This window comes from Carcharhinus amblyrhynchos, chromosome 27 (assembly GCF_965287045.1).
Source record: "Carcharhinus amblyrhynchos chromosome 27, sCarAmb.v2.hapA, whole genome shotgun sequence".
Taxonomy (NCBI): Eukaryota; Metazoa; Chordata; class Chondrichthyes; order Carcharhiniformes; family Carcharhinidae; genus Carcharhinus; species Carcharhinus amblyrhynchos.
Genome location: NC_137350.1, coordinates 40,474,267 through 40,588,869, shown reverse-complemented (window position 1 = coordinate 40,588,869; position 114,603 = coordinate 40,474,267). Strand labels below are relative to the sequence as shown.

General features: G+C 48.2%; 1 protein-coding gene and 1 pseudogene across 1 annotated transcript; one reads left to right on the top strand and one right to left on the bottom strand.

The window, feature by feature from the left end:
* Window positions 1-53,837: 53,837 nt before the first annotated feature.
* ccr7 (chemokine (C-C motif) receptor 7) lies at window positions 53,838-75,564 on the bottom strand. The gene is made up of 3 exons (XM_080213414.1): window positions 75,352-75,564; window positions 61,955-61,998; window positions 53,838-55,706 (listed from the first exon to the last, which is right to left on the bottom strand). Exons 1-3 carry the CDS (start codon window positions 75,365-75,367, stop codon window positions 54,594-54,596), a joined length of 1,173 nt encoding a protein of 390 aa, XP_080069540.1. The 5' UTR covers window positions 75,368-75,564; the 3' UTR covers window positions 53,838-54,593.
* A 29,402-nt stretch (window positions 75,565-104,966) lies between these two features.
* Window positions 104,967-113,738, top strand: LOC145359032 (deoxyribose-phosphate aldolase-like; annotated as a pseudogene).
* The last annotated feature ends 865 nt before the right edge of the window (window positions 113,739-114,603 follow it).

Here is a 114,603-nt window from a genome sequence, read left to right as displayed (position 1 = left end):
AATGGCCTCCTGCACTGTAGGGATTCTGTGATTTACAAGGCATGTAGGCACAGTAGGTGACAATTGAATGGGACTTGGTGTGATTGTGAGGGGCTGAAGTCTGGATGGACAGCGTTGAGAATAGCTGGTGGGAAAACCAGGATCGATTCACCTTTCTAACATTGTGTTTCGAACCAATGCAACGTTTTACGAGATATTAATTTGTTCAGTTTGTGATGCAGAACCGTACAGACTTTCTGGCTCCTGTGTTTATGAGCTGTTAGAAACTCCAGCAATAATGATCATTAGATTCAGTTTGACTCATTGCTGACATCCTCATTGGAAACTGGAGTCGCCTACAGGCTGAGCCTATTTGATGTGTACAGTAACCCCCCCCCCCCCCCTCATAACTAGAGATACATTCAATATCAAAAAATCCTGAGCACTAAATATAGCAAGTACCTGGGAGGGGGGTGAGTCAGTTTGTGAATAAACAGTCTCCCTTTTAAGACAGAGATGAGAAGAATGTGCTTTCCAAGAGGGTCATTAGTTTAGGGAACTCTGTCCCCGGAAACAACTGTGGACAAGGCCATTGAACGTGTTCAGGCACAATCAGACAGATTTCTGACTGACGAGAGGGTCCCGGGTTAGGGGAGACAGACAAGGTGGTCCCGGATTATGGAAGACTGACAACGGGATCCCAGGTTACGGGAGACAGACAGGAAGGTGAAGCTGAGACCACAGGCAGATTAACCACGATCTTATTGAATGGTGGAACAGGCACGAGGGGCTGAACAGCCTTCTGCTCCTAACAGCAATGTTCCAGGAGTGAGTTACAGACTGGAATCTAATCGAGGGGTTCGGGGTGGATTATATACAGAATAACAGATACCCGGGAGTGAGTTACAGACTGGAATCTAATCGAGGGGTGGTTTATATATAGAATAACAGATACCCGGGAGTGAGTTACAGACTGGAATCTAATCGAGGGGTGGTTTATATATAGAATAACAGATACCCGGGAGTGAGTTACAGACTGGAGTCTAATCGAGGGGTTCGGGGTGGTTTATATACAGAATAACAGATACCCGGGAGTGAGTTACAGACTGGAATCTAATCGAGGGGTGGTTTATATATAGAATAACAGATACCCGGGAGTGAGTTACACACTGGAATCTAATCGAGGGGTTCGGGGGGGTTTATATACAGAATAACAGATACCCGGGAGTGAGTTACAGACTGGAATCTAATCGAGGGGTTCGGGGTGGTTTATATACAGAATAACAGATACCCGGGAGTGAGTTACAGACTGGAATCTAATCGAGGGGTTCGGGGTGGTTTATATACAGAATAACAGATACCCGGGAGTGAGTTACAGACTGGAATCTAATCGAGGGGTTCGGGGTGGTTTATATATAGAATAACAGATACCCGGGAGTAAGTTACAGACTGGAATCTAATTGAGGTGTTCAGGGTGGTTTATATACAGAATAACAGATACCTGGGAGTGAGTTACAGACTGGAATCTAATCGAGGGGTTCGGGGTGGTTTATATACAGAATAACAGATACCCGGGAGTGAGTTACAGACTGGAATCTAATCGAGGGGTTCGGGGTGGTTTATATATAGAATAACAGATACCCGGGAGTAAGTTACAGACTAGAATCTAATTGAGGTGTTCAGGGTGGTTTATATACAGAATAACAGATACCCGGGAGTGAGTTACAGACTGGAATCTAATCGAGGGGTTCAGGGTGGTTTAAATACAGAATAACAGATACCTGGGAGTGAGTTACAGACTGGAATCTAATCAAGGGGTTCGGGTGGTTTATATATAGAATAACAGATACCCGGGAGTGAGTTACAGACTGGAATCTAATTGAGGTGTTCAGGGTGGTTTAGATATAGAATAACAGATACCCGGGAGTGAGTTACAGACTGGAATCTAATCGAGGGGTTCGGGGTGGTTTATATATAGAATAACAGATACCCGGGAGTGAGTTACAGACTGGAATCTAATCGAGGGGTTCGGGGTGGTTTATATATAGAATAACAGATACCCGGGAGTGAGTTACAGACTGGAATCTAATCGAGGGGTTCGGGGTGGTTTATATACAGAATAACAGATACCCGGGAGTGAGTTACAGACTGGAATCTAATTGAGGGGTTTGGGTGGTTTATATATAGAATAACAGATACCCGGGAGTGAGTTACAGACTGGAATCTAATCGAGGGGTTCGGGGGGGTTTATATACAGAATAACAGATACCCGGGAGTGAGTTACAGACTGGAATCTAATCGAGGGGTTCAGGTAGTTTATATATAGAGTAACAGATACCTGGGAGTGAGTTACAGACAGGAATTTAATCGAGGGGTTCGGGTGGGGTGGGTTTATATAGAGAATAACATATACACAGGATAGAAACAAATTACTGCAGATGCTAGAACCTGAAACCAAAAGAGAAAATGCTGGAAAATCTCAGCAGGTCTGGCAGCATCTGTAAGGAGAGAAAAGAGCTGACACTTTCAAGTCCAGGTGACCCTTTATCAAAGCTAAAAGGCAGAGAAAGTGGGGGATATTTCTAGTGCAGGGGGAGGGAATGAAAGATGAGTCATAGCCCCAGAAACCAGGAGAAAGGCTGCTAATGGCAGCCCATCGAGAGAATAAAGAGTGTGAATGGCCAAACGGCAGAGAAACTGTAAACTGTGAAAGATGGAGATGTGGGGTGGAGGATGGGGAGGGTGGTAGAGGGATAAAATTGAGAAAAAGGGGAAGCAAAGGTGGAGAAAAGGTAAGGAAAGAGGGATGGAGTAGGGGGAAAGAGTGGAGGGAAAGAAAAATGAAGAAAGACAAAAAAGAAATAAAAGATAGAGAACAGTAAAAAAATTAAACAAAGGGGTGGAGGTGGGGGACAGCAAATCATCTGAAGTTGTTGAATTCGATGTTGAGAGCGGGAGGATGTAAAGTGAGGAGCCGGAAGATTAGATCCTGTTCCTCCAGTTTGTGTTGAGCTTCACTGGAACATTGCCACAGGCCAGGGACAGACATGTGGGCATGGGAGCAGGACCGTGTGTTAAAATAGCAAGCACCAGAAGGTCAGGGTCCTGACTGCGCACAAAGCGATCACTCTGATTGACATTATAACAAGAAAACACAAGCTGCAGATGTGGAATTTACTGATTGATTTTGGACTAGACAGGGTAGATACAGGGAGGATGGCAGGGAGTCCAGAACCAGGGGGTCACAGTCTGAGGATTGCGGGTAGACCATTTAGGACGGAGGTGAGGAGACATTTCTTCACCCGGTGAGCCTGTGGAATTCATTCCCACAGGAAGAAGTTGATGCCAAAGCATTGAATGTATTCAAGAGGCAGCTGGATATAGCACTTGGGGCGAACGGGATCAAAGGTTACGGGGAGAAAGCAGGATTAGGCTATTGAGTTGGATGATTGGCCACGATTGTGATGATTGATGGAGCAGGCTCGAAGGGCCGAATGGCCTCCTCCTGTTCCTGTCTTCCATGTTTTTACATTTCTATGTTTCTATTTGAGAAAGCCAGTCTAATCACATTTCCCAGCTTATTCTCATTTCCCTTTTATATTGACCCTGAACATTCAATGCTAACACCAGATTTTTTCCAACATTTGCATAGAATAGCGTCATTTATTCAACAGTTAAGATATTACACAAGTCTGAACTTCCGAATGACTATTACTTATAGAGTTCCACCCCATGTTAAGTTCTGTTGCTATGGCAATGTTTTAGAGAAATGCCCTGTTTCCCTGATACTTCAAAATACAACGTAATGTTCCACCCGTGATCTAGATGCCCTAACAAACAAAACCTGGAAACATACATGCAACTAAACATTACAGTCCCTCTCCCCCTTGGCACAGGGCTGGCACTGCCAGCCTGTTACTGTGCCCTTGCCAGTTTACAGGCGGGCGGACCCCAGTAGGAGCCTTGTGGTAGAGTGTGGGAGTGACTCACGGTGGGGGGTTATTTGTAGCCCTGTTTGGGTCGCGCTGCCCTGATCTCGGTTCCGCCGGGCTTTACCAAAGTGTTTAGGGCCTGTGGAAGTTAAAGTGTTCAAATTAAACTTTCATGCTTTCTCTGCACCGTCACGGAAAATGTTTATCAGCTTACTGACCTTCAGAGTGAGTCAGTCACTGATATCTTCTCAGAGACCCCCCCCCCCTCCCGCCCCAACACTTTCCTTCCTTGGCTTCAGCAGAGGGTGAACAAGACCAGACTTTTCCATAACAGATATCAAACGTGAGATCTGCGGATATACTATGCAAATGAAGGATGAGCAGACGTCAATTCTTCATCGAATGAGAAAGGGTGAAAAACTGGGATTTCACTGGCAAATATGTATGTAAATGAGGGACGTGAGAAATCTCTTGTTGCTGATTTGCTGTAATTGATGATAATTGCTGAACTGTTTAACCTCAGAACTGCTCTGGAAATCCCGGTGGATGGAGGAAGATCGCTTTGTTCACAAGGAATTGAAGACCTTACATTGGATGCATGGCGACCAGCGTGGTTTGTGTTAAGGAGTCAATGTGTGCCTTCAGATTGCTGTTCCCCAAGAGAACTCTGACACCCCACCCCTCAGAACGGCAGTGTGGCACCTGCTTTCTCTTGGGCAAAGTGGTCAGAAGGTCTGTAGAGAATGCGGTCTATTTCTCAGTGCACAATCGTCCCCCCCTCCCAGAACATTCCCACCTCCCTGGTGGGAGATCACAGCAGAGCAATTGGTCTTCACTAGCAGTGACCTGGCACGATGGCCATGCCAGGGGATCGATGGACACTGAAACCCCTGGTGATCAGGCTATGGCTGGGCAGTGCTCACTAGACAACCTGATGGTGCCAGTTGGCCACTGCCAGTGTGCCAGGGCAGTGCCGAGAGAGTGGGGCCTGAGGGGGAGTTATGATGGGAGGAGTTGTAATGGGTGTGCTGTAATGGGGAAGCTGTAACATGGGAACTGTAATGGGGGAACTGTAATGGGAGAGTTGTAATGGGAAGCTGTAACACAGGAACTGTAACATGGGAGCTGTAATGTGGGAACTGTAATGGTGGAGATGTAATGGGGGAACTGTAAAGGGGGAGCTGTAATGGAGGATCTGTAACAGGGGAGCTGTAACAGGAAGGGTATACAGGGATGGGGGGCGTGCAGGGGGCATCGTGAAGGGATATGATGGGGTGGGGGGCAGGTTGGGAATCAGACAGGTGGAGCCATCAGAAGGGCCCCCATTGCCCTGATGCCAGAGAGCTGAGTTCAGGAGGAGGGGTGGGTGAGTATGCTGCTGAGGTGGCTGGAGGGGGATGTCCCGATGTGCGTGGAGGGAGTGAGGGGGGTTGCCCAGTGACAGACTGGGGGGCCCTTGTGAAATGACACCTGAGTGCTCTGAAGCCAGACTCACAGATGCATTTAAGAACATAAGAAATAGGAGCAGGAGTAGGCCATCTAGCCCTTCGAGCCTGCCCCACCATTCAATAAGATCATGGCTGATCTGTCGTGGCTCAGTTCCACTTTCCCGCCCTCTCCCCATAACCCTTAATCCCCTCTCTTATCAAAAACCCATCAACCCACGTCTTAAAAATATTTAGCGAGGCAGCCTCCACCACTTCAACGGGCAGAGAATTCCAGAGATTCACCACCCTTTGAGTGAAGAAGTTCCTCCTCAACTCCGTTCTAAACCGCCCCCCCTTTATCTTGAGGCTGTGCCCCCTAGTCCTACCATCCTTTCTGAGCGGGAAGAGCCTCTCCACCTCTATCCTATCCATCCCATTCATCATCTTATACGTCTCAATGAGATCTCCCCTCATTCTTCTAAACTCTAACGAGTACAAGCCTAGTTTATTCAGCCTCTCCTCATAGCTCAACCCCCTCAACTCCGGTATCAGCCGAGTAAACCTCCTCTGCACTCCCTCCAAGGCCAAAATATCCTTGCGTAAGTGCGGCGACCAAAACTGCACACAGTACTCCAGCTGCGGCCTCACCAATGCCCTATACAGCTGCAGCAAGACCTCCCTACTTTTATATTCAATCCCCCTCGCTATGAAGGCCAGCATCCCATTCGCCTTCCTGACCACCTGCTGCACCTGCAAGCTGGGTTTTTGCGACTCATGCACAAGGACCCCGAGGTCCCTCTGCACCGTCGCCTGCTGCAGTTTTTCTCCACGTAAGTAATAATCCTTCCTACCATTATTCCTACCAAAGTGGACCACCTCGCACTTGCCAACATTAAATTCCATTTAGACCGCCCCCCCCTGCAAACTGGTGTAAAACTCATGTCACAACATATATTGTGGTTTGTTGTTTTTGACGGAACATTCAGCAAGTGCAGGCAATCTCATTCTTTCAATGTTTTCTCCTGGAAAGATTTATCTTTGACTTTGACAGAAAGAGTTGATAGTTCAGCTGGGAGACACATTGCACCAATCCACAATCACTCTCAGTCCCACACACACACACACACACACACACACACACTCACACAGACACACACACTCACACACTCACACACACACATACATACACTCACACACACACTCACACACACACAGACGCACACACTCACACACACACACACTCACACTCACACACACACACACTCACACTCACACACACATACATACACACACTCACACACACACTCACACAGACACACACACTCACACAGACACACACACACTCACACACACACACTCACACAGACACACACCACACACACTCACACACACACACTCACACAGACACACACTCACACACACACACTCACACAGACGCACACACTCACACACACACACACTCACACTCACACACACACACACTCACACTCACACACACATACATACACACACTCACACACACACTCACACAGACACACACACTCACACAGACACACACACACTCACACACACACACTCACACAGACACACACCACACACACTCACACAGACACACACTCACACACACACACTCACACAGACACACACTCACACACACACACTCACACAGACACACACTCACACACACACACTCACACAGACACACACTCACACACACACACTCACACAGACACACACACACACACACACTCACACAGACACACACTCACACTCACACACACACACACTCACACACACACTCACACACTCACACAGACACACACACACACACACACTGCCATTACTGACTCTTCCTGCTTCAGACTGGAATGGATTGAGGATTTTTCTACAAAAGGTGAAGAGAATGCATTTACCTCAAACTGTTCTTACTGTTTGATGGGGGGAGCTTTAATCTGTATCTAACCCCGTGCTGTACCTGTCCTGGGAGTGTTTGATGGGGGGACAGTGTAGGGGGAGCTTTACTCTGTATCTAACCCCGTGCTGTACCTGTCCTGGGAGTGTTTGATGGGGGGACAGTGTAGGGGGAGCTTTACTCTGTATCTAACCCCATGCTGTACCTGTCCTGGGAGTGTTTGATGGGGGACAGTGTAGAGGGAGCTTTACTCTGTATCTAACCCCGTGCTGTACCTGTCCTGGGAGTGTTTGATGGGGGACAATGTAGAGGGAGCATTACTCTGTATCTAACCCCGTGCTGTACCTGTCCTGGGAGTGTTTGATGGGGGACAATCTAATACTGGATCATACACTTTCACTCTTGTGTTGGATGTGATTGGAATGCAGAGATGAAGTCTTGAAGCCATTGGCACAGAATTTCACCAGATGAGGCTAAGTGTCCACCCTGGGTCAGATCTCTCTCTGTGTGGCTCATTCTCCAGATGTTAGGCTGCAGACCAAGCTGCACTATTCAGCCAGGCAGAGACCCATGTCACATGACTTTACTCCTCCACCTTGTCTTCAACAAAGGATATTTAGTGGATGTCTACAGATTGCCTTTCTGTTCCAGGCTGAGAATGTTTCAGCCAGTATGGATTCAGAGAGAAGTTTGCAAGGCCATTTTCTTAGCAGATGTTCCACATTCACTGTCCAGTCCAGGATACAAATGGCCTACGTCTAGTACCCTTTAAACGTGGGCTGTGCAGTCTGCCGGTAGCTTTTAGCAGCTCCTCAGAGATAACGAGGTGTGAACTCTTCTGAAACCGCAGCATAGTTCCTCTTGTTCCGTGGTTACAGACTGTCAGTTTCAGACATTTTGCAGATCATTGTTCAGTTTGTAACATTTTAGAAAAAGTAATGAGGATATGTATATCCATATTATAAAAATGTGCATTGTGTGGTGTTAGTCTCTCACACTCAGGAGTAGGAATCTGGAGCTGATGGTGAAATGGGTGAAATAGTCATTTGTGAATTATGGGCCATTGTCAAGGGCCACATGGGTCTGGAATGCCCAATTCTGTTGCAAAGACTTCTTACAATGATGGAATGTCTGATTCTGTGGTTGTAAAGTGCAAGCATTTTATCTCAATCCACATGGAGAAGTATTTGACAATTATAATGTAACCAGATCTATTCACAGATATTCCCACCGACTCACAGGTAGTGTGTGGGTTGTATGTTGGTTGTGATTGGCTAAGGAACGGTTGTAGAGATATAGATATACCTGAACAATAACTGGTCCATTGGCCGTCTGTAACTATTCACAGGTATACCGGCTCAGAGTTACTCAGTCTAACCCACGGACATTCCCCTTCTCAGCATTTGGTCATCATGTGGGCAATCACATTAACCCTTTCAATCCTGAACATCCTCAGAGTTGACACTGATATCCAGTATGTTGCTGAATGCAAAAGTTATCTAGAAACATTAATGAAGCAGAAAGTAACCTTTACAAAGAATAACATTTCAGAGAAACCTTCCTACACGTTAACAATCACGGTATCGAGTTACATTGAGAGGGAATGCTTAGAGAGTTGACTGTAAACCTTGTTGGCTGGAGTTTTACTGCCTCACCTGTGTCAGAATCAGGCTGGATGAGGCTCGCTGAACAGCTTCCGGCGGGATCGTACAAACCTCGGGCGGGTGGTAAAATTCCAGATATTGTCTCTGAAATCTATCAGGGATCAGCTTCCACATCCAGAGGAACTGGAGGAGGCCATCCAGCCCCTCACTATCATTCGGGCTAGGTTATGATCTGTGTATAGAATGTGAAGGCATTAAACAGATTCACAGAAAGGTTCTGGCAATGAGGAACTTCAGTTGTGAGGGTAGATTGGAGACGTTGGGCGGGATTCTATTGGGGTGGCACAGTGGTTAGCACCAAGGACCCAGGTTCGATTCCGGCCTCAGGTCGCTGTCTGTGTGGGGTTTGCTCGTCCTCCCTGGGCTGTAATAATCACAGACCATTCCGCTGAATCAAGCTTCATGCAGTTACTCCTGTCTGCCAGGCAATCAGTGTCTATTCTTCATCAGAAATCAATTACACCGGAAGGTTCTACAGGTCCAGACACGCAGCAGACAGTGAATCAGCCTGGATGGATAAACAGAGCTCAGTTAAACTCTCCTGTGTTTTGAACACTTTCTGTTTGGGCAAGATTTCTGTCTCAGTGCGTAACGTTCTGGAAACAACGGGTCAGAAAGTTGTAGGTTTAAGACCCACTCCAACCACTCAGGCACATCGTCAGCCTGACGCCCTCACTGCAGTAGTGAGGGAGTGCCACACTGTCAGAGGGTCAGTACTGAGGGAGTGCCGCACTGTCAGAGGGTCAGTGCTGAGGGAGCGCCGCACTGTCAGAGGGTCAGTGCTGAGGGAGCGCCGCACTGTCAGAGGGTCAGTACTGAGGGAGTGCCGCACTGTCAGAGGGTCAGAGCTGAGGGAGTGCCGCACTGTCAGAGGGTCAGTGCTGAGGGAGTGCCGCACTGTCAGAGGGTCAGTACTGAGGGAGTGCCGCACTGTCAGAGGGTCAGTACTGAGGGAGTGCCGCACTGTCAGAGGGTCAGTGCTGAGGGAGTGCTGCACCGTCAGAGGGTCAGAGCTGAGGGAGTGCCGCACTGTCAGAGGGTCAGTACTGAGGGAGTGCCACACTGTCAGAGGGTCAGTGCTGAGGGAGTGCCGCACTGTCAGAGGGTCAGTACTGATGGAGTGCCGCACTGTCAGAGGGTCAGTACTGAGGGAGTGCCACACTGTCAGAGGGTCAGTACTGATGGAGTGCCGCACTGTCAGAGGGTCAGTACTGATGGAGTGCCGCACTGTCAGAGGGTCAGTGCTGAGGGAGTGCCGCACTGTCAGAGGGTCAGTGCTGAGGGAGTGCCGCACTGTCAGAGGGTCAGTGCTGAGGGAGTGCCGCACTGTCAGAGGGTCAGTACTGATGGAGTGCCGCACTGTCAGAGGGTCAGTGCTGAGGGAGTGCCGCACTGTCAGAGGGTCAGTACTGAGGGAGTGCCGCACTGTCAGAGGGTCAGTACTGATGGAGTGCCGCACTGTCAGAGGGTCAGTGCTGAGGGAGTGCCGCACTGTCAGAGGGTCAGTGCTGAGGGAGTGCCGCACTGTCAGAGGGTCAGTGCTGAGGGAGTGCCGCACTGTCAGAGGGTCAGTACTGATGGAGTGCCGCACTGTCAGAGGGTCAGTACTGATGGAGTGCCGCACTGTCAGAGGGTCAGTACTGAGGGAGTGCCGCACTGTCAGAGGGTCAGTACTGAGGGAGTGCCGCACTGTCAGAGGGTCAGTGCTGAGGGAGTGCCGCACTGTCAGAGGGTCAGTGCTGAGGGAGTGCCGCACTGTCAGAGGGTCAGTGCTGAGGGAGTGCCGCACTGTCAGAGGGTCAGTGCTGAGGGAGTGCCGCACCGTCAGAGGGTCAGTACTGAGGGAGTGCCGCACTGTCAGAGGGTCAGTACTGAGGGAGTGCCGCACTGTCAGAGGGTCAGTACTGAGGGAGTGGGATATGAAATGGGGGAGACTTTGTTCCATACACCGGTGTTTGATGCCATTCAGGAGATTGTATTTTGTTCTGGATATACTGCACTCCCATTACAGATACTTAAATCCCATGTCAGTAAAGGTCAGTACAGCAACCAGGGAGGATATTTGTCTCGTTAACACTGCGCTGGTTTTTTTCGAGTTACTGTTCCTCTGATCTCTCCGTTTTTCTCATTTCCACGGCATTTTCTCCTTTAAGAATTTGAACAATTTTCTTCTGAATATTTTTGAATTTATTTTCACCATCCAATCAGGTTGCACATTTCAAATCTTTAAAAGCTCCTTATGTCATCCCTGCCTCTATTCCCTGAAATTGGAATTCTCTGGATACCCACCCTCCTGCCACTGGAAACTTTCTGCTTATTTACTCCATCAAACCCCTCCTGATTTGGAACATCGCCATTCAGTCTCCTCATAACCTTCTCTGCTCCAAGGAGAACAATCCCAGATCCTCCAACCTCCCCACATTCCCTGAAGTCCCAAATCCCTGGGGACATTCTAGTAAATCTCCTCTGACCACTCTCTGGGAGTTCACACCTCTCCAAATGTGTGGAGCCCAGAATCAGACACAATTCCGGGGTCACAGCTGGAGGAGATTCCATCGCCGGCAGAAATTTCCCAAGCGTCTACATTGGGTTAATCGGGTTGGAATTTCTTGTTGCAGCTTTCCTCTTTCCAGACTAACATCAACCCAACACCTCATCAAGGGTTTCGTGAATCCTGCTTGTTTTTCTTCTCTCTGCCCCGACTCTCAAGTTCACCTGGATTATTAATTATTTTGTTATTCTGTCCCATCGTTTTTGATGGCTTGTGTACAAACAGCATTCCCCTGCCACCCCCACCATGGCCTCTGTCTCCACCAATTTATGATGTGGATGTGTCGGCATTGGACTGGGGTAAACACAGTAAAAACTCTGACAACACCAGGTTTAAGTCCAACCGATTTATTTGATAGTAAACTCACAAGCTTTCGGGTTTGCCCCCTCGTCAGGTGAATGGAGAGTTCTGGCCTCAGACAGAGCATATAAAGCACAGACAGTTTACAGATTACTGATTAGAATGCGAATCCTACACCTAACCTGCTGTTCAATTCCTAAAGTGGCCGACAATGCGTGTGGAAGGAGCACTGATCACAGGTTAAAGAGATGTGTATTGTCTCCAGACAGTACAGTAAGTGAGGTTTTGCAAACCCAGGCAAGTCACGGGGGTTACAGATGTCGCACTATCATGTCGCACTACCTGTAACCCCCGTGACTTGCCTGGGTTTGCAAAACCTCACTTACTGTACTGTCTGGAGACAATACACATCTCTTTAACCTGGCACAGTGGCCAGCACTGCTACCTCACAGCACCAGGGGCCCAGGTTCAATTCCAATTCTCCCCATGTCTGCGTGGGTTTCCTCCGGGTGCTCCGGTTTCCTCCCACAGTCCAAAGATGTGCGGGTTAGGTAGATTGGCCATGATAAAAATTGCCCCTTAGTGTTAGGAGGATTCGCAGGGTAAATGAGTGGGATTACGGGGATAGGTCCTAGGTGGGATTGTGGTCGATATAGACTCGATGGGCCGAGTCGCCTCCTTGTGCACTGTTGGGATTCTATGATCAGCCCAGTGATGATTTTTGGGATACTCCTGCAGAGTGAAAAAAAGAATCTCCTTCAACTGTAATATAAGAACATAAGAACATAAGAAATAGGAGCAGGAGTAGGCCATCTAGCCCTTCGAGCCTGCCCCGCCATTCAATAAGATCATGGCTGATCTGTCGTGGCTCAGTTCCACATTCCCGCCCTCTCCCCATAACCCTTAATCCCCTCTCTTATCAAAAACCCATCAATCCACGTCTTAAAGATATTTAGCGAGGCAGCCTCCACCACTTCAACGGGCAGAGAATTCCAGAGATTCACCACCCTTTGAGTGAAGAAGTTCCTCCTCAACTCCGTTCTAAACTGCCCCCCCCTTTATCTTGAGGCTGTGCCCCCTAGTCCTACTGTCCTTTCTGAGCGGGAAGAGTCTCTCCACCTCTATCCTATCCATCCCATTCATCATCTTATACGTCTCAATGAGATCTCCCCTCATTCTTCTAAACTCTAACGAGTACAAGCCTCGTTTATTCAGCCTCTCCTCATAGCTCAACCCCCTCAACTCCGGTATCAGCCTAGTAAACCTCCTCTGCACTCCCTCCAAGGCCAAAATATCCTTGCGTAAGTACGGCGACCAAAACTGCACACAGTACTCCAGCTGCGGCCTCACCAATGCCCTATACAGCTGCAGCAAGACCTCCCTACTTTTATATTCAATTTCCCTGGTTAAATAGCGGCTGTGTAGAGTAACACATCATGTGGAGATGCCGGTGTTGGACTGGGGTAAACACAGTAAGAAGTCTCACAACACCAGGTTAAAGTCCAACCAGTTGACTTGATAGTAAATCCTACTATCCGGCTACTAGGATTAATATCAAATAAATTGGTTGGACTTTAACCTGGTGTTGTGAGATTTCTTACTGGAGAATAATGCATGCAGACTGTGATCTTGTGCCTGTGGAAACTCTCTCTGTACTTTCAGAGCAGCAAACTGGGCTGTGTGAGACATAAACAGAATGAGCAAGTCCTGGAAACCAGGTCACCATCTCCAAACTCAGCTCACCCAAATCGCAGTGACCTTATCATTCTGAGTACACCACTCCCGAGATTCACTGTCATTTCATAGAATCTCTACAGTGCAGAAGGAGGCCACTTGGCCCATCAAGTCAGCACTGACCACAATCCCACCCAGTCCCTATTCCCGACACTAGTGTCAATTTAGCATGGCCAATCCACCTAACCCACACATCTTTGGGCTGTGGGAGGAAACTGAAGCACCTGGAGGAAACCCACGCAGACACGGGGAGAATGTGCAAACTCCACACAGACAGTGACCCAAGGCCGGAATTGAACCCAGGTCCCTGGGCACAGTGAGACAGCAGTGCTAACAACTATTGTGCCAAGGTGATGCCCTACACATTCAATATAAAATATTAAGGGGATCAATTTCCTCGCAGTCAGAAAGCTTTTGGGAAGCTGGCATCAAAATTTTAACATCAGATTCCACCCCACCCCCCCACCTGCTCCCCCAGCCCACCTCCCCCCACCCCCCCTCTCCGCCTCCTGGAATGAGTCTCACTGGGATAAACCTGTGAATAATCTGTGCTTCAAACACTCTAGAATCCTGGTCAACAGCTTAACAGCTAACCAGGAACTCCACCCTGTGGTGGGGCATATGTCAGTCGAGGCTCCAGTCTGCCTGTCTCCCTGTAAAAGTTTCATTTTTAATCACAGAATCTCCCTTGGTTCAGTCAGCTGAACAATGCCAGAATGGAACAGGCAGATCCAAATCCATTCCTTGCTTCAGAAACTAAAATCCAATTGAATCCAATTCACGGTCCCCACAGAGAGACAAACAAGATCCCAGATACAGCATTCCCTTCTCGGGCTTCACCTGATGTTTAATCCGAGCCGAGAGGTCGAGAAACTCAACAAACATGAAATCTGAGCTCTCAGACATCCAGTTTGCATGTCCTCATTCTCAACCCCACTAACACTCTCTCCGTCACCCTCACACCTTTCCCTACACTTGTTCCAGATTCTACTGTTCACATTACATATTAATGATTTGGTCAGAACATTGAATACAGGAGTTGGGACGTCTTGTTGAAGTTGTACAAGACATTGGTAAGGCCACACTTGGAATACTGTGTGCAATTCTCGTCACCCTATTATAGAAAGGATATTATTAAATTAGAAAGAGTGCAGAAAAGATTTACTAGGATGCTACCGGGACTTGATGGATTGAGTTATAAGGAGAGGCTGGATAGACTGGGACTTTTTTCTCTGGAGCGTAGGAGGCTGAGGGGTGATCTTTTAGAAGTCTATAAAATAATGAGGGGCACAGATCAGTTAGATGGTCAATATCTTTTCCCAAAAGTAGGTGAGTCTAAAACTAGAGGGCATAGGTTTAAGGTGAGAGGGGAGAGATACAAAAGTGCCCAGAGGAGCAATTTTTTCACACAGAGGGTGGTGAGTGTCTGAAACAAGCTGCCAGAGGTAGTAATAGAGGTGGGTACAATTTTGTCTTTTAAAAAGCATTTAGACAGTTACATGGGTATAGAGGGATGTGGGCCAAATGCTTCAAGACATGCTTCAGTGTGATTTGGACAGGCTGAGTGTGTGGGTATCTGCATGGCAGATAAAGTATTATGTGGATAAATGTGAGGTTATCCACTTCGGTAGCAACAATAGGAAGACAGATTATTACTTGAATTGCTGTAAATTGAGAGAGGCGGATACTCAGCGAGACCTTGGAGTCCTCGTGCATCAGTCACTGTAAGTAAGCGCGCAGGTACAGCAGGCAGTAAAGAAGGTAAACCGTATGTTGGCCTTCAGAGCGAGAGGATTTGAGTATAGGGATAGGAATTTTATATTGAAATTGTATAGGGTGTTGGTGAGGCCACGCCTGGAATAATGTAAGCAGTTTTGGTGTACTTATCTGAGGAAGGATGTCCTTGCTATAGAGGGAGCACAGTGAAGGTTTACGGCTGATTCCTGGGATGGCAGGTCTGTCATACAAGGAGAGACTAAGTTGGTTAGGATTATATTCACTGGAGTTTAGAAGAGTGAGAGGGGATCTGATAGAAACTGATAAAACTCTAACAGGGTTAGACAGGGTAGATTCAGAAAGAATGTTCCAGATGGTGGGGGGTGTCCAGAACTAGGGGTCAGAGTTTGAGGATAAGGGGTAAACCTCTTAGAACTGAGGGGAGGAGAAATTTCTTCACCCAGAGGGTGGGGAATGTGTAGAATTCACTCCTGCGGAATGTAGTTGAGGCCAAAACGTTGTCTGATTTCAAGAAGAAATTAGATATAGTTCTTGGGGCTAAAGGGATCAAGGGATATGGGGGGAAGGGGGGGTTCAGGATATTGAATTCAATGATCAGCCACGATCAAAATGAATGGCGGAGCTGCTCAAAGGGCTGAATGGCCTCCTCCTGCTTTGAGATTTTACGTTTCTCCGCTCACATTGACACCTTCGATATATTTTTCTTTTTATTTCATTGATCAGGAGGTCAGTCTTGCCGTGAGTTCTCCTTATCATCAGTTTTGGGGGATAGAATGGGAGAGTGCGAATGGCTTAGTGCTCTACAAAGAACCAGCATCAACTGGATGGGCCAAATGGCCTCATCTCTTGCTGTAATCAGTACTCGTTAGAGTTTAGAAGAATGAGGTGAGATCTCATTGAGACGTATAAGATGATGAATGGGATGGATAGGATAGAGGTGGAGAGACTTTTCCTGCTCAGAAAGGACAGTAGGACTAGGGGGCACAGCCTCAAGATAAAGGGGGGGCGTTTTAGAATGGAGTTGAGGAGGAACTTCTTCACTCAAAGGGTGGTGAATCTCTGGAATTCTCTGCCCGTTGAAGTGGTGGAGGCTGCCTCGCTAAATATTTTTAAGACGCGGGTTGATGGGTTTTTGATAAGAGAGGGGATTAAGGGTTATGGGGAGAGGGCGGGAATGTGGAACTGAGCCACGACAGATCAGCCATGATGTTATTGAATGGCGGGGCAGGCTCGAAGGGCTAGATGGCCTACTCCTGCTCCTATTTCTTATGTTCTTATGTTCTGGCAATTCATTTGAGTGGCAGCAAGAGCTACAAATCAGAATGATTAAATTTGAGAAAGCGTGGGTTTTATCAGAGAGTGTAAGGTGGACATAAAACTAGGGAAAGTATCCTGGGATTGGATGTCTCAGGGAATTAAGAGATGCGGGGGATGGACAGGAAAATGGGGTTGAACCCCAAGATCAGCCGTGATCATATTGGATGCCGGAGCAGTCTTGACCTGGAAACCACCTGGTTTCTCCTTCCTACTGCATTCTTGTGAATGCCAAGCTCACATTTCCATCCGTTTTGTTCTGGGATTTTTATGGATATGTCCACGAGAGGATTGAGGCAGCTTCGGAAACAGGAAGACACATACATTCCACACCCACGGATACATTACTCACATTCCAGAGAATCCTCAGAAGTTTACACCGTGAGTTATCTCTGGAATGTGTTACGCGGATTGTGATTACTCAGCGACACTAAATTCTGTGGCAATTCAATTTTGCAACCAGGTCTGGCTTGGAATTGAAGAATATTTTAAATGGGAATACACCTTAATATTCTCAGCGAGTTACTCAGATCTGAACTTACATTCAGGGACCTGTAGAAATTGGAATAAACAAAGAAACAAAGAACAACCCAGCACGGGAAACAGGCCCTTCGGCCCAACAAGCCCGCGCCACTGCATCCTCCTACACCTACCCTGCCCTGTGTGTATGTGAGTGGAACCCCTAATGTAGCCAGATTCAGGGGAGAATAATGTCAATTTGGTACACCAATCAGCCTAAGAGCACATCTTTGGAGTGTGGGAGGTAACCGGAGCACCCGGAGGAAACCCACGCAACCACAGGGAGAATGCGCAAACTCCCACAGACACAGGCCCAAATCCATGTATCTGCATAGCCAGCAGTGCTAGTCACCGAGCTGTTGCGGTGCCCGTCTGCTGGTCCAGGATTAAGCACACACACTGACATGAAGTACTAGGCCACTCTCGAAACCTCCAAGAGCAGCCCACGCACGACCCACCGTGTGCATGCCCCTCGTTTGACAACAAGGTGGACCAACACCTGTGGAATAAAAAGACAAAACGTTAACATGTAATACTACATTTCCGGTGTCTCCCGAGGCTCTGACCCTATTTAATACCCTCTACTATAATCCTCCATCCTTGTTTCGCTCATGTGTCTATCTAAGTAAACCTTAAACAAGTCCAACGTGCCTGCCTCCACCACCCTACTCGGTAGCGCGTTCCATACCCCCACGACCCTCTGCATGAAAAACCTTCCTCTCATATCCAAATTATACTTCTCCCCCCTCACCCTTAGATTGTGACCTCTCGTAATTGTCCCCAATCTAGGGAAAAACCTACCACTGTTGACTCTATCTATTCCCTTCAGTATTTTATACACCTCTATCAGATCCCCCCTTAATCTCCGTCTTTCTAAGGAGAAGAGCCCCAGTTTCTCCAACCTTTCCTCGTAACTCAGTCCTTCCATGCCAGGCAACATCCTGGTAAACCTCCTCTGCACCATCTCCAGGGTCTCCACGTCCTTCCGGTAGTAAGGTGACCAGAACTGGACGCAGTACTCCAAATGCGGTCTAACCAACGTTCTGTACAACTGAAGAATTAGACGGCAGCTCCTATACTCTATACCCCTTCCTATAAAGGCTAGCATTCCATAAGCTTTCTTCACAACCTTCTCTAATAAAACCACAGCCCAGAGAGTTAGGTGCAGAATAGAGTGAGAGAGAGAAAAAAATCTAGTAATAGACAAGGAAGAAAGTAACTGAGAGAGAGGAGAGGACCCTGTGATGCCCAGAGACGGAATTAACCCTTTCAACATCTTTATGTTTTGCAATCTACACCTCAAGATTGTCGGCGCTAACATCTATCCAGCACTGACAATTCCTGCAGTGAGAGGATGTTGCAGGATGTTAGTGAGATGGTCAACCCTTCACAACCTCTGGTAAGTTTCAGAAACATGTTAGCGCTTCACAAGATACTGTAAAATTGTGTTGTGAACGTTGACTGAGCTTCACTGGCTACACTCACTCAAGACTGAACATCTACAAAGTGGCAAAGTCCCATACCTTAAAAAAATGGCACTGGAATCTCAAATCGTTTCACCAGCCCTGCTCAGGGTTTGAAGAGACACACATTTCTTTTAGGAATTTGCAGCTCACAGGCTTCTATTCCAGAGAGCAGTGGGATAGTGAGATCTCCCTCCTGTCCCACAGTGGCACTGGAAAAGATTCACTTCATCACAGTCAGGATGTCTAGACTTTGTTACCAGGACTGTCTAGGTCCTTTACACATTACTGTACATTATTTATGCTTAAATATTTAAATATTATATTTGTTGTGTACATGCAATTGTTTCTGACTGATTAGCCAAGGGAAAGGATTTCTGAGTGGCCACGCCTTGAGTGACTTAAACAAACTGATACAGCTTTACTTACAAGGTATTGCCTGATTGAAATCCAATGTGGAAGAGAGATAAAAACCTACAAATGCCTCTGGTGATGTCACAGCGCATCGTGTGACTAAACACACACTGAGATCCTTCTTTCCAATATATAACGTCCCACCCCCTTTACTTCAGTACAACAGTACATACAGCTAAACTTTTAAACTTAATGATCACCCACCATGAACATCGGTTACATGACCAAGTATTATCTACAAATGTACTATTAATACGAGAGCCTCTTTGGTGGATGTGATTTCATTTAGGTCGGATACAATGTTGTGGAGTCTGACATTTGACATCCTTGGTATCTTGTTTCTCACGATTACCAGCACCTTCATCCTGTGAAGTTGTTCTGTTGTCAGCTCCCAGAGATGTTGGTTGTTCTATTGGAGTCGAATCTGAACTTGGTTTTGTAGCAAAAGTTTAAAGTTTATTTATTAGTCACAAGTAAGGCTTACATTAACACTGCAATGAAGTTACTGTGAAATTCCCCTAGTCACCTGTTCTGGTTAATGCACCCTAACCAGCACGTCTTTCAGAGTGTGGGAGGAAACCGGAGCACCCGGAGGAAACCCGCACAGACACGGGGAGAATGTGCAAACTCCACACAGACAGTGACCCAAGCTGGAATTGAACCCAGGTCCCTGGCGCCGTGAGACAGCAGCGCTAACCACTGTGCCACCCAGGGTGGTAATCCTTGGTTCGGGAATTTCACAATCCTGGGTGTCTGACGTAAGCCTTTTTGATGCTGTCTCTGTTAATTCATATTTTGAAGTGAGAATTTGATTCCTTGTGTCTCTGTTATATTCTCTAGCCATTACTGTCTCAGAAATCAGGCCTGTTTTTGTTAGTTGTGCATGATTTTGTTCCGAGCTTGATAATGTTCAGGGTGTGAAAGCTATCGGCCGCTCTTCCAACTGTTACAATATGAGATACAACAACAGCCCCCTCCCATTGGCCGAGGATTCAGGTGCCAGGTGAGTTTTAAACTCTGGGTTAAAGTGGATTGGCTGCGATTCTCCCAAAGGTGCTGAATTAGCAGGAAAACAGTTCCCGGTCCCGACTGTTCTGTCAGTTCAGCTTCTCAGTTGAATCTCCAAACCCTGAGCACTGCAGAGGTCCCAGCTGTGAACCTCATTAAAAACCCGGGGCCTGGGGGGATGGGGGGTGGGTGCTATTCGCGCCGGAGTTTGACAGATCCAGGACTGTGTGCCCTCGCAGTGGTCCCGACCTGCCTGTCCCCCTGTTTGCTGCCAGCTTGATCTCTGGCCAGCCCGGGACCCCGGCAGTGCTGCCCCCCCAGCTCTTTCCCCCCACGCCCAATCAGAACCCCCAGGCATACCCAGGCATACCCCCCTCCACTGACTCCCCCTCCCCTGGGGTCAGATCCCCTGTAGAGGCAGCCAACCCCTCACCACATCCCCCCCATCCTCCTGGCAGACCAGCCCACCCCACCGCACCCAGCCTGCCCCAATCGCTGTCCTCCCTCCATCCCAGCCTAATCCTGTCTGAGGAGTGCCAGCGGGTCCCATCAACCCCCCCACCCATTGCCTGCAGGCCCTGCCCACAATGAGCCCCGCTGCCTTGACACTGCCCGATGCCTGATGGACAGTGCCAAGGTGCCCCCTGGACCTGGGCACTTTGTCCCTTGGGCAGTGCCAGGGAGCACGGCTGGCACTGCCAGAATACCCATGTCCAGGAGCGCCTGCCACTACCCGCTACCACTGACCCCTGGGGGGACCCAGTTGCCCCCCTTCATTCTGATGAAGTTTCCCCCTAATTCCCTGAATGTGGGGGGTGGGGGGGCGCCAGTGTAAACCTCGCTGAAATGAAGTACTCCTGGTGGGGTGGACGATTCAATCAGGACCGGAAAAGTCCCGATAATGACCTGCTAAACATATTTAAGATATATTTTAGAAAGTTTCAAATTACTTGCTTGCCTTCTGGCTGGTTTCCAGTGTGGTCTGACCGGTGACTGTTCACTGGCTCTGGGAGATGGGCTTGTGTTCCCAGCGCACGTGCAGATCCCGGAACAAGGCCAGCGACACGGATCTCCCACTGTGACCCACCAGAAAAGCTGTGGGTCGGGATGGGAGAATCACGGTCCATATCTCAGATTACTTGAGCACATCTTTAATTCACGTCCCTTCATTCAAATGGCATCGTCGGTTAGTGCGCAATACAGAATAAAGTGGCTTTAGGGAGTTAGGGATGAACTTCCCAAAATAACTGATTCATCCTAAAAATGATCGGACCTGTCACATGTTCTGTGGTCTTGTCGCACCATTTTCTTAGCTCCTTTGTGGAGGAAATCCTTGTCTGTTACGTGACCCGGATAATTGATGGATGATTTGGAAGGTTCGGTTTTCTTTCTTGACGCAGAGGTTATATTTCACTCAACGCTTCAGTGTTTCCTTTACATGGTGTAAGTGTTCAGCCTGGGGTTAGAATGGGGTCCAGATACCACTGGACGTGGCTGAGGACACAAAGATTTGGTCCATTGATTTCTGGGATGTGAGCAGTGCAATGTTATTCTGCACAATTGCAGCTAATATCGGAACAATGACTTGTGGGTAACAGTCATTAGCGTGGTTACAACTCAGTCGCACCCCCTCCCCTCCCCCCACCCCTCATCTGACGGTATGCTTTAGACAAGTCTATCGTACTGAACTGCTGATCAGCCAGTCCCGTGAACAGGTCATCCATCAGTGGCGAGGGGTCGATACACACACTACTGGATTTTTCATCACCTTGTAGTCCCAGCAGGTATGTACAGAGCTATCAGATTTAATCGCTGGGATGATAGGGGTTGCCCAATCACTCATTGTCACAGGTTCAATCACTCCAAACTTCTCCAGTTTCTCTAGTTCCCCTTTTACCTTCAGTTGAATTGCGTGAGGCACAGTCCTTGCCTTGAAGGGTTACAATCAGGTTTGATCTTGAACTTTGCCTCCACTCCATTCTTGCTGTCAATCAATTGTTTAATTGCTCCCCAGTTGAGTTTGATTTTGTGTAACCACACTCTTCCAAACAGTGCAGGAAAATTTCCCTTCACTGTGTGCGGAGACAGTTCTGCTAATTGGCCATTAGCTTTGACCTGGTTTATCCCACAGCAGAACTACCTCCTCGGTCTAAATTCACAGAATTACATTGAAAGGTTTTAGTGGTACCTGTTTAAGATTCACATTGTATATGTTTTCTGGGAGAAGTGACACGGCTCCTGCCACAATATCTGCTTCCATCAGTACTTCTTGTCTGTCTAACTTTGGACAAACCCAGAATCTCTGGGTATCCCCTTTCATCCACAGTTTCAGTTCTTGGGTCTTTCCTAGTTTGGTATTCTCTGGGAAATTTTCATCCACATCAGATATTTTGTAGACCCTTTTTTAGATCCTGGTGTGTTCTTGTAGATATGTGAAGGTTTTACACAGTACAATGCTTAAGAAAGTGGCTGGTTTAAGTCCATTCAGTATCTTGTTCACAGCCAAAGAACACTGAATCTCTCCGTAAGCATCTCACATTTCCATCAGCAAACTCTTCTTTTTCAAAGCTACTCATGGTTTTTCTTGCAGTGGAGGAATCTTCAACCTGTTTCAGAGTCAAAGTGCTGGATTTTTAAGTTTTTTTATTTATTAGTCACATTAGGCTTACAGTAACCCTGCAATGAAGTTACTGTGAAAATTCCCTAGTCACCACACTACAAAACCGGAGCATTCAGAGGAAACCCATGCAGATATGGGGAGAACGTGCAGACTCCACACAGACAGTGACCCAAGTCTGGGAATTGAACCCGGGTCCCTGGTGCTGTGAGGCAGTAGCGCTAACCACCGTGCCACCTCAGCTTCCATCCTCTCAACACCAATGATCTGTTTCACACCGAGGTCACGGTTTAAAATAAAAACTTCAAAATCCAGTCAGTTTTGGCTTGTTTCTTGCTGCCAATTAGTGTTTGTGGAATTGATCCTGACTGATTTGACAACAAGTAAAAAGGATTTCTGAGATGCCAGCAGTGGGTGACTTAAATAAACCAAAGCAGCTTTATTCATAAGCTGCTGACAGATGGAAGTCCAACGTGGAAGAGAGATAAAAACCCAGGAATGCCCCCGGCGATGTCATAGTGCATCGTGACTAATCACTGTTGTATCTGCCGCACAGTCTGTTTTAACCGTTAAACGGTGGACAAAGAATTGCGAGTAGACTTCTTGTTAGTACAACCGGTATTTATTTAAATACACAATCAATAATCACCCACCCAACCAACAATAAATTATCTTACAGAAAATGTTCAAGTCCAATACGAGACCTTGATTTAACTTTGTGTGACTGGCAAGTACCCAAGCAGACATTGGCCTCTATCTGTACGTTGGTCTCGGTTGTCCTCTGTGTAGTCTGGCCCTTTGGTCTGGTCTGGCTCTCTGGCTCTGGTCTTCCTTCCTTCTCGGGTGGGGTGGCTCTCCTCATGCTGGTCGTCGCTGGCGATGGTCACTGTTGTTGTAGCTTCTTCATGGGGTCAGAGAGAGAGAGAGAGAGAGCCTTGGCTGTGCAGCACCCTTTATACCCCAATGGGTTTCGCTCCCCGTTTACCCATGGCCAATCAATCAGTCAGGACTCGATCACCCTGATTGATAAAATCCAATCGGGTGCTGCCACACTAATCTCTGGCAGTGTGCCCAGTGGCCATGTGTGTAGGTGCTGGGGGAGTGTACCTCCCTCCCAAATAAGGGTTCACAGTGCCACTATGTCTGGTAAACAACCCAGTGTGATCAGAAAGTCCCTTTCATCCTGGAGGTGGCCCATATCCTGTTTATTCACTCATCTGGGTTGTCGCCAGTTTATCTCTGTGTTTTAGGCTGCAGCCTCCCAGTTTAATTCTTGCCCAGTTGTCCCAGCGTGCTTTACACATCGCCATTTTAGATAGCCCATTTGGTCACATCACAAGGGGATGAATTGCTACAACACAGCAGTACATCAGAATTCTATCCCTCAAAAAAAATCTTTGGCAGCCTCATTGTTTATATCGAGGGTTCAGGCTGAGCTGCTGCTTCACAGAAGAAGAATCCAGCGATTGTCTTTCTGGGCGACTCTCCTCATGATCCTTGAGGGACAGTGAGGATTTGAATGAGCCTCAGTGCAAGCTCCATGGCAGTCATTGTTGCCTCAGAACATGTGGTCCCCTCAACCCACAGTTTGGGAAGTCCTGACTTAGAACATTGCTTTATTTCATCTCACCACGGCTCCTGATGTCTGCCCATGGTGGATATTAGGCGAGTTGATGTGAAGGGTGTAAGAACAAAGGGGCAGGGGTTGGCATCTTGTTGCCATAGGGGTTATAAAGGGCAATGAGTGATTAGCCAAGAGTTGGCACTAATTTGGCATGGCAGATATGAGGGGCCATAGGAGATGGTTTGAGAGCATGAGGTGGCGTGGGTTGTGTGGATGTGACATGGAGAGTGTCGGGGGTGGGGAGGGGGGTGAGGGCTAACTGAGACAAAGTCCCAAAGTACCGGGCTGGGCTGTAGTGCCTGGCAGCCTCTGTGGCTGCCTCTGAGTGTTGGGGGGTGGTGGGGGGGGGTCCCATTCTAGTTATTATCCAACCATCACCCTGGGGATGTGGGCGGAATTCTCCCATCCGGCCCTCACCGAATTCCACTCCCAGCCACCAGTGAAACTGTTGGTGGGTCTTTGGGGGAATTCTGTGCTGTGTGAGAACAGGAATCTGGGATTTGGTTCCACCTGGGTTGATTGGCTGGCTCCCTAACTGTTTTATTGTGTTTTTTTATTTCACTCTCGGTCGGGGGTTGAGATCTGTAACTTTGCAGAAAGAAAAGCAACGGCTTAAAGTTGAAAATAAATGGCCCTGTCAAAGCCTGTGGGGTTTTTTTTTAAAACTTTAGTGCAGTGAAACTGAGAGAGGCACAGGACGGAGAGAGAAAGCAAAACTGTAGCTGCCTCATTACTGGATTGGTGCAGAGTCTGAATAAAAACCCCCGTAATCTGAAAATCACATTGCAACCTGTTAGAAATAACTCAGACATCAGAAACCATTTCCTGTGGAGGAACAGCCCAGAATAATGGGGCAACACCTGAGACTGGATACTGGGGTAAGGAAGCAGGAAATGGAAATCTGGAACTCTGCCCAAACACACACACACCCTCCCCAGACACATCTCCTGATACTGGGGATGATCCCAGGCTGAGGTTAATCGAATGTTGTGGGGTAAGGGGCATTAAGGGAACTAAAAGGATTAAAGGGATATGGAATCAAACTGTCCGGAAAGCGTTAAGATACAGATCAGTCATGATTCAACTTAATGACCTCTTCCTGTTCAGGTGAGGGGCTAATTTAAGAAAAAGCCTGACTGGTTTGCCTAACTAACGCTGACAGCTGTGTAGTCACTTACTCTGCTTTTATCATCAATTTTCTAACAGCCTTACACGTCCCCTTCGCTTTGAGAATCACAAGGTCAGACAGTGGGATACATCACTGGATCTTTTACCTTTCTCCTGGCATTGCCTGCTGGTGACACACTGGCACAGTGGGTTAGCCCTGCTACCTCACAACGCCAAGGACCCGGGTTCGATTCCTGGCGTGGGTGACTGTCTGTGTGGAGTCTGCATGTTCTCCCCGTGTCTGCAGGGGTTTCCTTCGGGTGTTCCGGTTTCCTCCCACAGTCTGAAAGACATGCTGATTAAGTGCATTGACCCGTACAGGTGCTGGAGCGTGGCGACTAGGGGAATTTCACAGTAACTTCATTGCAGTGTTAATGTAAGCCTTACTTGTGACTGACAAATAAACTTTATGATGTCAGCAAACTGGAGTAAAGTTTAACCCAACACTGTCCCAATCCCTTTCCCAAATATCTCCAACCTCGGGGTGTCTGTTATTCACATCCTCTCACACTTGTGCTTGTGGGCGAGTGTTTGAACTTACTCGGCGAGATTGAAACATTAAAACCTTATAACTCAGGATCTGGCCAAGGGTCATAACAACAGAAAAATAGGTAAGATCCACAGAGAAAGTGAGAGAGGGGCGGAGAGAGAGAGGGATGGAGAGAGGGACAGGGCAGGCGGAGAGAGGGAAAGAGAAAAAGGGGTGGAGAAGGGAGAGAGAGAGATTAAAACAAACACCCAATAATTTTTCTTCTATTCATTTGTAGAATATGGGTGTCTCTGGCTGGCCAGCATTTATTGCCCATCCCTAGTTGCCCCTTGGAGGGCAGCTGAGAGTCACCCACATTGCTGTGGCTCTGGAGTCACATGTAGGCCAGACCGGGGTAAGGACGGCAGATTTCCTTCCCTAAAGGACATTAATGAACCAGATGGGTTTTTCTCACAACACCAAGTTAAAGTCCAACAAGTTTATTTGATAGTAAAGCGGGATCACTATCAAATAAACCTGTTGAACTTTAACCTGGTGTTGTGAGGCTTCTTACTATGTTTACCCCAGTCCAACGCCGGCATCTCCACATCATCATTACATATCAGCAGGGAGACAGGACAGTCAGTGTAACAGCTCCGTGCCCACCTCCCCTGAAACATTTCTCTACGTTTCAGCCTGTCTCTTTTTCACTCGATTTCTCCTGATGGGGTTTAGTTAATGAGCATGTCACCAGCTGCCTAGTTTTGATCTCTTCCACAAATAGAAACACCTTCTTTACGTCCACACTCTGTTAAACCCTTTATTGATCTTAAAGATCTGCATCTGGTCATTTCTCTGTATTGCAGGGTTAGAGTCCCAGTCTGTCAGGGTCATTGTGCTCATACAATCTGGGCTGTCTGTTAACGTTGATCACTGGGAGGGCTCTGTAACAGCCACACAGAGGTTTGTGATCTGCCAACACCACTCCCACCCAGAGTGACAGATTCCTCCCACGGATATTACACCTCCAACATCCTGCCACAGAATGACCTCATTCGACCAACCCCATTCATTGAAGTCTTTGATTCTTTCCTCAGGAAGTCACACACTGTGACCCCAAGGCTGAGGCGATTGAAAGGTTTCTCTTTTCCTGTGGCCCCTTCCCCTGGGTCTGTGCCCACCCCTGCACTGGCCCTGGGGGAGGTTGTGTGACCCAGTTTGGTCTCCCCCTGTCTCACGGTGCAGTTTGGAATCTCCCTGCAGTTTGATTCTGGACTGAGTGAATGTCCAGTTCTGTGTCTCTGTCCTCCTGTGTGTATCTGTGCACTCTCCTCTTCCCTCCCCCTCTCTCTCTCTGTGTCCTATCCTCCCCATGTCCTCACAAAGCCCCCCCCAGAGGCTGGAGCTCAGAGCTGGACCCCCTGCCGCAGGCTGGATGTGTGGACACTGGGAGGGTCCCTCTGTATACTCACAGTCACTATGTTGCCTTTGATGCGGTCGAGTGTGAGAGACACTGGGCTGACGTGTTGTTTGAACTGACAGAATTGATTCCAATATTTATTCTGGAGCAAACCACCTGCCCCAACAACTCAGTTTTTTATGTAACAGGATGTGGGTGTCGCTGGCTGGGCCAGTATTTATTGCCCATCCCTAATTGCCCCTTGAGAAGGGGGTGGTGAGCTGCCTTCTTGAACCCGCTGCAGTCCATGTGGTGTAGGTACACCCACAGTGCTGTTAGGGAGGGAGTTCCAGGATTTTGACCCAGTGACATTGAAGGAACGATGATATATTTCCAAGTCAGAATGGTGAGTGACTCGGAGGGGAACCTCCGGGTGGTGGTAGTTCCCAGGTATCTGCTGCCCCTGTCCTTCTAGACAGCAGTGATGATGGGTTTGGAAGGTGCTGCCAGCCACGGGTCCCAGAAGGGGATTCAGCAGGAGTTTTAACCCTTTGGGGTGTGGAGGGGTGTGCAGGTGAGGCTGGAGCTGGAGCTTGTTCCCAGGGTGAATGGGTTTGGATCGGATCAGGTTGGGGGGGACAGATGGAGAGTGAATCATTCCCCCTCCCCTCTCCTCACGGAGAAACCCACAATTCCAGAAATGATTCTGGGACGAGAGCGCGTTCTGGCTGAGTGTGTATCAACGTTCTGACTGACATTATCCCATCCCCACACCAGGTGAAGTGGATTGCAAAGGGAATAAGGAGTTGATAGAACCCCAGTCAGACCCCAGCTGTTGGTACAGTCCCTTAGAAAGCCGCTATTGACGGGATCTTACTGACCGGTCACCCACACTCCCGCTGCAGCGAGGTCAGTGAACTTGGAACACAGCCAAATCTCCGTTCACTGCAGCAGGATGGAAACGCCTGCCAGTGTGAACAACCGGAACATTCCAGAGACACCGTGTGTTCCATTGAGTAGGAAAGATTACTGGGCAATTAATCTGCGGCATTTTTAATGTAATTAAAGAAATAGATTGGATAAACAAAGAGGAATCATTTCCTTTGATGGGGGAGGTCCAGAACAAGGGAGCTGGACCTTAAGTTTCACGCCTGGGTATTGCGGGATGATTCCTTCCATACAGAGGAGCAGAAAGCTGAAACTTCCTCCCCTGCGTCTCCCTGGGGCTAACTGAGCATCTCAAACTAAGAGTGATTAGTATTTACTGGGGAAAATTATCATGGAACTGAGATGCAGATCAGCTAAAGTCTGACAGAATGGGGAACAGCTTGGAGGGGCTGAATGGCCTCCAGTTCCTATGCTCCCAGAGCAGGTGTGTTTCAATATAACGTGTTGTCTTTAAGAATCCATGTTTTTGACCATCTTACCTCCAACAAGAGAGAATCTAAACATCTCCCCTCAACATTCAATCATTGCTGAATCCCCCACTACCAACACCCTGGGGGTTACCATTGGGCACATACTGAACTGGGACCCAGACATATAAATACTGTGCCTACCAGGGTATGTCAGAGGTTAGGAATCGTGTGCTGAGTAATGCACCTCCTTACTCCCCCAACAGGTCCTACTCCAGGCTGCGTATTATCTTCCCAAAGGCCCCCCAATAGCTGTAGATAAGATTGGGGCACCTCCAGGCTGGGAGCAGAGAGAGGGCAGGAGTCAGGAATGTGATGGAATATTCCCCCCTTGCCTGGGTGAGTGCAGCTCCAATAACACTCAAGAAGCTCAACACCATCCTGGACAAAGCAGCCCCGCTGGACTGGAACCCCATCCACCTCGAAAATATTAATTCCCCCCACCACCACTGACAGTGGCAGCTCTGTGCACCCACTTACTGTTGGGGGGGGTGGGGGGTTAGGGGGGTGGTGATTAAGACAGTCTAATTTCTCCTCTCTCACCAGCCCATTCACTGAAAAGAGTTTTTAGTTCACTTCCCTCTTTCATAAGAAATGGTGAATCCCCCAACCCCTCAGTTATTTCCATAAATTATCCCACTGCAAACTCAAAGGTCGGATAAACTCAATCATTAGTTTATTTGCATGCACTCAAAATGTGGGGAGGTGGCTGAAGAGGGGGTGGGGGAGGGGGGAAGAAAGATTCCAAGGCAAATAACACAAAGAAAAGAATTCTTGTTTTACTTGTATTCAGGGTTGAGAATCAAAGTCTGAATCCCTTCACAGGGTTAATGGGTTGAAAATTGATGCTGGATAATTCACTTTTCCAGCAGAACTGAAGGGCAGGACAGGAGAGGCGCACGGAGAAATATCAGTCTTGTCAGTGATGATACTGACATCCTGAACGAAACATTGTGGGTGAGTCCATCCTGGGAACAGCACCTCGTTTCTGCTGCTGTTCCTGTTCCAACCATTAAGTCTTAAAGGAAGGTTGAGGGGTCCTTTGTCCTAGCAGATCAGCCTGCTCCACTTGGTCAGGCCTGGCTTATGAAATGCAGATGGCCTTTGTATAGTTTTCTTTGAATTTGATCTCTGCAGCTGTTAATATCTTCAGAGATAACGAGGTGCAAATTCTTTGAGACGATGAAACTTTTATTCAGGGTCAGACAGACGTGGCTTCCACCATTTTAAAAGGTCAAAATGCAATTTTTAAAACTTTAGACGCTGGCCATGAAAATTATATTTTTTATTAAAATGTAGAATGTAAGATCCTAGCCCCAGACAACCATCTACAAGATGCACTGCAGGAACTCACTAAACCTTGTGGGATAGCACCTTCCACATCCACTTCCTCTATCGTCTATCGGACAGGGGCAGCAGAGGCCTGGGAACACCCCCACCTGGAGGTTCCCCTCCAAGTCACTCACCATCCTGACTTGGAAATAAATCGACCGTTCCTTCAGTGTCGCTGAGTCAAGATCCTGGAACTTCCTCCCTAACAGCACTGTGGGTGTACCTACACCGCATGGACTGCAGTGTTTCAAGAAGGCAGCTCACCACTGCCTTCTCAAGGGGAAATTAGGGAGAAGTAGTAAATACTAGCCCAGCCAGCAACACCCACATCCTTGTTATGAGCCGCATGCCTTTTTTAAACGATGTGATTACCTGGCACCGTTTGGTGAGTTCATTGCCGAACTCAATCTCAGGCTGCTTGCCTCTGGTGTGCCTGGAGAGGCGGGGGGAGGTGGGGGGGGTGAGGGGGTGGAGCGCAGGCATGAGGGCAGTGGGGGAGGGGTGCAGATGGACGGGGGTGGAATTGTGAGCCTGACAAAACCCCTCAGAACTTCACTTTTGTCCCTCCATCACTCCGAGGACCAAGAGGCCATAACCCCCAGAGGGACAAGGGCGAATTACATCTGATAACTTCAGCAATGTCTGGATCACTCACTCACATTGAGCTGTCAAACATCCCCAGTTCTCACAAAATTCATTGGCAGGAAAGTCTTTTGGGTCTTGCAGCTCTGGAAGGCGCTAGAGAAATGAAACTCAGACCCTTGAATCCTAAATACCTTTGCTCTTTGTCATTGTGCACAGTTTCCTTCTCAAACTCAATCCCCCCAGGATTTCACACACAAGAAACTAACCTCAGCCTCGATCTTGGTTCCTCCTCACATGACACACCTTGTTAAAGCCTAAACGGAACACTCAGGGGGACGGTATCCACTGCAGCCATTACACCTCAACACTGAGAGAGTCCAACCTCCTTCACTTCCTCACTCTTCAGCCAGCCTTTCTAGATGAGGAATCTCTTTCCCCAACGTTCCTTGTGGAATGGGGAATTTGAGAGAGATGTTTCGGAGCTGGCTGTGTGCATTGGCACACGGATTCTGCCCTTTTGCCAGTGCGAGGAACCACATGACCATGGCAGAGCAGTAGATAGCCCACAAGTGGCTGGATGTCGGTTAATGTTTGTGTTCTAGATTGTGTTCAACATTGAGGGCCGAAGGGCCTGTACTGTTCTATGTTCTATCTTCTAGATGGGAGTTGACAGGGAGAATGTTCTAGATTAGAGTTGATGGGGAAAATGCTCTAGATTGGAGTTGACGGAGAGAATGTTGTTTCTGAGCTCAGGGAGTAATCATCCTGACCATATTGAGGAACAGCCTGGGCACAGGGATGGGTAAACGCACTGGTAGCCCGAGAACAGTAAGGGTAGGAAAGTGTGAAGTGAATTCAGGAGCAAGTTAGGAGATTGGGAGGTAAATGTCAGAGGAAATGGGACATGGAAAAGCCGGGTGATAAGGAGAAAGAATCAGAGATAAGAACAAAGAACAACACAGCACAGGAAACAGGCCCTTTGGCCCCACAAGCCCGTGCTGCCCATTTTAACACTCAGTGAATGCCTCATTCCAATCCTTCTACCCGTGACTTTTGTCTACATCTCGTGGACTCCAATCTAAAATAGAAACTAAATAGACAAACATTACAAATGAAAGCAGTGGAGATCTTCATAAATCTTCTATCAAGATGCAACTTAAAGCACAGAATGAGACCATTCTGCCCAACCAGTCAATACTGGTATTTATGCTCCAAATGAGCCTCCTTCCCCTCTCGCCATCTCCTCTGTTCCTTCTCCCCCATGTGTTTATCCAGCTTCTATTCTATCAATTCTATTCGCCTGCACCCTCTGCAGCTGCACCTTCCACATTCTCTCCAACCCTGGGTAAAGAAGATAAAGATTTATTAGTGACTTATTGACGTGAGTCAGTCACTTACTCTGGACTTACCCACAATTGCAAACATCTCCACATCCACTCTGTTCTTTCTTCTTTTCCTTGAAAGAAACATGAAGAAGCCTATTAACTCCCAGCTCCCCAACAACACCCACCCTGGCCCTTGAATCTTTCCCATTCGTTCTAATTTCCCAGGAAAGAGGACAAGTGGATAAAAGTGGAAAGGAAAAAGTGTAGATTTAATAAATTGACACAAAGAATGCAAACAGAGCTCATGTTAAACCCGTACAGTCATTGGCTGGTGAACAGTTTAAATTGTGTATCTGGTTATGAGGGTAATACCATCAGGAAGATGTCAAAGAGAGAGTGCGGAGAAGATATTCACTGAGTTTGTAGCATGAATGAGAATTATAATGGGTCCTGAGTTTGGGGAGAGCTGTAAGAAGCAGTGTGATTTTGTAGAAGTTGATTCTCGGACCCAGAACAAGCTTTAGTCTGCCTGCTTAATGTGGCTTCAGGGCTCATCCAATGTGATTCTTCCGCCATTTACAACTCCACACTCAGATCAAAGAATGTATCTGAAGAAAGGTGTCGCCTTTAGATTGGGATTGTTATGACGAAAGTTTCGATTTGAAATGTTAATCTGCCGTTACTTCTTGCTGAGTTTATGATGTATTCACAGGCGTTTCTGGCTGCACTTTTGGGAGATTCTGGTTTTGCAAGTTGGAACAGTTTGGTTTAGTTTTCAGACTGGCCTGCAAGAAACTGAGACAGCCTCTGACATTCAGTAAGAAATTCTAATTCTAATCAGGCATTCTAATCAGTAATCTCTAAACTGTCTGTGCTTTATATGCGCTGTCTGAGGCCAGAACTCTCCATTCACCTGACAAAGGGACTAACCCCAAAAGCTTGTGAGTCAATTATCAAATAAATCGGTTGGACTAAAACCTGGTGTTGTCAGACTTTTTACTGTATTCAGTAAGAAAGTCAGAGAAAGAACAGGAAGCAGCAGACCAAGACCCTTAAACTACAAAAGGAAACTTTAAATAAGAAAATTAAGTTTGACCCTTTTTTGCTTCATTGCAGCTTTCACTGAATTTTCCTGTTCCTTTTTACAGTGAATTCTCTATATTTACATAGCTAATGTTTGAACAGGAGTAACAACTACACCATCTTTCAATTCTGGCTCCTTCAGCATTTTGACGGCTCTCCCCCACATGGAGAGCTTCCCCTCTCATCTCTCTCTCTCTCTAATGGAGGGAAATAGTGATGTTCTTCATGGTGAGTTACTGAATATCCCTGAGTTTAATCTGTCAGTGGCAGCTGTGCCTTCAGCTGCGAAATCCCAAATACTGGAATTCCTTCACTAAAACCTTTCTACTTCTCTTCCCCACTGTAAACTGTTCCTTAATCTTTGACGAAGCTTTTGGTCGTGACCTTGATTGCAGAGGAGGAGGTTCCCGTGTCAGCTGTTATTTGATAATTGTTCCAACAAAGGACCTTGGGATGTTCCAGAATCATAGAATCCCTACAGTGCAGAAAGAGACCATTCGGTCCATTGAGTCTGCACTGCCTCAGCATCTTCCCCAGGCAGGTTCTATCCCCTGCCCTGCTCTGTACAGACAGTCACCCAAAGCTGGAATTGAACCCAGGTCCCTGGCGCTGTGAGGCAGCAGTGCTAACCACTGTGTTTTACTGTGAGAAAGGAGCTATTTCAATGCAAATTATTCTTGTTACCAGTTCATGCTGTATCATTCTCATCCGTTCCATTGAAAACAGTAGTTGTGACCAACCTGGGAGAGAGGAATGAAGGGAAGCAAACATCAGACAGGCTACTAATGGCATCTGTGTCAGATTGTCCCAAAGGCTTTTCCTGGTGGTTTTCAACATTTGGAATATTGAAGTTCCTTTTTATTCCCAAAGCTGTGGTGGTATTGGCTGCAGACTGTCTGATTCCCCAATCACTCGAAGACCCAACTGAACTGATTTGATTTATTATTGTCACATGTATTAGTATACAGTGAGAGGTATTGTTTCTTGCATGCCATACAGACAAAGCTTACTCTTCATAGAGAAGGAAAGGAGACAGTGCAGAATGTAGTGTTACAGTCATAGCTAGGGTGTAGAGAAAGATCAACTTAATGTGAGGTAGGTCCATTCAATGGCCTGACAGCAGCAGGGAAGAAACTGTTCTTGGGTTGGTCACTACGTGACCTCAGACTTTTGTATCTTTTTCCCGATAGAAGAAGGTGGAAGAGAGAGAATGTCTGGGGCACGTGGGGTCCTTAGTTAAGCTGGCTGCTTTGCCGGAGCAGCAGGAAATGTAGACAGAGTCAATGGATGGGAGGCTGGTTTGTGTGATGGATTGGGCTACATTCACGACCTTTTGTAATTCCTTGGGCAGAGCAGGAGCCCAGACCAAGCTGTGATACAACCAGAAAGAATGCTTTCTATGGTACATCTGTAAAAGTTGGTCAGAGTTGTAGCTGTCATGCCAAATTTCCATAGTCTTCTGAGAAAGTAGAGGCATTGGTGGGGCTTTCTTAACTATGGTGTCGGCATGGGGGGGACCAGGACAGGTTGTTGGTGATCTGGACACCTAAAAACTTGAAGCTCTGGACTCTTTCTACTTCACCCCCGTTGATGTTCTCCTTTATGCTTCCTGAAGCTGATGACAATCTCCTTCATTTTGATATTGAGGGAGAGATTATTGTTGCCGCACCAGTTCACCAGATTCTCTATCTCATTCCTGTACTCTGTCTCATCATTGTTTGAGATCCGACCCATTATGGTGGTGTCATCAGCAAACTTGAAAATCGCATTGGAGAGGAATTTGGCCGCACAGTCAGAGGTGTATAAGGAGTATGATAGGGGGCTGAGAACACAGCCTTGTGGGGCACCGGTGTTGAGGATGATGGTGTGTAACTCTGTTTCTCTGCACATGCGCTGCCAAAGTTACTGGGCATTGCCAGAATTTTCTGTCTTCATTTACCCAGAACAAGCTGTTAGATCAATTGGACATCACCTGCTCCCCCCATTCCCCCATCCAAACCTCTGCGTTCTCTGAACACAGAAACCTCCTGCCCAGCACAAGCTGCTGTCTCGATGGTTCAGGTTAAGGAGGAGCCGGGTCACTCAATTGGTGACTGAACCCTCTAACAAACTGCAACCCCCAAATCAAGGCAGACTCCAACCCGGTCACTGAACACATCCCTCCTCATACCTGACACATTATCACTCACATCCTTCTTCTAAAGGTTTGAGATTCACACACCAGGTGGATCAGAGGCTATTTGGGTTGTGAGGCAGGTGGAGCCCCTAGATTACAGGCTGAGCAATTACCTGTCTGAATGTAGGTAAAAATGGGACAAACAGACTGGTATTAGCTTAGTCCAGCTTAGAACCGAGAATTACTGTTACTGTGTTAGCAGAATCGGGGATGAAATTACCAGGAAAGATTTAACAGGCTGGGGTTCTGTCAAAGAAAACTGAGAGACTGAGAACTTTCACAGAAAGATAGAAACTGGAGCAGGAGGAGGCCATTTGGCCCTTCGAGCCTGCTCCACTGTTCAATATGATCATGGCTGATCATCCAATTCTATAGCCTGATCTCACCTACCTCCATATCCTTTACTCCCCTTCGCCCTGAGTGCTCTATCTAACTCATTCTTGAAAACATTCAATGTTTTGTATTTTCTGTGGTAGTGAATTCCACAGTCTCACCACTCTCTGCGTGAAGAAATATCTCCTCAACTCTGTCCTAAGTCATCTACCCTGTATCCTCAGACTGTCAGCTCTGGTTCTGGACATCCCCATCATCAGGAACATCCTTTTTGCATTTACCCCATCTAGCTCTGTTAGAATTTTATAGATCTCAATGAGATCCCTCCTTCATTCTTCTGAGCTCAAGCAAATACAATCCTGGGTATAAGTGTTTTAGGCATGACAGGGGAGGGTCGAAAAGAGGAGGGGGAGTGGGGCTGTTAGTTAGAGAGCACATCACAGCGGTGCAGAGGGAGGATAATATAGAAGGGTTAGGAATTGAGTCTCTGTGGGTGGAGTTGAGGAATAGGAAGGGAGCGATTACGATGCTAGGGCTGTACTACAGGCCACCCAACAGCCCGCGGGCAGTGGAAGAGGGTATATGTAGAGACATTTTGGATAAGTGTAGGAAGAACAGGGTTGTTGTAGTGGGGGATTTTAATCTCCTTGGGGTGGATTGGAAGGTGCCTAGAGCTGGGGGGATGGGGAGAAATTCGTAAGATGTGTATTGGATGGGTCCTTGGAGCAGTATGTAGATAGCCCGACTAGAGAGGGGGCGATACTGGATTTAGTTCTGGGCAATGAGCCGGGTCAGGTGGTTGAGGTTGCGGTAGGTGAACATGTGGCTAATAGTGACCACAACTCTGTCTACTTTAGGATACGAATGGAAAAAGATGAGTGCTGTCCTAAGGGGAGGGTGCTAAATTGGGGGAGGGCTAGATACAGCCGGATTAGGCAGGAGCTTAGGGATACAGACTGGGATAGGCTGTTGGAAGGCAAGACCACGTTAGGCACTGGGAGTCTTTCAAGGGAAAACTGCAATAGGTGCGGGAAAGGCATGTGCCGGTTAGGAGGAAGGATGGGAAAGGTAGGATTAGAGAGCCGTGGATTACTAGAGATATTGAGGACCTGGTCAGGAAGAAACGAGAGGCGTATGTCAGGTCTAAGCAACTGGGAGCGGACAGAGCGGTGGAGGAGTACAGAGTGAATAGGAGGGATCTCAAAAGGGGAGTTAGGAGAGCAAAAAGGGGGCATGAAATGGCTTTGGCAGGTAGGATTAAGGAAAATCCAAAGGCATTTTACTCCTATGTTAGGAACAAAAGGGTGGCTAGGGGAAAAATCGGTCCCCTCAGGGACAGAGGAGGGGAATTGTGCTTAGAGTCCAAGGGAATGGGGGAGATCCTGAATGAATACTGTGCGTCGGTATTCAGGAAGGAGAGGGGCTTGATATCTGATACTGTCTTCAAGGGAGCTTTAGACCAATTGAAGGAACTATCCATTACGAGGGAAGAAGTGTTAGGGCTTTTAGGTAGCATTAAAACTGATAAATCTCCGGGGCCTGATGGCATTTATCCTAGGCTGCTTAGGGAGGCGAGAGATGAGATTGCTGGGCCTCTGACACAAATCTTTGTCTCTTCTTTGGACACAGGTGAGGTCCCAGAGGATTGGAGGATAGCGATCGTGGTACCGTTGTTTAAAAAGGGTAGGAGGGATAACCCTGGTAACTATAGGCCGGTGAGTTTGACGTCAGTGGTAGGCAAGTTGATGGAGAGGATTCTTAGGGATAGGATGTATGAGCACTTAGAGCGTTGCGATCTGATTAAGGATACGCAGCATGGCTTTGTAAAGGGGAAGTCTTGCCTTACGCATCTGGTAGAATTTTTTGAGGAGGTGAAAGAAACCGTCGACGAAGGACGAGCCATTGATGTCGTCTATATGGATTTCAGTAAGGCATTTGACAAAGTCTTTCATGGTCGGTTGGTAGAAAAGATTAAGGCTCATGGGATACAAGGCCAGGTGTCTAGATGGGTAGAGAACTGGCTTGCTAAGAGGAGTCAGAGAGTAGTAGTGGAGGGGTCCTTTTCTAGCTGGAGGTCTGTCACTAGTGGTGTGCTGCAGGGCTCAGTACTGGGACCTCTTCTTTTTGTAGTGTATATAAATGACTTGGAAGAGGGAGTAGGTGGTGTGATCAGCAATTTGCAGATGACACTAAGATGGCTGGATTGGCGGGCAGTGAGGAGCAGTGTCTGGCAATACAACGGGATATTGATAGGCTGGTATATTGGGCAGATATATGGCACATGCAGTTTAATCCTGATAAATGTGAGGTGATGCATTTTGGCTGGAATAATGTAGGGGGGAGTTATATGATAAAGGGTAGACCTATAAAGAGTATAGAAACGCAGCGAGACCTTGTACAAGTGCACAAGTCTTTAAAGGTGGCAGTACAAGTGGAGAGTGTGGTGAAGAAAGCCTATGGTATGTTAGCCTTTATAGGAAGGGGTATAGAATATAAGAGCTGGAGTCTAATGTTGCAGTTGTATAGAACGTTGGTTAGGCCACATTTGGAGTACTGCGTCCAGTTCTGGTCGCCTTACTACCGGAAGGACGTGGAGACTCTGGAGAGAGTGCAGAGGAGGTTTACCAGGATGTTGCCTGGTATGGAAGGACTGGGTTTTGAGGAAAGATTGAGCAAATTGGGGCTGTTTTCCCTTGAAAGACGGCGACTGAGGGGGGATCTAATAGAGGTATATAAGATTATGAAGGGTATAGATAGAGTAAACAGAGGTAAGCTATTTCCTATGTTAGAGACACACAGTACGAGGGGCCATGGGCTTAAGGTGAGGGGGGGAGAGGTATAACACGGATATTAGAGGGAAGTTTTTCACACAGAGGGTAGTGGGGGTATGGAATGCTCTGCCAAGTAAGGTGGTGGAGGCAGGCATGCTGGAGTTGTTTAAGAGTAACTTAGACAGGCACATGAGTGGGTTGGAGATGGGAGCATATAGGGGATTGTTTTAAATAAGGTTCTTAGCATTGGGACGTCCCTGGTAATGTAAAAGGATGAGGTATGATAATAATGTTTTTCTCTTTTAATTCACAGGTTTTAAGTTGGTCCGCCTTGTTGTCCAACGAGGGGCATACATGCGATGGGTCGTACTGGGGCTGCTCTTGGTTGTTCGAGATTGGCCTAGTGCTTCATGTGGTTAGTGTGTGCCTAAACTGGACCAGATACTGGGCAAGACGACAGCTCAGTGACTATCACTGATTGCTGTGCAGACACATGGATTTGGGCCGGTGTCTGTGGGAGTTTGCGCATTCTCCCCGTGCTTGCGTGGGTTTTCTCCAGGTGCTCTGGTTTCCTCCCACACCCCAAAGATGTGCTGTTAGGCTGATTGGAGGTAATAAATTGTCCCTAAATTAGTTTCCCTCAATGTGGATGGCCATAAAACAATAGATAAGGGTCATGGGTGGAGGGGGGGACTGGTAATGTTAAAATGGCGGCGCAGGCTCGTTGGGCCGAAGGGCCTGTTTCCCGGGCTGTTTTTGTTCTTTGTTCTTTGTTCAACTGACTGAATCTCTCCTCATACATCTCAGCCCCGCCACCCCCAGAATCAGACTGGTAAACCCTCACTGCACCCCCTCCAGAGCAAGAACATCCTTCCTCAGAGAAGGAGACCAAAAACTGTACATAATATTCAGGTGTGGCTTCACCAAGGCCCTGTATAATTGTAACAACACATCCCTGCTCCTGTACTCGAAACCTCTCACAATGAAGGCCAACATACCATTTACCTCCTTTCCCACCTGCTGCACCTGCGTGCTTACCTTCAGTGAGTGGTGCACAAGGACACCCAGGTCCCTCTGCACACCCCCCTCTCCCAATTTACAGCCATTCAGGTAGTAATCTGAATGATGAGAGGGTGGAGAACAGAGGGTGGCTGTTTTCACTTGTGGGGGAGTCTAGAAAACATGGGCTAATTGCTGATTGGTCAAATAAAGAATTTAGGCAGAATTTCTTCAGCCACAGAACGTGGAGCTCACTGCCACGGGGAGGGGCTAATACTGAGACTGGGGGGGCAGGTCGATGTGTACAAGTTGGAGGAGTGAATGTAGATGGTCTCCAATAACCAGCTGGTTTCAATGGACCATTTAGTTGCTGACGTCCCTCTGTGAGGCCCCACTTTCTAGGGCAGAGCCTGGGGCTGGATTTTACCGAGGGCCGGCTGGGGATATACTCCTCACCCTGCCCTTTGGAAAAGTTAGTTCCAAACCCACAACGTTAGGAAAGACCAACCCAGAGCAGTGAGGCAGTCCGGACAGAGGGTGGGATTTCAGCCCCTTTCTGGGGGGGGTGGGGGGGGTCCCTTCCTCATGTGCTGCCAGTCAATCTGATTGGCTGACAGCCCCAGCAACGCCAGTGCCCCATAGTGGTCACTGCCGGGACTGCAGGCAGGGTCAAGGTGAAGAGGTGATTGGATCCCAGAGTCAGGTAAGTTTGGGATTTTTTTGGGGAGGGGGGTGGAAATCAGGCACCATCGGGAGGGTGAGGGGTATGGGGGTCAGGTGGGGAGGCATAGGGCGGGGGGGGGTGGGGAATGATAAATTTGGGGGGTGTGCCCAATGCAGACAGGCACCCCTGAAAGGACAGAGACCCACCTCCTTCCTGCTCTTGTTAATCACAGTATCTCATAGCAGTGTCATATTTACAAGCTGATCCCCCTCCCATTCATGGGTTTTTACATGTGGGTGATCTCAAAATACTGCAGACACTGGAAAGCTGAAATAAAATCCAAGAAAGCTGAACAACACTCAGTGGTCTGGCAGTGTCTGTGGAGAGAGAAACAGAATGAACGTTTGGAGATTAACGTGAGCAGTCACACAGTCTGAAATGTCACCTCTGTTTCTCTGTCTACAGACACTGCCAGATCCGCTGTGTTTTCCAGCACCCCCTGCTGTTATTGCTGATTTCCATGACTGTGGAAAAGCAGTGTGTTAAAGCTGGCTTCACAACCAGAGGCTAACAGGCTGCTTTTACACAGGGACAGGAGGATAGCAATCCTGGTTTGTAAATGTATTATCACACAGCTGATAAAGCTCGCTGACCGAGGGAGGAGACTGCGGCCTTTTCCATTCTTCCTCTCTCTTACTCTGATTCTCCTCTCTTCCAGTCAGCCCAGGGGCATGAGAATTGTCCGGAAACATTACAACTCTGGAGACTCTCCAATCCAGGAGAAGGAGAAAGCCGGCACGGATGTGGAGAGCAGCAGGTGAGGATCACTGGGGTTTAGAAACTCAGCCCCAATCCAGTCATTCAGCCAACTGATAGCAAGAGGAATGCAAACGCTGACCCTGACCCTAACGCTGACCCTAACCCTGACCCTAATGCTGACCCTGACCCTAACCCTGACCCTGACCCTAACGCTGACCCTAACCCTGACCCTAATGATGACCCTGACCCTAACCCTAACCCTGACCCTAACCCTGACCCTGACCCTAACGCTGACCCTAACCCTGACCCTGACCCTAACGCTGACCCTAACCCTGACCCTGACCCTAATGCTGACCCTGACCCTAACCCTGACCCTGACCCTAACCCTGACCCTGACCCTAACGCTGACCCTAACCCTGACCCTAATGATGACCCTGACCCTAACCCTAACCCTGACCCTAACCCTGACCCTAATGCTGACCCTGACCCTAACCCTGACCCTGACCCTAACCCTGACCCTGACCCTAACGCTGACCCTAACCCTGACCCTAATGATGACCCTGGCCCTAACCCTGACCCTGACCCTAAATCTGACTCTAATCCCTGGCCTGTGCCCTGTCCATGTTCCTGTTCACTATCTGGTGATCTCAGCTGCAAGGAATTTGCTCCTGGGCGGTGGGGCAGAGGCAGAGAGCTCTTCCATAGTTAAATATCCTCTGCAATCTCTCCCCCTCCACTCCCCTTCCCATCCCTTCACTCTCCTCTCCCCCCTTTTGTCACTCCTATTTTTCCCCCGCTCTAATCCCTTCCCTCACTTCAATCCTTTCCCCCTCTAATCTGCTCCCTCACTCCTCCTCCTGAATCCCCCGCCTGTCCCTCACACTCTGAGTTACCGGGTAGATGAAAACCAGTGCAGACCTCAGTCTATGGTTTGAGGCTCATTTTGACAAACTTCTGCCTCTCCTTGAGGAGCTGCTTTCCTCCTCTGTCTCTGTCCGTCTCTTCCTGAGCGGAGCGGGGTGGTGTGAGCCTTTGCTGAGGGCCCCAGGTCTCGAAAACAGAGCCTGGTGTCAGTACCCCTGGTTGTGAAGGCAGTGGACTGCATTGGGGCTCCTGTAAACTGCTCTTGGTGTAGATAACACCTTCGCCTGCTGTGCGGGTGGGAGGGGCAGGGAGTGTGTGTGTAGGGCGTGGGGTTTGGGAATGTAGGTGTGTGGGGGAAATGAGGATGCAAAGTTGGAGAACAGACATCCCGTATCTATCTCAGTGGTGACATCTGGGACTAAATCCTTTTCCTCCCGAACTGTGGGTTGGGTTTATCCAGAAAGCAGCAAGGGGGTAGACAGAGGGGTGATAAATGCCAGTCCGGTTCATGGGGCTCACGTTCCAGGAATGTTTGTAACCCGAAAGAAGCAGAGAGTGACGTGTTGTTCAGTTTAGTATCTCCAGGGGCTGCTGTTCACCTGCTGGAAGCCCGTGTACCTGCTGAGTCTGCCAGAGAGAACCAGCTTTTACAGCTGGCGGTTTCCTGGCACCACGAACACTGCACTCGGTAAAGGTTATCACAATTCAGGCTTTCACTGGCACTGGGACACGTTTGACATTTGGCAGCAGAGAGATAATTTACAGTAAGACTGGAGACACAATGTTCCGAGTGACATTGTGTCTCAGGTATTAAATACCACATCTTTTTGACAATCATTTTGACAAACAATGTTTGTCAAGATTTTACAACAAAGGCTGACTCTTTCTGAGGAAGTGTTGTTAATCTCACTGGGGAACATGTGGCTGCTCTAACCCCCCTCCCCCTCCACTGGTGGGGGTGAGGGTGGGGGCGGGGGATGGGGGTAGGGTGGGGATGGGGATGGGGGTGGGGTGGGGGTGGGGATGGGGGTGGGGTGGGGATGGGGGTGGGGTGGGGGTGGGGTGGGGATGGGGGTGGGGTGGGGGTGGGGATGGGGGTGGGGTGGGGGTGGGATGGGGGTGGGGTGGGGGTGGGATGGGGGTGGGGTGGGGATGGGGGTGGGGTGGGGTGGGGGTGGGGATGGGGGTGGGGGTGGGGTGGGGTGGGGGTGGGGTTGGGGGTGGGGATGGGGGTGGGGGTGGTGTGGGGATGGGGGTGGGGTGGGGGTGGGGATGGGGGTGGGGGATGGGGATGGGGGCGGGGATGGGGGTGGGGTGGGGATGGGGGTGGGGGTGGGGGTGGGGTGGGGTGGGGGTGGGGTGGGGTATCAGTGTGCAGCTCCAGAATGAAGCCACTCTCCCAGACAGGGTGCCGTGCTAGTTAACTCCCAAGATCTCCTGAAGACCCTGACTCTTCCGGGAAGATATCTGCTGCCTTCTCAGATCGACAGAGTGATTCACACATCGAGGATCCATCCTGAGGCAGTCTGCAGATGCCAAACACGGGAAAAGAATCTCATCATGAAAGGGGAATGAGCGAGAGTCAAAAAGCCAAAGTTTGATCAAAGAGAGATTCACCTGGAGTTCATCAGCAATCAGCTGCTCTCCTTTCCACCATTCCTGTTCCAGGGGCTCATTCCCAGCATCACCCACTCCGGGCCCATTCCCAGCGTCACTCACTCCAGGCCCATTCCCAGTGTCACTTACTCCGGGCCCATTCCCAGCATCACCCACTCCGGGCCCATTCCCGGTTTCACTCACTCCGGGCCCATTCCCAGTGTCACTCACTCCGGGCCCATTCCCAGCATCACCCACTCCGGGCCCATTCCCGGTGTCACCCACTCCGGGCCCATTCCCGGTGTCACTCACTCCGGGCCCATTCCCAGTGTCATGGGTTATGAGGAAAGATTGAGCAAATTGGGGCTGTTTTCCCTTGAAAGAAGGTGATTGAGGGGGGATCTAATAGAGATATATAAGATTATGAAGGGTATAGATAGAGTAAACAGAGGTAAGCTATTTCCCATGTTAGAGACACACAGTACGAGGGGCCATGGGCTTAAGGTGAGGGGGGTGAGGTATAACACAGATATTAGAGGGAGGTTTTTCACACAGAGGGTAGTGGGGGTATGGAATGCTCTGCCAAGTAAGGTGGTGGAGGCAGGCACGCTGGAGTTGTTTAAGAGTAACTTAGACAGGCACATGAGTGGGTTGGAGATGGGAGGATATAGGAGATTGTTTTAAATAAGGTTCATTAGCATTGGGACGTCCCTGGTAATGTGAAAGGATGTGGTATGATAATAATGTTTTTTCTCTTTTAATTCACAGGTTTTAAGTCGGTCCGCCTTGTTGTCCAATGAGGGTCATACACGCGATGGGTCGTACTGGGGCTGCTCTTGAATGCTCGAGATTGGCCTAGTGCTTCATGTCGTTAGTGTACGCTTAAACTGGACCAGATACTGGGCAAGACGACAGCTCAGTGACTATCACTGATTGCTGTGTAGACACATGGATTTGGGCCGGTGTCTGTGGGAGTTTGCGCATTCTCCCCGTGTCTGCGTGGGTTTTCTCCGGGTGCTCCGGTTTCCTCCCACACCCCAAAGATGTGCTGTTAGGCTGATTGGAGGTAATAAATTGTCCCTAAATTAGTTTCCCTCAATGTGGAATGCCATAAACCATAGATAAGGGTCATGGGTGGAGGGGGGGACTGGTGGTGTTGGGATGGCGGTGCGGGCTCAGAGAACAAAGAACAAAAACAGCCCGGGAAGCAGGCCCTTCGGCCCAACGAGCCCGCACCGCCATCGTTGTTCTTTATTCATTCCAGGTCCATTCCCAGTGTCACACACTCCGGGTCCATTCCCGGTGTCTCTCACTCCAGTTCCATTCCCAGTGTCTCTCACTCCGGGTCCATTCCCGGTATCACACACTCCGGGTCCATTCCCAGTGTCACACACTCCGGGTCCATTCCCAGTGTCTCTCACTCCGGGTCCATTCCCAGTGTCACACACTCCGGGTCCATTCCCGGTGTCACACACTCCGGGTCCATTCCCGGTGTCACACACTCCGGGTCCATTCCCAGTGTCTCTCACTCCGGGTCCATTCCCAGTGTCACACACTCCGGGTCCATTCCCGGTGTCACACACTCCAGGTCCATTCCCGGTGTCACACACTCCGGGTCCATTCCCAGTGTCACACACTCCAGGTCCATTCCCGGTGTCACACACTCCGGGTCCATTCCCAGTGTCACACACTCCGGGTCCATTCCCGGTGTCACACACTCCGGGTCCATTCCCAGTGTCACACACTCCGGGTCCATTCCCAGTGTCTCTCACTCCGGGTCCATTCCCGGTGTCACACACTCCGGGTCCATTCCCGGTGTCACACACTCCGGGTCCATTCCCGGTGTCACACACTCCGGGTCCATTCCCAGTGTCACACACTCCGGGTCCATTCCCAGTGTCTCTCACTCCGGGTCCATTCCCAGTGTCACACACTCCGGGTCCATTCCCGGTGTCACACACTCCGGGTCCATTCCCGGTGTCACACACTCCGGGTCCATTCCCAGTGTCTCTCACTCCGGGTCCATTCCCAGTGTCACACACTCCGGGTCCATTCCCGGTGTCACACACTCCAGGTCCATTCCCGGTGTCACACACTCCGGGTCCATTCCCAGTGTCTCTCACTCCGGGTCCATTCCTGGTGTCACACACTCCGGGTCCATTCCCAGTGTCACACACTCCGGGTCCATTCCCGGTGTCACACACTCCGGGTCCATTCCCAGTGTCACACACTCCGGGTCCATTCCCGGTGTCACACACTCCGGGTCCATTCCCAGTGTCACACACTCCGGGTCCATTCCCAGTGTCACACACTCCGGGTCCATTCCCGGTGTCACACACTCCGGGTCCATTCCCAGTGTCTCTCACTCCGGGTCCATTCCCGGTGTCACACACTCCAGGTCCATTCCCAGTGTCTCTCACTCCGGGTCCATTCCCAGTGTCTCTCACTCACGTGCATTCCTACTGTCTCTCACTCTCTCCAGGTTCATTCCAGGTGTCTCTCACTCCGGATCCGATCCCGGTGTCTCTCACTGGGTGAATTTTCTCTGTGTAATTACTCTGAAGGAAGCTGGTTGGTTTAATGTTGGAAGGGGTTTATTATCAGTGATAAACAGACATTTACAAACAGGGCTTTGACGGATCTGACTTCCCAGCTCCTCCCTGACTCCAACTCAGGATCCTTCCGGAACCAGAGACGCGGCCTTGCTCCTGAGTGGCTCAGCTTCCGGCTGAGGGTCCAGCCTGATCACATGCTCTTGGCATTGCCTGCTTAAAGGGGTCATGCCACCACACTCCTTCCCGCCAAATCCGGAATTCATCTGCGGGATGACACAAAAAGAACATCACTAACATTACCCAGAGGGTGGTGAGGGTCTGGAATGTGCTGCCTGGGAGGGGGGTGGAAGAGGGATGCCTCACATCCTTTAAAAAGTATCTGGATGAGTACTTGGCACATCATCACATTCAGGGCTATGGGCCAAGGGCTGGCAGGTGGGATTAGGTGGGCAGGGCAGGGATCTGGGCGTGCAGGTCCACAGTTCCCTAAAAGTGGCAGAACAGGTGGCTAAGGTGATTAAGAAGGCATATTGAATGCTTGCTTTCATTGGCCACGGCACTGAGTACAGGAGTTGGGAAATCATGGTGCAGCTATATAAAACCTTGGTTAGGCTGCATCTGGAGTATTGCGTGCAGTTCTGGTCACCCACACTGCCAGAAGGATGTGGAAGCTTTGGAGAGAGAGCAAAGGTGATTCACCAGGATGTTGCCTGGTCTCGAGGGTGTTGACTATGGGGAGAGGTTGAATAAACTAGGATTGTTTTCAGTGGAAAAACGGAGGCTGAGGGGAGACTGAGGGTCTACAAAATTATAGGCAGCTTGGGTAGGGTGGATAGTCAGAGGTCTTTTCCCCAGAGTAGAAGTGCCAATTACAAGGGGCACAGATTGAAGGTAAGAGAGGGGAAAGTTTAAGGGAGATGTGCGGGGGAAGTTTTTCATGCAGAGAGTGGTGGGTGCCTGGTACGCGCTGCCAGAGGAGGAAGTGGAAATGGGCACCTTAGCAACATTTAAGAGGCATCTGGATGGATACATGAACAGGGAGGGAATAGAGGGATACGGACTGAGTGAGGGCAGAAGGTTTTTTAGTTTAGTTAGGGCATCATGATCGGCACAGGCTTTGTGGGTGGAAGGGGCTGTTCCTGAACTGTTCTTTCCTCTTTGTTCTCATGTCTGGCGTGTTATTCAATGTTTGATTCCTCAGTAAGCTGTTAGTTTGTGGGCCACAGACCTTCTTGTTTTTCTCTGCTTTGATCTCATTAGCTATAAAGAAATAATGCAGCCTTCTAACATATTATCCCCAGTTTATCATTTCTGAATCAAACGGCTCAATGTTTCCAATTAAAGACTTTTCAGTGTGGTGTAAGTACATTGTTTCTTCATAGTTTTGACATCCACTCCCCTCCCCCACACTGTGATCCCCCAACTAGTAACTAAAGATTTCCTCGTTGCCAGTGTAATAATTTCAAAAGCGCCTCGTTGTGATTTGCAGCTAGAAAGGATTTATTGCCAATGCTATTTAAATACTTCAGAAAAAAAACACAGTCCACTCTTCTCCCTGGACCTGGTTCCTCTCTGACCCAGGACATGGGCCCTTGCACCAAATGGGTTTGGCCCAATTCTGTGGCCCCCAGAGATTGTCCCCTTAAAGGGGCCACACTCTGATCACCTTGTCCCAGTTTGTGTTGTACTTCTGGATAATATTTCACTGCGTGCCTTCAACATTCCTTCTCCTTAAAAGAATGGAACAATCAAGAGAAACAGAGGTGCTAATTCCATGCTGGATCTCTGACTGAGAGATGATGACAGTGCCCCTCTCCCTCCACCCTCTGAGATTTTACCAGTCCCTGCCAAGCTCTCAGCAGTATCGACTGGCCAGTGAAGTGATTGGATACTCGTACACTCCATCAAATCCCCAGAATTTCCCACTGAAAGTGACCTCCAGGCTCAGGATGCAGGGCACAGGGTTCAGGGTTCAAAGATCAGTGTTCTGGGTGCAGGGTTCATTATCAATGAATAGCTTACAAATCTGTTGATTGATTTTTATAATGAGAATTTCTGTATCAAAGACCCCAATGTGGAGTGCCGTAGGTGTAGACAAAGGTCAAGGGTGGAAGAGGGAACTCACAATGTTAAAATGGCAGCGTGGGCTTGTTGGGCCGAAGGGCCTGTTTCCCGTGCTGTGTTGTTCTTTGTTCTTTGTACCCCAGGAATCCGGAGTGTGTTTATCAAACCTGATTAATGGCGACCTGGGGCTCAGTAAACAGACTGGCTCCCAAAGGGCAGCACTGAGTCAAAGACCATGATTTCACTCTCTCTCTCTCCCCTCCTGTCTCTCCTCTCTCTATCCCTCTCTTACTCACTCTCTTTCCTGCTTGCTCTCTCATACCCTCTCTCTGCCTTTCTTTCTCTCTCTGACTCTCTCTTTCTTTTCCTCTTTCTCTCTCTGTCCCTTTCTTTTTTTCATTTCCAAAGTCCCTCACTGAGTATAAAATGCTCATTCTGAAGATGTGAAAGGTAGATGATAATGTTTTACTCTTTTGTTTTACTTAGATAATACAACACATCTCCTCATCTTTGTTCATTTGCTCTTCCCAGACCTTTCAAACAAACAATCATTATCTCTGGACCTGTCACCAGGGCAAGTGTCTGCTGCTTTCGAACATTATTTAGAAAAATACCCACTGCTTCTTATCCAATTGCAGACAGAGCCAAACGGGTGCCCATCTGTGACCCAACCCAATAAAGAGGCTCTGTGAATATTTGCAATGGGTCCGAGTAGATGAGAGCTCACTTAATATTCAGCACTGACCCTCTGACAGTGCGGCACTCCCTCAGTACTGACCCTCTGACAGTGCGGCGCTCCCTCAGTACTGACCCTCTGACAGTGCGGCGCTCCCTCAGTACTGACCCTCTGACAGTGCGGCACTCCCTCAGTACTGACCCTCTGACAGTGCGGCACTCCCTCAGTACTGACCCTCTGACAGTGCGGCACTCCCTCAGTACTGACCCTCTGACAGTGCGGCACTCCCTCAGTGTTGCACAGGGTGTGTGATTCTGGATTTTTTCTTGTATCTGCAGCAGGATTTGAACACACAATTGCTTGGCTCTGAGGTGAGATGGATGCACATTGACCACAGTGACTATATTATTTCTATATTGAAAAAGTGAAAGATTTACAGAGATGATTTAGTGGCAGTGCTGATGGATCTAATCCTGTTGGTTTGTACTGCTGTGATGATACTGTGCCTTTAAGAGTTGTATTTCAGTTATGTTTCTGTGCTGAATGGGTTTACCCGTCCCTTCCATTTTATTGGAGCTGTCTGCCTGGATCCAGCAGCTCTCGCTGGATTGTTACTGCAGCAACACAATTGATCTTAATTATTTGATGCAACGTTTGTATTAATCTGAACTAATGCGCTGTGGGTGGCACGGTGGTACGGTGGCACAATGGTTAGCACTGCTGCCTCACAGCATCAGAAACCGGGCTCGATCTCCGCCCTTGGGTCACTGTCTGTGTGGAGTCTGCACGTACTCCCCTTGTCTGCATGGGTTTCCTCCGGGCTCTCCTGTTTCCTTACACAGTCTGAAAGATGTGCTGGTTAGATGCATTGGTCATGTTAAATCCTCCCTCAGTGTATTCAAACAGATGCCAGAGTGTGGTGACGAGTGGATTTTCACAGTAACTTCATGGCAATGTTGATATAAGCCAACTTGTGACACTGAAAATAGACTTAAACTTAATAAAGGGTTGTGTTATTTTCCCCCTGGGATTGCAGAGTCAGCCTTGATTAGGTTGATTGACAGATTAGATCATATGACTGGATAAAGCTTGGCTTTCACAGAGAGCTCCAGGCTTTCTGTTTTGGGGACTTTTGGACAGAGGTTGTTTTTTCTGTATCTCTTGCTCTGTCTGAAGTGGAGATTGGAAGCTGCCAGTAAATAAGGCTTTCTCCTGAGATTTTATTGTTTGGGGCTGGCACTTTCTCTGGAAGTTATTGCATGAAAATTCGAAGGCAGGAGTTTTTCTGGATCACTCTCCAGAAATGTTGAGAAGTTGGAAATCTAGCATCCAAGTAAACACCTTTGGTTTCTGTGCTAATTGGTTCTAAAGAAGGGGTACATATCTATGGGGGAGCCTACTACATTGGAACAGTCGAGATAACTAGCTGTTAAGAATTATACTTTGTTTAAATAGTTAATTGGAAAAAGCTATGCTAATTATTTTTGTTATATTTTAACTGTGTTCTTAAATAATGTTTGTTTTGATAAAAGCTTCCTAGTGGGTCACTGGAATCATACCTGGAGGAAACACTTTACGCTCACCCTAATGCCAAAATCAAGTGTAAACATTAGGGTGCAGGCTAACTTTATAAAATACCTTGGAGTTCCTGCTGTGCTCTTTAACAGTCTGCTTCTCCCTCTCTACCCCGACAGGGTGACAAAGACCTCCCTCCAGCGGCTGCTTGTGTCGCTCATCACAAACCACAGCCTCACATTGAGAACATTCCCGCTTCACATCAGATTGACTGCATCATACATCCGCCACGTTATTGAAGGGACAGCGAGGGTTGGGCAGAGGGAGCACTCACACACCAACCAGTAACACATCCTCAGTGAAACCTCCTCTTCCTCACACCTTGGGGAACGGGAACTGGTTTTGTAGGAATGGGGTTTTGGCTTTGATTGATTCCTGGTGTCCTCCATATCAGCTGCATTCTCATTGGATGAATGCTCAATGTCTTTTATTCCCAACCCTTTGGCTAATGGTTTTGATTGGAGGAACTAATTCAGCATAGTAACAAATTGCCCCATTTCCTGCAAACCTGACCCCTTTGAGGATGAAGTTAATGCTTGTTGAGGGAGCTGGTGAGGAAGATTCCCAATTTTGCTTTGAATTGACAGGAGATTCTCGCTGGGCATGGAACAGGAATCATTTCACTCTCTCCACCTGCTGTCTTATTGCTAAAAGCCCAGCACCCCCCCCAACCCCAGCCCCCCCCCCCCCCCCCCACCCCACCCCCACCCCCGCCCCCACCCCCACCTTGTTTTGTCAGGACAGATTTCCGAGTTGAGTTTTCTATAGGAACATGGACAAGTGACAGGTCATTGCTGAGATCAGCTCACAATCCAAAGCCCAGGGGGAGATCTCTAACTCAGATAGAAATCCTGTTTGCTGCAACAAACTGAAAAACATTTGTCAGAATTTTATATTCTTAAATCCTTACCACCAATTATTGCTACATATTTAAACCGCACCACCCCCACCCACACCACCCCTTCCACCGCCGCCGCCCACACAGAGGTGCCTCACCATCACAAGGACATAATAGTTCAAGGCAGCCCCACAACCCCCTCCTCAGGGCAGGACGAAAGGCAGTTAAAAGCCACACTTACCCACAACACTCACATCCCCAGAAAGAAAAAATCTGTTAATGTGAACACCAGAAAAACATTTTGTTCTCTTATGTACAATGTACCATGTTGGAATATAAACCTGCGAAGGTACACCTTTATGTGTACCCCTGTGAATGAGTGAACCTCTGTGACTGTACCGCTCTGTGAATGCCTGTCAGTGTACCCCTGTCAGTGTACCCCTGTCCATGTACCCCTGTCCATGTACCCCTGTTGCACATGAGTGGGTTGGAGATGGGAGGATATAGGAGATTGTTTTAAATAAGGTTCATTAGCATTGGGACGTCCCTGGTAATGTAAAAGGATGTGGTATGATAAGAATGTTTTTCTCTTTTAATTCACAGGTTTTAAGTTGGTCCGCCTTGTTGTCCAACGAGGGGCATACACACGATGGGTCGTACTGGGGCTGCTCTTGGATGTTCGAGATTGGCCTAGTGCTTCATGTGGTTAGTGTGTGCCTAAACTGGACTAGATACTGGGCAAGACGACAGCTCAGTGACTATCACTAATTGCTGTGCAGACACATGGATTTGGGCCAGTGTCTGTGGGAGTTTGCACATTCTCCCCGTGCTTGCGTGGGTTTTCTCCGGATGCTCCGGTTTCCTCCCACACCCCAAAGATGTGCTGTTAGGCTGATTGGAGGTAATAAATTGTCCCTAAATTAGTTTCCCTCAATGTGGAATGCCATAAACAATAGATAAGGGTCATGGGTGGAGGGGGGACTGGTAATGTTAGAATAGCAGTGCGGGCTCGTTGGGCCGAAGGGCCTGTTTCCCTGGCTGTTTTTGTTCTTTGTTAATGACGTGACAGAACTGAGAGGTGAATCAACCTTATTTTGAGGGAGTGTTGTTGGAGGGATGGAGGGAGTGTTGTTGGAGGGATGGAGGGAGTGTTGTTGGAGGGATGGAGGGAGTGTTGTTGGAGGGATGGAGGGAGTGTTGTTGGAGAGATGGAGGGAGTGTTGTTGGAGGGATGGAGGGAGTGTTGTTGGAGAGATGGAGGGAGTGTTGTTGGAGGGATGGAGGGAGTGTTGTTGGAGGGAGACAGAGAGTTTGAATCTATGGCCTAAGATTCCCCGTCTCGCCAGCCGTGATATTTGTAACAGGTGAGAGGGAATATTGGGTGGACCGTTTATTGATCCTTGGAGCTGGGGTGGGGATTTCCTGCCCTGGGGTGTTGCATGGCCAGAGAATCCAGAGCCACAGCAACGTCACTGTCCCCTGTGGGGTTGGAGTTAGATTCTGAGGGCTCGAGCTGGGTTATCAAGAACTCACCGTGTTACCAACATCTTAAAATAAATAGACAAAATGAGAAAATGTCAGAAGCTGCAGCAGGAAAGATAATCTTTTATTCCAGAAAAAGCAATTCTTTACAATAAAGATGAAATTGATTTTTATAAAAATATTTATTGTCTCCAAATCTTTTCTCAATACAATCAGGATACTATAGACTCAGAAACTAAATGATATGTTTGCTTAACTCTACTGAAAAATCCAACAGAAACAAGATGAGCAGCTTGGTGATAAACTGTTCTACATTCATGGAGAAGGAGCCAAACACAAGCATCTTTATCACAGAGGGCCCATTATAACTACAATTTCTACAAATTACAACAGTTAAAGAACAACTTGCATTTACAAAGGGCAGTAATACACTAAACCTAAACAAGGCACATCACAGCAGCACAACAAAATAACATCCCACACAAAGCCACATTTGGTGATACTCAGAGTGATGAGCAGAAGATTGTTAAAGAGGTAGGTTTTGAGAGTATCTTAAAGGTGGAGAGTGAGGTAGAGAGGGTGGAGAAGCTTGGTGGGGTGGTGGGGAGGGGCTCCAGTGCTCAGGACCCCAAGATGCTGAAGACTGCCAACGAACGCTCAAGAGATCGCGGAAAGAGATGAGCAGAGATCGCAGAGAAAGTAGGCGGAGATTGCGGACAGAGATGGGCAGAGATCACGGAGAGAGATACGCAGAAATCGTGGGCAGAGAACGCAGAGAGAGATGGCCCTTGGATACAGTTCCACACACACTGACTCTCACTGGGATACAGTTCCACACACACTGACTCTCACTGGGGTACGGGTCCCACACACACTGACTCTCACTGGGGTACGGGTCCCACACACACTGACTCTCACTGGGGTACGGGTCCCACACACACTGACTCTCACTGGGGTACGGGTCCCACACACACTGACTCTCACTGGGGTACGGGTCCCACACACACTGACTCTCACTGGGATACAGTTCCACGTACACTGACTCTCACTGGGGTACGGGTCCCACACACACTGACTCTCACTGGGGGTCCCACACACACTGACTCTCACTGGGGGTCCCACACACACTGACTCTCACTGGGGTACAGGTCCCACACACACTGACTCTCACTGGGGTACGGGGTCCCACACACACTGCCTCTCACTGGGGTACGGGTCCCACACACACTGACTCTCACTGGGGGTCCCACACACACTGACTCTCACTGGGGTACAGGGTCCCACACACACTGACTCTCACTGGGGGTCCCACACACACTGACTCTCACTGGGGTACAGGGTCCCACACACACTGACTCTCACTGGGGGTCCCACACACACTGACTCTCACTGGGATACAGTCCCACACACACTGACTCTCACTGGGGGTCCCACACACACTGACTCTCACTGGGGGTCTCACACACACTGATTCTCACTGGGGGTCCCACACACTCTGACTCTCACTGGGGGTCCCACACACACTGACTCTCACTGGGGGTCCCACACACACTGACTCTCACTGGGGGTCCCACACACACTGACTCTCACTGGGGGTCCCACACACACTGGCTCAGGTTAAGCACTCACTCACAGTTGAGTTGATAATTGTTGGATCAGACTGTGCCAATATCACTGAATCACAGAATGGTGCAGCTTGAGGGGAGGGGCTGTTTTTTATGATTGCTGACACAATACAGCAGCTATCTGGAACAAGGAAGACACATAATATATTTGACAAAGTGTGTTGGGAAATATTTGATGAAGGATATTATTAATTGGTAAGGATATTGGACTAGATTTGTGGCCAGGATGCGGATACTGGATTGTTAGGCAGGGCAGTGAGAGGGAGATTCAGTGTCTGTCGCAGGAAATAGGCGGAGTGTGTAACACCAGCAAGTTGCCAAATCTGTTAACCCCACAGCCAGCCTGTGAAAGCTGACAAAGTGTATAGAGACACTGAGATTAAATCTGGAGTTAATGAGAGTGATGAATCCTCCTGCGTGTTCAGGGAGGTTTAGAATCGGAAGTGATGGGTCAGTGAGTACAGCAGGGATTTGTGGACATGGTGCTGGTGGGATTACTGTCTCAATGAGAGAGGAAGCTAAAGTTAGGCTGCTTCCAGGACATGTTCACATTTCAGGGAAAGCTCTCCCTGTTTTGGAAGGATTTTGTCCCACTCTGTGTGACTGTCCAGGTGAGGAGAGGCTGGAGTGAGTTGGTGGTGAGCCCTCAGGGTGAGAAGGTGGTGGTGCTGTCAGTGTCAGTAGCAACGGAGCCTCTCTTGCTGTTCCAAGCTTTAACACTGGTGTATTTCAATAGCTTCTCACTGCTCATACAGCCCAATTCCTTCATCAGCTTCAGCAAATCGTGGCGGAACTTCACCCCAATAAAAGCGTACAGGAAAGGGTTGAGGCAGCACCTCACATAGGCCAAACTCTTGGTCACATCGATGGCAACATTCATCTGTTTACTGAAGTTGCAGTTGGTGACAGTGGCATTCACATCATTGATGGTGTCTATCAGCATTACACTGTTATAGGGCAATTGGAACAAGAGAAAGACCAGCACCACTGCAATAATCACCTTGATGGCTTTGTTCTTCTCAAAATTCCTGGCCAGCAGTAGGGTTTTGATGATCACACAATAGCAGAAAAGCATCACCACCAGAGGGATGAAGAACCCGACCGCCAACTGTGTGCCCGCCGTGAACACAATCGTGCTGTTGTCCAGGTTCATTTTACACAGCATCCCGCTGCCACTGGGCTTCTGGTCACTGTAGAGGAGCTCAGGCACGGACAGGAGCAGAGAGAAGACCCAGACACACACCGACACTATCTTACTGCAGTAAACTGCCTTGGAGCGGTGTCTGTGAGCTGAGGCCGCACGCACAATGGAGAAGTATCTGTCAATGCTGATACACATCAGCAAGAGCATCCCACTGAAGAAACTGAGCCTGTACAGCACATAGACAGCCTTACACATCACCTGGCCAAAGATCCACTGCTTGACCACACTCACCGCCCAGAAAGGCAGGGTGAAGAGGAACAGGAGGTCAGCTAAAGCCAGGTTCAGCAGGTAAACATCAGTCATTGTCCTCAGCCGCTTGAAGTAGATGTAGGTGATGACAACCAGGCTGTTTCCCAGAAGGCCCAGCACGGTGATGACTGCGTACACGGGAGGAAGGAAGGCTTGGCGGAAAGATCGAACATCCTCTTTCTGACACTGCTCAACAAAATCGGTATAGTCCACCTCAGGCATCTCCACAGACGAGTAGTCATAATCAGAGGTAGTGCTCAAGGGGGCAGTCATCCCTAACATTGGCTCCTCAGTGCACAAACTCAGCTGGAAGAGAAAACACAGACTCTTCAAAATATTCATACATCAGATTAATTAACACCCACAGAAAGCACAACCCTCCCGCTCAATGTGACAGGCCAAGATCAAAATCCACCAATCAGAGCCAACAACAATATCTCAAAGAATTTCATCAACTTCCCATAGACTTACGCAAGGTACTTACACAGGGATATTTTGGCCCTGGAGGGAGTGCAGAGGAGGTTTACTAGGCTGATACCGGAGTTGAGGGGGTTGAGCTATGAGGAGAGGCTGAATAAACTAGGCTTGTACTCGTTAGAGTTTAGAAGAATGAGGGGAGATCTCATTGAGACGTATAAGATGATGAATGGGATGGATAGGATAGAGGTGAAGAGACTCTTCCCGCTCAGAAAGGACAGTAGGACTAGGGGGCACAGCCTCGAGATAAAGTGGGGGCGGTTTAGAACGGAGTTGAGGAGGAACTTCTTCACTCAAAGGGTGGTGAATCTCTGGAATTCTCTGCCCATTGAAGTGGTGGAGGCTGCCTCACTAAATATTTTTAAGACGCAGGTTGATGGGTTTTTGATAAGCGAGGGGATTAAGGGTTATAGGGAGAGGGCGGGAATGTGGAACTGAGACACGACAGATCAGCCATGATCTTATTGAATGGCGGGGCAGGCTTGAAGGGCTAGATGGCCTACTCCTGCTCCTATTTCTTATGTTCTTATGACGTACAGACCAGTGAGAGTCAGTGTGTGTGGAACTGTATCCCAATCAGAGTCAGTGTGTGTAGAACTGTATCCCAGTCAGAGTCAGTGTGTGTGGGACTGTATCCCAATCAGAGTCAGTGTGTGTGGGACTGTATCCCAGTGAGAGTCAGTGTGTGTGGAACTGTATCCCAGTGAGAGTCAGTGTGTGTGGGACTGTATCCCAGTGAGAGTCAGTGTGTGTGGAACTGTATCCCAGTGAGAGTCAGTGTGTGTGGGACTGTATCCCAGTGAGAGTCAGTGTGTGTGGAACTGTATCCCAGTGAGAGCCAGTGTGTGTGGGACTGTATCCCAGTGAGAGTCAGTGTGTGTGGAACTGTATCCCAATCAGAGTCAGTGTGTGTGGAACTGTATCCCAGTCAGAGTCAGTGTGTGTGGGACTGTATCCCAGTGAGAGTCAGTGTGTGTGGAACTGTATCCCAGTGAGAGTCAGTGTGTGTGGGACTGTATCCCAGTGAGAGTCAGTGTGTGTGGGACTGTATCCCCGTGAGAGTCAGTGTGTGTGGAACTGTATCCCAGTGAGAGTCAGTGTGTGTGGGACTGTATCCCAGTGAGAGTCAGTGTGTGTGGGACTGTATCCCAGTGAGAGTCAGTGTGTGTGGGACTGTATCCCCGTGAGAGTCAGTGTGTGTGGAACTGTACCCCAGTGAGAGTCAGTGTGTGTGGAACTGTATCCCAGAGAGAGTCAGTGTGTGTGGGACTGTATCCCAGTAAGAGTCAGTGTGTGTGGGACTGTATCCCAGTAAGAGTCAGTGTGTGTGGGACTGTATCCCAGTCAGAATTCATGGACAGAATTCTCCAAAAAAAAAGCTAAGTGTTGAATCTGTGTGAAAACTGAAGAATTCAGAGTGAGTTCAGGAACGAATCTCCCACACTCTGTGCACTGCAGACACAACTAGGCCGAATGTCATTAAATTTGAGGGGTCAGGGCCTAAACACTGGAGAGTATGAAACCAGCACGCTGAGCGGAGCACTGCGCACGCGCCGATCCGTCGGTGCCGATCCGTCGGTGCCGATCCGTCGGTGCCGATCTGTCGGTGCCGATATTGGCACATGCACAGTGACCGCTATCTGCTGACCTCCTGAGCACAGGCCAGCCCCACGGCTCCTGCATTGCCGTTTCTCCGCACCCCCCCATGGCCTGATCGCTGTTATCCCCACCATTCCCAGGCCCAACCCCAACCTCTCCTTCTGACCCAGCCTGAAGTTTGCCCCCTCCCCAAATCCCCCTCCTCGATAGTTACCGCTGGCGGACCCTCCGCCTCCCCTCGCAGTGCCGGCACCCCCTCAGCAGCCATCCCCAGCTTAGCTCAGCAGAGTCCCCCCCCCCCCCGAGCCTGCCCCAATCGCTGGCCTCCCCCCCCCCGCCCGATGATTCTGACTGCAGAGAGGCAGTGGGATCCCCTCGCCCCCACCGATTGCCCTCTAGGCCCTGCCCCCATTAGGCCCCACCCACCAGACCCTATATGCCCCCCCGCCCCTTGGCATTGCCCCATGCCCGCTGCTTCTCCCCAGCAATGGGGGTGGGGGCATCACCCCCTGTGTGTTTAAACTGACCTTTCACTCCCATCTTAAACACTCTCCCTCCCACAACACTCAGTGATCTGTGTTTTGTTCCAGTTGCTGCTTGTTGCAATCTCTCACAGCTCCAACATATTCTCCCTTCCTTTAGTCCTGACAAATGACTCAAAACATTAACCCTGTTTTCACTCCGAATAGATCTTACTTGCCCTGAGATTTTCCAGCACCTTCTGTGTTTGTTTCAGATTTCAGCATCTGCAGTATTTTGGGGCTTTTTTTTGCAAAATGATATTTGGAGCTGATTTTCTTTTGGGAAGTTTTGAATGGAGCCCTCTCCTCACCAGCCCTGCCTCTATCCACCCTCCTTCATTCCTCCCTCCTGCACAGCTCCCCAGTTTCTGAGTTGCAGCCTGTGTTGTGAAGGTGTCTCTCGTTCTAGAATCTCAGCATCACTTCCTGCCTCACTTTTCAATTTAAACCACGGACTACAGAGAAAAGCCGAGTTCACACAGCTGAAACTGTCCCAGTGCGACTGCCAAACTCCCCCCCAAAACTCCCCTCACTGGAAGATCTCCTGATCTATTGAGACTGATCCGCCTCTGGGGTAGACTCACCACCAGTGCACTCTGCCCATCGCTGCCGCCTCATTCACATCAATCCCTCTGCCCTCCTCCCTCCCAATAATGAGTACCTCCATCTATCGCAAATCCACATCCAATATTCCCAGGCAAGGTGCCAGTGCCTCTGCCCACTGCCGTGCACAATCCCAATCTTTCCCCTGACATCTCCTCTGTACCTACTCCCCAGCGCTCTAAACCTGTGTCCTTTTGTGGCAGCCATTTCAGCCCTGGGAAAAAGCCTCTGAGAATCCACTCGATCAATACCTCTCATCATCTTATACGCCTCTGTCAGGTCACCCCTCATCCTTCGTCTCTCTAAGGAGAAAAGACCGAGCTCTCTCAAGCTATCCTCATAAGGCATGCCTCCCAATCCAAGCAACATCCTTGTAAATCTCCTCTGCACCCTTTCTATGGCTTCCACATCCTTCCTGTAATGAGGCGATCAGAACTGAGCACAGTACTCCAAGTGGGGTCTGATCAGGGTCTTATACAGAGGCAGCATTATCTCCTCCACATCTTTCTTATAATGCGGCGACCAGAACTGTACGCAATACTCCAAGTGCGGCCGCACCAGAGTTTTGTACAGTTGTAACATGAAATATCTCACATACTCACACACACACGATTTCACACCCTCACACACACTATTGCACATATGCACACACACTATCTCACACCCTCCTAAACTCAATTCCTCGATTGATGAAGGCTAGTACACCATACGCCTTCTTAACCACATCCTCTACCTGCGAGGCCAATTTGAGAATCCTATGAACCCAGGCCCCAAGATCCTTCTGATCTTCCACACTGCTAAGAGTCTTACCCTGAATATTATATTCCTTCATCCCATTGGTCCTGCCAAAATGAACCACCACACATTTATCTGGGTTGAGGTCCACCTGCACTTCTCGGCCCAGTCTTGTATCCTATCTATGTCTTGTTGCAACTTCTGACATCCCTCCACGCTATCCACAACACCTCCAACCTTCGTGTCATCGGCAAACTTACCAATCCATCCCTCCACTTCCTCATCCAGGTCATTTATAAAAATCACAAAGAGCAAGGATCCCAGAACAGATCCCTGGGGCACTCCACTGGTGACCGACCTCCAAGCAGAAAAAGACCCATCTACAACTACTCTTTGCCTTTTGTGGGCAAGCCAGTTCTGGATCCACAAAGCAATGACCCCTTAGATCCCATGCCCCCTCACTTTCTCAATAAGCCTTGCATGGGAGACTTTATTGAATGTCTTGCAGAAGTCCATATAAACCACATCTACCGTTCTTTCTTCGTCAATGTGTTTAGTCACATCTTCAAAAAATTCAGCCAGGCTCATGAGGCATGATCTGCCTTTGACAAAACCGTGCTGACTATTTTTGATCATACTATACCTCTCCAAATGTTCATAAATCCTGTCTCTCGGTATCTTCTCCATCAACTTACCAACCACTGAAGTTAGACTCACTAGTCTATAATTTCCTGGGCTATCTCTGTTCCCTTTCTTGAATATAGGAACCACATCCGCAATCCTCCAATCCTTTGGAACCTCTCCCATCTCCATCGATGATGCAAAGATCATCGCCAGAGGTTCTGCAATCTCTTCCCTCGCCTCCCACAGTAACCTGGGGTACATCCCATCTGGTCCCGGCGAATTATCTATCTTGATGCTATTCAAAATTTCCAACACATCCTCTTTCTTAATGTCCACATACTCAATCTTTTCAGTCCGCCGCAAGCCTGCAGTACAACCACCCAGATCATTTTCCACCATGAATACCGAGGTAAAGTATTCATTAAGCACCTCTGCTATTTCTGCCAGTTCTGTACAAACTTTCCCACCTTCACATTTTATAGTTCCTATTCCTTCACATCTCATCCTTTTACTCTTCATATATTTGTAGAATGCCCTAGGGCTCTCCTTAATCTTACCTGCCAAGGCCTTCTCATGACCCCTTCTGGCTCTCCTAGTTTCCTTCTTAAGTTCCTTCCTACAACCCGTACACTCCTCCAGATCCCTAACATCTCCTAGCTCTCTGAACCTTTTGTACACTTTACTTTTCATTTTGACTAGGTTCATTACAACTTTTGAGCACCACGGTTCCCGTAACCTACCAAAACCTCCCTGTCTCATCGGAACGTTGTCGTGCAGAACTCTAGACAAACATTCCTTGAAAATCTGCAACCTTACTTCGGTACTTTTTCCTGAGAATACCTCCTTCCAATTTACTCATCTAATTTCCTGCCTGATGGCTTCGTATTTCCCCTTACTCCAGATAAACGCTTTCCTAACTTGCCTGATCCTATCTCTCTCCAATGCTAGCGTAAAGGAGATACAGTTATGATCACTATCCCCAAGATGTTCTCCCACTGAGAGATCCAACACCTGTCCAGGTTCATTACCCAATACCAGATCAAGTACAGCCTCTCCTCTTGTAGGTTTATCCAAATACTGTGTCAGGAAACCCTCCTGAACACACCTAACAAACTCCTCCCCATCCAAACCCCTTACCCTAGGGATATTCCAATCAATGTTTGGGAAATTAAAGTCTCCCATCACGACAACTCTGTTATTACTACATCTCTCCAGGACCTGTTTCCCTATCCGTTCTTCAACTTCCCTGTCACTATTGGGCGGCCTATAGAAAATACCCAGCAAAGTTTTCGACCCTTTCCTATTCTGAACTTCCACCCACAGAGACTCCGTAGACAATCCCCCCATGGCCTCCACCTTTTCTACAGCCGTGACACTATCCCTGATCAACAGTGCCACTCCCCCACTGAGTAAAACTCCCTCTACACTGTTCCCCCATCAAACACTCCCAGGACAGGTACAGCACGGGGTTAGATACAGAGTAAAGCTCCCTCTACACTGTCACCCATCAAACACTCCCAGGACAGGTACAGCACGGGGTTAGATACAGAGTAAAGCTCCCTCTACACTGTCCCCCATCAAACACTCCCAGGACAGGTACAGCACAGGGTTAGATACAGAGTAAAGCTCCCTCTACACTGTCCCCCATCAAACACTCCCAGGACAGGTACAGCACGGGGTTAGATACAGAGTAAAGCTCCCTCTACACTGTCCCCATCAAACACTCCCAGGACAGGTACAGCACAGGGTTAGATACAGAGTAAAGCTCCCTCTACACTGTCCCCCATCAAACACTCCCAGGACAGGTACAGCACAGGGTTAGATACAGAGTAAAGCTCCCTCTACACTGTCCCCCATCAAACACTCCCAGGACAGGTACAGCATGGGGTTAGATACAGAGTAAAGTCCCCCCATTGCAGTTTTGACCCATACTGGGATCAGTCGCTATCTTATCTCTGTCACTATTTAAACATCAAAAAAAAACTCGTTACTCACCTGACACACGATGCCCAGACTGAGGAAGGTTTGCAGAATGGAAGCTGAATGAAGAGAAGCAGAGTGAGAGGGGTTAACTGTCTGGTTAACTCATCAATTTGTTCCTGTCCTGATCTCCCTGAGTTATCAGAGGCAGCACAGCCCCTCTGCTCTTTAGTATTTGGAACAAAAAAAGACCAAAGACTTCTCCACTGTGTCTGAAATATATCAAAGTGAATGTTGTATTGATTGCCCTGGACTCTACAGTTTTCTCTGCAGCCTTGAGCAGTGTCTAAATCTCAGCCGGGATTCCCAGTCATAGTTGGACACATTGCTAAAGGGTTTATCTCACTGGCCTCCATCTCAGTGCGCTCCAGCAAGGTATTCAAGCAAATAAATAATGTGAAGAAAAAGCGAGAGAGGGGGCAGAATCTTATTGGAACCAGGCGCTTGAGAGGTGTTAAGAACATAAGAACTAGGAGCAGAAGCAGGCTATGCGCTGACAGGAGACAGAGGACACTGCGAATCTACAGAATGCTGCCGAGAGTGGCACCTTGAAAGTTTCAGAACTGAAATTGACAAGTTTTTTTTGGTAAAGCTTTTAAAAATTGTAGAACAAGACAAGTTGGTGCGGTGAAGACACATCAGGGAGGGTCACCTGTCCACCAACCTGTCCTGGGACTACTCTGCTTGTGTCTGGCCTTTGATATGGCACAGTGGTGAGCACTGCTGTCTCGCAATGCCAGGACCTGGGTTCAATCTCCAGCTTGGGTCACTGCATGTGTGCCGTTTGCATGTTCTCCCTGTGTCTGCATGGGTTTCCTCCCATAATCCAGATGACATGCCGGTTAGCTGCATTGGCCACGCTAAATTCTCCCTCAGTGTACCTGAATGGGTGCTGGAGTGTGGCGACTAGGGGATTTTCACAATAACTTAAATGCAGTGTTAATGTAAGCCTTGCTTGTGACACTAAATAAACTTTAAATTTTCAAAGAGTTCAAACCTTTCCTTGACTCCCCCACAAGCGAACCGCAGACTGGAAGAGAAATGTGCAGGTGTACGCACTAAGATAGCGGTTCAAGTTAGATGCTTATCTGATCACCAGCAAATCCAGACATTAGCGAGGTTTGTGTGGGGGATGCAGAACAAAGTCCTGAAGTGTGTTGAGTAATCACACTGAAGAAATCTGACAGTATTCGCAACGTGTTTGAGCTATGTTACTGATGGAGAGAGATGGCTGTCAGGATAAAGCCATGTTTCTCCCTCTGAATGGAATGATGATGATCGGATAGTTTCCTTTCACAAACGTACACTTTCTTGAAATGTCTTTGAGATGGAATCAGCAGTAACTTTGCTGTTTCCCTGTCACTGTTTTCATTAATGCTTTTGAAAGAAAGTCCTGCATTTATAAAGCACCTTTCACAGCAGTGTGGACAGAACCTGATCATTCTTGTTTGTTTAGGCACCAGTTTCAGAAATTGGAAGCTGGCCCAGGGTTTTCCAGTCCCTCCTGCCCACTGGGATATCACTCTCCACTGGATGGAGGTTTACATAGCGCTGTACCAACCAGGTGTGGGGGTGGGGGGGGTGGGGGGGGGGGGGGGTTGGTGGAAAAGCACCGAGGGGGGGAACCGCAGAATTCCAGCTGTGGACTGGATAAGGAGAAGCTGTTGCTGACCAGAGGACACTGATTTAGGCCAGCAGCAAAAGAACCAGAAGCTTCACAAGGGAATATTGGGCTGAATTTTACCTCCAATCAGGAAATCCCAGTCAGTATCAGAAGGGGATCCTGGTCTCGGACAGGCCATGGTGCTGTTGGCATCCGAGTGGCGGTCCACCCCTCCAAACTGCTGGCCCAGTCAGAGGGCCAATAACTCAGCAGCTTTGACAAGGTCACCCACTGAGGTGGGCATGGCAGAGAGGGTGCCACCCCTTGGCAGACAGGAGCTGGCATTGAAGGGTGAACCCTCCAGCTGCACTGCCAGTATGGCCAGGGTGGCAGCCTTGATGGCTGGGATGGTTTGTGGTGATTAGAGTCACAGAGGTTTACAGCATGGAAACAGGCCCTTTGGTCTAACTGGGGTGACCCTTTAAGGTAAAATAAGGGTCACCTGGCTTGGAGGGCCCAGCTAGGAGTTAGAGAAGGGAATCACCTCTGGGGTGGTGCTCTCTCTTGGGCAGGAGATGTGCAGGGAGCAGCGGGTAGCCTGCTGGTCTCTGTACAGTTTTCTCCTATTAATTAATTTTAATACTCATTAATATTTTTGATGGTTTGAACAGAGTCTGTGCATCATCATAGGGGCCAAGGAGATTCCCTCCCCCAGGAACACACAGACTGACTGTTCTCCACACCTTGTGATCTCCACACAGTGGGGCCACTTGCCAATGGCAGTAAAATCCTGGCTTCATTGTAAAACGGCCATTATTTGTCCAGTTCAGTGAAAGAATTGGCCATTTGGCTGTGGGCAGTGGGTGGCCACACATTGTCCTTCCTGCTTCTGCAAGTTTCCCGTAGAGGCAGGCAGACATCGCACTTCCCTTCCAACACCCTCCAGCACCATCTTAACACCCTCACCACCTCCCCACAATGCTCGAGTTCCTAACATCTGCTTCTTTGCTTCAGGGAGTGAGTTGCTGCAATTTGAAAGGCAAGAGATTCAATAGGAACTTTCAAAAGAGAATTGGGAAAATATTTGAAAGGAAACCTTGCAGGATTTGCAGCAAAGTGCTGGGGAGTGGGATTAATTGGGTCACTCTTTCCAGAGGTCAGCACTAATGCAATGGGCCAAATGGCCTCAGTGCTGTCTGATGATGCTATGAATTGGGAGCAGAACATTTGGGTTTTCCATCAGTCATACAGAGAAAGTCTTAAACAAGTCATGTTCTTGTTATTGAGAATTGTTTTTAACTGTTTTGATGACAGTTTTATCAGAAATGACCTTGAGCTGAGTTATTATGATATTGTCGGGTAGTGGGGAATCAGGGCACGGCAGGATGCTGTAACAAGAATAACTGAGTTGTGAGATTGGCAACAAGAATTAAACAGCAACACACCCAAGCTCACAATTTAGCATTTTCCAGCAAATATTACAACAAAGGTTTAACCTGGAGGTTTCTGTAAGGAGAATTGTTCCTCTCTTTCTGCGTAAATATGAGTATATAAAATCCATAAATTCTACAGAATCCCTACAGTGCACAGGGAGGCCATTCGGCCCATCAAGTCTGCACCAACCACAATCCCACCCAGGTTCAGTTCCTGTAACTTCACATATTTACCCTGCTAGTTCCCCTAAGTTGACACTAGGATCAATTTAGTGTGGGTAATCCACCTAACCCACACATCTTTGGAGTGTGGGAGGAAACAGGAGCACCCAGAGGAAACCCATGCAGATTTGGGGTGAACATGCAGACTCCACACAGACAGTAACCTGAAGCCAGAATTGAACCTGGATCCCTGGTGCTGTGGGGCAGCAGTGCTAACCACTGTGCCACCCTCAAGAATGCATAAAATAAGATTAGATTGTAGAATTGAGAGAAGGAGAAAAGCTGGGCAGAGAGGAGGGGAGAGAGGATGTGACCAGGAATCTGTTCTGGTCAACTGCCATAACCTTTGTTCAAGAAACTCTGAGGCAAAAAAATATTTTGCATTCATATAGTGTCTATCACATCCTAAAGAAAGTGCCTCACAGCTAATGAAGCACTTCTGATGTGCTGGAAGATAAGAAATATAACCAGTTTACTTAGCAAGCCCCACAAATAACAGTTACCCAAATGCTCAGTTAAAGTGCGTACTGATGACATTGAGGGATAAATATTAACTCCAGGACACCAGGGAGAGTTCCCGGGCTTTTCACGGTCATATCACTGGGTGCCCCATTCCAGTGGGCACAAAGAGCCTCAGTTTAAAAGTTCATCCAAAGGCTGTGCCTCTGACAGTGGCCTCAGCACTGGATCACTGGATCACTGGATCAACCTCCACCTGTGCCCACCTGCTGGAGAGAGGGTGGGGGGGGAGTGAAGTGCAGCCCACTGATCCAGAGCACAGAAACATGGAGAGGGAAACTAATGAGAGAGGAATTGGCAATTTTAACCCAACAATTAATCTTTCTGAAATCTGTAAGGTCAATTGCAAGACCAAACTACGAGTGACATCTGTGAAAATCAATGCGTGCTTGCACTTTGGAACTGGCAGTGTCAGAGGGTTAGACCAGATAGAATGAAGGGTCAGAGCCAACCATCCTCAGTGTTGGAGTTAGACTGAAACTGAGGAGCTCAGAAAAGCCAGCCAGCAGCAAGGGCAATACTGAGGGTCCTTTGCTGTGATTCAGCAGGCAAAGAGCGGCTTGCTGACAGTTTAAATCTTTAAACGCTGGTGATTTTATCAATCAAGTTGCTTTGAAACTCAAAGCACCAATCTCCTTACAAATTTAGCAATAATGCCTGCAATATTTATCAGTTTGTCATTCTGAATCCTGACCCACAGAATGTCCTTGGGTTTTATTTGGGACTTGTGTAAATTCAGGCAAAATTCCCGGTTTAGCCAAAGTTTCCAAACAGAAGATTTAGATCCTGGTGAGTGAGTGATAGTGCAGAGACTGCATCTCTGCGGGAAATCCAAAACCTTGGCTATCTCTTCACCTAGAAAGATTTCTGGCTGAAAGAGAAATGTGGTAAAGAAAAGGAAGGAGAAAATGATAGAGGGAGACAAAGAGAGGGAAAGACTAAGAGAGAGGGAATGAAAGAGATAGCAGCAAAACAATGGGAGGGAGTGGCAGAGAGACATAAAGAATTGAAGCACTCATGAAGACATTAGGTGATTATTTGAATGGAACCAATGTGCAGGGGAGAGGGAAAAGGCAGGGGGATGACACTAAGTCATAATGTCCATTTGGAGAGTTAGTGCAGACACAATGGGCCGGATGGCTTCCTTCTGGACTGTAACAATTTTGTGATTCTGTGAAGGGAACAGGAGAGAAGAGAAAAACAGAATAAGCAATATTAACAAAGAAACAGAGAATGAGAAATGGGGACAGAATGAGAATGAGTCAAAGGCAGAACCAAAGAATGAAAATAAAACATTGAGTGGAAATAGAAAATGTAAGCGATTGAAAGATGGAAAATGATTGAGAAAAATAGAGATTCAGGGCATGAGAAAGGCAGGGGTGAGGGAGAGACAAACTGACATTGAGGGGCAAGGAGAGAGCGAGAGACTCAATCACAGATAGAAATAAAAACTGAGGAGGCGATTGAGAAAGAAATCAGAGACCATAAGACATAGGACCAGAATTAGGCCACTCAGCCCATTGAATCCACTCTGCTATACAATCATGGCTGATTTTTTTCTCATCCTCATTCTCCTGCCTTTTCCCCATAACTCCGATCCCCTTATTAATCAAGAACCTATCTATCTCTTTCTTAAAACATCCTGACTACTGCGAGGGGGCGTGGACATAACATCAGGGTCTTTTTACCTTTGAGTAACTTAGACAGGCACATGAGTGGGTTGGAGATGGGTGGATATAGGAGATTGTTTTAAATAAGGTTCATTAGCATTGGGGTGTCCCTGGTAATGTAAAAGGATGTGGTATGATAATAATGTTTTTCTCTTTTCATTCACAGGTTTTAAGTCGGTCCGTCTTGTTGTCCAACGAGGGGCATACACGCGATGGGTCGTACTGGGGCTGCTCTTGGTTGTTCGAGATTGGCCTAGTGCTTCATGTGGTTAGTGTGTGCCTAAACTGGACCAGATACTGGGCAAGACGACAGCTCAGTGACTATCACTGATTGCTGTGCAGACACATGGATTTGGGCCAGTGTCTGTGGGAGTTTGCGCATTCTCCCCGTGCTTGCGTGGGTTTTCTCCAGGTGCTCCGGTTTCCTCCCACACCCCAAAGATGTGCTGTTAGGCTGATTGGCAGGAATAAATTGTCCCTAAATCAGATTCCCTCAATCTGGATGGCCATAAAACATTAGACAGGGGTCGCGGGTGGAGAGGGGGACTGGTGGTGTTGAGATGGCGGCGTGGGCTCGTTGGGCCGAAGGGCCTGTTTCCCGGGCTGATTTTGTTCTTTGTGATTCCTCAATTCTGTGAGATTCTGTGCCTTCTGATCCTATGTCACTTCTTGCTATCGATTTAACTTCATTCCTTCCTAACAATGCTCCCTTTGCCCATCTGCCTGTCCGTCCGATAGGACACATATCCTTGGATATTTAGATCCCAGCCCTGATCCCTTTGCAGCCACGTCTCTGCGATGCCCACATGTGTACAACAAGCTGATTTATCTTGTTCTGTATACTGTGCACATTTCGGTACAACATTCTTAATCCTGCATTGACCACTTCCCGCCTCATACATGTCACCTTTTTTGCTCTGCCTGAGGTTAGATTCCTGTCACTTTCTATAGTCTCTGTTTTATTATGTGGTCTAGAAACGTTACTAACCTCTCCTGAGCCCTCAGCTCCGTTAACCTGCACTTCCACCCTCCTTTTATTTTGATTTTCTAATTCTCCATACAGCTGAACCCTCCCCACTATTTGGAGGTGAGGGGAACTCTGAAATGGAGGAGATAAAATGAGAGACAAGTAGAACGAACTAGATACGAGAGAAGAATCGATAAAAGAGAGAATGAGAGAAAGGGAACAAGAATAGAGTAAAATATTACAGAGTTCTTTGTCAATAATGGGAAACTCTCTCTTGTTGGTCAATGGATACACTTTCTCACACCTTTCACACTGACTTTACCCCATGGAGAGAGAAGGATTGAATGCAGCCCTCTGACCTAAATTCTCCATTTACTATCTGAGTGTGGGCTGTGAATAAATGGGATTCAAATGTGTATGAGGAGATTAAAGGAGGGAAACGGTGTAGCGAGGCAGAGGAGTCTAGCGTAGGGTGACAGAGTGTAGGAACTAGCTGGTGACCTACGCTGGGTGAAGGGTTTGGATGGAGAGTGGGGGGAAATGGACTAGAAGCTGGTATCAGGTTCCAGAGCTGCAGGAAATCAGAGATGAGGAGAGGTGAGACCATGGAGGGACCTGGGAGCATGAACTAGAATTTTGAAATCGAGGGGTTGCTCGACAAAGCTCAGTGTGGGTCACTGACCACAGGGATTGATGGATGAGCTGGAGTGAGCTAGGAGAGAGGCAGTAGTGTTTTAAATGAGTCTGGTTTACACAGAGAGGAGGATGGAGCCTGGCCAGCTGTCCATTCACAGTCAAATCTAAAGGTTGGATCAGAATGTCAGCAGCAGGTGAATTGAGGCAGGGAGGGGGGGCAGGGAGGGGGGGTGCGGGGAGGGGGGGCGGGGAGGAGGGGCGGGGAGGAGGGTAGGGAGGGGGCGGGGGGGCGGGGAGGGGGGCAGGGAGGGGGGGGCGGGGAGGAGGGGCAGGAGGTGGGCGGGGGGGGCAGGGAGGGGGGGGGCGGGGGGGAGGGGCGGGAGGTGGGGCGGGAGGTGGGCAGGGAGGTGGGGGCAGGGAGGTGGGGGGCAGGGAGGGGGGCAGGGAGGGGGGTGGGGAGGAGGGGCAGGGAGGGGGGGCAGGGAGGGGGGGGCGGGGAGATGGGGGCGGGGGGGCGGGGAGGTGGGCAGGGAGGGGGGGGCGGGGAGATGGGGGCGGGGGGCGGGGAGGTGGGCAGGGAGGAGGGGCGGGGAGGAGGGGAGGGAGAGGGTGGGCAGGGAGAGGGTGGGGAGAGGAGCAGAAGCAGGGGCAGGGAGGGGCAGAGCAGGGGCAGGGGCTGAGAAAAGGCAGGGGGGGGCAGGAACAGGGGCAATGGCAGGGGCAGGGTTACAGGAGGGGAATAGATGGGCCTTGCTGATTAAGGGGATATGAGATCAGAAATTGAATTCATTGCAAAGAGGGCACCAAGGTTCTGGTTCTATGTCACAGACAGTCTGATCCAGTGTCACGCTGTGACTGAGAGGGATGGAGTTGGTGAAGGATTGGATTTTATTCCCATAAATAAAGAAATGGCTTCAGTTTCTCCAATATTTCACTGAAGAAAGGTATAAGACATCCGGATTGGGTGTCAGATAAAAGCTATTGGATCATTCTTCCCACTGTGCCAGGCCCCGGGCCTCCCTTCCAGTCTAAGCCGAAAGGTTTTGGTCCCTTTTCCATTTAATATTTGTTCTTCTACACTAGGGAGGCCAATGCTGATTGGCTGACCGCTTGGTGTAGCACCTCCGTTCAGTCCAATGACCCCGAGTATCTGATTATCCAGCGTTTTCATTCGCTGTCGCACTCAGACTCTGATATCTGCATCCTCCACTTTCCACTGAACCTCCACATAAATTGTGAGACATCAGCTCACCTTTCGAAGAAGCACCTTGTAACCTTCTGACTCCACAGTGAGTTCGATCAGATTGCATCATCACCCTGAGTTTCTTCAGACAGCTGTTTGTAACAATAATAACACCTCCTCTCAAACCACTGGTTGTTTTTGGATTTGACCCATTACCATTTCCTTTTGCTTTTCATCATCTCCCTTTTGACCTTTAACCTCTGCTGTGTTTCACCCTATCGTTAACCTTCCCCTTTTGTTCTCTCCTCCCCATTTCCCCCTTCCAATTTGTTCAAACCCGCCCATCACATCTCTAACCTGTCCTGGATGGACACCATCAGCCCAATTCAACTCTGCTTCTCTCTCCACACAAACCGCCCGACCTGCTGGCCATTCATCTTCTATCTCTGATGGACAGTTGGACAACTCAGAGCTGACAGAGATGATGTGGCTGAATGTAGACAGGGAGAAGGCAGAGGGATTCAGAGGTAATGGTCCAGCAACAGAAAGCGAAGCCAATTCAGGTCCTGCTATGGCTATAACTGAGTGGTGGACCAATGGGGAGGACAGTTCTCTTCAATCTCAAAGTGGTGGTGAGATATTGGAGGGTTATCTAGAAACAGTTAAAAACTTACAGCTAGAGACATCACTTGGGAATTGCTGAGGCGAGCTGTACTCAAGAGGCAGCTGGATATAGAACTTGGAGTGAACGGGATCAAAGGTTATGGGGAGAAAGCTGGATTAGGCTATTGAGTTGGATGATCAGCCACGATTGTAATGAATGGTAGAGCAGGCTCAAAGGGCTGAATGGCCTCCTCCTGCTCCTATCTTCTGTGTTTCTATGAGATTCGAGGTTGAACAGTAGCTAGAGCAGTGAGTAGAGGTGGAAGCTTGAGGCTGGATCGGGGGTTTGCAGGATTGGTCTGCAGTTTGAGGTTCAGGGTTCAGATCAATACTGGGCCAGAGAGTTTGGTTATTATTCATATTTGTATTTCTGGGACTCTCCCAGTTGAGGATTTATAAGAATTTTTCAGATAAATACCATGACTGAGAATCAGGCGACACTCTCACTTTCATCAGCGCGCGCCGTCCCTGACTAAAGATCAGGCAAGGTGTAGAGAGCAATTAGTCATTCATGTTGCTTACTTTCTGCTACAAAGCCATGCAAACTGTCTAACCACAAAGTCAAGTTTCATTATCTACTCAGTCGATACAAAATGCCTGGAGAATTTACCAATTAACAGCACAGGCTCCCTCTTTGCACGTGCGGAGTGTTAGGATATAATGAATAAAAGCTCCGTGACTGGGAATGAGCAGCTGTCGCTCAGGAATTCCCAGGTTCCTAGGAAAAGTTCCCCAGAAGAAACTCGTCCAGCCTTTCTCACTGCAGCTCTGAAATGTTGTGGATGTTTGACCTCCTGTTTGATTGAATATTCCTTTCAATTCCATTCTCAATGCTGAGGAAGCATAAATCATCAAAGTGCCATTCAGACCATAAGACATAGGAGCAGAATGAGGCCACTCGGTCCATCGAGTCTGCTCCATCATTCACTCATGGCTGATATTTTTCTCATCCCCATTCTCCTGCCTTTTCCACATAACTCCTGATCCCCTTTTTATCTATCTCTGTCTATCTCTATCTCACTCAATGACTTTGCATGTGTGTGGGCACTTCTTTGAATTTGTTATCTGACAGATATTTCTAGAAAGGTCGATATGACTGAATGTTTTATGAATCACTGATTCACTGCTGCTAACTTTTATGTCCCTCACTCAGTGAGACAGTTTATCATTCCTGGTAGCTGCAAACGGCCTGAGCTGGTCTTCAGGAGACACACTGCGATATCCAGAGAATCCCTTCTGTTCATCCCATTTCTCTAAGTGTTCTGAAGTGGCACACACAGCCAGTCACATCACACTTTGAAGAAAATAACAAAAAGATTTAAAAGAATTCACCGGGATAAGCCTGGAACCAGAATATCTCTGAATTGACCTATGAGTGAACTTAGGTTTTCACTTAACAGCAAGTAAAATTTGATGCCTTAGAACAGAAATAGATGGTTGTGGTTGTGGCAAGTCAGTCGTCTCAGTTCCAGGACATCACCAGAGGAGTCTCTCAGGGCAGTGTCCTAGATCCAACCATCTTCAGCTGCTTCATCAATGACCTTCCCTCCATCATAAGGTCAGAAGTGGGGATGTTCGCCGATGATTGCACAATGTTCAGCACCATTCACAATCCTCAGATACTGAAGCACTCCATGTCCAAATGCAGCAAGATCTGGACAATACTCTGAATGAGGCTGATACATATTAAATAACATTCACACCACAGAAGTACCAGGCCTTGACCATCTCCAACAAGAGAGAATCCAACTACCACCCATTCACACTCAGTGGCATTAACATCACAGAATCCCCCACTATCAATAGGTAGGGAATTAACATTGACCAGAAGCTGAACCAGACCAGTCGAAGTACTGTGGCTCTGAAAGCAGGTCAGAGATTCAGAGCCAGATTTTTGTACTAAGGTGTTTAGCTCAACTTGGTAAGCCTCCCTACTAGCAGATACTCCTTCGTTTAAAGGGTCCAAATAGACCTACTTTTCACCTCATTAGGGGAGGGGATGGGTGGTAGTTGAGGTGGGATTGAGTTGGGCATGCTGATTCGAAACCTTATTGTAGGCAGCTACAGGGGCAGGCGAGAGTCAAGGCGAACAAAACAAACAAGTCCTTTAATAGCGTGTTTAAACTGTCAATTAAACTGTGAATTCAGAACCCCCTGCTATGATAATTATATTTTGAAACTCAGCCAAACATTTATAACAACATATGCATAGCCCTTGGGAAATCTCAACATAGATTTTTATTAAAATTGAGGAAATGGTGTGTCATGTTTTTTCTAACCTACATTCGATGGCCTGTCAATCAAAATAATCTAACAGATGGTGTTTTCTTCAATGCTCTTTTCAATAAGTCTGTTTTTTTTTCAAAGTTTAAAGAGCAGGAGATTTAGAAGACTTCAGATTGGGACACTTAAACAGACCTAATCCAACCTTCATAAACGTTTACAATTACTCAGTCAAGGCTCCCTCACCGGAGCTTAGAATCCCTGAAGCAGTGAAAATAGAGTCTGTGGGATGTCAGAACCAGGATCTTCAGTTTCCATTCAGACGGAGGAGTTTCAGCAAGAAAATATTGTGAGAAGTCCAAAGCTGCATTTTACAACAAAGTGAAAGCCTGATGCGATTGTCCCCTTGTCAGTGTCAGGCTGCAATTCCAAATGGTCCATGTTAGGGACCTTATCATCATAAATTATTATGCAGTTATCAGACCCATACGCTGGAATCATCACCCTCGTCCATCCCCCCGCCTTCATCCCACCCCCCTTCCAAACTACCACCACCCCCCCAACCCAAATCCATGGCAGCATGCTGTTAGAACAGTATAAAGCATGCCTGGTCTCCAAAGGCATGTGCCTGGAGAACAGACATCCCTGTGAGTGCAGTGCTCAGAGGAGAGGGCCATGCACAGCTAATGCCAGCTTAATGCAGGGTAGTGCCAGGGTGGGGCGGGGGGAAGGAGGGGGTAGCTGGGTGAACCGGATTGCTGGCTGTGTGGCTGGGTTTTCAAAGGCCTGATTGACTGTTGGAGTTGGTGAATCAGAGTCAGTCTCTCCGGTAGTACGCAGGGGGCCCGTGACTTGAAGATTTTTTCATTGTAACTGAACATGGTGGAGAAAGCCAGCACTGCCATCAGCTGTTTCAGTACCGCTTCTCCTGACCTTTCCAATATCGGAGAATATCCCATAACCAAGACAAAGTTAAAACTGCCAAGTTTGTGTGAATCATACTTCCCCTCTTCCACACATTGGCAAAAAATGGGATCTGTTGGGAATGGAGGCAGGATCACTGTATCCAGATTCCATCTTCCATTTTTATAATCTGCAGTGTCTTCCCGAATCCACAACAATCCAGCCTGACACTTCTGTAGTGAGTAACTCACCTCCTGACTCCCCGAAACCTGTCCACCATGTCAGGAATATGCCCCACTTGCCTGGATGGACGCAGCTCCAACAATTCGAGAAGCTCAACACCATCCAGCCCTCTTGATTGGAACCCCACCCACCCCTTTCAACATTCACTCTCTTCTACACAATAACGGCCGTGTGCACCATCTACAAGATGCATTTCAGGAACTCACCAAAGCTTCCTTAACAGCATTTTCCAAACTTACAAGTTTGACCATCCAGAAGGACAACAGCAGCAGATACCTGGGAACACCCCCACCTGCCAGTTCCCCTCCAAGTCACTCGCCATCCTGACTTGGAAATATATCGCCGTTCCTTCCCTGTCATGGGTCAAAAATCCGGGAATTTCCTCCCTAACAGCACTATGGGTGTACCCACACCACATGGACTGCAGTGTTTCAAGAATGCAGCTCACCATCACCTTCTCAAGGGGAAATTAGGGACAGGTAATAAATGCTGGCCCAGCCAGCAAAAAAGGAAAGCTTGCCATTATTTACTGATCTCCAGTGACAAACACTGAGAATCCAGAACAAATGTAACATTCAGCTGGGTAAGGAGTTAGGACATGTTGAGGAAATTCTAATTTAATTCCCATTTTAAAGTGATGCATTTTGTCCACACTTTATTTCACATTTGATTTGAACATCAGTCAACATAATTTATAACAATATTAACAATCAAAGTTCTGCACAGGTTTGCTGTCAATATTTTCCAGTTATAACTTCCTATGTTGACATTTACAATGCTGGTTTTCCATGTAGACAGAACATCCTGAGGTTACGCCTCCCATAACTGGTGGTCACATAACAACAACAAAACCTTTGACAAAAGGTCATCTGAACTCAAAATGTCAGCTCTTTTCTCTCCTTACAGATGCTGCCAGACCTGCTGAGATTTTCCAGCATTTTCTCTTTTGATTTCAGATTCCAGCATCTGCAGTAATTTGCTTTTAATAATGAAATCACATCTCGACCTTCCCTCCCAGCTTGCCTCTCCTCCTGTTGTCTATATCCTGTGCTTGAGAATTTATAGGTATTTTCTAATAAGACTCTCCCAATGAGACAGACAGGTCAAATATCTGCTCACACTCAGAGAAACGACAGTGTGTACTTACCCCTGGGTCCAGCCATGGTTATTTCAGTAAAAGCTGCAAAATGTCAGTGAAGTCTCGGTCACACGGAGGAAGTCTCAGTTTCTGTCCTTAGATGTGATCTGGTGAAATCTGGTGAAAACACGTCAGGAAATGTAAGAATGTTGATTTCTCTCCGTCTGTCACTTTTCAAGTGCAGGCTGTGGAACGTAGCTTCTGCTGTGAGCTGTTCACCACGTGTGTGAACTCAGCACTGTCATCCTCTGACAAGCTGAAGGTTAATGAAATGAGGCAGAGCGAGTGAGGGAGGGAGATAGGGAGGGAGGTGAGCGATTCGAGGGACTTCCCGATCAGCTGATGAAAAAGGCAATGCGATATCTGAAGTTTACACATGGCTGAGTGATACGGTTAGGAATATAACTGACGTCAAAGTAAAAGTAAACTTTATTTATTCGTCACAAGTAAGGCTTACATTAACACTGCAATGAAGGGTCATTAAAACACTTATGTAATAATACTGCATTGGGTGGTACGGTGGCAGAGTGGTTAGTGCTGCTGCCTCACAGCGCCGGGGACCCGGGTTCAAATCTGGTCTCGGGTCACTGTCAGTGTGGAGTTTGCATGTTCTCTCCGTGTCTGCGTGGGTTTCCTCCAAGCGCTCCGAGTCCCTCCCACACTCCACACTTGGGTTGATTGGCCATGCTAAATTAACCCTAATGTCAGGGGCACTTGGAGGGTAAATGCATGGGGTTATGGGGATACGGCCTGGGGATTGTGGCCAGTGCAGACTCGATGGGCCGAATGGCCTCCCTTTGCGCTGTAGTGATTTATGGACTTTATGGAAGTTACTGTGAAATTAGTTGGGGACAGTTGCAGATTTCCTCACCTGGGTGACACACAATCGCTGGGAATGTCACACACTGGGGATTTACTGGAAATTCAGTGCGTGTTAGAACTTTACCACAAACACAAAGAGGGAGTTTTACCCTGCTTTAACTTTGCTTTGGCGAATCATAGAATCAGACAGTGCAGAAGAGGCCCTTCGGCCCATTGAGTCTGTACTGACACATGAGAAACACTTGAACTCCCAGTTAATTCCATCTGCCAGCATAACCCTGAACATGACCACCAAACTGGCACTTCCTCAGATAAGACCATTTATCCATAAATAATGTTTCCTGAACAGGTTCACAAAAGGCTGATGTCATTGTGAAGTCCTGTCCTCGAGCTCAGCTCATCAGCTCAATGAGCCACAGACCAGACCCTGCTAATCAATCCCAGATCCCTCTCCCTCATCACCCCTCTGCTTGCTGACCAATCGACACCTTGATTTGCAAATACTCATCCTTGTCCCTCCCGATCTCCGTAACCTCCTTCTGGCTCCATACCTCCAAGATCTTCCATCACATTCTGGTCACATGAGCTTCCTTGGTTAAATTGCTCTGTAACTGGCTGTTTTCTCCTTGTCCGCCTGGCCTCTAAGCTCTGGAATTCCCTCCTGAAATCTCTCCACCTCACAAACCGACTGGCCGGAATTCTACCACCCCTCCCGCCATGGGAATTGGAGTGGGTGAGGGGCAGACAAGGGGAAGGTCCGTTAACCTCAGCAGGATTTTCTGATCTGAGGTCAGGCAAAGCGGTAAAGTCCCACTGACTCTTTTTCTTGGGCTCATCCTCAGACCTACCTTTCGGAGAAAGCTTTTAGCCAACTTTCTTAATATAATCTGATGTGGCTAAGCATCTAATATTCCTTTATAACTCACCTGTGAATCAACTTTCAATGTTTTAATATATTAAAGATGCTATATAAATAAAGGTTGTTGTTGTTGCTTACATGCAGAATCTGGACCACTGGGTGATCAACTGGCTGTTGATCGCTGTCCAATGGGATTCCTGCTGTTGATCATCTCCAATGGGGATCTCGCTGTGGATCACTGTCCAATAGGATTCTTGCTGTTACTCACTTCAGTTTTCCTAAGACATGCATTGTGTTCCAATTCCCTGCTTGTTTGGACTTTATCTGGTTCTTTGGGAAGTGTGTCTTTTTGTTGCTGCCCCCATGCCCTGTCCAGCTTGTCTTCTCAGTAAAAAGTCTGACAACATCAGGTTTTAGTCCAACCGATTTATTTGATAGTAAACGCACAAGCTTTCGGGGTTAGCCCCTTCGTCAGGCGAATGGAGAGTTCTGGCCTCAGACAGAGCATATAAAGCACAGACAGTTTACAGATTACTGATTAGAATGCGAATCTTTACACCTAACCTGCTGTTCAAGTCCTGAAGTGGCCGACAATCTGAGTGGAAGGAGAACTAGATTGTGATCAGTGCTCCTTCCACTCACATTATCAGCCACTTTAGGTCTTGAACAGCAGGTTAGGTGTAAAGATTCGCATTCTAATCAGTAATCTGTAAACTGTCTGTGCTTTATATGCTCTGTCTGAGGCCAGAACTCTCCATTCACCTGACGAAGAGGGAAACCTCGAAAGCTCGTGCGTTCACTATCAAATAAATCGGTTGGACTAAAACCTGGTGTTGTCAGATTTTTTACTGTGTTTACCCCAGTCCAATGCTGGCACATCCACAGCCTGTCTTCTGGCAGAGTTGAAAGATGTTTACATTCTGGCTTTGTATCTTCACCTGCTAATGACCTCAGTTAAAACACAATCACAGAAATCTTCCGACCTTCAAGATGTCCCTGGTTGCTAAGCAATGACTTTATGTTTCTGCCAGCTTGTTTACTTTTCATGCCGTCACCCTATCTCAGCACAATAGAGATGTGATTCTCTCTGAAACCAACCATCCCCCCCACCGCCGTTCCAGCAATGCAGCACTCCCTCAGCGTCACATTGGGAACCATAGCCGAGAGCTTGTGTGGGGTTTGAACCCACAGTATATTGCCTCCAGACTGCCTAATCCAAACCTGGAGTTATCTGCTTACACACATTTCTGTCCACAGCCCATGTGGTTTTTGGGTCAGTTTATGGTAGTTTCGGGAGTTTAGCTGCAGTTTCTGACCTACATTTGGGTGGGTTGTTTCATTGTAACCACATTGGTTGGGAATTTGATGCCTTCCTTCATTCTGCTGCGTCTAGTGAAACACCAGGGAAATCCCAGGGTGATTTTACACAATTAATCAACGCTTTCAGCTTGGGGATGACATTTAAGAATTAAACTGGCCTCAGGTTGTTTACAGCCCTCTTCATCCCGTTTTGTTTGATGATGTGTTTAATGTTAGAGCTAACATGTTTTTTAGAAACTGTTCCTTCACTGATAGCTGGTCCGCTCTCCCATCACACGCTCAGCCTGTACCCCTTCCGACAACACCGTCCTGTAAAGAGCAAAGAACAAAGAACAAAAACAGCTTAGAAACAGGCCCTTCGGCCCAACGAGCCAGCGCTGCCATCTCAACACCACCAGTCCCCCTCTCCACCCACGACCCCTGTCTAATGTTTTATGGCCATCCAGATTGAGGGAATCTGATTTAGGGACAATTTATTCCTGCCAATCAGCCTAACAGCACATCTTTGGGGGTGTGGGAGGAAACCGGAGCACCCGGAGAAAACCCACGCAAGCATGGGGAGAATGCGCAAACTCCCACAGACACCGGCCCAAATCCATGTGTCTGCACAGCAAACAGTGATAGTCACTGAGCTGTCGTCTTGCCCAGTATCTGGTCCAGTTTAGGCACACACTAACCACATGAAGCACTAGGCCAATCTCGAACAACCAAGAGCAGCCCCAGTACGACCCATCGCGTGTATGCCCCTCGTTGGACACGAGGTGGACTGACTTAAAGCCTGTGAATGAAAAGGAAAAAAAAACATTATTATCATACCATATCCATTTACCTTACCAGGGACGCCCCAATGCTAATGACCCTTATTTAAAACAATCCCCTATATCCTCCCATCTCCAACCCACTCATGTGCCTGTCTAAGTTACTCTTAAATGACTCTCGCATGTTTGCCTCCACCACCTTACTTGGCAGAGCATTCCATACCCCCACTACCCTCTGTGTGAAAAACCTCCCTCTAATATCTGTGTTGTACCGTTCCCCCCTCACCTTAAGTCCATGGCCCCTTGTCCTATGTGTCTCTATTATAGGAAATAGCTTACCTCTGTTTACTCTATCTAATACCCTTCATAATCTTATATACCTCTATTAGATCTCCCCTCAGTCGGCGTCTTTCAAGGGAAAAGAGCCCCAATTTCTTCAATCTTTCCTCATACCCCAGTCCTTCCATACCAGGCAACATTCTGGTAAACCTCCTCTGCACTCTCTCCAGAGTCTCCACATCCTTCCGGTAGTAAGGCGACCAGAACTGGACGCAGTACTCCAAATGTGGCCTAACCAACGTACAGCTAAACAAGCTACAGCTTGGGGCCTCATAATCCACGGGGGCCTCATAAAATCTCAGAAGATTTACAATGAAGAGAGCATTTAAGAGCAGATACTAGAAAAGAAAAAGAAAGCACCAGCTTGAAGAGCAACTCAAAAAATTACCAAAAGTTGACACTTACTTTACTCCAGAAACAGATAATCAGGTGATCAGCAAGGTCTAAAACAACCACAGCCCAGTGCCTCTGTTACTGAGTCAAGAGTCTGGAATCTCAGTGAGGAAAACACTGGAAGTGACGGAAATGTGAGCGTTGCAGAACCGACATCCACAGGTGACCAACAAAATTCACGAAACTGAGTGTTGTCGGTCAATGGGGTGTCTTAACCGAGGATGAACTCTCATACTGGGTCCTAAAGTGTCCTTCAGATTGTCAACACTGGAACGGCCCATTTGAAAACTCAAAGCGGTCTTTCAGAAATCAAGATAGATATTGTTCAAAAGGTCTTTTTCAGTCCAGGAAAGTTAATGGTGAAATGTACGATTGGGAATGGCTCGTGTCCTCTCCAACAACTGGCTGTGTTTACTGCTTTGTCTGCAAGCTCTTTTCAACATCAACTGCAGCACCAGGTTCTGGTGGGTTTCCTGACTGGTGAAATCCCCTTGCAATTAAAAGTCATGAAAACTCACTTTAAATACCTTGTCACTTTAATGAAGTGACACAAGTCACTTTAAATACCTTGCTATTAAATAATTAAAAGGCATAATTATGTTTTCAATTTTTTTATGGTGATCCAAGCTCCTGTTTTGGTACGCACCTTTTGGTGTAACTTTTTAACAAGGGGCCTCTAAACTTTATACAGCTCAGGGCCTCAACAAGTCTAAATCCGACACTGCCCTTCGGCCCTCCAAGCCTGTACCGATCACAATGTGCTAACTAATAAAAACACCTTCTGCCCTCAGTCCATGTCCCATTATTTCCTCCCTATTCCTGCACCCATCCAGGTGCCTCTTAAATGTTGCTAATGTACCTGCTTCCACCACCTTCTCTGGCAGCGCGTTCCAGACACCCACCACCCTCTGTGTGAGAAACTTCCCCCGCACACCTGCCTTAAACTTTCCCTCTCTCACCTTGAACCTGTGCCCCCTTGTAATTGACACTTCCACTCTGAGAAAAAGCCTCTGACTATCCACTTTGTCTGCACCTCTCAGAATTTTGTAGACCTTTATCAAGTCTCCCCTCAGCCTTCTCTTTCCAGTGAAAACAATCCTAGTTTATTCAACTTCTCCTCGTAGCCAACACCCTCGAGACCAGGCAACATCCTGGTGAACCTCCTTTGCTCTCTCTCCAAAGCTTCCACGTCCTTCTGGCAGTGTGGGTGACCAGAACTGCACGCAATACTCCAGATGCAGCCTAACCAAGGTTTTATATAGCTGCACCATGATTTCCCAACTCCTGTACTCAGTGCCGTGCCTGATGAAGGCCAACATGCCATAGGCTTTCTTAATCATCTGTGTTGCCACTGTTAGGGAACTGTGGACTTGCACACCCAGATCCCTCTGTATGTTAGTGTCCCTAAGGGTTGTTCCTATGGAAACAAGGAAATGCAACACCTTCTCTTTTAACATCCACAGATCAAACACACCAGCAGTGAGTTTCTTCAACTCTATCAGTAAGCTGGAATCTCTGCTCAAAATGCAGTCCCAGTTCATAGATACCGAATCCCTACAGTGTATTCAGCCCATCTAGTCTGCACCAACTCTTTGACAGAGCATCTTATCCAGGCCCCACGTATTTACCGTGCTAATACCCTTAACCTACCAATCGGTGGACACTAAGGGGCAATTTAGAATGGTCAATCCACCTTACCTGCACATCTTTCAGACTGTGGGAAGAAATTGGAGCACCCGGAGGAAACCCACACAGACATGGGAAGAACGTGCAAATTTCACACAGACAATCGCCTGAGGCTGGAATCGAACCTGGGTTCCCGGTGCTGTGAGGCAGGAGTGCTAACCACTGTGCCACCATGCACTCTCTACATTGAGGCTGGGTTATATTTTATATGAAATGTTCAGTCCACACGCAAAATGCTCTGCTTCCAGTTGCTAATCTTTTTAATTCTACACCTAACTCCCACACAACATCCCCTTCCTTCGCCTTCCACAACATTCCAGTGAAGTTCAAGAAGCATTTAAGAACAGCATCTCACTCTTTGATGAAGCATTTTACAGACTCCTTGACTGAACATTGAGTTCAACAACATCAGATCATAACCTTTACCAGTTCCAAGTCTGCTGATGGCAACAACCTGTGGCAAAAAGGGACTGGCTTCCTTTTTATTAATGTCCTCCTTTTTATTGATGTCCTCCTTTTTATTGATGTCCTCCTTAGGTGAGGAGGACATTAGTAAACTTACAGAATGGGCAAATAACACAAGAAATAGTTATATCCATAACATAAATATGAGGTGGTATATTTTGGTCAGAAGAATAGGGAGGTTGGTTATTACTGAGGTGTGAGTCTAACTGGAAGAGGAACAAGGTGACCTTGTGGTATAAACATTCCAAATCACTAATGCTTATGTCATCGTTGAGCAAAACCTTCAAAAACAAAGCAAGGAATAGATTTGAAAAATGTGCTAAATCTGTATAAAACCTCAGTTAGACCACACTTAAATTCCTGTGTCGCATTCTAGTCACTATATTATAGAAAGGGCAGCATGATGGCACAGTGGTTAGCACTGCTGACACACAGCTCCAGGGACCTGGGTTCGATTCCCGACTTGGGTCACTGTCTGTGTGGAGTTTGCACATTCTCCCCGTGTCTGCGTGAGTTTCCTCCGGGTGATCTGGTTTCCTCCCACAGTCCAAAGATATGCAGGTTACATGCATTGGCCAGGCTAAGTTGCCTCTTAGTGTCGGGGGGTTTAATTAAGGTAAATGCATGAGGTTATGGGGATAAGGCCTGGGTGGGATTGTGGTTGGTGCAGGTCCGATGGGCTAACTTGCCTCCTCCTGCACTGTTGGTCTCTATGATTGAAAGAAGGCTGGAGGGGTGAACTATTGGAGATATTATAAAGAATGGGAAGTTTCGGCAGAGTGGATCCAAAGAGAATGTTCCCTCTTGCGGGGAAGAGGCTGTTGGAATCAGATAGTCACCCAGAAATCCAATTAGGAAATCAGGAGAAATTCCTTTACCCAGAGAGGAACGTGGGACTCGCACCCACAGAGGGTAGCTGAGATAGTTTAGATATATTTAAGCTGAATCTAGTTAAATATATGAAAGAGAGGGAATGGAGGATTACACTGATAGATTTTGATAAGGAGAGTTAGGAGTAGGTTCGAGCACAGACTCAACACCAGCATAGATGGTTGGGCCGAATGGCCTGTTTCTGTGCTGTATATCTCACGTCATTCTGTGCCTCTGTCCCTGTTATTTCAGACAGCAGCTCTTAATGAGGATTCTGATATTTTCCTTGTATCTTCTCTAAACCCAGCTGTTCTTTCACCATCATCCCTTCTGTTGTTTAATCTCTCCTACCTTCCATCCTATCTCAGACCTTCCCAACCCAACCAGCCTCGTTCCTTGTTTAAAAGCTGTCGGAGCTCGAATCCTCTCCAGCTCCTACTGAAAGGCAATGGCCTTTAACACCCACAGCTGCTGCCTGACCAGCTGAATATTTTCACCAATCTCTGTTTTTCCTTAATTCAGTTCACAATTAAACCAATCAAATCTTAAAGAGTGGCTGCAAAATATCAGGAGAAACCTCATTGCGTACAGGAGCCAATAACCAGCTGGGTTCAAAGTTTTCCAACAGCTGCTCCTACCTATAATCAAATCATAGAATCATAGAAACCCTACAGTGCAAGAGGAGGCCATTCAGCCCATCGAGTCTGCATTGACTGCAATCTCACCCAGGTTCTATTCCCATAACCCCACCTATTTACCCTGCTAATCCACCTGACACTAAGGGACAATTTAGCATGGCCAATGCACCTACACATCTTTGATGTGTGGAAGGAAACTGGAGCACCCAGAGAAAACCCATGCAGACACGGGGAGAATGTGCAGACTCCACACAGACAGTGACCCGAGGCTGGAATTGAACGCAGATCTATGGCGCTGTGAAGCCTGATTGGTCTAATTTTTTATTCATTCGCGGTACGTGGGTATTGCTGGCTAGACCGACATTTATTGCCCATTCTTAATTTCCCCTTGAACTGAGGGGTTACCAGCCCATTTCAGAGGGCATTTTAAGTGTCAGCCACGTTACTGTGCCTCTGGAGTCACGTGTCGGCCAGACCAGATAAGGATGGCAGATTTCCTCCCTAAAGGGCAGTAGTGAACCAGATGACAACAATCGACAATGGTTCCATGGGTCTATACCCGCTGGAGTTTAGAAGGGTGAGGGAGGATCTCATTGAAACTTACAGAGTGCTGCAAGACCTGGATAGAGTGGAGGCAGAGAGGATGTTTCCACTCGTAGCATAGGTTTAAGGTGAGAGGGGAGAGATACAAAAATGTCCAGAGGGGCAATCTTCTCACACAGAGGGTGGTGAGTGGCTGAAACAAGCTGCCAGAGGTAGTAGTAGAGGCGGGTACAATTTTATCTTTTAAAAAGCATTTAGATAGTTACATGGGTGTGATGGGTATAGAGGGAAATGGGCCAAATGCGGGCAATTGGGATTAGGTTAGAGGTTTCAAAAAGAAGGGCGGTATGGACAAGGTGGGCCGAAGGGTCTGTTTCCATGCTGTAAACCTCTATGATTCTATGAGTAGGAAAAACTAGAACCCAAGGGCACAATCTCACATTAAAGGGATGATCCCTTAAAACAGATGAGGAGGAATTTCTTCAGCCAGAGAGTGGTGAACCTGTGGAACTCTTTACCACAGAAGGCTGTAGAGGCCAGGTCATTGAGTGTCTTTAAGATAGCGATAGATAGGTTCCTGATTAATAAGGGGATCAGGGGTTATGGGGAAAAAGCAGGAGAATGGGGATGAGAAAAATATCAGCCATGATAGAATGGTGGAGCAGACTCGATGGGCCGAATGGTCTAATCCTGCTCCTATGTCTTATGATCTTATAGTAGACTTTTGATTGAATTCTAATTTCACCATCTGCTGTGGTGGGATTCGAACCTGGGTCCCCAGAACATTACCTGGATTACTAAATCTCTGGATTGCAAATCCAGTGATGAATATACCAGCCTCTCCCCCAAATTCTAAGACTTAATAAGTGCGAGGTGATTCATTTTGGTAGGATAAACTTGAATGTGGATTACAGGGTCAACAGCAGAGTTCTGAGGAATGTGGAGGAACAGAGAGATCTTGGGGTTCATATCCACAGATCTCTGAAGGTTGCCACTCAAGTGGAAAGAACAGTGAAGAAATAGTGTGTTAGCGTTTATTAACAGGGGGTTTGAGTTTAAGAGCTGTGGGGTTATGCTGCAACTATACCGGACCTTGGTGAGACCACATTTGGAATATTGTGTTCAGTTCTGGTCACCTCACTATAAGAAGGATGTGGAAGCATTGGAGAGAGTGCACAGGAGATTTACCAGGATGCTGCCTGGTTTGGAGGGTAGGTCTTATGAGGAAAGGTTGAGGGAGCTGGGGCTTTTCTCTTTAGAGCGGAGGAGAATGAGAGGGGACTCAATAGAGGTTTATAAGATGATGAGGGGGATAGATAGAGTGGACGTGCAGAGACTATTTCCTCGAGTGGATGTAGCTGTTACTAGGGGGCAGAACTATAAGGTTCATGGTGGGAGATATAGGAGGGATGTCCGAGGTAGATTCTTTACTGCTGTGATAGTGGAGTCGGACACTTTAGGAACTTTCAAGTGGTTATTGGATAGGCACATGGAGCACTCCAGAATGATAGGGAGTGGGATAGCTTGATCTTGGGTTTGGACATAGCTCAGCACAACATTGAGGGCCGAACGGCCTGTACTGTGCTGTACTGTTCTATATGAATCAAAGTGTATAATGTTTGGTAAGCGATTAAAATCTCTTAAGGAGTTGTGAGCTCTGGGGATTCAAACACAGAAATCACACAAAGATCACCAACCAGGTGTTCAGAACTGATTGAAAATATGAGCAGAAATGTGTTCTTTGCCTCGAGGGGTTTGGAGCAGTGGTTGGGGTGATATAAAACCCAGTCAGACTGTTTCAGTGTGTTCCATTCTGAGCACAGCAGGAAGTCAATATTGGAGGGGTTAAAGTGATGGTCCAGCAGGGGTAAACAGGGTTTAATTCTGGGGATAGTTTGCATAACTTGATTCTGTTGAGTTTAGTAGATTAGAGGGGGGGGGGTATAACTGAAGGGTTTAACTTGTTCAATGAGTCAATAAGATGGATAGAGAAAAATTATTTGCTATGGAGGTGAGGAAAGCATTGAATTTGAACCCAACCATTCAGGGTGATAGAATCATCGAATCCTACAGTGCAGAAGGATGCCATTTGGCCCATTGATTTAATTTGATTTGCTTTGAATTATTATTGTCACTTGTATTAGCATACAGGAAAAGTATTGTTTCTTACATGCTATACAGACAAAGCATACCTTTCACAGAGAAATGATGTAATAAGGTTGAAAGAGCGCAGAGAAGGTTCACAAGGATGTTGCCGGGACTTGAGAAGCTGAGTTACAGAAAGAGATTGAATAGGTTAGGACTTGATTCCTTGGAGTGTAGAAGAATGAGGGGAGATTTGATAGAGGTGTATAAGATTTTGATGGGTATAGATAGAGTGAATGCAAGCAGGCTTTTTCCACTGAGGCTAGGGGAGAAAAAAACCAGAGGGCATGGGTTAAGGGTGAAAGGAGAAAAGTTTAAAGAGAATATTAGGGGGGATTCTTCACACAGAGAGTGGTGGGAGTGTGGAATGAGCTGCCGGATAAAGTGGTAAATGTGGGGTCACTGTTAACATTTAAGAAAAGCTTGGACAGGTCCATGCATGAGAGGGGTGTGGAGGGATATGGTCCAGGTGCAGGTCAGTGGCACTAGGCAAAAAATGATTTGGCACAGACAAGAAGGACCAAAGGGCCTGTTTCTGAGCTGTAAATTTTCTATGGTTTCTAGAAGGAAAGGAGAGAGTGCAGAATGTAGTGTTACAGTCACAGCTGGGGTGTAGAGAAAGATCAACTTAATGCAAGGTGACCCCTCCAATACTGACTTCCCGCTGTGCTCAGAATGCAAGAATCAAAAACCTGACAGCAGCAGGAAAGAAGCTATTCTTGATTCGGTTGGTACGTGACCTCAGACTTTTGTATCTTTTTCCCGATGGAAGAAGGTGGAAGAGAGAATGTCCAGGGTGCGTGGGGTCCTTAATTATGCTGGCTGCTTTTCCCCAAGGCAGCAGGAAGTGTAAACAGAGTCAATGGATGGGAGGCTGGTTTGCGTGATGGATTGGGTTACATTCATGATCTTCGTAGTTTCTTGCGGTCTTGGGCAGAGCAGGAGCCCAGACCAAGCTGTGATACAACCAGAAAGAATGCTTTCTATGGTACATCTGTAAAAGTTGGTGAGAGTTGTAGCTGACGTGCCAAATTTCCTCAGTCTTCTGAGAAAGTAGAGGTGTTGGGGGGCTTTCTTAACTATTGTGTTGGAATGGGGGGGACCAGGACAGGTTGCTGGTGATCTGGACACCTAAAAACTTGAAGCTCTCGAACCTTTCTATTTTGTCCCCGTTGATGTAGACAGGGGTGTGTTCTCCTCTGCGCTTCCTGAAGTCGATGACAATCCCTTTCATTTTGTTGACATTGAAAGAGAGATTATTGTTGCCGCACCAGTTCACCAGATTCTCTATCTCATTCCTGTACTCTGTCTCATCATTGTTTGAGATCCAAACCACGACAGTGATATTGTCAGTAAACTTGAAAATTGAATTGGAGAGGAATTTGGCCGCACAGTCAGAGGTGTATAAGGAGTATAATAAGGGGAACACAGCCTTGTGGGGCACCGGTGTTGAGGATGATCGTGGAGGAGGTGTTGTTGCCGATCCTTACTGGTTGTGGTGTGTGGGTGAGGAAGTTCAGGATCCAGTCACAGAGGGAAAGACTGAGGCTCAGACCACAGAGTTTGGAGATGAGTTTTGAGGGAAGAATGGTGTTGAAGGCTGAGCTGTTGTCAATAAATAGGAGTCTGACATTGGTGTCCTTGTTATCTAGGTGTTCAAGGGTTGGGTGCAGGGCCAGGGAGATGGTGTCTGCTGTGGACCTGTTGTGGCAATCAGCAAACTGTACTGGATCTAGGTAGTCCGGGAGGCTGGAATTGATTAACATTTCAAAGCACCTCATAATGATGGATGTCAGAGCCACCGGCCAATAGTCAGTAAGACACACTGCTTGGCTTTTCTCAGGTACCGGGATAATGGTCGTCTTCTTGAAGCAGATAGGGACCTCAGATTGGTGTAAAGAGAGATTGAAGGTGTCTGTGAATATCCCCCTCCAGCTGATCCACACAGGATCTGAGTGCCCGTCGGGGGTCCCCATCCAGGCCACTCACCTTCCGTGGGCTGACCTTTGAGAAATCTGCTCTGACACCTGCAATGGGGACATTCAGGGTGGGGGGAGCGTGCTCTCACCGACCTCTTGCTCAAAATGGGTGTAGAATTCATTAAGCTCATCAGTGAGGAGTGCATTGGAACTGGCGATTTTACATGTCTTCATCTTATAGCCTGTAATGTCTGGCAGACCTTGCAATAGTCAGCAGTGATCGATGTGGCTAGCCTGGGACTCTAGCTTGGTTCTGTACTGCCTTTTGGCATCTTTGTTGGATTTCCTTAGATTGTATCTGGCGTTCTTGTATAGGTCAGTGTCGCCTGACTTGAACGCCTCAGATCTGGACTTCAGCAAGCAGTGGATATCCCTGTTCATCCATGGTTTCCAGTTGGTGAACACATGGATTTGCGTCTTTGGCACACAGTCTTCTACACACCTACTAATGAAGTCAGTTACTGTCGTGGCATACTCGTTCAGACTTGTCGCAGAGTTTTTAAATACTGACCAATCCACTGACTCCAAGCAGCCCTGTAGGAGATCATCTGACTCCTCGGACCAACATTGCACGACTCTCTTTGACGGATTCTCCCACTTCCGTTTTTGTTTGTAAGCCGGGAGCAGGCGCACAGCCTTGTGGTCTGATTTATCAAAGTGTGAGCGGGCAATAGAGCAGTAGGCATGTTTGATATTTGTGTAGCAGTGGTCTAGGATGTTTGGGCCTCTGGTGGAGAAGGAGATGTATTGGTGGTAATTTGGTAGGACGCGCTTGAGCTTGGCCTGATTGAAGTCCCTGGCCACGATGAACAAGGCCTCGGGATGTTTCATCTCACGGCTATTGGTAGTGGTGTATATTTCATCCAGCGCGATCTTCATGTCTGCAAGGACTGGGATGTAAACTGCTTCGGGAAAACAGAGCTGAACTCCTGCAGGAGATAGTAGGGGCAGCATTTTAGCATCAGGTATTCTAGGTCTGTGGTGCAGAAATATATCAGTGTTGCTATGTGTGGGCACCATGAGGTGTGGGTTAGGAAGGAGACCCCACCTCCCCCAGCCTTGCCTGAGGCTGCTGCGTGGTCCATTCGATGGATTGAGAAGCCCTCTGGGTGTAGGGCACTGACCGGTGAAGCAGGAGTGATCCACGTCTCCGTGAAACAGAGTTCGCAGCAGCCCCTCAGTTCTCTCTGGAAAGTGCCTCTGGCTCGAAGTTGTGGTCTGCTTCGACACAACCCCACCGAGGCTCTACCCCATAACCCCATGCATTTACCCTAGTTAGTCTCCTTGACATTAAGGGGCAATTCAGCGTGGCCAATCCACCTAACCCCCACACCTTTGGAGTGCGGGGGAAACCGGGGCACCCGGAAGGAACCCACGCAAACACGGGGAGAATGTGCAAACTCCACACAGACAGTGACCTGAGGCTGGAATTGAACCTGGATCCCTGGCGCTGTGAGGCAGCAGTGCTAACCACCGTGTCACCATGCTGTGGATAGAGCATTTTGTTACTCATCAGATAAGGAAAACCTGGATTCCTCTCCCCCTGTTGCTAAGGCTGGAGATCAATTGAAAATCTCACAACTAAAATTGATAGGTTTTAATGACAAGGACAGTGATGAAATGAAGCCAGGATAGGTGGATGGAGCTAAGATCCAGACCAGTGATGATCAAATTGAGTAGCAGGAAAAGCTCAAAGGGCTGAATGGTCTCCTTCTGCTTCTATATTTCTCTTTCCATATCTCTTTGTTCCTGGAATGGACATTGTGCTTCAAACATTAGCAGTTTGCGAATAAAGGACTCACTTTTGTGATGGATTTGATGTGACAACTCTGCTGGTGTCAAACACAGGGGCCAAAGTGAACAGGAACCAGAGTGAACAGGAACCAGAGTGAACAGGGGCCAGAGTGAACAGGGGCCAGAGTGAACAGGAACCAGAGTGAACAGGGGCCAGAGTGAACAGGAACCAGAGCGAACAGGGGCCAGAGTGAACAGGAACCAGAGCGAACAGGAGCCAGAGCGAACAGGAGCCAGAGTGAACAGGAACCAGAGTGAACAGGAGCCAGAGTGAACAGGGGCCAGAGTGAACAGGAACCAGAGCGAACAGGGGCCAGAGTGAACAGGAACCAGAGCGAACAGGAGCCAGAGCGAACAGGAGCCAGAGTGAACAGGAACCAGAGTGAACAGGAGCCAGAGTGAACAGGGGCCAGAGTGAACAGGGGCCAGAGTGAACAGGAGCCAGAGCGAACAGGAACCAGAGCGAACAGGAGCCAGAGTGAACAGGAGCCAGAGCGAACAGGAGCCAGAGCGAACAGGAGCCAGAGTGAACAGGATCCAGAGCGAACAGGAGCCAGAGTGAACAGGAGCCAGAGCGAACAGGAGCCAGAGTGAACAGGAACCAGAGTGAACAGGAGCCAGAGTGAACAGGGGCCAGAGTGAACAGGGGCCAGAGTGAACAGGAGCCAGAGCGAACAGGAACCAGAGCGAACAGGAGCCAGAGCGAACAGGAGCCAGAGCGAACAGGAGCCAGAGCGAACAGGAGCCAGAGTGAACAGGATCCAGAGCGAACAGGAGCCAGAGTGAACAGGAGCCAGAGCGAACAGGAGCCAGAGTGAACAGGAACCAGAGTGAACAGGAGCCAGAGTGAACAGGGGCCAGAGTGAACAGGGGCCAGAGTGAACAGGAGCCAGAGCGAACAGGAGCCAGAGTGAACAGGAGCCAGAGCGAACAGGAGCCAGAGCGAACAGGAGCCAGAGTGAACAGGATCCAGAGCGAATAGGAGCCAGAGCGAACAGGAGCCAGAGCGAACAGGAGCCAGAGCGAACAGGAGCCAGAGCGAACAGGAGCCAGAGTGAACAGGAGCCAGAGCGAACTGGAGCCAGAGCGAACAGGAGCCAGAGCGAACAGGAGCCGGAGTGCACAGGAGCCGGAGTGAACAGGATCCAGAGCGAACAGGAGCCAGAGCGAACAGGAGCCAGAGTGAACAGGAGCCAGAGCGAACAGGAGCCAGAGCGAACAGGAGCCAGAGCGAACAGGAGCCAGAGCGAACAGGAGCCAGAGTGAACAGGGGCCAGAGTGAACAGGAGCTGGAGTGCACAGGAGCCGGAGTGAACAGGAGCCGGAGTGCACAGGAGCCAGAGCGAACTGGAGCCAGAGCGAACAGGAGCCAGAGTGAACAGGGGCCAGAGTGAACAGGAGCTGGAGTGCACAGGAGCCAGAGCGAACTGGAGCCAGAGTGCACAGGAGCCAGAGTGAACAGGAGCTGGAGTGCACAGGAGCCAGAGCGAACTGGAGCCAGAGTGCACAGGAGCCAGAGTGAACAGGAGCTGGAGTGCACAGGAGCCAGAGCGAACTGGAGCCAGAGTGCACAGGAGCCAGAGTGAACAGGAGCTGGAGTGCACAGGAGCCAGAGCGAACTGGAGCCAGAGCGAACAGGAGCCAGAGTGAACAGGAGCCAGAGCGAACAGGAGCCAGAGTGAACAGGAGCCAGAGTGAACAGGAGCCAGAGCGAACTGGAGCCAGAGCGAACAGGTCAGCACATAGTCCCGGTCTTTGCGAACCAGAGAAACCCTACAGTGTAGAGCGAGGCCATTCAGCCCATTGAGTCTGCATCAATTGTGTCAGTCTGCAACTCTCAGTTGGGGAGAACTCCTTGCATTGGAAGACCAACAGGTTTTGTGCAGACCAAAGAGCATCTTTCATCGTATCGATGACCGGACAGCAACAACTGATGTTTGTCTCAGTGTGTGTCCCTGGGAACAGCCTGGAGAGCAGAGTCCCTGTCCTGGGGAACAGCCCGTACAACAGAGTCCCCATCCCTGGGAACAGCCCATAGAGCACAGAGTCCCTGTCCCTGGGAACAGTCCGGAGAGCACAGAGTCCCGTGTCCCTGGGAACAGTCCGTAGAGCACAGAGTCCCTGTCCTTGGGAACAGTCCGTAGAGCACAGAGTCCCCGTCCCTGGGAACAGTCCGTAGAGCACAGAGTCCCTGTCCTTGGGAACAGTCCATAGAGCACAGAGTCCCGTGTCCCTGGGAACAGTCCGTAGAGCACAGAGTCCCTGTCCTTGGGAACAGTCCGTAGAGCACAGAGTCCCCGTCCTTGGGAACAGTCCGTAGAGCACAGAGTCCCCGTCCCTGGGAACAGTCCGTAGAGCACAGAGTCCCTGTCCTTGGGAACAGTCCGTAGAGCACAGAGTCCCCGTCCCTGGGAACAGTCCGTAGAGCACAGAGTCCCTGTCCTTGGGAACAGTCCGTAGAGCACAGAGTCCCCGTCCTTGGGAACAGTCCATAGAGCACAGAGTCCCCGTCCCTGGGAATAGCCCATAGAGCACAGAGTCCCCGTCCCTGGGAATAGCCCATAGAGCACAGAGTCCCCGTCCCTGGGAACAGTCCGTAGAGCACAGAGTCCCTGTCCTTGGGAACAGTCCGTAGAGCACAGAGTCCCCGTCCCTGGGAACAGTCCGGAGAGCACAGAGTCCCCGTCCCTGGGAACAGCCCGGAGAGCACAGAGTCCCGTGTCCCTGGGAACAGTCCGTAGAGCACAGAGTCCCGTGTCCCTGGGAACAGCCCGTAGAGCACAGAGTCCCCGTCCCTGGGAATAGCCCATAGAGCACAGAGTCCCCGTCCCTGGGAACAGTCCGTAGAGCACAGAGTCCCCGTCCCTGGGAACAGCCCGTAGAGCACAGAGTCCCCGTCCCTGGGAACAGCCCGTAGAGCACAGAGTCCCTGTCCCTGGGAACAGTCCGTAGAGCACAGAGTCCCCGTCCCTGGGAACAGCCCGGAGAGCACAGAGTCCCGTGTCCCTGGGAACAGCCCGTAGAGCACAGAGTCCCCGTCCCTGGGAACAGCCCGGAGAGCACAGAGTCCCTGTCCCTGGGAACAGTCCGTAGAGCACAGAGTCCCTGTCCCTGGGAACAGCCCATAGAGCACAGAGTCCCGTGTCCCTGGGAACAGCCCGGAGAGCACAGAGTCCCCATCCCTGGGAACAGCCCGTAGAGCACAGAGTCCCCATCCCTGGGAACAGCCCGTAGAGCACAGAGTCCCTGTCCCTGGGAACAGTCCGTAGAGCACAGAGTCCCCGTCCCTGGGAACAGCCCGTAGAGCACAGAGTCCCTGTCACTGGGAACAGTCCGTAGAGCACAGAGTCCCCGTCCCTGGGAACAGCCCGGAGAGCACAGAGTCCCTGTCCCTGGGAACAGTCCGTAGAGCACAGAGTCCCCATCCCTGGGAACAGCCCGTAGAGCACAGAGTCCCTGTCACTGGGAACAGTCCGTAGAGCACAGAGTCCCCGTCCCTGGGAACAGCCCGTAGAGCACAGAGTCCCCGTCCCTGGGAACAGCCCGGAGAGCACAGAGTCCCTGTCCCTGGGAACAGTCCGTAGAGCACAGAGTCCCCATCCCTGGGAACAGCCCGTAGAGCACAGAGTCCCTGTCCCTGGGAACAGTCCGTAGAGCACAGAGTCCCCATCCCTGGGAACAGCCCGGAGAGCACAGAGTCCCCGTCCCTGGGAACAGTCCGTAGAGCACAGAGTCCCCGTCCCTGGGAACAGCCCATAGAGCACAGAGTCCCTGTCACTGGGAACAGTCCGTAGAGCACAGAGTCCCCGTCCCTGGGAACAGCCCGGAGAGCACAGAGTCCCTGTCCCTGGGAACAGTCCGTAGAGCACAGAGTCCCCATCCCTGGGAACAGCCCGTAGAGCACAGAGTCCCTGTCACTGGGAACAGTCCGTAGAGCACAGAGTCCCCGTCCCTGGGAACAGCCCGTAGAGCACAGAGTCCCCGTCCCTGGGAACAGCCCGGAGAGCACAGAGTCCCTGTCCCTGGGAACAGTCCGTAGAGCACAGAGTCCCCATCCCTGGGAACAGCCCGTAGAGCACAGAGTCCCTGTCCCTGGGAACAGTCCGTAGAGCACAGAGTCCCCATCCCTGGGAACAGCCCGGAGAGCACAGAGTCCCTGTCCCTGGGAACAGTCCGTAGAGCACAGAGTCCCCGTCCCTGGGAACAGTCCGTAGAGCACAGAGTCCCCGTCCCTGGGAACAGCCCATAGAGCACAGAGTCCCGTGTCCCTGGGAACAGCCCGTAGAGCACAGAGTCCCCGTCCCTGGGAACAGCCGAGAGAGCACAGAGTCCCGTGTCCCTGGGAACAGTCCGGAGAGCACAGAGTCCCCGTCCCTAGGAACAGCCTGTAGAGCACAGAGTCCCCGTCCCTGGGAACAGTCCGGAGAGCACAGAGTCCCGTGTCCCTGGGAACAGTCCGGAGAGCACAGAGTCCCTGTCCCTGGGAACAGTCCGTAGAGCACAGAGTCCCCGTCCCTGGGAACAGCCCGTAGAGCACAGAGTCCCCGTCCCTGGGAACAGCCCGGAGAGCACAGAGTCCCCGTCCCTGGGAACAGTCCGGAGAGCACAGAGTCCCCGTCCCTGGGAACAGTCCGGAGAGCACAGAGTCCCCGTCCCTGGGAACAGTCCGTAGAGCACAGAGTCCCCGTCCCTGGGAACAGTCCGGAGAGCACAGAGTTCTGCTCACAGAGCTGCTCGAGACGAACCTCGACAAATACTGCCTCGGGCACTGCCTGTGTGGAGTTTGCACATACCCATTGTGTCTGGGTGGGTTTCCCCTGGGTACTCCAGTTTCCTCCCACTGTCCAAAGATGTGTGGGTTAGGTTGATTCCTCTTAGGTCATGAGGTTAGACGGATTAGTGAGTAAATATGTAGGAATATGGGGAATGGCCTGGGTGGGATTGTGGTTGGTGCAGACGCGATGAGCCGAATGGCCTCCTTCTGCACTGTAGGGATTCTATGATTCTATGAAACACCACCTCATCTCTCTTCAGAACCTTCTTAGCAAAGACACGTTACACATCCCTTCCCCACCCCACTGTCTGGATGGGGTAAGGTTCTACTCGTGTAGGAGGGAGCTGACAGAGATGTGCCTTCCTGGCCAGCAGCCAGCCTCAGGCTTTGTGCTTCTTTGAAGGTTCTCACGCAATGCACTGCCTGGTTGATTTACATCTTCAGCAGGAACAGGAAGCAGTTACTGCCCCTTTCAAGACATCTGCCTGTACTGAGGCTGGCTTCATGCCCATCTGAACTTTGCATATTTCTTCCGATTCGAAAGATTCTCTCTCCTCAGAAGAAAGTGCAAATTCTGCAGCACAAAAAAACTCTGACCACCAAAGCACAAAGAAGCAGCTGAGGAAACAACAGAGGAGACAGAAATGCTTCCTCTGTCAAACATGCTAAATTGCTTCAGGCTGAAACCATGTTGGTGTTGTACCGAGCGTTGGTGAGGCCATAGCCTGGAGCACTGGGTGCAGTTCTGGTCGCCACATTATAGGAAGGATGTGGAGGGGATGCAGAGGAGATCCACCAGGGTGCTGCCTGGGATGGAACATTCCAGTTATGAAGAGAGGTTACGCAAGCTTGAGTTGTTTTCATTGGAGCAGAGAAGACTGAGGGGTGACCTGATCGAGGTGTACAAGATTACGAGGGACACGGACAGAGTGGATCAGGATCAGCTGGTCCCTTTAGTTGACACAAGTTTAGAGGACACAAGTTTAAAGTGAGGGGTGGCAGATTTCGAGGGGATTTGAGGAAAAGCCTTTTTACCCAGAGGGTGGTGAGGGTCTGGGATGCACTGCCTGGGAGGGTTGTGGGGGCGGAATGCCTCACATCCTTTAAAAAGTACCTGGATCAACACTTGGCACATCAGGGCTATGGGCCAAGTGAGGGCAGATGGGAATAGGTGGGAATTCAGGTGTTTCCAATGTGTCAGTGTGGACTCGATGGGCTGAAGGGCCTCTTCTGTGCTGTATGATTCTATGCTTCTGTGATTCTGTTTTTAACACTTCCTTGATGAGCTGCTGTAAATCTGGCTCTGTGTGGTCCAGTGTTCATGGCCCATCAAACCATAAAACATAAAACATAGGGGCAGAACTAGGCCATCCAGCCCATCACGGTCTGCTCCACTATTCAATGAGAATCATTACTGATCTGAAATGATAATCCTGCCATCCCATCAAACACTCCCAGGACAGGTACAGCACAGGGTTAGATACAGAGTAAAGCTCCCTCTACACTGTCCCCCATCAAACACTCCCAGGACAGGGACAGCACGGGGTTAGATGCAGAGTAAAGCTCCCTCTACACTGTCCCCATCAAAAACTCCCAGGATAGGTACAGCACGGGGTTAGATACAGAGTAAAGCTCCCTCAACACTGTCCCCATCAAACACAGTAAGAAGTCTCACAACACCAGGTTAGAGTCCAACCAGTTTATTTGATAGTAAACCCACAAGCTTTCGGAAACGCTGTTCCTTCGTCAGATGTGTGGAAGGTTCTGATCAGAAAAGGGCATGTAAAGTCACACACAGTTTACTGAATACTAGTTCAAACACGAGTCTTTACAGCTAACCTGCTATTCAAGTCCTAAAGATGCAGATAATGTGAGTGGAGAGAGCATTAGCATAGGTTAAAGAGATGTGTATTGTCTCCAGACAGGACAGAAAGTGAGATATAACTAGCCCAGGCAAGTCATGGGGGTACAGATAGTGTGACATGAACCCAAGATCCCTGTTGAGACCGTCCTCATGTGTGTGGAACTTGGTTATCAGTCTCTGCTCAGCGACTCTGCGCTGTCGTGTGTCGTGAAGGCCGCCTTGGAGAATGCTTACCCGAAGGTCAGAGGCCAAATGCCCGTGACCACTGAAGTGATCCCCAACAGGAAGGGAACAGTCTTGCCTGGTGATTGTCGAGCGATGTTCATTCATCCGTTTGTCGTAGTGTCTGCATGGTCTCCCCAATGTACCAGGCCTCAGGACATCCTTTCCTGCAGCGTATCAGGTAGACAACGTTGGCCGAGTTGCAGGAGTATGTACCGTGTACTTGGTGGATGGTGTTGTCACGCGTGATGATGTCATCCGAGTCAATGATCTGGCATGTCTTGCAGATTCTCGGTGCTCTACACCAACATCTCCCACGACGATGGCATTGCTGCAACTGCCTCAACGCCAGTCTCCAGATGCAATTTTACAACTCATCCACTTCATCCTGGACCACAATGTCTTCACCTTCAACAAACAGTTCTTCATCCAGACACACGGGAAGCCATGGGGACCAAATTCACACCTCAATATGCCAACATCTTCATGCACAGGTTCGAACAAGACTTCTTCATCACACAGGACCTTCAACCGATGCTATACACTAGATACATCGATGACATTTTCTTCCTGTAGACTCATGGTGAACAATCACTGAAACAACTATATGATGATATCAACAAGTTCCACCCCAGCATCAGACTCACCATGGACTATTCCCCAGAATCAGTTGCATTCTTGGACACACGCATCTCCATCAAGGACGGTCACCTCAGCACCTCATTGTACCGCAAGCCCACAGATAACCTCACAATGCTCCACTTCTCCAGCTTCCACCCTAAACATGTTAAAGAAGCCATTCCCTATGGACAAGCCCTCTGTATACACAGGATTTGCTCAGATGAGGAGGATCACAACAGGCACCTCCAGACGCTGAAAGATGCCCTCATAAGAACAGGATATGGCACTCAACTCATCAATCGATAGTTCCAATGCCACAGCGAAAAACCACACCGACCTCCTCAGAAGACAAACACGGGACACGGTGGACAGAGTACCCTTCGTCGTCCAGTACTTCCCCGGAGCGGAGAAGCTACAACATCTTCTCTGGAGTCTTCAACACATCATTGATGAAGGTGAACATCTCGCCAAGTCCATCCCCACACCCTCACTTCTTGCCTTCAAACAACCGCACAACCTCAAAAAGACCATTTTCCGCAGCAAACTACCCGGTCTTCAGGAGAACAGTGACCACAACACCACACAACCCTGCCACAGCAACCTCTTCAAGACATGCCGGATCATCGACATGGATGACATCATCACACGTGAGAACACCATCCACCAGGTACACGGTACATACTCTTGCAACTCGGCCAACGTTGTCTACCCGATACGCTGCAGGAAAGGATGTCTTGAGGCATGGTACATTGGGAAGACCATGCAGATGCTACAACAACGGATGAATGAACATTGCTCGACAATCACCCTTCCTGTTGGTGAACACTTCAGTGGTCACAGGCATTCGGCCTCTGATCTTCGGGTAAGCGTCCTCCAAGGCAGTCTTCATGACACACGACAGCGCAGAGTCGCTGAGCAGAGACTGATAGCCAAGTTCCGCACACATGAGGACGGTCTCAACCGGGATCTTGGGTTCATGTCACACTATCTGTAACCCCCATGGCTTGCCTGGGCTTGCAAAACCTCACTTACCGTACTGTCTGGAGACAAATCACATCTCTTTAACCTGTGCTAATGCTATCTCCACTCACAGGACAGGTACAGCACAGGGTTAGATACAGAGTAAAGCTCCCTCTACACTGTCCCCCATCAAACACTCCCAGGACAGGTACAGCATGGGGTTAGATACAGAGTAAAGCTCCCTCTACACTGTCCCCATCAAACACTCCCAGGACAGGTACAGCACGGGGTTAGATACAGAGTAAAGCTCCCTCTACACTGTCCCCCATCAAACACTCCCAGGACAGGTACAGCACGGGGTTAGATACAGAGTAAAGCTCCCTCTACACTGTCCCCCATCAAACACTCCCAGGACAGGTACAGCATGGGGTTAGATACAGAGTAAAGCTCCCTCTACACTGTCCCCATCAAACACTCCCAGGACAGGTACAGCACGGGGTTAGATACAGAGTAAAGCTCCCTCTACACTGTCCCCATCAAACACTCCCAGGACAGGTACAGCACGGGGTTAGATACAGAGTAAAGCTCCCTCTACACTGTTCCCCCATCAAACACTCCCAGGACAAGTACAGCATGGGGTTAGATACAGAGTAAAGCTCCCTCTACACTGAGCTGGGGTTAAATGTGCACAGGGCGTGTTTCTCCATTGTTCCGCTGACTTTTATTCTAACTCTGTTTGCGAGAATTTGAGAGACATTTTTATCTTTGATGTAACATCTGCAGTCTTTGTTTTTCACAAACCCAGTGACCACAGAGTGTAAAGTGGAGCTGGAGCTGAGAATGAAAGGTTTCAACTTAGGTATCTGCTCCTCTCACCTTCAGCTGTGCTGCACTGACTGCACCAGCTGACCTGAATCTGATTTCAGGCTGTGTGTGTGTGTGTGTGTGTGTGTGTGTGTGTGTGTGTGTGTGTGTGTGTGTGTGTGTGTGTGTGTGTGTGTGTGTGTGTGTGTGTGTGTGTGTGTGTGTGTGTCAGTCTGTCTGTCTGTGGGGGGTGGCGGGGGGGGGGGGGGGGGGGGTGGGCCGACCAGCTCATACCATTCCTTCCTACACTCAACATAAAATGGCTTTTTTGTTCCTAGTTTTTGTCAACTTTGCCTTATGGGGACAACTGTTCCAAATAGATTTTCGCACCAAACACTGGTGTCTCTGCACTCACAAACACATCTCCCTTTCTTCATGTGAGTAGCCCAAGATTAACCCCGTGCTGTACCTGTCCTGGGACTGTTTGATGGGGGACAGTGTAGAGGGAGCTTTACTCTGTATCTAACCCCGTGCTGTACCTGTCCTGGGAGTGTTTGATGGGGTAAGTGTAGAGGGAGCTTTACTCTGTATCTAACCCCGTGCTGTACCTGTCCTGGGAGTGTTTGATGGGGACAGTGTAGAGGGAGCTTTACTCTGTATCTAACCCCGTGCTGTACCTGTCCTGGGAGTGTTTGATGGGGTAAGTGTAGAGGGAGCTTTACTCTGTATCTAACCCCGTGCTGTACCTGTCCTGGGAGTGTTTGATGGGGACAGTGTAGAGGGAGCTTTACTCTGTATCTAACCCCGTGCTGTACCTGTCCTGGGAGTGTTTGATGGGGTAAGTGTAGAGGGAGCTTTACTCTGTATCTAACCCCGTGCTGTACCTGTCCTGGGAGTGTTTGATGGGGTAAGTGTAGAGGGAGCTTTACTCTGTATCTAACCCCGTGCTGTACCTGTCCTGGGAGTGTTTGATGCGGGATAGTGTAGAGGGAGCTTTACTCTGTATCTAACCCCATGCTGTACCTGTCCTGGGAGTGTTTGATGCGGGACAGTGTACAGGGAGCTTTTTTCTGAATCTAAGCCAGTGGTAGTACCCAGGGAATTTTTTTGATGTGGATACAGATGCAGACAGGGTAACTTTGTGCTTTTCCCAGCAATATCTACAGTTAGCATGACGAATTCAGATGCTGAACTAACAGTGGACATATGCAAAACAAAGAGCAGACGGAAACATGTAAAATGTGACGCACTTCACCTCAGAGCAAAGCATTGCACCAGTCATCAGTTCCCTTTTTGGGTCACCTTGTGAAAAGAGAGGAAGACGGACTTCCTCTTTTCATTTGACCCTGACCCTGTGCACATTCAAACTGACTTCAAAACAATAACAACAAAAAAGCCAGAATGGATTTGCTGAGAATCCGATCTTAATACGGAGCGCCCACAGATCACTCAGTGTTTGACATTAGGATTGGCAGCTGGGGCATTTGGGCTCATTCTTGTAAAATACTTCCCCACTTTTACACTGAGTGTTTGGCTAGTGTCAGTGTGTTCAGTGTATGGGAGAACCTGCCACCCAGAGATCTAGGGCCACATTGTAGACAGAAACGACATAATGTTAATGTGTACCTATCGTACGCCAAGGTGAGATACTGTCTGTCTGCCTTGATGTTGTTTATTCAGGGAGATATCTCAAACAGGAGGTGAAATTCATGCCCCACATCAACTCCAGCTACAGAATCTTCAACAAAGAGCTGAATCTGTGTGAGAGTGTGTGTTGGAACGATAACACAAAATCTATCCACACTGGCATCATTTACACTGATTCAGATTGTAGGCCCCTTCCTCCTCTCCATCTCTGAAGCCTCCTTCAGCTTCTTTCTTGTCTCTGAATGTCCTTATCCTGAGCTCTGACACGCACATCCCTTCACCATGAACAGCCTTACCCACAACTGCCCAATCATCAGCTCTGAAATCCCCTCACTACCAACTCCGTAGTTCTCCTTCCTTCTTTAAGATCCTCCAAGGAACCAGCTTCTTCCACCAAGTATTTAGTCACCTGTTCAAACAACCTGTGACAATAATGATTAATATTCTGCCACAAAACCAGAGAATGCTAGAAAGTGTCAGCATCTGTGGAGAGAGAATACACAACACCAGGTTAAATGCCAAGTTGAACTCCCACCCACCTGACAAAGGAACAGCCAGTTCCAAAAGCTAGTAGCATTTGCTACAAATAAACCTGTTGGACTTTAACCTGGCGTTGTGAGACTTCTTACTTTAGTTACCCCAGTCCAACACCGGCATCTTCATATCAAGAGAGGATACAGCCAACGTTTCCAGTCAAGGTGACCCTTCGTCAGAACTGAAAGCAAAGAAAATCAGACAAGATTTAAACTATGGGGGGTTGGCGGGCTCTAACTGGACAAAGGGAGATGGTGCTGAAAGTTCCTTCGCTTCCATTGCATCCGTTCTGATGAATTCACTTTCCAAAATAGTCTACAGATATCTTTTCCTCTCCCCTAAATCATGATTTTCCGCCCACTGTGGCTGACAGGATTCTCAATCACGTCCACACCACCCTCCGGCCACAGCTCTCACCCCCTCTCCTCCCTCCCAGAACCAGGATAGGGACCCCCTGGCCCTCTCTTTTCTTTTTTTGAAGGGGATGGATAGGGTAGAGGTAGAGAGATTCTTCCCGCTCAGAAAGGACAGTAGGACTAGGGGGCACAGCCTCAAGATAAGGGAGGGGCAGTTTAGATCGGAGTTGAGGAGGAACTTCTTCACTCAAAGGGTGGTGAATCTCTGGAATTCTCTGCCCGTTGAAGTGGTGGAGGCTGCCTCGCTAAATATATTTAAGACGCGGGTAGATAGGTTTTTGGTAGGCAAGGGGATTAAGGGTTATGGGGAGAAAGTGGGAAAGTGGAACTGATCCACTTCAGATCAGCCATGATCTTATTGAATGGCGGGGCAGGCTCGAAGGGCTGGATGGCCGACTCCTGCTCCTATTTCTTATGTTTCTTATGTTCTTACCCCACAACGCTCGACATTCCAAAGATCATCCTCCACCATTTCCACTAACTCCAGCATGATGCCACCACTCAACACATCCTCCCCTCACTCCCCTGTCAGTATCCCACAGGGACTGTTCTCTCTGGGACCCTAGTCCATTCCTCCACCACCCTCAACATATCACCCCCTGCTCACAACACCTGCCCCTTTACCTCCTCCCTGCTGACCACCCTGGGTCCCAAACACCCCTTTCAGGTGAAGCAGTTCTTCAAATGCCCCTCCTTCAATCTGGTCTATTGCATTTGCTGCTGGTTTAGTCTACGTCGCAGAAACCAAACGCAGACTGGGTGACCGCTTTACTGAACATCTTCAGTCCGTCTGCAAACAGGACCCAGACCTTTCTGTCGCTTGCCACTCCAACACCACCCTGCTGTTCTGTCCACATGTCCGTCCTGGGCCTGTTGCAATGTTCCAGTGAATCCCAACACAAACTGGAGGAACAGCACCTCATCTTCCGACTGGGCACTTTACAGCCTTCCAGACTGAACACTGAGTTCAACAACTTCAGAGGTTGAACTCTCCCCTCCACCTTCACCCCAGTCCCATTTATTTTATTTCATTTTGTTTCATCTCATTCACCCATTTTATCACTTTTTATTCTTATTTTGATTTTTTCACTTCTGAAATCTCACTCTCCACCTTGTCTCCAAACCCCATTCCCTCCCCTGGGGCTAACAGCCACATTCCTCAGTTAGCCCACTGCCAGTCTCTACTTCTGTTCTGTCATTCACACATTCTGATCTGCGAATGGACGCTTTTCACACCTTTCTCAGCCTTTATCATCACCATTTACAACCCCTTTGTCCAATTACAGCTCCTCTTACCCTTACAGTCTAAACCTCGTCTGATTTTCCTTGCTCTCAGCTCTGACAAAGGGTCACGCAGACTCGAAACGTTGGCTCTATTCTCTCCCCACAGATGCTGTCAGACCTGCTGAGATTTTCCAGCATTTTGTTTCAGGTTCCAGCATCCGCAGTATTTTGCCTTTATATTAATGCTGTGCCATTGGACAAACCATCTCTGAATAAAGCCATTGGAAACTGAACGCAATCTTCCAGCATCCAAAGATCCTCCATTGAACCCAAACCCCCTCCTTACCCCCAGAGGTTCACAGGCAAAGATCGCTGGGTAATTACCTGGAAGTGCAAACCCTGTGAGATCATTGTCAATGGCATCCTGGTTTGTAAGAACATCAAATACATCTTTGGCTCTCCTTGACAGAATCGGAACATAACAAGAACATATGAACCAGGAGTAGGAGTGGGCCCTCGAGCCTGCTCCGCCATTCAATAAGATCATGGCTGATATTTTTGTGGACTCAGCTCCATTTACCCGCCCACTCACCATAACCCTTAATTCCTTCACTGTTCAAAAATTTATCCATCCTTGTCTTAAAAACATTCAATGAGATCTAGAGCAATAGTTATAGGGGATTCTAAAGTTCAGGGTGCAGATAGACGTTTCTGTGGACGTGAAAGAGACTCCAGGATGGTATGTTGCCTCCCTGGTGCTAGGGTCCAGGATGTCTCTGAATGGACAGAAGGCATTCTGGAGAGAGAGGGTGAACAGCCAGAGGTCGTGGTACATATTGGTACTGACGACATAGGCAGGAAGAGTGATGAAGTCCTGCGGCAGCAGTTTAGGGAGTTAGGTAGAAAGTTAAAAAGCAGAACCTCTCGGGTTGTAATCTCAGGATTATTCCCTGTGCCACGTGCTGGTGAGACCAGGAATAGGAAGATAGTGCAGCTCAACACGTGGCTAAACAGCTGGACTAGGAGAGAGGGTTTCAGATATCTGGACCATTGGGGTCTCTTTCAGGGCAGGTGGGACCTGTACAAGAAGGACAGGTTGCATCTAAACTGGAAAGGCATAAATATTCTGGCCAGGAGTGTTGCTAGTGTCACATGGGTGGATTTAAACGAGTTTGGCAGGGGGGTGGGAGCCAAAGCAAAGGTGAATGAGCTGAAGGGGAACCAGAGAGTAGGGTCAGTGAGATTCAGAGAAAGAGCAGGCAGGGTGGGGTTGCTAATCAGAGAGAGTCTGGTGCATTGAAGTGCATTTGTTTCAATGTGAGAAGTGTAACAGGTAAGGCAGATGAACTTAGAGCTCGGATTAGTACTAGGAACCATGTTGTTACCATTACAGAGACTTTGTTAAGGCAAGGACAGGATTGGCAGCTTAACATTCCAGGATACAGATGTTTCAGATGGGATAGAGGGGGATGTAAAAGGGGGTGGGGGGGAGTTGCACTGCTGGTTAAGGAGAATATCACAGCTGTACTGCAGGAGGACAGCTCGGGGGGTTCATACAGCGAGGCAGTACAGGTAGAGTTCAGGGATAGGAAGGGTGTAGTCACAATGTTGGAGGTTTACTCACGGCCACCCACTGCCAGCAGGAAATAGAGGAACGGACGTGTCGGCAGATTTTGGCAAGGTGTAAAAGTAACATGGTTGTTATGGTGGGAGATTTTAATTTCCCCGATATTGACTGGGAGTCACTTAGTGTTGGGGTGTGGATGGGGCAGAGTTTGTAAGGAGCATCCAGGAGGGCTTCCTGAAACAGTATGTAGATAGTCCAACTAGGGGAAGAGCCATACTGGACCTGGTATTGGGGAATGAGCTCGGCAAGGTTGTCGATGTTTCAGTAGGGGAGCAGTTCAGAAACAGTGACCACAATTCAGTAAGCGTTATAAGGCACTGATGGATAAAGGTAAGTGGAGCCCTCAAGTTAAGGTGCTAAACTGGGGGAAGGCTAATTACAACAATATTAGGCAGGAACTGAAGAATGAAGATTGGGGGCAGATGTTTGAGGCATGTGGGAGGCTTTCAAGTGTAAGTTGATAGGCATTCAGGACCGGCACATTCCTGTAAGGATGAAGGATAAGTATGGCAAGTTTTGGGAACCTTGGATAACAAGAGATATTGTGAGCCTAGTCAAAGGAAAAAAGGAAGAAGTTGTCAAAGCTAGGAAACTGGGAACACACGAAGCAAGTGTGGAATACAAGGAAAGTAGAAAGAAACTTAAGCAAGGAGTAAGAAGAGCAAAGGTTCACTCGGCTGATACCGGAGATGAGGGGGTTGGACCATGAAGAGAGACTAAATAGACTGGGTCTGTACTCGTTGGAGTTTAGAAGGGTGAGGGGGGGGATCTTATAGAGACGTATAAGATAATGAAGGGGATGGATAGGGTAGAGGTAGAGAGATTCTTCCCACTTAGAAAGGACAGCAGGACTAGGGGGCACAGCCTCAAGATAAGTGGGGGGCAGTTTAGAACGGAGTTGAGGAGGAACTTCTTCACTCAAAGGGTGGTGAATCTCTGGAATTCTCTGCCCGTTGAAGTGGTGGAGGCTACCTCGCTGAATATATTTAAGTCACGGGTAGATAGGTTTCTGGTAGACAAGGGAATTGAGGGTTATGGGGAGAAAGCAGGAAAGTGGAACTGATCCACTTCAGATCAGCCATGATCTTATTGAATGGCGGGGCAGGCTCGAAGGGCTAGATGGCCTACTCCTGCTCCTATTTCTTATGTTCTTATGTTCTTCTGCTCTAAAGGGGGTCATGAAAAGTCATTGGCCAACAGGATTAAGGAAAATCCCAAGGCTTTTTATACATTTATAAACAGCAAGAAGATAGCCAGGGAGAGGGTTGACCCACTCAAGGATGGAGGAGGGAATCTATGTGTGGAGCCAGAAGAAATAGGCGAGGTATTAAATGAGTATTTTGCGTCAGTATTCACTAAGAGAAGGACTTGCTGGATGATGAGTCTGGGGAAGGGTGTGTAGATAGTTTGAGTCACATTGAGATCAAGGAGGAGGAGGTATTGGGATTCTTGAGAAACATTGAGGTAGACAAGTCTCCAGAGTCTGATGGGATATACCCCAAAATACTGAGAAAGGCAAGGGAGGAGATTGCTGGGGCCTTGAGAGAAATCTTTGCATCCTCACTGGCTACAGGGGAGGCCCCAGAGGATTGGAGAATAGCCAATTTTGTTGCTTTGTTTAAGAAGGTTCACCAGGTCGATACCAGAGATGAGGGGGTTAGCTTATGAGGAGAGATTGAGTAGATTGGGCCTGTATTCGTTGGAGTTCAGAAGGCTGAGGGGAGATCTTATAGAGACATATAAGATAATGAAGGGGCTAGACAGGGTAGAAGCAGAGAGATTATTTCCACTTAGAAAGGAAACAAGAACTAGAGGGCACAGCCTCAAAATACGGGGGAGTCAATTTAGAACAGAGTTGAGGAGGAACTTCTTCTCCCAGAGGGTAGTGAATCTTTGGAATTCTCTGCCCATTGAAGCAGTGGAGGCTACCTCGTTAAATGTGTTTAAGTCACAGGTAGATAGATTTCTGACCAATAAGGGAATTAAGAGTTATGGGGAGCAGGTGTTGGAAGCGGATACGGTAGTGACTTTTAAGGGGCATTTTGACAAGTACATGAATAGGATGGGAATAGAGGGATACGGTCTCTGAAAGGATAGGGGGCTTTAGTTCAGTCAGGCACATGGTTGGTGCAGGCTTGGAGGGCCGAAGGGCCTGTTCCTGTGATGTAAGTTTCTTTGTTCTTTGTTCTTTGAGGTACCCTCAACTGCTTCACTGGGCAGGGAATTCCACAGATTCACAACCCTTTGTGTGAAGAAGTTCCTCCTCAACTCAGTCCTAAATCTGCTCCCCCTTATTTTGAGTTCTAGTTTCACCCGCCAGTGGAAACAGCTTCCCTGCTTCTATCTTATCTTTTCCCTTCATAATCTTATATGTTTCTATAAGATCTCCCCTCATTCCTCTGAATTCCAATGAGTATAGCTCCAGTCTATTCAGTGTCTCCTCATAAGCCAACCCTCTCAACTCTGGAATCAACCTAGTGAATCTCCTCTGCACCCCCTCCAGTGCCAGTATATCCTTTCTCAAGTAAGGAGACCAAAACTGTACACAGTAACTCCAGGTGTGGTTTCACCAGCACCTTATACAGCTGCAACATAACCTCGCTGTTATTGAACTCCATCCCTCTGGCAATGAAGGACAAAATTCCATTTGCCTTCTTAATTACCTGCTGCACCTGCAAACAAACTCCTTGAGATTCCTGCACAAGGACAACCAGGTCCCTCTGCACAGCAGCATGCTGCAATTTTTTACTATTTAAATAATAGTCCATTTTGCTGTTATTCCAACCAAAATGGATGACCTCACATTTACCAACATTGTACTCCATCTGCCAGACCCTTGCCCACTCACTTAGACTATCTATATCCCTTTGCAGACTTTCAGCATCCTCTGCACACTTTGCTTTGCCACTCACCTTAGTGTCATCTGTGAATTTTGACACACTACACTTGGTCCCCAACTCCAAATCATATTTATAAATTGTAAACAATTGCAATCCCAACACTGATCTCTGAGGCACACCACTAGTCCCTGATCGCCAACCAGAAAAACACCCAATTACCCCCACTCTTTGCTTTCTGTTAGTTAACCAATCCTCTATCCATGCTAATACATTACCCGTAACACTGTGCACCTTTATCTTATATAGCAGTCTTTGGTGCGGCACCTTGTCAAATGCCTTCTGGAGATCCAGATACACCACATCCACAGGTCCCCATTGTGCACTGAACATGTAATGTTCTCATAAGTTCCACCAAATTAGTCAAACATGATCTTCTCTTCATGAACCCATGCTGGTCTTACCAATGGGACCATTTATATCCTGATGTCTTGCTATTTCTTCCTTGATGATAGATTCAAGCTTTTTCCCTACTACAAAAGTTAAGCTAATCAGTCTATAGTTACCTGCCTCTTGTTTACTTTCTTTTTAAACAGTGATGTTACATTTGCTGTTTTTCAATCTGCGGGAACCACCCCAGAGTCCAGCAAATTTTGGTAAATTACCACTAGTGCATTTGCTATTTCTCCCGCCATCTCTTTTAGTACCCTGGGATACATTCCATCAGGGCCAGCATCCAATTCAATGTTAACCCTGTGAAATGCAGATTCAGAGTCAGCCAGGCTCCTTACGAGGGTCATTTACTCAGGGCAATGTAATCACATACTCAGTGTAATCACACACACAGGATAATCACACACAGGGTAATCTCACACTCAGTGTAATCACACACACAGGATAATCACACACAGGGTAATCTCACACTTAGTGTAATCACACACTCAGGGTAATCTCACACTCAGGGTAATCTCACACTCAGTGCAATCACACTCAGGGTAATCTCACACTCAGGGTAATCTCACACTCAGTGCAATCACACTCAGGGTAATCACACACTCAGGGTAATCTCACACTCAGTGAAATCACACTCAGGGTAATCACACTCAGGGTAATCACACACTCAGTGTAATCAGACACACAGGATAATCACACACAGGGTAATCACACACTCAGGGTAATCTCACACTCAGTGCAATCACACTCAGGGTAATCTCACACTCAGGGTAATCTCACACTCAGTGTAATCACACACTCAGGGTAATCACACTCAGGGTAATCACACACTCAGTGTAATCGCACACTCAGGGTAATCACACTCAGTGTAATCTCACACTCAGTGTAATCACACACTCAGTGTAATCACACACTCAGGGTAATCTCACACTCAGTGTAATCTCACAGTCAGTGTAATCACACACTCAGTGTAATCACACTCAGTGTAATCTCACACTCAGTGTAATCACACACTCAGTGTAATCTCACACTCAGGGTAATCTCACACTCAGTGTAATCTCACACTCAGGGTAATCACACACTCAGTGTAATCACACTCAGGGTAATCTCACACTCAGTGTAATCACACACTCAGTGTAAACACACTCAGGGTAATCTCACACTCAGTGTAATGACACACTCAGTGTAATCACACTCAGTGTAATCTCACACTCAGTGTAATCTCACACTCAGGGTAATCACACACTCAGTGTAATCACACTCAGGGTAATCTCACGCTCAGTGTAATGACACACTCAGTGTAATCTCACACTCAGGGTAATCACACACTCAGTGTAATCACACTCAGGGTAATCTCACACTCAGTGTAATCACACACTCAGTGTAATCACACTCAGTGTAATCTCACATACAGGGTAATCTCACACTCAGGGTAATCTCACACTCAGTGTAATCACACTCAGGGTAATCTCACACTCAGTGTAATCACACTCAGGGTAATCTCACACTCAGTGTAATCACACACTCAGTGTAATCACACTCAGGGTAATCTCACACTCAGGGTAATCTCACACTCAGGGTAATCTCACACTCAGTGTAATCACATTCAGTGTAATCTCACACACAGGGTAATCTCACACTCAGGGTAATCTCACACTCAGTATAATCACATTCAGTGTAATCTCACACTCAGTGTAATCTCACACTCAGGGTAATCTCACACTTAGGGTAATCACACACTCAGGGTAATCTCACACTCAGTGTAATCACACTCAGGGTAATCTCACACTCAGTGTAATCACACTCAGGGTAATCTCACACTCAGTATAATCACACTCAGGGTAATCTCACACTCAGTGTAATCACACTCAGGGTAATCTCACACTCAGGGTAATCTCACACTCAGTGTAATCACACTCAGGGTAATCTCACACTCAGTGTAATCACACACTCAGTGTAATCACACTCAGGGTAATCTCACACTCAGTGTAATCACACACTCAATGTAATCACACTCAGGGTAATCTCACACTCAGTGTAATCACACTCAGGGTAATCTCACACTCAGTGTAATCACACTCAGGGTAATCTCACACTCAGTGTAATCACACTCAGGGTAATCTCACACTCAGTGTAATCACATTCAGTGTAATCTCACACTCAGGGTAATCTCACACAGTGTAATCACACTCAGGGTAATCTCACACTCAGGGTAATCACACACTCAGTGTAATCACACTGAGGGTAATCTCACACTCAGTGTAATGACACACTCAGTGTAATCACACTCAGGGTAATCTCACACTCAGGGTAATCACACACTCAGGGTAATCACACACTTCGTGTAATCACACTCAGGGTAATCTCACACTCAGTGTAATCACACACTCAGTGTAATCACACTCAGGGTAATCTCACACTCAGTGTAATCACACACTCAGTGTAATCACACTCAGGGTAATCTCACACTCAGGGTAATCTCACACTCAGTGTAATCACACACTCAGTGTAATCACACTCAGGGTAATCTCACACTCAGTGTAATCACATTCAGTGTAATCTCACACACAGGGTAATCTCACACTCAGTGTAATCTCACACTCAGTGTAATCACACACTCAGTGTAATCACACTCAGGGTAATCTCACACTCAGGGTAATCTCACACTCAGTGTAATCACACACTCAGTGTAATCACACTCAGGGTAATCTCACACTCAGTGTAATCACACACTCAGTGTAATCACACTCAGGGTAATCTCACACTCAGTGTAATCACACACTCAGTGTAATCACACTCAGGGTAATCTCACACTCAGTGTAATCACACTCAGGGTAATTTCACACTCAGTGTAATCACACTCAGGGTAATCTCACACTCAGTGTAATCACACTCAGGGTAATTTCACACTCAGTGTAATCACACTCAGGGTAATCTCACACTCAGTGTAATCACACTCAGGGTAATCTCACACTCAGTGTAATCACACACTCAGTGTAATCACACTCAGGGTAATCTCACACTTAGTGTAATCACACACTCAGTGTAATCACACTCAGTGTAATCTCACATACAGGGTAATCTCACACTCAGGGTAATCTCACACTCAGTGTAATCACACTCAGGGTAATCTCGCACTCAGTGTAATCACACTCAGGGTAATCTCACACTCAGTGTAATCACACACTCAGTGTAATCACACTCAGGGTAATCTCACACTCAGTGTAATCACACACTCAGTGTAATCACACTCAGGGTAATCTCACACTCAGGGTAATCTCACACTCAGTGTAATCACATTCAGTGTAATCTCACACACAGGGTAATCTCACACTCAGGGTAATCTCACACTTAGGGTAATCACACACTCAGGGTACTCTCACACTCAGTGTAATCACACTCAGGGTAATCTCACACTCAGTGTAATCACACTCAGGGTAATCTCACACTCAGTATAATCACACTCAGGGTAATCTCACACTCAGTGTAATCACACTCAGGGTAATCTCACACTCAGGGTAATCTCACACTCAGTGTAATCACACTCAGGGTAATCTCACACTCAGTGTAATCACACACTCAGTGTAATCACACTCAGGGTAATCTCACACTCAGTGTAATCACACACTCAGTGTAATCACACTCAGTGTAATCTCACACTCAGTGTAATCACACTCAGGGTAATCTCACACTCAGTGTAATCACACTCAGGTTAATTTCACACTCAGTGTAATCACACTCAGGGTAATCTCACACTCAGTGTAATCACACTCAGGGTAATCTCACACTCAGTGTAATCACACTCAGGTTAATTTCACACTCAGTGTAATCACACTCAGGGTAATCTCACACTCAGTGTAATCACACTCAGGGTAATCTCACACTCAGTGTAATCACACTCAGGTTAATTTCACACTCAGTGTAATCACACTCAGGGTAATCTCACACTCAGTGTAATCACACTCAGGGTAATTTCACACTCAGTGTAATCACACTCAGGGTAATCTCACACTCAGGGTAATCTCACACTCAGTGTAATCACACACTCAGTGTAATCACACTCAGGGTAATCTCACACTCAGTGTAATCACACTCAGGGTAATTTCACACTCAGTGTAATCACACTCAGGGTAATCTCACACTCAGTGTAATCACACTCAGGGTAATTTCACACTCAGTGTAATCACACTCAGGGTAATCTCACACTCAGTGTAATCTCACACTCAGTGTAATCACACTCAGGGTAATTTCACACTCAGTGTAATCACACTCAGGGTAATCTCACACTCAGTGTAATCACACTCAGGGTAATCTCACACTCAGTGTAATCACACTCAGGGTGATCTCACACTCAGGGTAATCTCACACTCAGTGTAATCACACTCAGGGTAATTTCACACTCAGTGTAATCACACTCAGGGTAATCTCACACTCAGTGTAATCACACTCAGTGTAATCACACTCAGGGTAATCTCACACTCAGTGTAATCACACTCAGGGTAATTTCACACTCAGTGTAATCACACTCAGGGTAATTTCACACTCAGTGTAATCACACTCAGGGTAATTTCACACTCAGTGTAATCACACTCAGGGTAATCTCACACTCAGTGTAGTCACACTCAGTGTAATCACACTCAGGGTAATCTCACACTCAGTGTAGTCACACTCAGTGTAATCACACTCAGTGTAATCCCACATTCAGGGAATCGCACATCCAGGGAACCAGACCAAGTCAAACACAAATTTCTCTTGGAAGTCCCATGAGTGTCAATTGCTCCTGGACCTGGTGCCATGGACTCCCGGGGGAGGTGGAGGGAGCAGGGAGTGAACCACAGCTTCCAACTATGCCCCTCTTCCACTGCCAGGCTGCAGATGGGAGGGGTAGGTGGGGGGGTTTGGGGCCCTCAAGGGTCCTGGGGAGGGGGATCGTGGCTGTTGCTGGATTTTGGTTGGATATCCAAAGATCGGGTGAACCAATCTGCTGCTGCAGTGAGATTTGCCAGATAAGCACAGTCAAGGGGAGGCTGGCAGTGAGCGGTGAGATACCTGGCAGTGAGCGGTGAGATACCTGGCAGTGAGCGGTGAGATACCTGGCAGTAGAATACTGCAGCAGGATCTCCTCTCTGCAACATCCAGCAATGACAAAGCTTCTCATGTCCAGACACTCTGCTACAAAGCCACACAAAGATCTGCTGCAGAGCCTGAACTTGGACACCAAAGATACTCGACAGAGGGACTTTATCCATCCTGGGGTCTGAGCCGGCACAAACACTGAGGAATATACAGTACAACATCCCTGTGACCTCAGTGGCAACTGCTTTTCCCACTGGACAAACACCACTGATGATATGCTTGCAGGAGGTAAAACTGTGTTTTGGAGAAAGTGTAAGAGAAATTGAGATTGTCATTAACAAAACCTGGGTGCTGAAATCAACAATGACAAAATCTGTGGGGAAACTGGCATGAAGACCATACTCGGAGCAGAGGAAGGTGAATCATTGACTCTTGTCCAGTCACCATGATGGTGGCTTCTGATCTCATTAGAAGAAGGGGTGAATGCAGCAATCCCTGTTGCCCTAGTGATGGTGCAGGGTGTCAGGATATTATTGTGAGGTTGGTTACAGGATAAGGTTTAAGCTGGCAGGCAGTACACACAGTGTGAAAGATGCCGGTGTCACTGATCACTGGCGGAGGGGCAGATTTGTTCTGATTGGGTGCTAGTACCTAACTTTCTGCCATTGAAAGACAGATCATGTGACAGGAAGCAGCATGGCAGCTCATGAATTGGTGATGGTTTAAATGGAGTAACTACCTGCCCAAGAAACAGGGTGAATTTTTATTCTCTGAATCCTTTCTCCATCTAGAAAATAGAACATAGAAAAACAACAACACAAACAGGTCCTTCAGTCCACAAGTTGCGCCAAACATGCCCCTACCTACTAGGCTTACCTATAACCCTCTATCTTACTAAGTCCCATGTACTTATCCAAAAGTCTCTTAAAAGACACTATCAAATCCACCTCCACCACCACTGCAAGCAGCCGATTCCACTCACCCACCACCCTCTGAGTGAACAACTTACCCCTGATATCTCCTCTGTACCTACTCCCCAGCACCTTAAACCTGTGTCCTCTTGTAGCAGCCATTTCAGCCCTGGGAAAAAGCCTCTGAGAATCCACTCGATCAATACCTTTCATCATCTTATACACCTCTATCAGGTCACCTCTCATCCTTCGTCTCTCTAAGGAGAAATGACCGAGCTCTCTCAACCTATCATCTCTGTGCACCTTACATTTGCGGGAGTTTTGAAAATGAGTTTGAGAGTCCTAGAATCCTACAGTGCAGAAAGAGGCCATTCAGCCCATCGAATCTGTACCGACCACAATCCCATCCAGGCCCTATTCCTATAACCCCATGCATTTATCCTAGCTAGACTGCCTGACACTAAGGAACAATTTATCATGGCCAATCCACCTAATCTGCACATCTTTTGACTGTGGGAGGAAACCGGAGCATCCAGAGGAAACCCATGCAGACACGGGGAGAATGTACAGACTCTACACAGACATGACCCAAGCCAGGAATTGAACCCAGGTCCCTGGCGCTGTGAGGCAGCCCGTAATCACAGAATTAATTTTATCACTTTTACCTCAACATTAATAGT

Coding starts and splice junctions, on each gene's coding strand:
- ccr7 (XM_080213414.1), bottom strand. Junction 55,707..61,954: donor GTCTGGGCATCGTGTGTCAG/GTGAGTAACGAG, acceptor TTTCTCTTCCAG/CTGAGTTTGTGCACTGAGGA.